This window comes from Scyliorhinus torazame, unplaced genomic scaffold, assembly GCF_047496885.1.
Source record: "Scyliorhinus torazame isolate Kashiwa2021f unplaced genomic scaffold, sScyTor2.1 scaffold_732, whole genome shotgun sequence".
NCBI lineage: Eukaryota > Metazoa > Chordata > Chondrichthyes > Carcharhiniformes > Scyliorhinidae > Scyliorhinus > Scyliorhinus torazame.
The window spans coordinates 1-105,000 of NW_027308459.1; the positions used below are offsets into that span (position 1 = coordinate 1).

At 48.3% G+C, this 105,000-nt stretch overlaps 4 protein-coding genes and 1 pseudogene across 7 annotated transcripts; 2 read left to right on the forward strand and 3 right to left on the reverse strand.

Moving 5' to 3' along the window:
* Nucleotides 1-19,830: 19,830 nt before the first annotated feature.
* LOC140406632 (putative nuclease HARBI1) lies at nt 19,831-35,249 on the reverse strand. 3 transcript variants are annotated; one of them, XM_072494637.1, is made up of 2 exons: nt 35,184-35,249; nt 19,831-21,472 (listed from the first exon to the last, which is right to left on the reverse strand). In XM_072494637.1, the coding sequence occupies exon 2, from the start codon at nt 21,464-21,466 to the stop codon at nt 20,015-20,017; it is 1,452 nt and encodes a 483-aa protein (XP_072350738.1). In that variant the 5' UTR covers nt 21,467-21,472; nt 35,184-35,249; the 3' UTR covers nt 19,831-20,014. The 3 variants fall into 3 exon arrangements, with proteins under 3 accessions (XP_072350738.1, XP_072350737.1, XP_072350736.1); XM_072494636.1 differs by having other exon boundaries at nt 35,104-35,218; XM_072494635.1 differs by lacking the exon at nt 35,184-35,249 and adding an exon at nt 22,826-23,093.
* LOC140406636 (josephin-2-like) lies at nt 23,021-29,666 on the forward strand. Its single transcript, XM_072494642.1, has 2 exons — nt 23,021-23,281; nt 26,980-29,666. Exon 2 carries the CDS (start codon nt 27,755-27,757, stop codon nt 28,301-28,303), a length of 549 nt encoding a protein of 182 aa, XP_072350743.1. The 5' UTR covers nt 23,021-23,281; nt 26,980-27,754; the 3' UTR covers nt 28,304-29,666.
* Nucleotides 35,250-39,474: 4,225 nt separating the features above from the next.
* LOC140406635 (uncharacterized) lies at nt 39,475-43,068 on the reverse strand. The gene is made up of 3 exons (XM_072494640.1): nt 42,993-43,068; nt 42,466-42,649; nt 39,475-41,788 (listed from the first exon to the last, which is right to left on the reverse strand). Exon 3 carries the CDS (start codon nt 41,439-41,441, stop codon nt 40,488-40,490), a length of 954 nt encoding a protein of 317 aa, XP_072350741.1. The 5' UTR covers nt 41,442-41,788; nt 42,466-42,649; nt 42,993-43,068; the 3' UTR covers nt 39,475-40,487.
* Nucleotides 43,069-45,558: 2,490 nt separating this feature from the next.
* Nucleotides 45,559-48,834, forward strand: LOC140406637 (uncharacterized; annotated as a pseudogene).
* Nucleotides 48,835-55,692: 6,858 nt separating this feature from the next.
* LOC140406633 (uncharacterized) lies at nt 55,693-76,339 on the reverse strand. 2 transcript variants are annotated; one of them, XM_072494639.1, is made up of 2 exons: nt 76,201-76,339; nt 55,693-61,549 (listed from the first exon to the last, which is right to left on the reverse strand). In XM_072494639.1, exon 2 carries the CDS (start codon nt 61,195-61,197, stop codon nt 60,019-60,021), a length of 1,179 nt encoding a protein of 392 aa, XP_072350740.1. In that variant the 5' UTR covers nt 61,198-61,549; nt 76,201-76,339; the 3' UTR covers nt 55,693-60,018. The 2 variants fall into 2 exon arrangements, with proteins under 2 accessions (XP_072350740.1, XP_072350739.1); XM_072494638.1 differs by lacking the exon at nt 76,201-76,339 and adding an exon at nt 74,735-76,171.
* Nucleotides 76,340-105,000: the final 28,661 nt, after the last annotated feature.

Sequence of the window (105,000 nt, forward strand, 5' to 3'; positions counted from 1 at the left end):
TGAAATGCCAGATCAGTTAACAGGTTAACATAGTGAACGGGGAAAGAGGGTAAGATTATATAAAAACAGAAGAATAACAATGCAAGGCGCATACCCCAAAATATTACAAAACACACTAACAGCATAGTCGAATTAAAATAACATAGATGACATAGAATCTCGATAGTGCAGAAGGAGGCCATTTGCTTCTTCAAGTCTGCACTGACCCTCAGAAAAAGCACTCACAGAGGCAGACTCCCCATCCTAGTCCCATAATCCGGTCCATTGATCATGGTCAACCCACCTCACCTAACATTGTTTGTGCGGAGGGGCACGAATTCAAAAATCCCTAAAACAGTACTACAATGGAGAAGAAACATGGGAGGCTTGGCCCTCCCGAACTTGCAATACTATCACTGGGCAGCCACGGCCGAAAGAGTGAGGAGATGGGTAAAGGGCCCAGACATGAAATGGTTGATGATGGACGAGTCCTCATGTACAGGAATGACCCTCCGGGCCCTCGCCACGGCAACACTCCCATCCCCGCCAGCAAAACACTCAAGTCCAGTGGTGGCAGCTACCCTGAAAACCTGGAACCAGATGTGGCAGCATTTCAGTCTGACCGATGTGTCCATCATGGCCCCCATCTGCGGCAACCATAGGTTTGCACCAGCCATTCTCAACACCACCTTCAAGAGATGGAGACAGGACGGAAAACACAGATGGTTAGGGACTTTTACACGGGAAATAGACTAGCGACCTTAGAGGTGCTGACGGACAGACTGGACCTACCAAACAGGGATGAGCTCCAGGTCAAAAACTTTCTCCGCAAGGAGACAGCAGCATACCCAGGAACCCTGAGAAGCACAATGCAAGAGGAGTTACTGGACGCAGACAGTCTGGGGAAGGGAAACTGTGGACCTGTACGGACAACTTTTAATAAGGATGCGCTCCTTACTTGACGAAACCCAGGAAAAATGGGAGGAAGAGCGAGGGACGGAAATAGGGTGGGGACTCTGGAGCGAAGCACTGAACGGGACCAACTCCACCTTCTACGCAAGGCTAAGCTTCATGCAGCTGAATGTTGTGCACAGAGCACACCTGACAAGAACCCGAATGAGCAGGTTCTTCCCGGAGATGGAGGACAAATGTGAATGGTGCCAGCAGGTCCTGGCAAACCATGCCCACATGTTCTGGGTATGCCCCAGACATGTCAAATTCTGGGCAGCCTATTTAGAGGCAATGTCCATGGTTATGAGGGTGGGGCCGTGCCAACAAATGGCAGTCTTCGGGGTATAGGACCAGCCAGAACAATTCATGGGGAAGAGGGTGGACGCCCTTGCCTTTGCTTCTCTAATCGGCCGCTGGAGAATCCTGCTCGGCTGGCGATTAGCAGCACCACCCACAGCTCAGACTGGCTGGCAGACCTATCGGAATTTCTCCACCTGGAGAAGATCAAGTTCACCATCCGAGGGTCAGAGGATGGTTCCCACAAAGTGTGGAGGCCATTCACCAACTTGTTCCAGGACCTGTTTGAAGCCAGCGGCCGATGGAACACTGGGGAGGGAGGTGGGTGTACGGGAGCCAACGGGATCACAGGGAGCAGGCAGGAAAGGGGGGGGGCTACTGGGACAAGGAGGGACAACCAGAAACCAACTGACACAGAGACCAGAGAGCCTAGAACAAAAACACAAGAAGAGGAACCCCCATTGGAAGGTTTAAAACAGGACAGGGAGTGCGCGGGGTGGAAGGGAGGAGGCTCATCAATGGGGGGAAGGGAGGGCACCGTCCACTTGTAAATAACAGATAACTCCCATTGTACAGTGAAGGGCCCAGGAAAGGACCCAGAAACGAGGAGGGAAAGGGACGGGAGATGGAGGGACCGGCACAAAGGAAATTGACATGCACATTGTAATCGGCAGAGTTACCCTGACTGCTTGGATAGTGTATAATAAGCATTGCCACAACCCTGCGACTCAATGAAAAAGAGGTGAAAAAAACTGCCCCATCCAATCCCGCCTCAATTTAAAGTGTTCCTCATAATCCAGATGGGTTTCCTGTAATAAAGCTATGTCGACTTTCTCCTTAAGAAAGGAGAGGATCTTTTTCCTTCTGATAGGGTGATGGATGCCCCGCACATTCCCTGAGAAAATCTGCACATTAACTGCCGCCATTAGTTAGGCGACAGAGAGAACAGGAACACTGTCCTACATTGCCTCAGTCATCAAGTATTTTCAGGACCAACATTGATACATTTCTAGATATTGAAGATATCGCGGGATATGGGGATTAGTTTTGGAAAATGGTGCTGAGGTAGATCGGCCAATGAGATTGAATGGTTGAGCAGGTTTGATGGGCTGAATGGTTGACTGCAGCTCCTATTTGTTATGATCTCTGTGCCCAGGACAGAAAGCACTGAGCATGGATCTGTCAATTAGCCTGAATCGGCATCTTCAGGAGAATTGGGAGGGTGAATATTAGATACAGCAGAGTGAGAATGGAGGGAGAGTGTGTGGGATGGAGATTTACAGTGTTTGGGGAATGAGAGAGGAAAGAATGTTCTCTAGAATTGTCTGTTCTGAATTTCTAGCCTGTGCTGACAGTGATGTCTTTTGTAAATTATTTTTACAGGATATTAGAAGAGGAGGAATTACAGCCAGAAATTTCAATGATCACATCCCAATCTCACAGAGTCACTCGATTAATCCGGGCCTGAATATCATCGGCCTTTGAGTCTATTTTAAAAGATTTTAAACATCAGTGTGACTGGAAAAGCACCGAGACACACACACCCGAGTGAGAGTGTTCCAGAGCACTGACTGTGGAAAGAACTTTAACCAGTTACACAACCTGAAAAAACATTGCAGCATTCACAGCAGGGAGAGACCGTACACGTGTTCTGTGTGTGGTCAAGGCTTCAACTGATTGTCCAACCTGGAAAGACACGAGGTCACCCAAAACATGGAGAAACCATGCAAATGTGGGGAGTGTGGGAAGGGATACAAAGCCCCATCTAAGCTGGAAATTCATCGACGCATTCACTCTGGGGAGAGACCGTTCACCTGCCCTCAGTGTGAGAAGGGATTCACTCAATTATCCGACCTGAAGGGATACCAGCGAGTTCACACTGGGGAGAGGATGTTCACCTGCTCTCAATGTGGGAAGGGATTCACTACTTCATCGAACCTGCTGACACACCAGCGAGTGCACACTAGGGAGAGGCCGTTCACCTGCTCTCAGTGTGAGAAGGGATTCACTCGGTTATCTTGACTCAACATCCAATCTAATGTCCTGTAAAAGGAGATGACAAAAGTCATCACTGTCAGTCAAGGATAGAAATTCAAACACCCAAAACACGGAGAAACCATGGAAATATGGGGACTGTGGGAAGGGATACAAAGCCCCATCTAAGCTGGAAATTCATCGACGCATTCACACTGGGGAGAGGACATTCACCTGCTCTCAGTGTGGGAAGGGATTCATTCAGGTATTCAACCTGAAGAGACACCAGCGCCTTCACACTGGGGAGAGGCCATTCACCTGCTCTCAGTGTGGGAAGCACTTCACTCAGTTATCAAACCTGCAGACACACAAGCACGTTCACACTCGGGAGAGACCGTTCGTCTGCTCTCCGTGTGGGAAGGAATTCAGTAAATTATTCCAGCTGCAGAAACATCAGCGAGTTCACACTGGGGAGAGACCATTCACCTGCTCTCAGTGTGGGAAGGGATTCGCTCAGTTATCCCACCTGCGGAGACATCAACAAGTTCACAAGTGGTTACAGGGATTGGATTCTGCTGTTATTGCTGCTGTTAATCACATCCAGGACTGAACCATGTTCATTTTCACACTTGGTGAAGTGGGAGGGTTTGAGGGTTTTTCTCTGCAGGACTGGCTGGTTTCCAGTGGGCTGATGCTCTTTGTACCTAGGAGAGCACATTTCCACTGAAATGTACCACAAAAGCTGGTGAAGGACATTTATTTTATCCTGGATGGCAAATGGTGGTTTTACTGCTACTACAGGTAGATCGAAAGTAAAAACAGGAAGAACTAGAAAAAGGTATATTTCTTGATGGAAATATAAAATAAATAAATCCAGAGCTTCCTGGATGGTGAGGGAGATAGAGGTGAAGATCAGAAAAATGAATTGCGCAGATGAACGATCTCAGGTAGAAATACAATGGAGAATCAGGCTGGGTATTGAAGGACCAAAGGAGAACTTGCAGGTGGAGGCAAGAGAAATAGTGAAGGTTTTAAATGAGTACTTTGCATCTGTCTTTAAAAAGGAAGAAGATTCTACCCAGACCGAGGTAAGAGAGGAGGTAACTGGTGCACTTGAAGAATTAATAAATGAGAAAGAGGAGGCTTAGCTGTAGGAGACCGAGGGTGATGACAGGCGGCTGCTTTAGTAACAGGAAGCCAGTGTCCAGTGGTGTACCACAGGGATCAGTCCCGGGTCCCCTATTGTTCATCATTTTGCGTTTGATAAGGTTCCCCACGGTAGGCTATTGCAGAAAATACGGAGGCTGGGGATTGAGGGTGATTTAGAGATGTGGATCAGAAATTGGCTAGCTGAAAGAAGACAGAGGGTGGTGGTTGATGGGAAATGTTCAGAATGGAGTACAGTCACAAGTGGAGTACCACAAGGATCTGTTCTGGGGCCGTTGCTGTTTGTCACTTTTATCAATGACCTAGAGGAAGGCGCAGAAGGGTGGGTGAGTAAATTTGCAGACGATACTAAAGTCGGTGGTGTTGTCGATAGTGTGGAAGGATGTAGCAGGTTACAGAGGGATATAGATAAGCTGCAGAGCTGGGCTGAGAGGTGGCAAATTGAGTTTAATGTAGAGAAGTGTGAGGTGATTCACTTTGGAAGGAATAACAGGAATGCGGAATATTTGGCGAATGGTAAAGTTCTTGAAAGTGTGGATGAGCAGAGGGATCTAGGTGTCCATGTACATAGATCCCTGAAAGTTGCCACCCAGGTTGATAGGGTTGTGAAGAAGGCCTATGGAGTGTTGGCCTTTATTGGTAGAGGGATTGAGTTCCGGAGTTGGGAGGTCATGTTGCAGCTGTACAGAACTCTGGTACGGCCGCATTTGGAGTATTGCGTACAGTTCTGGTCACCGCATTATAGGAAGGACGTGGAGGCTTTGGAGCGGGTGCAGAGGAGATTTACCAGGATGTTGCCTGGTATGGAGGGAAAATCTTATGAGGAAAGGCTGATGGACTTGAGGTTGTTTTCGTTGGAGAGAAGAAGGTTAAGAGGAGACTTAATAGAGGCATACAAAATGATCAGGGGGTTGGATAGGGTGGACAGTGAGAGCCTTCTCCCGCGGATGGAAATGGCTGGCATGAAGGGACATAACTTTAAACTGAGGGGTAATAGATATAGGACAGAGGTCAGAGGTAGGTTCTTTACGCAAAGAGTAGTGAGGCCGTGGAATGCCCTACCTGTTACAGTAGCGAACTCACCAACATTGAGGGCATTTAAAAGTTTATTGGATCAACATATGGATGATAATGGCATAGTGTAGGTTAGATGGCTTTTGTTTTGGTGCAACATCGTGGGCCGAAGGGCCTGTACTGCGCTGTATTGTTCTATGTTCTATTTATATAAATGACAGATGACTATGTGGGGGGCAGGAACAGTAAGTTTGCGGGTGACACAAAGATTGGCTGGATGGTTAACAGTGAGGTTGAGAGTCTTGGGTTACAGGAAGATATAGTCGGGATGGTTAAATGGATGGAAAAGTGGCAGATGGAATTTAACCCTGAAAAGTGTGAGGTGATTGGAAGGAGTAATTTGACAAAGGAGTATTCAATGAATGGCACCACACTGGGACGTTCCAATGATTCACCAGGATGATGCCTGGGATGGAACATTTAAGTTATGAAGAGAGATTGGACAGGCTTGGTTTGTTTTCGCTGGAGCAGCGAAGACTGAGAAGCGACCCGATAGATGTATGTAGGTTATGAGGGGCATGGACAGGGTGGATAGGCAGCAGATGTTCCCTTTCGTTGAAGGGTCAGTTATGAGAGGACACAAGTTCAAGGTGAGGGAAAGGGGGTTTAGAGGGGATTTGAAGAAAAACCTTTTTACCCAGAGGTTGGTGACGGTCTGGAATGCACTGTCTGGGAGGGTGGTAGAGGTCGGCTGCATCACATCCTTTAAAAAGTACCTGGATTGGCACGTGGCATGTCTTAACATTCAAGGCTACAGACCAAGTGCTGGCAAATGGGATTAGGTCGGCAGGTCAGGTGTTTTTCATGTGTTGGTGCAGACACGATGGGCTGAAGGGCCTCGTCTGCTCTGTATTAATCTGTAATTCTGAGGTGGTAGAAACACCATCTTTACTGACAGTAGATGAGGCTCCAGCACCAGATGCATCCAGAGATACTGAGGGAAGTGAGTGGAAATTGCAGAGACACTAGTGATAATTTTCCAGTCTTCCTTAGACACAGGGATGGTGCCAGAGGACTGGAGAATTATGAATGTTACACCCTTGTTCAAAAAGGGATGCGAGGATAAAGCCGGCAACTACAGACTAGTCAGTCTGACTTCAGTGGTAGGGAAATTTCTGGAAAATATAGTTTGGGGCTGAATCAATAGTCACTTAGACAAGTGCAGGAAAATTAAGGAAAACCAGCCTGGATTCATTAGGAGAAAATTATGTTTAAATAACTTGCTGGAGTGTTTTGAGGAGGGCGCAGAGAAGGTTGATAAGTGCAGCACTGTTGATGTGGTGAGGAAAAATCTAATTCATGGAATAATAGGGAAAGTCGGCACTTGGATAAGAAATTGTTGAGTGACAGGAACAGAGAGTAGTGATAAATGGTTGTTTTTCAGACTGGGGGAAGGTTTGCAGTGGAATTTCCCCAGGGGTCAGTGTTGGGACCCTTGCTCTTCCTGATATATATTCATGACCCAGACTGGCGCTCAGGGGTTGATTGGAAACATTGTCAACTGTGATGAGGATAGTCTCGAACATCAAAGGGATATTGACAGGTTGGCGGATTGGGCAGACAAGTGGCAGATGAAGTTCAGTTCACAGAAGTGTGAGAGGTGATTTATTACGGCAGGAAGACTATGGAGAGACAATATAAAATAAAGGGAAAAACTCTAAAGGAGGTTCAGGAACAGAGGAACCTTGGTGTATATGTACATAAGTCATTAAAGGTGGTAGGGCATGTTGAGAGAGCAGTTAATAAAGCAGATAGTATCTTTGACTTTATTAATTGGAGAGGCGGTGACAAAGTGGTATTGTCACTGGACGAGTAATCCAGAGACCCAGGGTGATGATCTGGGGACCCGGGTTCAAATTCTACTAGGACAGGTGCTGGATTTAAACTCAATAGAATATCTGGAATTAAAAGTCTAATGATGACGATGATACCATTGCAGATTGTCATTAAAAGCCATCTGGTTCACTAAGGTTAGCACTGTTGCTTCAGAGCGCCAGGGTACCTCCAGGTTCGATTCCCAGCTTGGGTCACTGTCTGTGCGGAGTCTGCACGTTCTCCCTGTGTCTGCGTGGGTTTCCTTCAGGTGCTTCAGTTTCCTCCCACAAGTCACGAAAGACGTGCTGTTCGGTAAATTGGACATTCTGAATTCTCCCTCTGTGTACCCGAACAGGCGCCGGAATGTGGCGACGAGGGACTTTTCACAGTTACTTCATTGCAGTGCTAATGTTAGCCTACTTGTGACAATAAAGATTATTATTATAAGATTGATTTCTCCCTTCATACGTCGGAATAAAGCTTTGAAACCTGATCCTGAGTCTCTCCTGGTGGGGACTGGGTTGTCCCACAACAGTCACCATCATCATTCTCAGCCTCAGAAGATTATGTTTGATGGGTTATTTGAAAAACGCGATTCTTTCGTTGGGAACAATTCATTACATAATGATACTGAGAATCAATGTTGAAAACACCGATTAATCACCCCTGTGTATTTCCCGGGTTCAACCGCCTACGGTTACCATCCAAGACCCATATTATCATTTTCACATCACTTGTCAGCAGACCTTTGTTCTGGTATCTGCCACTAATATTTTGTCTATTTGAAACTCGGCCACAATGACTCCTTTGCCTCACTGTGAGTTGTCTATTTGATATGAAAGTACCTGAAATGAGTGTTTTCCACAATATTGAAATCATCTTCGACCGAGTCTGAAAATACTCATAACCTTGCATTTTGCTGTTAGTGATAAAGCCATACCTAGCTTCTTTCAGGGTAAGGAAGTAACCTGTGTCCACATCAGCTTCACTGTTCCATTGCTGATATTGTTCTCCCTACGAGAAAATTGATGGAGAATCAAAGCCTGAGATTTTGCAATGTTCTCTGCCATTCTGTACCTAAAATTGTCAGCAGCAATGTGCATCTCAGAGAGAGAGAGAATAAAACTTCTTACACAAGGAACCAAAGTTTAGTGCTGATTCTCTGCTACCATGTTAATTCTAAATTATGTCTGCAGAGGAAGCATTGGTCTCAAGCTGAACTGTACCTTGAACACATTTATTTCCAAATACAGCAAAGGAAACGCAGTCTCCCAGTTTCTCGCCCTACCCCCGACCCCATCCCACCCCTCAACGCCCAATTCTCCTTCCCTGAAGGTGTTGCTCTCGGGTTCAGTTTCACTCTCACCTATTGCCCTCCCCAATATGTCACCCAGGTGTCTAAATCTTTATACCTGAAGTTAACAAACTGTTTTGCTAAGGGGGGGGGGGTCACAATCCAGTGACTACACACATGTACTTTGTGTCAGGCTGACGTCACGCCCCCCCCCCCCCTTTTCCATCCCAGTGCCAGGATTTTGGAGACTGGGCTCCGGATGGGTAATGGCGGCCGCAGTTCCCACAATTCCGTGCGCGCAAGAGAAACCGCTCTATCCGCTGCGCGGGTACGTGGCCGCGGACCGCGCATGTCCGAGGGACAAGGGAATCTGCGCATGTGCCAGATAGAGCCCGCCCGACCTTCCGAATGCAGTATGAACCAATGAGAAGGTTGGAGGACCGGAAGGACTCTGGTCCACCAACCAATCAGAGTGGGGCTTTGTGCGAATGAAGACTGAAGCTTCCTCCAGCCTCCACCATCATGAGTAAAACACTTTCTTTTCTCATTCTCTCTTGTGTTGTTATATGGTACAGATTTGATATATTATTGGTGGTTCTGTAATAAATACATTTTTATTATTTCTAGTCTTGTAATATAGTACCGTAGCTACATTATATATTTCCAGTTATAGAGCCTTTATGGCACAAAAGGAGTCCATTTGATCACTCGACTCCATGCCGACTCTGTAAAACAATCCATCAGCCTCATCTTTCATTCTCACTCCACAGTATAAATATTCCCCACTTCTCTGTCCGTTAGCTTTGACAAAGAGTCATTGGACTCGAAACATTAGCTCTTTTTCTCCCTACAGATGCTGCCAGACCTGCTGAGATTTTCCAGCATTTTCTCTTTAGTCTCATTCCCCCTCTATATTAGATACAGCAGAGTAAGAATGGAGGGAGAGTGTGTGGGATGGAGATTTCCAGGCTTTGGGGAAGGAGAGAAAAATAATGTCCGTAGGAAATTAGAATTGCGTGTTCTGAATTTTTATTCTGTACTGACAGTTGAGTTTTGTTAACTCCTTTTACAGGATTTAGAAGAGGAGAATTTACAGACAGGAATCTCAAACCAAACCTCACGTCAAGATCTGACAGAGTCACTTCATTCATCATGACCTGAATATTGTTGGTCTTTGAAGCTAGAATAAGAACTGCTCGTCTGCTTTAAAAAAAAAAATTTTTTTAGAGTACCCAATTATAGTTTTCCAATTAAGGGGCAATTTGGTGTGGCCAATCCACCTAACCTGCGCATCTTTGGGTTGTGGGGTGAAACCCATACAGACATCGGGAGAATCTCCAAATTCCACAAACAGTGACCCGGGGCCGGGATCGAACCCGGGTCCTCAGTGTCGTGGGCCGCACTGCTAACCTGTGCCACCATGCAGCCCACTTTAAAAATCAGTATCACTGGAAAAGCTTCAACACCTACACACCCAAGTGAGAGTGTCCCAGTACAGTGACTGTCGAAGGATCTTTATCCAGCTACACTTCCAAAAGGTGTCACATCATTCATAGCAAGGAGAAACCGTACACGTGTTCTTCAACTAATTGTGAAATCTGGAGAGACACAAGGACACAGGGCAACATGGAGAAACCATGGAAATGTGGGGACTGTGGGAAGGGATTCAGACGCCCATCTCAGCTGGAAATTCATCGACACAGTCACACTGGGGATAGGCCGTTCATCTGCTCGGAGTGTGAGAAGGGATTCAGGAATTCATCCAACTTAGCATCACACAAGTTAGTTCACTCCGGAGAGAAACCATTCAGCTGCTCTGGGTGTGAGAAGGGATTCAGATCCTCATCGAAACTGGCGATTCACCAACGTATTCACACTGGGGAGAAGCCATTCACCTGCGCTGAATGCAAGAAGAGATTCACTCAGTTATCAAACCTGCAGACACACCAGCGAGTTCACACCGGGGCGAGGCCATTCAACTGCTCTGTGTGTGGAAAGGGGTTTCGTGAGTCATCTGCTCTGCGGAAACACCAGCGAGTTCACACCGGGGAGAGGCCATTCACCTGCTCGACGTGTGGGAAGAGATTCAGTGATTCATCTGCCCTGTTAACACACCAGCGAGTTCACACCGGGAAGAGACCGTTCACCTGCTCTGTGTGTGGGAAGGGATTCACACAGTCATCTAACCTGCTGAGACACCAACGAGTTCATAAGTGATGACAGGGGTTGGATTCTGTTGTTATTGCTGCTGTTAATAACATCCAGGACTGAATCATGTTCATTCTGACACTTGATGACGTGCGAGGGTCGGAGGGTTTCTTTCTGCTGGACTGGCTGTTCTCACGACTTTGCTTCCAGTGGGCTTATGCTCTTTGAACCTGAGCGAGCACATTTCCACTGAAATTATCCACAAAAGCTGACGAAAGACATTTCTTTGATCCTGGATAGTAAAGTGTATTTCCCCCCACTACAGGTAGATCTAAAATAAATACATTTGTCTCTGTTCCATTGAGTCTACAGCACAGGGCCAGGCCAGTCGGCTCAATTGGTCTCTGTCAGTATTGATGCTCCACATGAGCTTCCACCCACCCCTCTTCATCTCCCCCATCAACATATCCTTCTATTCCTTTCTCCCTCATGTATGTCTCTCGCTTCCCCTTCAATGTATTCATGTTGTTCACCTCAACCGCTCTCTGTGGTAGTGAGTTCCACATCCTCACCACTTGCTGGCTAAAGCAGTTTTTCGTCATATCTCTATTGGATTATTAAACCCCTTCATAATCTTAAAGACTTCCATCAGGCCACCCTTAATTCTAGGGCGGCACAGTAGTATAGTGATTTGCACTGCTGCCTCACGGCGCCGAGGACCCGGGTTCGATTCCGGCTCCGGGTCACTGTCCGTGTGCTGTTTGCACATTCTTCCCATGTCTGCGTGGGTCTCACAGCCCACAACCCAAAATGATGTGCAGGGTAGGTGAATTCGCCACGCTAAATTGGCCTTTAATTGGAAAAAAAATTGGATACTCTAAACTTAAGAAAAAATTATATTTTAAAAATAAATTTTAAAAACAGGTCACCCTACAGTCTTCTCTTTTCTAGAGAAAAGCAGCCCCAGCCTTTCCTGAGGGTGAAATGCTCTCAGTTCTGGTATTATTCTTGTGAATCTTTGTTGTACCTTCTCCAGTGCCTCTATTTCCTTTTCCTAAATGGAGATCACAAATGTTGACAGTGCTCCCAGTGTAGCCTAACCCTGGTTCTAAACAAGTTGAACATAACCTCCCCGCTTTTCAATTCTATCCCTCTAGAATGGAACCCGAGATATGGACCCCACACTTTAGGAAAGATGTGAAGTTCTCAGAGAGGGTGCAGAGGAGATTTACCAGAATGGCACCAGGGATGAGGGAGTCGTGAGTTGGGGAGACTGGAGCAGCTGATCATAGTCGTTACGGCAGGCAAGGAGGCCAATCAGCTCATTGAATCAATGAGTAAAACTTTTAATATGTTCCCCCTTTCATTCGTGTACCATCAGCTAATGGCAACAGCTTTTCTTTAACCATCATATCTAAACCTGTCATACTCACATCCACCTCTATCAAACCTCCCCTCAACCTCCTTTGCTCCAATGTGAACAACCCCAGCTTCTCCAGCCAAACCTAATGGTTAAAATCCCTCATCCCTGGAACCATTCTGGTAAATCTGCTCTCCACCCTCTCGAGGAGCCTCACATCCTCCCTAAAGTCTGGTGACCCACAACTGGACTCAATACTCTAGTTGTGGCCGAACCAGAGCTTTAGAAAGGTTCAGTATAACGTCCCTGCTTTTGTTCTCAATCCTCTATTTCTGAAGTCCAAGATCCCATTTTCTCCAACCAGGAATCTCAGAACCTTTTCTGCTTGCACATAAAAAGCATTTGAATGACATTCTTAAAGTGGCTGAAGAAGATTTTGACCAATGGATGAGCGAGTTATTGACACAAAAAGAAGCCATTTTGAACTTGCTGTCTCCAAAAGAGAATCCAAAATGTTGGATTCTGGGAAATGAACTGAAAAATGAAGCTCCGCCTACAACTGAGCCAGAAGAAGAGAGTTTAAATGTGGGATTGACCAGGACATTCACTTTGGATTGAAATAACGGGGAAACTACACACATGGAAGAAAATAAAGTTCAAAAGGTGAACTCTGAACAGACTGTTTTCAAAACTGAACTTGAAAACTCACATCTGAGCAGCAACGAGGACTCACCTCTCGCAGAAGGAACTTTGGACGATAATTATTGGAAGAAGAAAACTTTCAGAAAACACAGCAAGAAGTAATGTTTCCATCTTCAGTGGACTGATTCCTGGACATGGAATTCAGCAGTGTGCTGATAGCAAGATAGACTGGTGAATGTGATGGGGACAATGGAGGGATTATTCTGTCTATTGCAGGTTATCAGATATTTAAACACAGGAACATTTGCAGAGTTTAAATTAGCAGGAGTCGGCCATTTGGCCCTTTGAGGCGGCTCCACCATTCAATAAGATCATGGCTGTTGTGAATATATACAGCACGTTGTAAGGTGGAATATTCGAATAGGATATTACGAGGGTGATACATTTTCATTTTTGCTGGGAAAATGTTGCAAATACCTTGTTTCATAATTCATGTTTCAGAAATATAACTTTTAGTTTGGGAATTAGATTTTTTTTAAAAGGAAGATAAATGGAAAATCTGGGTTGAGAATCTTACAGAAACACTCTCAGGGAATTCACAATCACAAAGTGTGGCCGATGTTGACTTGAAGTCAAAGCTGGAAGGGTAAGATCTGTAAAAGGGCAGCTGGGCTCTTTTAGCTGGAGACATTGGGCCTGACAATTACTGTCCTGTCTTTGTTCCAGAGGTGAATTCTTCATGCAGACCTCCGGGTCAGAAGGTTGGTTTTGAAGCTGAAAGTCCATTAATTTCAGCATCTGTTGGACATAGAATCATAGAATTTAGAGTGCAGAAGGAGGCCATTCGGCCCATCGAGTCTGCACTGGCTCTTGGAAAGAGCACCCTACCCAAGCCCACACCTCCACCCTATTCCAGTAACCCCACGAAGGGAAATTTATCATGGCCAATCCACCTAACCTGCACATCCTTGGACTGTGAGAGGAAACCGGAGCACCCGGAGGAAACCCACGCACACACGGGGAGAACGTGCAGACTCCACACAGACAGTGACCCAAGCCGGGAATCAAACCTGGGACCCTGAAGCTGTGAAGCAATTGTGCTAACCACTATGCTACTGTGCTGTGTTACCATGGAGATAAGTGATTCAGGGTGGGGCCTTGGTTGGAATTCTGGGTGTTTCTCAGAGTCTGCAGTTAACTTGGAAGCAGTCAGCTGTGGGAGCAGGAGCTGTGGGAGCAGGAGCTGTGAACCAGCTGTGGGAGCAGGAGCTTTGAACCAGCTGTGGGACGAGAAGCCGAGAGGCCCATGAGGAACCAGGGGTGTTTCTAATGTTTAAATCCCTCAGCAAGAAGGCAGTGAAGCTCACGCTTGGACTGAGGAGTCCACAGTTTTGAGGTCTTGAAGGAAAGTTGGAGGGTTGTTCAGCCGAAAGCTAATGGAAGGATCCCCATCAAATCGTGGAGCTTGGGGAATAGCTGGAATACTGAGGAGAATTAAAGGGAATTCTGTGAAACTGAGGTTACAGCAGGAGTCTTTATAAACTACAGTGTGAAGGTCACAGTGCTGGTTTTTAATTTTATTTTGTATATGCTTTGAAGTTTATTTTTGTTTAAAAATATGAAACCCGCGATGTAATTCTATCACTGGGAATTTGAAATTCTTGGAGATGCTACTGATTTTTACAGAGATCTTAACAGTTGTTTAGGACACCGGTTTCAGCTTCCTATTTCAGCCTTGTTTTTCTGTCTCTCTGTTGCTTGTGTCAGTGACAGCCAGGCGACGGAGCTGGGGGCCTGTGCCCCAGTTGGGAAACTGCCATGTGCGTCCCACTCGAGACAGGAAGGTGCTGGAGCAGTGAATGGGCCGCCAACCAATCGGGGCCCAGGAGGGGAGACACCGGCGCTGATGGTGACATGACCCCCGGGGCTCTGTTTCCCTGTGTCCAAAGCGGGGAGGCACGGGAGCAGGGTGCAGAGGAGCAGCAGAGAAACCATTTGTGTCCAGAATATTTACTCTGGTTGTCTTTGATTATCAAGTTATTTTCTGTTTTTTTAAAACCATGTTGTTTCATCAATAACATTTTCTCAGTAAAATTATTAGATTTTTCTGGACTTTTCAAGACTGATTAAAATTTTTTTTTTTTTTTTTTTAAAGAGTACCCAATTCTTTTTCCAATTAAGGGGCAATTTAGCGTGGCCAATTCACCTACTCTGTACATCTTTGGGTTGTGGGGGTGAGATCCATGCAGACATGGGGAGAATGTGCAAACTCCACACGGACGGTGACCCAGGGCCGTGATTGAACCCGGGCCCTCAGTGCCGTAGTCCCAGTGCTAACCACTGTGCCACCTTTTCATGTTACATTGATGTACTTTAGGGAAAGTGGGGGAGGGGTGTTGACAGGCTCTTTAACAGAAAGTGAGTCCCTCTAAAGTAATTGGCAAAGGAGCCAGAGGGGGAGATGAGATTTTATTTTATTTGGCACAGCGAATTGTTCTGATCGGCCTGAAAGCAGATTCAATCGTATCTTTCCAAAGGAGAAATACTTGAATGGGAAGAATTTGCAGAGTTCTGGGGAAAGATCAGAGCAGTTGGATGAATGGGAGAGTCCTCTCAAAGAGATAGCAGGGACACAATGGGCCAAATGGTCTCCTCCTGCAGCCTGTGAATCTGAGCCTCCTGCTTTTGTGCAGGTTAAAAGGGACAGATTTCATTGCAGCCTCTTCCCTGTATATGTATTTAAAGAGGCAGTTCCTCTTTAGCTCTGCGTGAGCGATTAAACAATTGGTTGGAGGCCCATTTGCCAGTCAGCCCTCCAGCACCTTTCTGTCTCTCTATTAGTGCGACGCCCATCTGGTGCACAGGCCCCGTTATTCTCAGCTAAATTCAACCTCGGCTCCGTCTGGCTGTCATTGACCCGAGCAATAGAGACAGGAAGGTGCCCGAGGCTCAAATGGGAAGTCAAAACTTTTGGCTCTAAACCAACACTTTAACATTTGTAAGTCAAATCCATGTTATTTAGACTGGGAGTTTCTATTATTAGATTTAGGCACTGGAGGTTTAACGGGTAACTTTCCTTTTCTAACTGTAGGATCTCTGTATCTATTTGTATAACTGTAATGCCGTTCCATATACCAAATACCAGAAATTCAAGCTTGGGCTTCTTGGGTTAAAAGCAATTTGCAACTTTTATTTTTGTCGGCTAGTAGTGTCTACTGTCAAGCTTCAATTTTCACACAAGTACAAATTTAGGAAGGTCAGACTAGCCCTGCAGTAAGCTAGTCAGATGTATCGATTTTTTGTACTTAGCAAATACAGATAAGTTGAATTGAATTTAAAATACAAAAATGGCTGGGTGATTTAAAACAAGAGAAAATGGTGGTTTGCAAAGCTAGCAAATAGAATAGAAAATAGTTTGAAGTGATTCGAGAATAGAAAAAGGTAAGCGGTCTCATCACGAGAACTGAACTCGTAAGGAAATTACTATCTTTAAAGTTCTGTCCCCTTTACAGGTTTAAATAATTTATAATTCATCTAATTCGACCAAGATGTCTGTCTATTAATTAAGAGATAAAGGTGACTGTGAAAGGTTTTCTTCAAATGGAAAAATACAATGTGCTGACTGATCATTACCATTGAAACAAAACTAGGATTTCATCCAAGTTCTTTGTGAGACAAAGGGTCTTTTTGCAGCATGATCTTCGCAGACTCTAAACAACTTGCAAACATTTGCTTATCAGATCAATTCACAAACACAGCATTTCTTAGTCTCATGATTAATATATTGGTTTTAAATTTTAGTTAATTACGATTAAATGATCTTTGATATAAGCCTTTATCTATTCTCTACAGCTAACTGAAAAAGTAGATTTCTATCACTAACTTTGTATTGTCGAAAGTGTCAGCCGTGGCTCAGTGGGCAGCTCTCTCACCTCTGAGTCAGAAGGTTGTGGATTCAAATCCCAGTCCAAGGACCTGAGGACAAAAATCACATCCAACATTCCTCGTCTCAGCACTGAGGGAGTCTGCACTGTCAGAACAGCCTTCTTTCAAATAAGATGGTAAACTGAGGCCCTGTCTGCCCCTCTCAGGTGGATGTAAAAGTTTGCACAGCCACTATTTTGAAGAAGAGCAGGGGAGTTATCCCCATTGTCCTGGTCAATATTTATCCCAGTCAACATCATTTAAAACAGATCATCTGCTCATTATCACATTGCTGTGTGTGGGATCTTGTTGTGTGTAAATTAGCTGCTGCTTTTCCTACATTACAACAGGGTCTACACTTCAAAAGTACTTTATTGGCTGTAAAGCACTTTGGGACGTCCTGTGGTTGTGAAAGGCGCTATAGAAATGCAAGTTTTAAAATTGAAGATTTCGGTTTCTGATCTTGTTATCTGGAACTTTATTGATTTCAGCCACCCCCAACTTACCATTTAATAAATTCACTTTGGTTCAGGCAAGGCAATTAAGACAGAATTCTTTGTTATTAAATTTACAAAGTTTATTCAAAGAAACTTTAAGACATTAACTTTTACAACTTCATGTGGGTGATCAGTCTGTATAAGCGTAACCCACTCTGGCTCCTTCTTTGACAGTAATTCTTGTGGAATTCAGCCTCGGGAGTATGGCTCCTTCTTTGACAGTAATTTCCTTGGAACCCGGCCTCGGGAATCTTCCGTACTTGGTCAACAAGGAAGACCTTCAGAACCTCTACTTTTATCCGCAAAGTGACCATTACCTCATGTTAGAGTTGGGCCTGTTGTAACATGACAATTGGTCAATTTGGTCAGTGGATTAATTTAATTGGATCCTAATTACTGACACCACCGTCTCATTATCTCAGACGGGAATACAATAGAACTGTTTCACACTATCCCTTTATCTGATTCTCTACAATCCCTTATTCAGACAGTTTCAAATGTTGAGGCTAATCAGAGGTTGAAGGTCTCCCTTACCAGTACATTTATCCTCATTGCACATATTTTACATACAGCAATTAAGCTTTTACATTTTTACAGCAAATAAAACTCAGTCTCTTCCTGTAACTACTGATTCATTATTGATTATTTAATTGTCGCTCATTACTGAATCAGTCATCTGTTACGGACTGGCAGCTAATTAATACAGTAATCTTTAATTAATACAGTGGTTGAAAAAGACTGTTTTATGGAAGACAATCACTTCCTTTCTGACTAACTTTGATTGGATTGAACAATGAGTCTTAGACTTGAGCCAGACTTTGGCAGAATATGATACCCTGTAGCTTCACAAAATTCTGGAACAATTTGTCACTTTAAACAATTTTGCCTCATTCAGCAGTTTCTAGAAACAGTTTGGTTTATCCAGAACGAATTTTCAAAATAAAGATCCAGTCAGGATTCAGAGTTTAACATGGCTTCCTTGACCTTGTTACTTATAACAGTCAAGATGGACAAGTGATTGATTTTTAAAACTAAATATTATTAATGAGGCATACCCAGAACTTCTGACTACACTTCAAAAGTACTTCAAAGGCTGTAAAAAGCTTTAGGAGATTGAGTGTTCACGAAAGGGGTTATAAAAATAGATACAGAATCCCTTGAGTGCAGAAGGAGGCCATTTAGCAAATAGAGTCGGCACCGCCTCTTCCAAAGAGCACTCTACCCATATACACTCACCCGTAACCGCATAACCTAATCTGCACATCCCTGGACACTAGGGGGCAATTTATCAGGGCTAATCCACCTAACCCATACATCTTAGGACTGTGGGAAGAAACCAGAGCACTCGGACGAAACCCACACAGACACAGGAGGGCGTACAAACTCCACACAGACAGTGACCATGGCCAGAATCGAACATGGGCCCCTGGTGCTGTGAGGCAACAGGGCCAACTACTGTGCCACTCAAATAAATAATTTATTTTTAGAACTAGTCCCCCAACCTTGGATATATCACACTTGGTCCACTCGCAAAGATCAATAAAGACTGAGTCTTGATTTTGTGCAACAACCATGTCTTTCTTTCCATTGCAAATCCCCTGTGAAAATCCAAACACAATGGGCGGGATTCTCCGCTCCCGCGACTAAGTGCCCACGCCGCCGTGAACGCCGTCGAGGTTCACGACGGCACGAAACGGGCCCGATCCCGACCGATTCAGGGCCTGAAAATGGGCTAGGATCGGGGCCGCGAGAAACTCGGGGGGCATGTCGCGAAAGCCGCGTCACCGCGCGATGCCCAAATGACGCGGCGCTGCGTCATAAATGGCGCGATCCGCGCACAGAGGACCTGGAGGAGAAGAGATGGCTGACCCCGACGAGCCGCACCGAGGTTCCGGGCACGGACCTGGACACCCTGCTGGATGCGGTCGAGCAGAGAAGGGACACCCTCTGCCCAAGACGTGGGCATTGCCAGCCATCCAGCGCGGTGAGGTGCGGTTGGCGTGAGGTTGGCACCGCTGTGGGGCAGACCCCCCGGACGGGGGAGCAGTGTCGGAAGAAACTGCACGACCTCACTCGGGCTGCGAGGGTAAGTGCCATGAGGGTGTCCCCAGGGCCCCCCTCCCCCCCCGGCATGAGGGGGGGGGGGGGGAAGTGGGGTGGTGGGTGGTCAGGGGGGGTTGGAGCATCAGGTGCAGTGGTGGGGGGTCAGGGGGGCGTTGGAGCATCAGGTGCAGTGGTGGGGGGGTCGGGGGGATTGGGGCATCGGGGGGGTTTGGGCGGGGTCAAGGTGCCCAACGCTTTACTCGACCCACATGAGCCCCGGGACCCCCCCCGGAGCGATGCCATGGCGTGCTGTCTCCTGAACCAGCAAAAATGTAGTTTATATCTGCACGCCCTGATGATACCCGCCTAATTGTGATGCTTTATCCAACCCCCCCCCCACCCCAGGACAAGACAGCTCACAACCAGCGTGAGCGTTTGAGAACCGGAGGGGGGTCCCCTGTGCTGCACCCCCTAAACGTTCACGAGCAGAGGGCCCTGGACCTCGCTGGGGGATCCGCCACCCGGGAGGTCGCGACACCCAGCTCGGAGGTGCAGAAGTGAGACAACCCTGCATGTCCTCACCCCCCCCCCCCGCCCCGCCCCGCCCCCCCAACCCGTCATAGTCTCCCTCACACATTGCCCACTGCAGCCTCGATCCCCTCCCCCCACACACTCATGCCACTGCACCCTCGCTCCCCTCCCCCCCTCACACTGGGCACCCACAACCACCATACACCCCCACCGTGTCTAACGAACCCCAAATCTTTATGTTCCCCAGGGCCAGTGCCGGGGGGGGGGGGGTTGCTGTGTGGTGCCCGTGTGCAGGAGTGACGGTGCAAGTGGCAGTGTTCAGCGAATCCCACCCCCACAGTGCGTGAACCGTGTGGCCACCAACACGTCGCGTGCCCGCTGTCCGCGGCGGTGCTGTCGTGCAGCCTCCTGGACGTAACCAGCACGCGAACAGTGTCTGTGTCCTGCGCCCCTCCCCTCATCCTGATGCGCGCCATCATCATCCTCCTCCACATCCTCCTCTTCCCCACCCCCCTCGTTTGCGTTACCTCTGGTGCCGTCGGGTCCTCCCTCCGACTCCTCCACCAGGTCATCTCCCCTCTGCATGGCAATGTTGTGCAGCGCACAGCAGACCACAACCATGCGACCGACCCTGTCGGGCCGGTACTGCAGGGCCCCTCCGAAGCGGTCCAGGCATCTGAATCGCATCTTCAGCAGGCCGAAGCACCGCTCCACCACACCCCAGGTTGCTGCATGTGCCTCATTGTATAGGCTCTCCGCGTTGGTCTGAGGCCTCCGTATTGGCGTCATCAGCCATGACCTCAACGGATAGCGCTTGTCGCCGAGCAACCAGCCCCTCAGCCGGGGGGGACATCCATCGAACATTGCGGGGATGAATGACTGTGCCAGAATGTAGGCGTCATGCACACTCCCGGGGTACTTTGCACACACGTGCATGATCTTCATGTGGGGGTCGCACACCACCTGAATGTTCATGGAGTACGCGCCCTTTCTGTTCATGAACACTTCCCTGTTGTCTGCAGGTGGGTGCATGGGGACGTGCACACCATCGATGACACCCTGGACCATCGGTATCCCGGCCACCTTGGCGAATCCACGTGCCCGTGCTTCCTGCTGTGCTCGGTCCTCGGGGAATTTTATGTACTTGTCCGCGATGGAGTACAAAGCGTCGGTGACGGCCCTGATGCACCTGTGGACCGATGCCTGTGATATTCCGGAGAGGTGCCCGCTCGGCGCCTGGAAGGAACCGGTCGCATAAAAGTTTAGGGCCACCGTCACCTTGACGGAGACGGGTAACGCATGTCCTCCACCAGTTCCAAGTGGTGCGAGGTGCGCCAAGAGGTGGCATATATGTGCGACCGTCTCCCTGCTGAACCTTAGTCTCCTCCTGCATGTGATGTCCGGTAGGGCCTCGAACGACATTCTGACACGGTACACCCTCGGCCTTGCTGGACGCCTGTGGCGCCCTGGCACCACCATCAGTGGATCCTCCTGTTCCTCCTCCTCCTCCTCCTCCCCAAGCACTTCCTCTGCATTCCTCGCCGTCAGGGGGTCAATGTTCCCCTCGGCATCCCCCTGTACATTCGGGTCGTGAGCGCCTGCGGCCTGCGCGGCGACGATGGGCCACTCCACGGCCATCCCCTCTGCTGCAGCAGCAACCGCTGCATCTGTAGCCACTGTGGGCCGTTTGACTCTACGCTGCCGGATGGCAAACTCCAGAGCTGCGGCTCCAACCACGGCAGTGAACATCGCTGTCTGGTTGGCATACATGGTGACCTGCAGGAGGGTGGAGGGAGCAGAGAAACAACATGTTACATGGAGGTTCTTCCACACCTCGCCAGCCGGGTTGCATGGGATACCTGTGTGCCCCGGTGGGATGGTCGCGCTGCAGATACGCACCCAGCCTAACATCTGGTCACTGTCTGCGTCCAATGGTCAGTTCACACCATACTCCTCACCAGTGTGCCAGTCGCCTGTGCCCATCAGCCACACGGCAACCTGCGGCCGTGTCCCCGTCACCGTCCTGCCATATCAGGGCGGCTGACATCCGCGGATGGACGATACCATCCACACTCTCCCTCATCCCCCCCTCCCACTTGCACACGCTCCCTCATCCCCCCTCCCACCTGCACACTCTCCCTCATCCCCCCTCCCACCTGCACACTCTCCCTCATCCCCCCCTCCCACCTGCACACTCTCCCTCATCCCCCCCTCCCACCTGCACACTCTCCCTCATCCCCCCTCCCACCTGCACACTCTCCCTCATCCCCCCTCCCACCTGCACACTCTCCCTCATCCCCCCTCCCACCTGCACACTCTCCCTCATTCCCCCTCCCACCTGCACACTCTCCCTCATCCCCCTTCCCAACTGCACACACTCCCTCATCCCCCCTCCCACCTGCACACTCTCCCTCATCCCCCCTCCCACCTGCACACTCTCCCTCATCCCCCCGTTGGCCGCAGCCTTCTCGGGGAAGCCGACCCGATCTCCAGGAGCTGCGGAACAGTCCGCTCACCTCCTCACTGGTCGGCGTCAGCCAGCACGACTGGCTGACGACTTTAAATAGCAGGTGTGAACGGCGATGGCGTGAACTGGGGTCACGCCATCGGCCCATCCGGCCTGAGAATAGCGGGGGTGGCGGAGAATCGCCATTTTGGGTGTCTCGGGCGATTCTCCGGCCTGCACCGTGCGGAACTCGACGGGGACGTTCTTGCCGCTTGGGTGAATCGCGGGAGGGTGTCGGACCGGCGTCGCGGGGAAATCTGGCGACCCAACCGGCGCGGGAGCAGAGAATCGCGCCCAAGGTATATAGTCAACATTTCCCCCTAAGGAAGAGGAGGGAACTAGAGGACATAGGTTTAAGGTGAGAGGAGAGAGATACAAAAGAGACCAGAGGAGAAGTTCACACAGAGGGTGGTGAACATCTGGAACGGCTGCCAGAGGCAGTGGTAAGACGGGTACAAATTTGTCCTTTAAAAAGCAGTTAGACAGTTACATGGGCAGGGTGGGTACAGAGGGATATGGGCCAAATGCTGGCAAGTGGGACTAGCTTAGTGATAGAAACTGGGATTGAAGGTGAAAATGAGAAAATAAATGGAAAGGGGCAGAAAAGAAAGTGTTTTACTCACAGATGTTGGAGACAGGAAGAAGTTTTCAGTCTGTGTGAGGCCCCAGGTTTCCTCATTGTCCAGCTTCCACGTTCGAACAACGGGGGAGCTGATTGGATGGTGGAAGAGAGTCCTTCCGGTTCACCAACTCTACCCATTGGTCAACAACCTTCCTCCGCTTCACTCATTGTCCCCCCTCCTCGAGACAAGGTTTCCAGGCAACCGGCTGACAGCTTCTGCCAGAACAAGAAGCCTCTCGGTGATTTCCCCGGCTCGGGACTGAGCATGTCCGAGGGAGAAGAAAGACTGCGCATGTGCGAGGGAAAGCTCACCGCTGACCTTTCTGCTGAGGCGATGACCAATGGGAAGGGTTGGATGACCGGAAGGACTCTGGTCCTCCAGGCAATCAGCGCGGGCTTTGTGTGAATGGAGCTTGAACATCATACAGACTGAAACGTCCTCCTGTCCGCAACATCTGTGAGTAAAACACTTTCTTTTTTTCCCCTTTTCCATTTCTTTTCTCATTCTGACCTTCAATTGGTCACTTGCAGCAACTGAAGGGAAAGGAAGTGAATCCAGGGAGGGTGCAGACTCTGCAAAGCTTGGCCCAGGTCTCTCTCTCTCTCTCTCTTAAAGACATTGACATCCTTTGCTCCCTCAGCTTCACACATTTATTTGTCGAGACTCTCTGAAACTCAAATACGACAACTATAAACCATCCATGAGCCCTGCCCCTGACCAGCCTGTAATATAACAGGGGCCGGTTTAGCTCAAGTTGTTTGGACAACTGGTTTGTGATGCGGAGGGAGGCTTCAATTCCCGGCTGAGGTTATTCATGAAGGCACCAGCTTCTCAACCTTGTATCGTGCCTGAGTTGTGTTGATCCTCAGGTTAAATCACCACCAGTCAGATATACCTCTCAATGGGGAAAGCAGCCTATGGTCATCTGGGACCTTGGCGACTTTACCTTTAATCTAACAATTGAATCCACGCGACATAATCCTCACCCAATCCGAAGCCTCGAACTGTACGCACCAGATAATTCGACTCGAGCAAAAACTTTCTCTGCATCGAAGGAGATCACCAGCCCATTCACTGTGTATTTCTGAAAAGCCTGAATCACATTCAGCAACCTTCCAACATTGTTACTGGAATGTCTTCCCCCATATAAACCCAGACTGGTTCCCCCCGACCCGCACGATTGTTTGAAGGATGTCCTCCAGCCTTCTCGCCAAACTTTAGATCGTAATTTGAAGTCAAGGTTCAAAAGAGATATTGGCCAATAAGAGGCACACTCCTCTGGGTCCTTCAGAATCAAAGAGATAGTAGCCTCCCGAACAGTCGATGGCAGCATCCCTGAGTCAAAAGAGTGACAATACATACCCATCAAAGGGTCCAACAACAAATCCTCAAGCTCCCGATAAAACTCACACCCACAGCCATTCCGATCCCGGTGCTTTACCCGGCTGCAGCTCCTTCATGGCCTTTGAAACCTCTTCCCCTGAAAGGGGAGCATTAAGAGGCTCACACTGGCTTTCTGCGGCCTCAGGGAAGAGAATAAATGCTCCATATCCAGCAACACTTCACCAGACTTCAGAGACTTTATAATCTTGCATAGAATTCCCCAAATCCCTGTTTATCTCCTCTCTCCTCACAACCCTTTTCCCTCCCCCAAGCCGCACAGAGGGAATTGTTCCAATGTCGGCCTTTTTCTTTGTCAAACAGGTCATGTATTTGCTCGGTTTATTCCCAAAGTCGTACATCTGCCTCGCAAACCTTTCTTGACCTGCTGCATCAATAGGGAATCCAAAACCACTCTTGTCTCAGGAAGCTCCTTCAGCAATAGCTTATTTGAGATCTCTTTATAATTCTGCTCGCCCTTCGTGAAACAAACCCCCAGACATTGCTGGTTCTTCAGCATTCGAGCATAAACTTTACATGTCTCCCATAAAATGGAGGGGGGAATACCAGGGGTCGAGTTAACCCAAAGGAAGAACTCAAACTCGTTCTTAAAATGCTTAGTAAATGAAGTATCTCTTATCAGAGAGGCAGCAAACCTCCACATTCTCGACCTGTGGTGAACTCTCGAGTAGAATTCCAGAGAAACAGGGGGATGGTCCACAATCGATGGACACGACGGTGCAAGAGGACACTAGGTGTAGGATCGTCCTTGACATAAAAATGTTGTTGATTCTAGTATGACATTGATTAGGGCTATAAGAAGGTAAAATCTCCGCCCCTCAGGTGCAACGTTGTCCAAACATCCACAGAACCCACCTTCTCACAAGTAAAGGCCGATGCCCTAGCTTGCGGTGGGGGGGGGGGGGGGGGGGGGGGGGGGGGGGCTGTTCCTGGTAACCGGGAGTTTATCTACCAGAGGATTTAAGTGGCAGTTGAAGTCGCCAACCATAAAAGACTTAGTTGAAGCTAACTCTGCAAAATGCACAAAGGCCTTAGTAATGAACTCCGGGGAGTAATTCAGGGATCCATAAACATTCATTATTGAAGCAACATCACCATGCACTGAACCTCTAATGATCACAAAGCTATCTCCTTTGTCCTTGGTGCAGGTTTCAACCTTAAAAGGGATATTTTTATTAATAAGGATTGCCACATCCCTGCTACTTGATGAAAAGGAGATGAAAAAACCTGCCCCGCCCAATCCCGCCTCAATTTAAAGTGTTCCTCATCATCCAGATGAGTTTCCTGCAAAAAAGCTATGTCGACTTTTTCCTTAAGAAAGGAGAGGACAACCATAGATTTGAGCCAGGGAAGTGGGATTGGAAATTTTCGGAGATGGGATTGGAAAGGAATGAGGACACGAAAAGATTTATTTCTTGGGGGTCGTTTTGCGGGATTAAAGGAGCTGGGAGCGAAGTATGGGCTGGAGCAAGGGGAAATATTTAGATATATGCAGATTCGAGACTGCCAGAAAGTAGATACAGAGTTTCCCAGTAGAACCAGCTTCCACATTGCTGGAGGAGGTGCTGACGACAGGGGGACTGGGGAAGGGGTAGTATTGGCGGTTTACGGGGCTATTTTGGAGGAGGAGAAGGCGCCGTGTGTATTTATGTTTGCCCTATGTATTGTTCTCATGTATGGAATGATCTATCTGAACTGTACACAGAACAATACTTTTCACTGTATCTCGGTACACGTGACAATTAACAAATCCAATCCTCACCATTGAGGTGATAGTATTTCTAATCAGTAAGGCTACTCCACCCCCTCTGCCATATTCTCCGTCCCTCCTGTAAACTTTATAACCGGTATATTTGTCCAGTCCAGACCATCCTGCTACTTGTTTTTGGAACTGTATTGAGTTCCCCTGAGGCCGTCCCCTCCCCCTCCATTTATTAGTTTAAAGTCCTTCTGACCTCCCTATTTATCCTTTCCACAAGGACACTGGTCCCAGATCGGTTCAGGTGGCGACTGTCCCAACGGTACAGATCCCTCCTGTCCCAATACTGATGCCAGTGCCCCATGAAATGGAACCCCTCGTTCCCGCACCACTCCTTTAGACAAGTGTTTACTTCTGTAATTTTCTCATCCCTGTGCCAAATTTGTACGTGACTCGAGTAATAATCCAGAGATTATAACCCTTGAGAACCTGTTCTTTAATTTTGTGCCTCATTCCTGATATTCCCAAACAGGTCCTCTTTCCTAGTCTTGCCAATGTTGTTTGTCCCAATGTGGACCACAGCAACTTGATCCTCCCCCCTCCCTCTCCAATATCCTTTCAAGCCAGTTAGAGATGCCCCTCACCCTGGCACCGGGCAGGCAACATACCATGTGGGACTCTCGGTCCTGCTTCCAAAGGATGTTATCAGTTCCCCTAATTATAGAATCCCCGACAACTACCACTTCCTCCCCCCGCTTGAATGGCCTCCTGTACCAGGGTGCAGTGGTCAGCCAGCTCATCCTTCCTACAGTCACTGCTCCGATACCCTGCCCCTCCGAGTCCGCTCCCTGGAGACTCGGCTGTGAATCCCCGAGATAAGGTTTCTGTACTCACAGCTCCGACACTCCATCCCTCTGAGTCCACTCCCTGGAGACTAGGTATGGGGAATAGGTATTGGGGAATGAGAGGAAGGAATGTTCCATAGAAACAAGAATTCTCTGTTCTGAATTTCTATCCTGTACTGAGTGTTGACTTTTGTAAACTCCTTTTACAGATATTACAAGAGGAGGAATTACAGACAGAAATCTCAATTGTCACGTCTCGGTCTTACAGAGTCACTCGATACCTTGGGATCTGAGTATCATCGGACTTTGAACCTCGAAGGAGAAACGTTTGCCCGATCTGTCGGCATCAAAAGATTTTAAACATCAGTGTGACTGGAAAAGCACCGAGACACACGCACCCGAGTGAGAGTGTTCCAGGGGACTGACTGTGGAAAGAGTCCAAGTCTCTGTCCTCGAGGAGCTCCCGCTGTTGGCCACTGTCTATGCCGATTTCGGGGGTTTCCCCGTTTTTTTGCTCCCCCCCCCCCACCTCCGATTTTCGGCAGCCTTTGGGGCTGTACCGGGCGTCCAGCCGGGCCGGTTTCAGAACCGGTGAGGAACCCCACGCGAGTGTCTGGCGGCCGGAGCTGAGGTGTCGGGCCCGGACGCACGCATTTGGAGCAACGGGGGCGGAGCCAAACTGAGGATGAGGCGGCAGGCCCGAAGCCAGGGCGCAATGTAGTGGAGATGTTCCACACCGGGTGGCTCCCGCCAAGAGTGTGTTTTTTTAAGAAGTCGGAAATCCGGTCCCGGGGGACGTTTTGAGGAATATTTTTTTAAAATATTTTTGAAGACTTTTTTTTTAGATTGAAGGAAGAAAAAGAAAAACAATAAGTCGTTAAAAGATAAAAAAGGGCTCTCCGTCCGGGCCTGGTCGGGAATGGCTCATCCTCGGGGTTGGCAGTGACTCACCTGGCGGCCTGTCCTCACTCCCCGGGTGTGGGGATGTCGGAGCCCCCCCCTCCGCTGTACCACGAGCGGCAGCGCCTGGAGCTCTGCGCCCTCCATGCCCTCAACAACCTCCTGCAGCAGCCGCTCTTCACCCAGCAGCAGCTGGACGGGCTGAGCGGCCAGCTGGCTCCCGACTCACTGGTGAATCCACATCGCAGTTTGTTAGGAACTGGGAACTATGATGTCAACGTCCTCATGGCCGCCTTGCTAACTCAAGGTCTCGCTGCGATTTGGTGGGATAAACGCAAGTCGCTCAGCAGCTTGGTGCTGAGCCGGGTCCATGGCTTCATCCTCAACATTCCCTCCAACATGACGCTGGGCTTTGTCTCGCTCCCCATCCAGCGCAAGCACTGGGTGGCAGTCAGGCAAATCAACGGGGCCTACTACAACCTGGACTCCAAACTAAAGGCCCCAGTTCCAATCGGGAATGAGGAGGAACTGAGGAAGTTCCTGCAGGACCAGATCGCCCAGGATCCCTGTGAGCTGCTGCTGGTGGTGCCGAGGGAGGTGGAGGAGGACGGAAGCTGGCTGCTCGCTCCCTGAACGCGAGATGCGGGAGATCGGACAGCGGGAGCGGTGAGGGGGGGGAAGGTCTCGCCGCCGATGGCGGGCTGACTCAGACCTCCAGCTGTGACGGATGAAGCCAGCGCGCTGGGGAGGTGGAAAAAATAATTGGAAACTCTAAATGTATTTAAAAAAGAACTTGAAATGTTTAAAGAGACAATATCAGCAGGACTGTTATTGAATCATTGCCTCTATCATTTCCTATATTGCTCCATCGTCACATAGTTTAAGTTCATTGACCAGACTGAAACAAACAGGAATGGGGTTTTAATACATAATATTATGCAATTTTGCTTGATGGTACAGTTAGAACTCAGCTCAATTCCTCGAGGTCACTCATTGGGAATATCACATCATTAAATAAAAGAATGACACCAATCACTGGGGGGAAAAAAAGATGCAAAAAGCAGCGGCGAAGAAGGAAACGTGGGTTCGCCATCGAATGAGAGGACCAACAAAAGCACTGACAAGATGGCACATGCCGGACCGCAAGGTGGGGCCGCATTGCTTACGGTGGAACAGATGACCGAGGTGATGGCTGTGGAGCTGGAGAAGCAGTTTGCGAGGCACATGGAGGCTTTGAGGAAGGAGATGGCGGTCGCACTGAGATCATTGGTGGAGGAGGCAATTGCCCCGGTGAGGGTAGCTGTGGCAAAAAGACATCGGCCAAGGTGAGCGAGCAGGGCAAGAAGATGAAGGAAGTGGAGGAGGCCGTGTCGCAGCACAGCGACCAGCTCACCTCGATGTGGGACGAGATGCGGAGGGTGGTGGAGGCTAACAGAGGACTCCGAGCAAATCTGAGAATTGTGGGCTTGCCCGAAGGGACAGAGGGCTCAAGGCCAACAGAGTACTTTGCTAAGGTGCTGGCGGAGTTGATGGGAGAGAGTGAGAACCCTCCCGGTTTGAGCTGGACCGAGCTCATCGGTCGTTAAGGCCAAAGCCCAAAGTAAATGAACCGCCAGGAGCAGTAATTATCTGCTTCCATGAATACCACATGAAGGAGAAGGTGTTAAGCTGGGCGAAGCAGAAGCGCGAGGTGCAGTGGGATGGTGTGGAGTTTGGGTTTACCAGGACTTGACGGTGGAGTTGGCAAAGAGACGAGCACCATTCGGCCGAGTAAAGGCAACATTTACAACAAGGGGGTGCGACTTGGTGTGGTATACCCGGCAAAGCTGAGGGTGACGTATAACAGTGGAGGCGGTTGAGGCGTTCGTGCAGGCAGAAGGCTTGGGACAGACGTGAGGAGCGGAGCTGGAAGAGAGACTGTGGTTGGGGAGCTGGAAAATGTATAAATGCTATAACTTTCTTTTCATTGTCGTGTATTGTAATTTTCTTTACTTCACATTGTTACAGAGTTTTTATTGTTTGGGTTCATTGGTATTCTGTGTTGCGATGGTTATATGTTATTTTCATGGTTATTTTAATGAATTGTATGGGATGGATTGTTGTTTTTCTCTGGGGCTGGGTGGGAGGTGACAGTATACCTTGGGGGGAGGAACCTGTGCAAGCTAACTAAAGTTGGCTAGGGAACGGAGGTGAGGTGAGAGGAGGGCTGCGGACATTGGAGCCTGGTTGGCAGGTTTTGATGGGCCTACGAGCCGAGCAAGGGGGGGGGGGGTCGATACAGGGAGACTTTTTTTCGAGAGGAAGTGCAGGGGGGGGGGATTCTGGGAGGGGTGGGAAGGGGTTCGATGTTAATAATGGATAGGGGTGGGTAAGGCTCATGGGGCAGGGCCCGGTGGTATGTTGGTGGTTAAGAAGGGTGGGGGGGGGGAAGTGAGAGACCCTCAGTTAGGATAGTCATGTGGAACGTGAGGGGGTTGGGAGGTCCAGTCAAGAGGGCAAGGGTGCTTGCGCATCTTAAAGGTTTGAAAGCTGATGTAGCAATGCTGCAGAAGACTCACTTGAGGGTGAAGGACCAGGTGAGACTTAAAAAGGAGTTGGTTAGTCAGATGTTTCACTCTGGATTTGACGGAAGGGCTCGAGGGATAGCGGTAATGGTCAGCAAAAGAGTACGCTTCCAGATGGAGAAGGTGGTGGCAGATCAGGGAGGTAGGTATGTGATTGTGACAGGGGCACTGGAGAGGAGGTTAGTGGCGCTAGTAAGTGTATACGGTCCCAATTGGGACGATGTGGCATTCGCAAAGAAGGTGTTTGGGGCTGTCCCTGACTTGGACACACACAAACTGAGTGGGGTTGGAACTTGGTGTAGGAGCCAAGGTTAGACAGGTCACGGCTGCGCTCTCTGGTCCCATCAGGGGGGGGTGAAGGCGTTGGCTGGGCTAATGGTGGAAATGGGAGGGGTGGACCCGTGGAGGTTTCTGTGAGAATTTACGTTCCTTTTGCCCTCAGTCTGGTCTCAGTAATAGTAAAGTACAACTGGAACAGTCGGTCATATAAGGGCCTGCCCAGGGCTGGGGCTTGTAATAAGGCCTGTTTTAAGAGACGGAAGGCTTCGAGGGCCTCGGTGGCGAGAGTAAAAGTCCCTTCCTTGCTGGCGTAAGGCGTCAGCAGCTTAGTATAGACAGCGATGTTTGGTATCCACTGCCTACAATAATTTACCATGCCCAGCCAGTGACAGACCTCCTTGGCTGTGGTAGGGGCGGGGAGTTGGCACATAGGTTCAATTCAACTGGTTTTGAGACTTCTTTCTGTGGCTGTGAGTAGGACTCCCAGGAACTTGACTTTTGTCTGGGCCACCAGTACCTGGGATTGTGAAACAACATAGCCCAGTGAGGATAGGTGATTTAATAATTGTATCACATCTTCCCTGTTACTGGGCTCATCGGGCTGACTATCAACAGGTCATCTACGTACTGTACGAGAGTGGAACCATGTTTCAAATTCAGAGTCTGGAGTTGAGTCTGCAGACATCTGGAGAAGAGAGTGGGTGAGTTAACAAATCCCTGTGGAAGTCGGGTCCAGGTATACTGCTGTCCATTGTAGGTGAAGGCAAACAAATACCGGCTTTCAAGCGCGAGTGGGAGAGCAAAGAAAGCGTGTTGGAGGTTGACTATGGCGAAGACCCGGGCTCAGGCTGGGATTTGAGCCAGTATGTGGGCGGGATTAGGGACGAGGGCATGTAATGGCTGCGTGATGGCATTAATTGAACGCAAGTCCTGTACTAGCCGGTACTGGTCCGGTTTGCCTGATTTGGACACCGCAACGTATGGGTGTGTTACATTCAGATTGGCACGGGACCAGGATCCCCTGTTGCAACAGTCCTTGGATTAATCTGGCTACAGATGGGATGGCTTGAGTTTCAGGGGCTTTGTCGAATGGAGGGCAGCGTCACATGGTCCTTAATGGGTGTAACCTCCGCCTGTCCCACCTGTGACGGGTGATCCGCCCAAACCTGAGGGTTAACATATTCCAAAACGTCGCGCCCCAGATGATGTTGGAGTCGGGTGTTAACCGTCTCGGGCCTCGGAGTACCGTATGGAAGTGCCGTCTGGCAGTACCTGGAGTGCATATTCTGTCAGATCCGATTGGTCCACCGCCCTCCTTACCATAAGCCCCAGATCCTTGGCATGGTATGGGTTGTGGACCTGGCGTGTAATATGGGGGGCCACGGAGGCGGATTGTTGCCATAAATTTGGTGGTATTGTAACAAAGTCGGCTGTACCTTCTTGTCCCGTGACTGTGGCTGTAATCGTGATTGGCCATCCGGTCCCAACTAACGACCGATATTTGTCCTCTAATTCCCGGCTCTGTCTGGTTCTGTCATAAGCCAGGGTAACGTGGGACAGCGAATGTTCTATGTCCAACGTCCACCACTGGGGTGTAGTAGAGACATAACACTGTTGTCTCGGCCTCCATGATTGAACCATTACCCCCTTGTCCCCGCATTCCAGCCGCAGCTGGAAGATACACAGTAGATCTCGGGCCAGCAAATTGCAGTCCAATCCGGTGGTGACGACAAATTGATGATCTGTCGACTCATTCTCATAAGTTGCCTTCACCGATTCTGAAATGGGATACTGACGCACCTGGCCTTGGAACCCCAACAAATGCTGGGTGTGGTCGGATAGTGGTAGCTGGAGTTCCGATTGCACTGAAGACATGGCTGCTCCGGTGTCGATCATAGATGGGTAATGTTGATCTCCTATCTGCAGAGAAACGATGGGTTCTCTGTCCGAATGGAGAGTCCGTATGACTAAATTGGCTCGCCAGTCTTGTGGGAAGGGGTTTGCTTGGGGGACGTCGGTGTGCCTCGTCTGCCCTCCCCTTGGTGGGTACCCCCTCCTTTGCGTTGGGTATCCTCCTCCTGCCACCTGTCTTCTAAATGGACATTCCTGCTGCCAGTGATCTGCGTGGCCACAGTTGAAACATGAATTATTCCCTCTATATCCCGGCCTTCTTCCGGTGGACCAATGGCCCCGCAGAGGGAGTGGCAGTTGCAAGGTTGCTGGTGCATACGGCGGGCCATGGAGAGGGGCTGAAGATCCATTTGGGTGGGTTTGATATCCTCCCCCGTGTTGATCCACCCACCCGAGGTCACAATATTGGGGTTCCAGCTGGTAAGCCACCGTACCTGCGCTCAGTTGGGGTCTCGGATCGTCCTTTTTTGTGACATACTCGGTCTTAATTTGTAACTGGGCCTCCTTCTTGGCCTCCGCCCTCCTTCCAGTAAAATCTAACTTCCTGGGCTATCTGGGAAGGGTGGTTCTCTGTCCAACTCATGTTATTACACTTCACAGCGGTGGCCACGGAAGGTGGTAGGCAATGCATTAACATAGCACAATATTGAGGGGAATTCTGACCATTTTGATACGGTAAGTCACCTGATTGCCCACGATAGATTTCATTAAAGCGTTCCAGAAATTCCTCTGGCTCCTCAGTCTTTTTGGGTTTGATATCTAGGATGGCAGAGATGTTTATGGGCTTTTGAAACGTGGCACTTAGTGCATTCAGGATTTGTGCCCGTCTATCATCGTCCAGGGCATGGGCCTGTTGAAGTGCCGCGTGGTCGGCATAATTCAAATGGTTGAGATGACTGCGGTATTCGTCTGGGGTTAAGACCTGTTGGACTAGGGCCCAGAGGTCCCTAGAGTCTGCTTGATAAACTGAGATGGTAGTTCTCAGATAGTCCAAAAAGCATCAGGGAATTTCTTCCTGTCTGGGATTGCAGCTAGAATAGCCACCATCTCACTGGGTCTCCACGGAAAGTAAACATCTATCATGGGCTGAGCTGCCGCTGTAGCGACATCAGGGTTGGGCATTTTCCTAATCGGTAACTGTCTCGGAGTCTCGTTAGGGGGCGTCAAAGATGGTGTAGGTAAGGGAGATTCCTCTTCAGAGGTGTCGGAGTCCTCCCCTTCTGATATGGGGGGCTCCGGTTCTTCAGAACCGTCCCTGTCCTCGTCCCGTGGTAACAGAATTTTCTGTCCTGGCATCATGGCCTTAAAGGATCTAGGTCGTAGGCGTAATTGTTTCCGGGTGGTCTCAAGATGCCTTTTTCATTGTCCGAGATCGGGTCCTCCAGCCGACTGGTCTTGTATAACGGGGTTTCCCTTTTCTAACGGGTGTCGGGGGTGAGGAAGTAGGACCTGAGCTATCAATTGAAGGAGCTGGCATCGGTGCCTCTGGAGCTACTAGACGATCGGCCAGAGGGGGAGGGATAATCGTCTGGGCCTGTGAGACTGAGTCTAAAGGGACTGGAGTGGCCAGAATGATTTGAATCTGTGGAACAGCGACTGGATATAAATTATGATACGCTGGTGGCGAAGGCAATGCCTCTGGTGCCGTCGGGACCCTACCGGACATGGTCCAATTCTCTAGGTCGTTGTCTACCTCTGTCAATGCAAGGCCAGCCATTGAACTACGTAGTCCACTTTTCTCACTCGAGTCTGCTCTTTTAGGTGTCTCCCTTTCCTTCTGTGATGGGGCTGGTTTAGCACACTGGGCTAAATTGCTGGCTTTTAAAGCAGACCGAGGCAGGGCAGCAGCACGGTTCAATTCCCGTACCAACCTCCCCGAACAGGCACCAGAATGTAGCAACTAGGGGCTTTTCACAGTAACTTCATTTGAAGCCTACTTGTGACAATAAGCAATTTTCATTTCATTTTTTCATTTTCTGTGCGCGTTTTTTGAATGCATACTCCTTTTTCAGAGTTTTCTGGTTCCCCCCTTCAATAATTGATATTGCCATTTTAGGGGCATTTTCTTGCCAATTTGATAACAGGGTTTTATCTTTCTCCTCTTGGCAATATTGCCTCCATAATCCAATTACCTCTTTGGCCTTCATTCCCTATTCTTTTTCCAGATTTTCTCCTGAATTTTCTTAACGATTTCCAAATCTTTGGTTCCCCCTAGTGGCCATTCATCTCCCAATTTCTTATTCAGAGCTGCGGAAAACTGCCTAAAGTCCCTTCCTTGGTCTGGGTATTTACCACATAATGCTTGTATTCGAACTACCTAGGTCATTCGTGTTATCTAAACAATTCCCCATAATCTCGAACTATTCCTCAGACTGCGTTGTTCGCCACTACAGTCCAAGAATGCAACTTAACTTAATCAATTCTAGTTTTCAACACACACGGAATTGAATTATCCCTGATATTCCCTCAGTTCTCTAATCGGCTTTTAACTGAACTATCACTAGGATATTCCCTCAGTTTCTAACTGAACTATCACTAGGATATTCCCTTAGTTTCTAACTGAATTATCACTAGGATATTCCCTCAGTTCTCATCGACCCTCAGTCGTACCTACATCGACTGAAATTTAATTTTTCTAATCCGCCAGACTGACCTTTGATCTCGTCGAGACAATCTTACCTGACCATGGGCGAGTGATCAAACTTTTATCAGACTATGAGACAGAGGAAAACCGACATGGTCATTTTCCAACCACTCACATCGTGGGCCCATTTCCTCTCCGTCCAAGACTAGTTTAGTTCTGATTTCGCAGATGACCGGTGATCGTCTGTTGAGATCCCACTTCTGACACCAAATGAGAATTTTTGCCCTCAGTCTGGTCTCAGTCAATATACCGAGTCGGATTGTAGGTAAAACAATTTACTTTATTTGTGCAGCTTTCAAGCTGACTCACTGTGCCAGAGTCTTGTCGAATCCCCAGAGTGAGTGAGGTACAGAACAAAGACTTTGTCTCATATACATTGGTATAAAAAAATGAGGTTACACACACGACCAAGTAAGGTAACTTGGCAATTGTAGGGTTTCCCATAGGTTCTCTCACATTCCTTAACCCAGCCATATAAGGTAATCTTAGCAATTACTGGTCCCAATAGGCTGCCCTCACATTCCTTTTGCCTGAGGCCCCTGTGATCACCCATCCCCATCACCATAATACTCCTGACTTGGCCTAGCTACCCACCATGCTTCAGTGCCATCCCCTTTTGTTCATTTCCTCATTTGTTCTTTGTTTGGTGCAGGCATAATGGGCCGAATGGCCTCCTTCTGCACTGTATGGTTCTAACTCAGTAATTCAATTAACAGGGACTCCACGTTGCTGCCTGTGCCACTGATGATAGGCCTGGCTCAGCAGCTCATTGTCTGTGTCTCTGATTAATGTGCTCAAGTCAGCAAAACCCATCATGCCCCTTACTTTAGTTTGTGATGCTCCATCTTAACATAATTCATATTTCCACACACAATATCCATATATTGTAGGTATCTCTGCATTGGCCCACTCTAACAGATCAGAGACAAATGTATTTATTTTAGATCTACCTGTAGTGGGGGAAAAACACTATTTACTATCCAGGATAAAATACATGTCCTTCATCAGCTTTTGTGGGTCATTTCAGTGGAAATGTGCTCTCCCAGGTTCAAAGAGCATCAGCCCACTGGAAGCAAAGTCGTGAGACCGGCCAGAATCGACCCACTGTGCAGAACCTTGGTTAGACCCCAGCTGGAGTACTGTGTGCAGTTTTACTCCCCTCACCTTCGGAAAGATATTATTGCCACAGAGGGAGGGCAGTGAAGGTTCACCAGACTTGTTCCAGGGATGGCAGGACTGTCCTATGAAGAGCGAATGGGGAAACTGGGCCTGTATTTTCTACAGTCTCGAAGAATGAAAGGTAACCATAAGACATAGGAGCAGAATTAGGCCACTCAGCCCATCGAGTCTGCTCCGCCATTCAATCATGGCTGAGGTGATCTCATAGAAACTTATAAAATACTGAAAGGAATAGACAGGGTGGGTGCAGGTGAGATGCTTCCGCTGGTTGGGGAATCCAGAATCAGGACACAATTTCAAAATAAGGGGGAAACCACTTAGGATCAGTCTTCTCTCGGAGGAGACATTTCTTTACTCAGAGGGTTGTGAATCTTTGGAATTGTCTACCCCAGAGGGCTGTGGGAGCTCAGTCACTGAGTGTGTTTAAAGCAGAGACTGACAGATTTCTAAATACCAATAACACAAAGGGATATGGGGATAGTGGGGAAAAAGACATTGAAGTGGATGATCAGCCATGAACGCACTGAAGGGTGTCATGAAGCATACTAATGTTATCTGTTGGGTATCCCAACTTGGAACATCGGTTCATGGCGGTGTATAGATTGATTTTGTTTTGGTGTGAGGAGACAAACGAGACCCCAGTGAGAATAAATAGCCCAGTCATCGTGTAACAATTATTAAAGACTATTTATTAAAGTAAAGAAAGACAAATACACACAAACAAGATGACTCTATTCTCACGCGATTCAGATGTGTGAACTACTAAACGCCACAATTTGTAGAGAACATACTCCTGGTTACATAATATATCTACAATCCTGAGCTCTGTAAGACTTCCCCTGTTCCCAAATTAAATAACCAGCTACAGTTACCACACAGTACTGGGATGATACTCAAGTCTGGGCAAACGTCTTTCTCTGATCCAGGGAAGATATTACAAACAGAGGACTGTGGGAGCTCAGTCATTGAGTGTGTTTAAAGCAGAGACTGACAGATTTCTAAATACCAATAACACAAAGGGATATGGGGATAGTGTGGGGGAAAAGGCATTGAAGTGGATGATCATCCATGATCGTATTGAATGGTGGAGCAGGCTCGACGGGCTGAATGGTCAACGCCTGCTCCTATGTTCCAATGATACAAAGATAGGTAGGAAAGTAAATTGTGAAGAGGACATACGGAGGTTACAAAGGGATATAGATAGGTTAAGTGAGTGGGAAACTATCTGCCAAATGGAGTATTATGTGGGAAAATGTGAAATTATCCATTTTGGCAGGAAGAATAAAAAAGCTTATTATCTAAATGGTCAGAGATTGCAGAGCTCTGAGATTCAGAGGGATCTGGGTGTCCAAGAGCATGAATCACAAAAGGCACAGCTACAGCAAGTAATTAGGAAAGCTAATATAATGTTATTGTTTATTGTGAGGGGAATTGAATACAGAAGTAGGGAGGTTATGCTTCAGTTATACAGAACATTGCTACATCCTTTGAAATAAATCAAGAGGTTTGTCCTGAAACCCGCTGTGGTTAGTATTCAAATGCCTCGGTGGGTTTTAAACTTTCATTTGCCAGTATTTCACTTTGCATCCTGATTTGCATTGGCACAATTAACCACAGCCGGTTTGAGACCTTCTGGGTGAAAACTTTCTTCCTCATTTCCATGTCCTCTTGTTATTGACACTTCAACTAATGAGAGCAGCTGCTTTCTATCCACCGTCACTGAGCCTCAATTTTATACACGTCAATCAGGTCCCTCTCAGCCTTCTGTGCTCTAGAAAACAACCCGAGCTTATCCAGACTCTCTGCATAGGTAAAATATTCCATCCCAGGCAACAGCCTTTAATAATCTTTATTAGTGTCACAGGTAGGCTTACATCAGCACTGCAATGAAGTTACTGTGAAAATCCCCCAGTCACACATTCCGGTGCCTGTTCGGGTTCACTGAGGGAGAATTCAGAATGGCCAATTCACCCAACGCCACGTCTTTCGGGAATTGTGGGGGGAAACCGGAGCACCCGGAGAAAACCCACGCAGATACAGGGAGAACATGCAGACTCCGCACAGACAATGACCCAGGCCGGGAATCGAACCCGGGTCCCTGGAGCTGTGAAGCAACAATGCTAACCACTGTGCTGCCTGGTGAATTTCCACTGCACCTCTCCAGTGCAATCACATCCTTCCTATTGTGCGGTGACCAGAACTGCACACAGTATTCCAGCTATTACTTAACCAAAGTCCTGTACATCTCCAACATAATCTCCCTGCTCATATAACCTATGCCACGTCTGATAAAGGCAAGTGGCCCGTATGTCTTCTGAACTACCCCATTAACCTATCCTGCTGCCTTCAGGGATTTGTGGACATGCACCCCAAGATCCCTCTGTTCCTCCGAGCTTCCTCGTCTCCTGCTATTCATTGACTGCTCCCTTGTTGTGTTACTCCCTCCAAAGTGCATCACCTCGCACTTGTCAGGGTTAAATTCCATCTGCCATTGATCTGCCCAATGTGCCTTTATCCTCCTGCAACTTGACCTCCTTCTTCATCGTCAACCACGCGACCAATCTTCATGACATCTACAAACTTATTTGTCATCACTGCACATTTTCTTCTGTATTGTATATAGAGCACAAACAATAAGGGTCCCAGCACTGATCGCTGTGGTACGCCACTAGACACAGGCCTCCAGTCACACAGCCTTCTACCTCCACTGTCTGTCTCCTATCACAAAGACAATTTTGGATTCAATTTGCCACATTACCCTGTATCCCATGTGCTTTTACTTTCTTTATCAGCCTACCATGCGGGACCTTGTCAAAGCTTTGCTGGAATTCATATGAACTACATCAACTACACTTCCCTCATCTGCACACCTGGTCACCTCCTCAGAAAATTCAATCAAATTTGTTATCCATGACCTCCCTGTGACAAAGCCATGCTGACTATCCTGATCAAACTTTGCCTCTCCAAGTGGAGATAGATTCCGTTCTTCAGAATTTTACCCAATAGTTTCCCTACTTCACTGGTCTGTAATACTGGAAGTCTGCAGAGGGATTTGGAAAGGTTACGTGAATGGGCCAGGGCCTGGCAGATGGAATACGATCGTGCTAGTGGCCAGATGATGCCATCGTAAAACTCACCGGCGTTTACGACGGCGTCAACACTTAGCCCCATTATCGGAGAATCCCGCCCCCCCCCCCCCCCCCCCCCCCCATTATCGGAGAATCCCGCCCCCCATGTCAAACTGCTCAAGAACCTCACACTCCCTCTGACTGAATTCTTCACCCACATCTTCCTTCTCCAAAGGGATGACAGATCTGAAGTACTCACTTTACATCCTACCATTGTCATCCGGCTCGATGCACAGATTACACCCTCGGTCCCCAATAGGTCCTGTCCCCTCCCTGGTTATCCGCTTCCCCTTGATATAATTATGGAATATTTTGTAATATGTGAAATGAAAGTTGCCAAAGTCTCGGAGGACCATATTCTGGGAGCGAGCTGACTGGTGGTAATTTAATTTGAGGGTCACCACACCTCAGATGAGGGGCAATGTTGAGAAGGCGGGGCTTTCCTGAATAACCTCAGCCGGTACAGGAGTTGAAGCCGTGCTGCTGGCGTCGCTCTGCATCATGAACCAGCCATCTAGCCAACTGAGCTAACTGACCACTGGTATAGATTTAATAATTCCTGAAATATTAGCTATTCCCTGTCTCCCATGTAGTTTCCCAGTCCACCTCAGACAACTTGCCCCTCATACCCTGTTAGTTTTCTTCTTGATAAAGAAAAGAAAAGAACCATGTAACCACCATAGCCCACCTGCATAGCAACGTGGCTGCTTTGGAGGGGGAAGGTTCCAAACAGAAATGCAAACTAAATATTTTCTTACTTTAAATGCACTTTCACTCTGTGATCTTTGTGAAATTTGAAACCAGGTAATCGCAACAAGGCTCAAAGAACATCAGCCCACTGGAAGCAAAGTTGTGAGACCGGCCAGTACAGCAGAAAGAAACATTCCGACCCTCCCCATTGACCACTGTCAGAATGAACAAAATGCAGTCCCGAATGTAACCGAGAACAGGAACAATAACAGAATCCAACCCCTGTGATCAATTATGAACTTGGTGTCTCAGCACAATGAATTACAAAATCCCTTTCGACTTTGAGCTCTTGTGAATGGCCTCTGCCCAGTATGAACGCGCTGGTGTCCCTGCAGCTGGGATGGATCACCGAATGCCGTCCCCTATTCAGAGCAAGAGAATGGCTTCTCCCCGGTGCGGGCTCGCTGGTGCACCCGTAGGTTGGACAAGCGACTGAATCCCTTCCCACACTGAGAGCAGCTGAATGGCCTCTCCCCAGTGTGAACTCGCTGGTGTGTCTGCAGGTTGGATAACTGAGTGAAACCCTTCCCACACTGAGAGCAGGTGAATGGCCTCTCCCCAGTGTGAACTCGCCGGTGTGTCCGCAGGGTAGATGGATCACTGAATCCCTTCCCACACTGAACGCAGGTAAATGGCCTCCCCCCAGTGTGAACTCGCTTATGTACCTGCAGGTTGGATAAGTTAATGAATCCCTTCCCACACTGAGAGCAGGTGAATGGCCTCTCCCCAGTGTGAACTCGCTGGTGTGTCTGTAGGCTGCTTGACTGAGCGAATCCCATCCCACACTGAGAGCAAGTAAATGGCTTCTCCCCAGTGTGAACCCTCTGATGTCTCTGCAGGCTTGATAATTGAGTGAATCCCTTCCTACACTGAGAGCAGGTGAATGGCGTCTCCCCAGTGTGAACTCGCTGGTGTGTTTGCAGGGTGGATAACCGAGTAAAGCCCTTCCCACACTGAGAGCAGGCGAATGGCCTTTCCCCAGTGTGAACCCGCTGATGTCTCTGCAGGCTGGATGGCTGAATAAATCCCTTCCCACATTGAGAGCAGGTGAATGGCCTCTCCCCAGTGTGAACTCGCTGATGTGTCTGCAGGGTGGTTGAATCACTGAATCCTTTACCACACTGAGAGCAGGTGAACAGCCTTTCCCCTGTGTGAACGCGCATGTGTGACTGCAAGTGGGACAAGCAAGTGAACCCCTTCTCACAGCGAGAGCAAGTGAATGGTCTATCCCCAGTGTGACTGCGTCGATGAGCTTCCAGCACAGATGGGGCTCTGTATCCCTTCCCACAGTCCACACATTTCCACGGTTTCTTCATGGTGACAATGTCCTTGTGTCTCTCCAGATTAGACAATCAGTTGAAGCCTTGACCACACACAGTGAATAGTCTCTCCCCGCTGTGAATGGTGTGATATTTTTCAGGCTGTGTAATTGGTTTCAGCTCTTTCCACAGTCAGTGCTCTGGAACACTCTCACTTGGGGGCGGGTCTCTATGCTTTTCCAGTCGCATTGATGTTTACAATTTTTCGAAGGTGACAGATTAGGCAAAAATTTCTCCTTCTTGATTCAAAGGCTGCTAATTTTCAGGTTCCAATGCATCGAGTGACTCCATCAGATCTCGATATGAGTAAGTTTTCTGGCTATCAATCCTCCTCTTCTAATATCCTGGAAATACAATTTACAAAGTCATCACTCAATACAGGATAAAAATTCAGAACAGACAATTCTAATTTTTATTGAACATTCTTTCCGCTGTCATATAATTTACAGTGCAGAAGGAGGCCATTCAGCCCATCGAGTCTGCACTGGCCTGCGGAAAGAGCACCCTACTTAAACCCACATCTCCACCCTACCCCCGTAACCCAGTGACCTCCACCTAACCTTTTTGGACATTCAGGGCAATTGAGCATGGCCAATCAACCTAATCTGCAAATCTTTGAACGGTGAGAGGAAACCGGAGCACCCGGAGGAAACCCACTAAGACGTGGGGAGAATGTGCAGACTCGCACAATCAGTGACCCAGGCCGGGAATCGAACCTGAGACCTTGGAGCTGTGAAGCAACAGTGCTAACTGTGCTACTGTGTCGCCCATTCCCCAAGAGCTGTAAATCTCTGTCTCACACACTCTCTCAACAGATCCTTGCTCTCCACTTCTTGTCCAGGACACAGATTATAACAAATCGGAGCTGCAGTTGTTCATTTGGCCCATCGAGCCTGCTCAACCATTCAATGAGCTCATTTACCGATCTACCTCAGCACCATTTTCCCACACTATCCCCCATATCCCTCGATATCTTCAATATCGAGAAACGGATCAATCTTGATCTTGATCTTGAAAATACTTGATGACTGAGGCTCCACAGTCCTCTGAGGTAGAGAATTCCATCCTCAAGTGAAGAAATCCCTCATCGCAGCTTTCTCTCTATTTTCCTGCCGGTTCCCCATAACCCTCGACTCCCTGGTCAATCAGAAATCGGTCCAACTCAGCGGTGAATATATTCAGTGACCCCCAGACTCCACTGGTCCCTGTGGAAGAGAAATCCAAAGACTAACAAACCTCTGAGGGAAGAGATGACTGGTAATATATAACACATCTACAGCACAATATTACACAACTACAAATAATAATAAATGTACTTTGTTACAGAACCATCAATAATATATCTAATCTGTACCAAATAACAGCACTGGACATTTCTCTGATATTAATTGACTGTCCCCTTAAATGTCAGCCATCTCCTGGGGAAACCAGCCCTTTAATTGTGAACATTTGGAAAGAGGCCATCCTTTTAGCCAGACAAATAAATGTGTCAAGCTGAGGTAGCAAAGGATGTCAATGTCTTTAAGGGAGAGAGAGACCTGAGCCGACCTTTCCAGAGTCTGCAGCCTCCCTGCATTCACTTCCTTTCCCTTCAGTTGCTGCGCATGTGCGGGGCAGAGAGACTGCGCATGTGAGCAGGAAGAGGCGTGGTACGCATGTGCTGATTTTCGTATGAGGAGTGCGCATGTGCGGGACTGAGGCGGGGAGCGGAACAAAGCGGCGCACTGACCATTGTGTGTCCGGGTCTTCCAGCCTTTCCCATTGGACACCAGCTCAGCGCGGCTGGAGGGAAAAGTCTCTCCCACCCCCACGTGGTGTTCCGCCCCTCATCGTCTGTCAGAAGGGATTGACCAATGGGAAACCGGGGCGACCGGAAGGACTCTTCTCCAGCCAATTTGTGAGTGAAGATTGAGGTTCACACAGACGGAAACGTCCTCCTGTCTCCAACATCTGTGAGTAAAACACTTTCTTTTCTCCCCCTTTCCATTTCTTTACCCATTCTGGTCTTGAATTGGTGACTTGCAACAACTGAAGGAAAAGGAAATGAATCCAGGAAGAAAGGGTGGAGACTCTGGAAATGTTGGCCCAGGATTTTTCTCATGAATTTCTATCCGTACAGACAGTGATGAATTTTGCAAACTCCTTTTACAGGATATTAGGTGAGGAGGATTCACAGCCAGAAATCTGAAACCTGATGTCACGAGAAGATCTGACAGATGGCCGCCTGAAAATCATTGAACAGCAGGACTGTACCATTTGGAGGCGGCTTCAATAGATTATCCAACCTGGAGAAACATGAGGATACCCGCACCATAGAAAATACGTGGAAATGTGGGGACTGTGGGAAGGGATTCAAAGGTTCATCTCAGCTGGAAATTCATCAATGTGGTCACACTGGGGAGAGACCATTCACCTGCTCCGTGCGCAGAAGGGATTCACAGTCAGTGTTTTTCAAACTTTTTTGCCCGGTACCCATTTTTACCAACCGGCCATCCTTCACGACCCAGCTTTTCACTTACCTCTAATGTGACAGGTGTGCCTGCTTGGTCCTCTGCTTTTCACATGCATACTTTCCCATACATGTGTTGGACACCCTTCACCTATGTGGGGCGACTGCTCGGGGGAGGGGGGGGGGGGGCGGGAGTGCACTGGCTTGAATGCTCCAGGTTTTGTTTTTTTATTGATTATTCATTAGTTTCTGCTTTGGATTGATTATTTATTAGTTTCTGCTTTGGGTTGATTATTCATTAGTTTCTGTTTTGGTTTGATTATTCATTCATTTCTGTTTTGGATTGATTATTCATTCGTTTCTGTTTTGGATTGCTTATTCATTAGTTTCTGTTTTGCGTGTATTCTGGGTGTATTTTTAGTGTATTGCTGATTGTTCTGAATTCAGCTTTGTCCTTTTGCATTGTGGAATTGTTCAGAAAAAAAAGATGTAAAACTTTATCCTCTGTGCAACATCTGGGAGGAAATCAATGATTCCCCCTTTCCATTTGTTTTCTCATTCTGGCTTTGAGTTGGTGACTTGCAGCAACTGAAATGAAAGGAAGTGAATTCAGGGAGGGTGCAGACTCTGGAAAGGTTGGCCCAGGTCTCTCTCTCTCTCTTTTAGGGGCAGCATGGTAGCACAGTGGTTAGCACAGTTGCTTCACAGCTCCAGGGTCCCAGGTTCCATTCCAGCTTGGGTCACTGTCTGTGTGGAGTCTGCACGTTCTCCCTGTGTCTGCGAGGGTTTCCTCCGGGTGCTCCGGTTTCCTCCCACAGTTCAAAGATGTGCAGGTAAGGTGGATTGGCCATGCTCAATTACCCTTAGTGTCCCAAAAAAAAAAGGTTAGGTGGGGTTGCTGAGATAGGGTGGAGGTGTGGGCTTAGATAGTGTTCTCTTTCCAAGGGCCGGTGCAGACTTGATGGTCCGAATGGCCTCCTTCTGCACTGTAAATTCTATGATTCTGAAAGACATTGAGATCCTTTGCTCCCTCAGCTTGATTTGTCTGGCTAAAAGGATGGTCTCTTTCCTAATGTTCACAATTAAAGGGCTGGTTTCCCCAGGAGATGGCTGACATTTAAGGGGACAGTCAATTAATATCAGACAGAGAAATGTCCAGTGTTGTTATATGGTGCAGATTAGATATATTATTTATGGTTCAGTAATAAAGTACATTTATTATTTCCAGTTGTGTAATATTGTGCTGTAGCTACGTTATATATTTCGAGTCATCCCTTCTCTGAGGGTTGTTAGTCTCTGGATTTCTCTTCCACAGGGACCAGTGGAGTCTGGGGGGGGTCATTGAATATATTCATGGATGAGTTGGACAGATTTATATTTGACGAGGGAGTCAAGGGTTATGGGGAATAGATCATAAAATTAAGGGAAAGGCAAGATGAAGAGGGATTTCTTCACTCGAGGATGTGGTGAAGCTTTGGAATTCTCTACCCCAGAGGCCGTGGAGCCTCAGTCATCAAGTATTTTCAAGACAGAGGTTGATACACCTCCACCTATCTCAGTAACCCCACCTAACCTTTTGTTTTAGACACTAAGGGTAATTTAGCAAGGTAATTTAGGATTCTCGATATTAAAGATATTGAGGGATATGGGGAATGGTGTGAGAAAATGATGTTGAGGTAGATCGGCCAATGGTTTAACCGAATGGTTGAGCAGGCTCAATGGGCCGAATGGCCAACTGCAGCTCCCATTTGTTATGGTCTCTGTGTCCAGGACAGGAAGCAGTGAGCAGGGATCTGTCAATCAGCCTGAATCAGCACCTTTAGGAGAATTGGGAGGGTGGATATTAGATACAACAGAGAGAGAATGGAGGGAGAGTGTGTGGGATGGAGATTTACAGCTTTTGGGAAATGAGAGAGGAAAGAATGTTCCAGAGAAACTAAATTTGTCTGATCTGAATTCCAATCCCGTACTGACAGTGATGTCGTTTCTAAATTGTTTTTACAGGATATTAGAAGAAGAGGAATTATAGACAGCAACCTCAAATGTCACATCCCGATCTGACTGAGCAACTAGGTTCATCAGGCCCCGACTATCATCAGCGTTTAAATCTAGGAGGCAAAATGTTTGCCCGCTCTGTCTACTTAAGAAGATATGAAACATCAGTGTGACTGGAAAAGCACCGAGACACACACACCCGAGTGAGAGTGTTCCAGAGCACTGACTGTGGAAAGAGCTTTAACCAGTGACACAGCCTGAAAAAACATCACACCATTCACAGCGGGGAGAGACCGTACACATGTTCTGTGTGTGGACGAGGCTTCAACTGATTATCCAACCGAGAGACACATGAGGAGACCCAGAACATGGAAAAAAACGTGGAAATGGAGTGACTGTGGGAAGGGATTCAGAGCCCCATCTCAGCTGGAAGCTCATCGACGAATTCACACTGGAGAGAGGCCGTTCACCTGCTCTCAGTGTGGGAAGGAATTCACTTGTCTATCCAACCTGCAAACACACCAGCGAGTTCACACTGGGGAGAGGCCGTTCACCTGCTCTCAGTGTGGAAAGGGATTCAGTCGTTCAACCACCCTGTGGAAACATCAGCGACTTCACACTGGGAAAAGGCCGTTCACCTGCTCTCAGTGTGAGAAGCGATTCACTGAGTTATACAGCCTGAAGTCATACCAGCGAGTTCATTCTCGGGAGAAGCCATTCATCTGCTCTCAGTGTGGGAAGGGATTCAGACATACATCCACGCTACAGAGACACCAGCGGGTTCACACTGGGGAGAAACCATTCATCTGCTCTCAAGTGTGAGAAGCGATTCACTGAGTTTTCCAGCCTGAAGTCACACCAGCGGGTTCACTCTCGTGAGAAGCTATTCATCTGCTCTCAGTGTGGGAAGGGATTCACTTGGCTATCCGACTTGCAGAGACACCAGCGAGTTCACACTGGGGAGAGGCCGTTCACCTGCTCTCAGTGTGGGAAGGGATTCAGTCGGTTATCCAGCCTGAAGTCACACCAGGAAGTTCACACTGGGGAGCAGCCATTCACCTGCTCTTGGTGTGGGAAGGAATTCAGACATTCATCCAGCCTGCGAAAACATCAACATGTTCACACTGGGGAGAGGCCATTCCTCTGCTCTGAATGTGGGAAGGGATTTTGTAATTCATCGCACTTGCTGAGACACCAACAAGTTCACAATTAATAATGTGGGTTGGATACTGTTATTGTTTCTGCTCTCAATTTCATCCAGGACTGCATTCCCGTAACTGCCTCCCCGAACAGGTGCCGGAATGTGGCGACTAGGGGCTTTTCACAGTAACTTCATTTGAAGCCTACTTGTGACAATAAGCGATTTTCATTTCATTTCAAATTTGCCATCCTTACCCGGTCTGGCCCACATGTGACTCCAGACCCACACAGATGTGGTTGACTCTTAACTGTCCCCCACTGTAATGACCTAGCAAGCCACTCAGTTCAAGGGCAATTATGAATGGGTAACAAATGCTGACCCAGCCAGTGATGCCTCCATCCCAAGAAAAAGTTTTATCAGGTGGATCTAAAATAAATACATTTGTCTCGGTTCCATTGAGTCTACAGCACAGGGCCAGGCCAGTCAGCTCAATTGGTCTCTGTCAGTGTTCATGCTCCACATGAGCCTCCACCCACCCCTCTTCATCTCCCCCCATCAGCATCTCCTTTTATTCCTTTCTCCCTTGTCAAGATACAGCTGTTCATGCAGTATTCATGCTGTTCACCTCAACCACTCACTGTGGTAGCGAGTTCCACATTCTCACCCCTCGCTGGATAAAGAGGTTTCACTTGAAATCCCTATTGGATTATTGAAGCCCTGAAAATGGATTGAAAATGCACGCAGCATTTGACAGAGATTGGCTGAATTGTCAGCGCAGATGGGGCAGCACGGTGGCGCAGTGGTTAGCAGTGCTGCCTCACGGCGCCGAGGTCCCAGGTTCAATCCTGGCTCTGGGTCACTGTCATGTGGAGTTTGCACATTCTCCCCGTATTTGCGTGGGTTTCATCCCCACAATTGAAAGATGTGCAGGCTAGGTGGATTGGCCACGCTAAATTGCCCCTTAATTGGAAAAATGAATTGGGTACTCGAAATTTAAAAAAAAGGATTGTCAGCATGGATAGAGATAAATGTGTGTCCTGATAGACATGACAGAGATTTGTTTGAAAGGTGACCAAGGCTGGAATCTAAATGTTGAAGGGTATTTGACATATTGGAATGCATGAAGCTCGGAAAAGATGATGGGATTGCCCCTGTTCATTAAGGATTACATTAGTTCAGTACTGAGAGATCAACTTAGCCTGAAAGTTCAGGGTGTGGAATCAGCTTTGCTCGAGATAAGAAATAATAAGTTACAAGGTCTCTTGTGTGAGTAGTTAATGGGCCTCCTAACAGTAGTTACATTGTAGGTAGAGTATACAGGAAGTATTAAATAAGGCTTGTAATTAATGTACCACAATAATCATGGGTGACTTTAGGCATCAGTTAGGACGATGAGCCTGACAAATATTAATCATGAGGAAGTGACACCACAATGAGAAACTGACATCACACATCAGCAAGGTGACCGATATCCTTCAGAGACCAATCAGACATTGATCGTGCCCCATTTAACCAATCAGGGACTGATCATGGGCTGCTTGGGCCAATCAGAACCACAGGAAACTACCAGCCATGCGTAGAGGTAGATACTAGAAAGGGTTAATGAGCTACAATTCTCTGGAGCTCGGTGCACAACACAACATGAAGAAAGAGGATAGACTTCAGTCAACAGAACAAGAGACAGCTCCACAGTCACCTGGAAGCTGAGAGCTGGTGATCCAGAGTGAACGGACTGATCCACTGACTTTGTTAATTATTGTGATTTTGTACTTATTACAATTAACTTAATAAATTCTGTGACAATATTCTTGTACCTGGAATGGTCTGTAACTAGTCAGGAGCTGCAGGTAACTTTCACAACATAGTCTGACATGTAATTGATTTGAGTGTTACAATTCAGATTGGAGCTTAACCCGGACCTTACAATAGGATCGAATTTCACATTCCATTTGGGTATCCTGCACTAACAGTGATTGCTTTTGTAAATTCCTTTTCCAGGATATTAGAAGGGGAGGAGTTACAGACAGAAATTTCACACCAAATATCACATCAAGATGTGACAGAGTCACTCGATTCATGGGAGCTGAATATCATCGACCTTTGAATTTAAAATGAGAATTGTCTGTTCTTCTGCTGAAAGAGATTCTTATACATCACTCAGTGTACAGACACTGAGCCAGGCTCATCCGAGTGAGGCATCACTAAAAAATTCCATTTTATATTTTGCAGCTCACCCAAAGATGGAAATTTCAGCACACATTTCTCCATCTTGTATTTTTTAATGTTTTGTTTGCCTGTTAAATATCCTTGCCCTCTGGATGTTTCATTACAGAACTCAGCTCGAAGACATCAAAACTTGTATCCGGCCTTGCCTGTGTGCCCCATTCATCAATTCAACTTTGCAGCAGCTCAGTCCCAGCTTTGGAAACACCTTCATCTTTCTGTGCGGCCCCGGCCCCATTCACTGTGACAGGGTTCATACTGTCTCCGTGAGATTGTTGATGTAAAGTCACATCAGACGCACACTGCCCGATTTCCAATCCAATTTATTTAAAGGTCCCAGAAGCCTGACTCCAGCCTTAAATGTTGTTCTGATCCTGTCAGTAACATTGTTTTGGAACTCACGAGTATCACCACATAGGCAGTCATCAACATGCATCATAAAGATGCCCGAGAGTTTCCTGCCTTGGAACCAATAAAGCACGGCAGCTTCTGCCTTCAGGTAGAGACAACCCGACTTGGACAAAACTGATCTAACTGAGAAGTGCCATACACTTGAAACATTGTTCAAAACATAGACAAACTTATTGAATTTCCAAAGTCTTCCATCTACATCTGGCACCGTAGGACGTTGCAGAAACACTGCCCTCTGGAGGCGATCCCCCAGCGCAAATGCAGCTTTTATGTTTCTTGACTGAAAGTTCCGGGAAAATGTCACAAAAAGGGCAAAAGAAATTTCAAAATTACCTTTCCCGCTGTGGGCGAGTCCACTCTGACCTCTTTCTCTCCTAAGACTTCTTCAAATTCCCGCGTCACTAACCTCACCTTGGCCTTATAAGTTCCACCTGGTTGGACCTTTTCTGTGCAGATCCATCGATGTGATGATGCTGGCTGACCCCTATCTGGGACCTCTGAACACACGCCAAACTCTGTCCAACTGCCTAACTCTTTCTGTTTCACCTCCCGTACGGCTTTATCCCCAGAGTCGTCAGTGGATCCTGTTCCTGATGCCAGGCTGTTTTGGGACAAATGTCACTCGGAGTCCAGAGTTGGATAAAGTTCGGGAATCTTTATTACAAACATGCAGGGAATGCTTCAGCGAACCGAAGCATCTCTGGGAGTAGTTACAATAACACACGTTTATACACAGTACAGTTGCAGCTGTTTTGTCTGTACGTTAGTGGGAAAGTACAGGACGTCAAGGAAACAACTCGAAAACAGCTCACTTATTGGCTATAGTGACTTAATCTCTCACAAAACACATCTCGGAAAACAATAGCTAGACCAGTAACCCAGAGACCCAGGATAATGCAGATGGTGAAATTTAAATTAATTAAAAATCTGGAATTAAAAGTCATCGCTGACCATGAGAGCATTGTCGATAGTTGTAAAAACCCATCTGGTTTATTTTAGATCCACCTGTAGTGGGGGAATAACCCTATTTACTATCCAGGATAAAATAAATGTACTTCAGCCTTTGTGGATCATTTCAGTGGAAATGTGCTCTTCCCCCAGGCTCAAAGAGCATCGGTCCACTGGAAGCAAAGTCGTGAGACCGGCCAATCCAGCAGAAAGAAACCCTCCGACCCTCCCACTTCATCAAGTGTCAGAATGAACAAAGTTTGATCTGATTAAATTTATTCACGTGCACCGAGGTACAGTGAAATGTATTGTTCTGTGTACAATACAGACAGATCATTTTATACATGAAAAAACATAGGACATATGATAAATACACAATTTAAATATGTAGACATCGGGTGAAGCATACGGAGTGTAGTGCTACTCAGTAGAGAAGATGTGTGGAGAGATCAGTTCAGTCCATAAGAGGGTCATTCAGGAGTCTGGTAACAGCGGGGAAGAAGCTGTTTAGAATCTGTTATTGCGAGATCTCAAACTTTTGTATCACCTGCCCAATGGAAGAGATTGGAAAAGAGTATAACCTTGGTGGGAGGGTGTTTGATTTTGCTGCCGGCTTTCCCAAAGCAGCGGGAGGTGTGGACAGAGTCAATGGATGGGAGGCGGGTTTGTGTGAGGGACTGGGCTGTGTTCACAACTCTGTAGTTTCTTAGTCTTGGGCTGAGCAGTTGCCATACTGAGTGTCATGGGAGTGTCCCTTTAAGAAATGTTTTGTCTTATCACATGGCTTCAGTGATGTCATTGTGTGGGTGGAGCTGGGCTGTGGCTCTGGGTGTTGGCTTTACTTTCGCTTTGGTTTGGGGCTGTTTTGTGGCTGAGTTTTTTGCTTTCGTTCTCACATTTTTGGCTGCTGTACTCAGAAAGAGGAGTATTTTGGCCTGTCTCTCGATCTTCATTTTAAAAGCTGTTTCCAGACTGCTTGATAACTTGAAAAGAAATAATTGCTTTCTGGAAGGAATTCAAACCTGTTGTTTTGGAAAGGAAACAAGAGCATCCAAACCAGGTCTTGAGTGCTGTGTGCTGGGCCACAGCTTTGAACAGGAGGTACTGGTTTATGGGATCTTGTTATTAAATTGGAACAGTTAAAGGGGGGAATTTATTAAGGGTTATACATAGATTACTGCAGCTGTGTGGGGTATTTATGTTTGTAATTGATAAAAATGCTTACTGTGTGTGTTTATAAAAATGTGAACTAAATTCATAGAATAAAGCTTGTTTTGATTAAAAGTGCTTAAGGCCTCTGTTGAATAACACCTGAAAGGCAGGCCCTGTGCTCGTCGGAACCAAAATCCATAAACAATTGTAGGTCAGGTAAACTCCATGATATACTTTGGAGTTTTCTGAACCCTGGCCCATAACACAAGCTGTGATGCAGCCAGATAAGATGTTTTCTATGGTGTTCCTGTAAAAATTGGTGCACCTGTAATAATTGGTAAAAGTCAATGATAATCTTCATAATTGTCACAAGTAGGCTTACGTTAACGCTGCAATGAAGTTACTGTGAAAATCTCCTAGTCGTCACACTCTGGCGCCTGTTTGGGTTCACTGAGGGAGAATTCAGAATGTCCAATTCACCAAACAAGCACGTCCTTCGGGACTTGTGGGAGGAAACCGGAGCACCCGGAGGAAACCCACGCAGACACGGGGAGAACATGCATACTCTGCACAGACAATGACCCAAGCGGGAATCAAACCTGGGACGCGGGCGCTGTGAAGCAACAATGCTAACCACTGTGTTACGTGCCGCCCATGTGGCAATCGGTGTGGACATGCTGAATTTCCTTAGTTTCCTAAGTATATGTTTCTTGGTTGTAGCGTTGATGTGGGTGGACCAGGACAATGTTGGTGATGTGCACACCTCGGAATTTGAAGCTGCTAACCATCTCCACCTCGCCCCATTAATGCAGACAGGGGTGTGTACGATACTTCGCTTCCTGAAGTCAATGACCAGCTTCTTAGTTTTGCTGACATTGAGGGAGAGATTGTTGTTATTACACCATGCCACTAGGTTCTCTATCTCCCCCCTGGACTCTGACTCATCGTTGTTTGATATACGACCCATTACGTCATGTCATCAGCAAACCTGTGGATGGAGCGGGAGCAGATTTTGCCACACGGTCGTGTGTGTATAACGAGTGTAGTAGGGGGCTAAGTACGCAGCCTTGTGGGGCCCCGGTATTGAGGACTATCGTGGAGATGTTCGTGATCTGAACCACTACAGTCGTGTCATCAGCAAACATGTGGATGGATTTGGAGCCAAATTTTGCCATGCAGTCGTGTGTGTGTGTATAGGCAGTGCAGCCTTGCGGTGCTCCTGAATTGAGAACTATCATGGAGGAGGTGTTGTTGTTTATCTTTACTGATTGTGGTCTGTGGGTCAGAAAGTCGAGGATCCAGTTGCAGAGGGAGGAGCCTAGTCTGAAGTTTTGGAGTTTTTATATGAGCTTGGCTGGGATTATGGTGTTGAAGGCAGAGCTGTAGTCAATGAATAGGAGTCTGACGTAGGAGTCCTTGTTGTCGAGATGCTTCGGGGGCGAGTATAGGGCCAGGGAGATGGCATCTGCTGTGGACCGGTTGTGGCGGTATGTGAATTGCAGTGGATCAAGGAATGCTGTGAGTATGGATTTGATGTGTCCAACATCTCGAAGCAATTCATAATGATCGATGTCAAGGCCACCGGATGGTAGCCATTGAGCCACGTTGCCTGGTTCTTCTTTGGCACCGGTATGATGGTGGTCTTCTTGAAGCCGATGGGAAACTTGGAACGGAGGAGGGAGAGATTGAGGATGTCCGGAAACACACCTGCCAGTGGGTCAGCGCAGGATCTGGGTGCACGACCTGGCACAACCAACGAGAGTCCCGGGCGTTAGTCTGCGACTCTAGATTAGTTTCGTATCGTCACTTGGGAGTCCCTGTTGGCTTTGTGGAGGTCATATATAGATTTCTTGAATAGGTCAGGGTTGCCTGCCTTGAACACCTTCAGTCGGGAGTGAATCTCCCAATTAAACCATAGATTCTGGTTGGGTAAAGTACAGACTACCTTCTTTTGCACGCAATCTTCTACACATTTACTGATGAAGTCTGTGACGGCGCTGGCATACTCGTCTAGGTTGGCTGCAGAGTTAACATAGAACATACAGTGCAGAAGGAGGCCATTCGGCCCATCGGGTCTACACCGACCCACTTAAGCCCTCACTTCCACCCTATCCCTGTAACCCAATAACCCCTCCTAACCTTTTTTGGTCACGAAGGCAATTTATCATGGCCAATCCACCTAACCTGCAAGTCTTTGGACTGTGGGGGAAACCGGAGCACCCGGAGGAAACCCACGCAGAAACAGGGAGAACGTGCAGACTCCGCACAGACAGCGACCCAGCAGGGAATCAAACCTGGTACCCTGGTGCTGTGAAGCCACAGTGCTATCCACTTGTGCTACCGTGCTGCCCTTGTTCTTGAATATGGACCAGTCCACTGACTCTAAGCAGTCACGTTGCATCGACCTTCTTAACCGGATTCTCCCGTTAAGTTTCTGCTTGTAGGACTTCCAATTGCGGCGATGCGGAGCTAAGCAGCACATTTCGGCAGCTCCCGCTATAACGGACCTTTGGGCTCCCAGGAGGAGCCCCAACGGAATTTTTTTTAAACTAAATCCAGTGTGGGAAGGTGAAGTAAGGTCCCCCTTCCGGCGTATGGAGGGGATTAGCAGTGGAACGGCCGAAAAACAAGCTCTGGAGCAGCGGCAGAAACGAGGGGGTAAAATCAAGATGGCGGAGGTTGGAGATCGAGCAGCATGGGGGCCGGACCAGCAGGAGTTTCTCAGGCGCTGCATGGAGGAGCTTAAAAAGGAGGTGCTGGCGCCAATGCTGTTGGCGATCAAGGGGCTGAAGGAGACCCAGAAGGCCCAGGCCGTAGAGCTCAGAGAGGTGAAGGACAAAACTAACGAGAACGAGGACGAGATCTTGGGCCTGGCGGTGAAGATGGAGTCGCACGAGGCGCTGCACAAGAGGTGGGCCGAGAGACTCGAGGCCCTGGAGAACAGGTCGAGGAGGAAGAATCTCCGGATCCTGGGTCTCCCCGAAGGAGTGGAGGGGGCTGATGCCGGGGCATATGTGAGCACGATGCTCCATTCGCTGGTGGGTGCAGAGGCTTTTCCGAGCCCCCTGGAGCTAGAAGGGGCTCACCGGGTCCTGGTGAGGAGACCCAAGGCTGGCGAGCCGCCAAGGGCGATGGTGGCGAGGTTCCATCGCTTCGCGGACAGAGAGAGTGTCCTGAGATGGGCCAAGAAGGAGCGGAGCAGCAGATGGGAGAATGCGGTGATCAGAGTATACCAGGACTGGAGCGCGGAGGTGGCAAAGAAGAGAGCTGGCTTCAACCGGGCCAAGGCGGTGCTGCATAAAAAAAGGGTGAGATTCAGAATGCTGCAGCTAGCGCGACTGTGGGTCACTGATCAGGACCGACACCACTATTTTGAAACGCCAGACCTTTATCCAAATGGAAAAATTGGACTCGAACTGAGGGACTGTGGATGTGGGGGAGATGTTGACTGTATACAGGGTTGTAAATATGGGTAAAGAATGTTTCATGGGTGGGACGATGGATGGGGATGGGGGAAGAGTTCTTGATGGGGGGACAATGAGGAATGTGGGCGTCGGTGCTGGAGGGAGGTGAGACTCGGGGAGGGAGGTGAGACTCGAGGATGGAGGAATTAGGATAAGGCCGCAACAGGAGCTGCGCCACAGGGGGCGGGGCTGGCTCAGGAAAGCGCAGGCATTTTCCCGCGTTAGGGAAGGGGGGGGATGGAGGAGCGTAAGGAGGAGGAGGGATTTCCACACGGGGGGTCAACGGGAAGGCGGGGGAAGCCGGGGTCAGCAGGAGGCAGTGGGCCGGTTAAGAGGGCCCGAGTGTTCGCGCACTTAAAGGGACTGAAGGCAGACGTGGCCATGCTTCAGGAGACACATCTGAAGGTGGCAGATCAGGTCAGTTTAAAGAAGGGATGGGGAGGACAGGTGTTACATTCGGGGCTGGATACGAAGAATAGAGAGGTGGCAATACTGGTGGGGAAGCGGGTGTTGTTTGAGGTCAAGAACATAGTAGCGGACAATGGAGGCCAATATGTGATGGTGAGCGGTAGGTTGCAGGGGCGGGGTTGGTATTGGTAAATGTATACGTCCCGAATTGGGACGATGCTGGATTCATGAAACGGATGTTGGGGCGTATTCCGGACTTCGAGGTAGGAAGCTTGATAATGGGTGGGGATTTCAACACGGTGTTGGACCGAGCACTGGATCGCTCCAGGTCTAGGACCGGAAAGAGGCCGGCTGCGGCCAAGGTGCTCAGGGGGTTTATGGATCAGATGGGGGGAGTAGATCCGTGGAGATTTGCCAGGCCTTTGGCCAGAGAATTTTCTTTTTTCTCCCATGTACACAAGGCCTACTCCCAGATAGATTTTTTTGTTCTGGGCAGGGCATTGATCCCGAAAGTGGAGGGAACGGAGTATTCGACCATAGCCATTTCAGACCATGCCCCGCACTGGGTGGAACTGGAGCTGGGGGAGGAGAGGGACCAACGCCCGCTGTGGCAGTTGGATGTGGGACTGCTGGCAGACGAGGAAGTGTGCGGAAGGGTGCGGGGGTGCATCGAAAGGTATCTGGAGGCCAACGACAACGGGGAGGTGCAGGTGGGAGTAGTACGGGAGGCGCTGAAGGCGGTGGTCAGGGGAGAGTTAATCTCCATCAGGGCTCATAGGGAGAAGAGAGAGGGCAGTGAAAGGGAGAGGTTAGTGGGGGAGATCTTAAGAGTGGACAGGAGATATGCAAAGGCCCCAGATGAGGGAGTACTCAGGGAGAGACGAATTCTCCAGACGGAGTTCGACCTGTTGACCACAGGGAAGGCAGAGGCACAGTGGAGGAAGGCACAGGGGGCGATGAATGAGTATGGGGAGAAGGCGAGCCGGATGCTGGCACATCAGATGGCAGCGAAGGAAATAGGTGGAGTCAAGGATGGAAAGGGAACTACGGTGCGGAGTGCGGTGAAAGTGAATGAGGCATTCAAGGCCTTCTACGAGGAGCTGTATAGGTCCCAGCCCCCACGGGGAAAAGAGGGGATGCGACGATTCTTGGACCAGCTGAGGTTCCCGAGGGTGGAGGAGCAGGAGGTGGCTGGTTTGGGGGCGCTAATTGGGGTGGAGGAGCTGGTTCAAGGACTGGGGAGCATGCAGGCAGGGAAGGCCCCGGGAACGGATGGGTTCCCGGTGGAGTTCTATAGGAAGTATGTAGACCTGTTAGCCCCGTTGCTGGTAAGGACCTTCAATGAGGCAAGGGAGGGGGGGACCCTGCCCCCGACAATGTCGGAGGCAACGATCTCTTTGATCCTGAAGCGGGATAAGGACCCACTGCAATGCGGGTCGTATAGGCCGATCTCGCTCCTCAACGGAGATGCTAAGTTGCTGGCAAAAATGTTGGCTACGAGGATTGAGGACTGTGTCCTGGGGGTGATTCACGAGGACCAGACGGGATTTGTAAAGGGCAGGCAGTTAAATACCAATGTGCGGAGACTCCTAAATGTGATAATGATGCCATCAGTGGAGGGAGCAGCGGAGATAGTGGCAGCTATGGATGCGGAGAAGGCCTTTGACCGAGTAGAGTGGGAGTATCTCTGGGAAGTGCTGCGGAGGTTTGGCGAGGGGTTTATCAGTTGGGTTAAGCTCCTATGCAGAGCCCCGGTGGCGAGTGTGGTTACGAATCGGCGGAGGTCGGAGTATTTTCGGCTGTATCGAGGGACGAGGCAGGGGTGCCCCATGTCCCCCCTGTTGTTTGCATTAGCAATTGAACCTTTGGCCATGGCATTAAGGGAGTCCAGGAAATGGAAGGGGGGGTGGTTCGAGGGGGAGAGGAGCATCGAGTGTCGCTGTACGCAGACGACCTGTTGCTGTATGTGGCGGACCCACTGGAGGGGATGGTGGAGGTCATGCAGATCCTAAGGGAGTTTGGGGACTTCTCGGGCTACAAGCTCAATGTAGGGAAGAGTGAGCTCTTTGTGGTGCATTCGGGGGATCAGGGAAGAGGGATAGACGACCTACCGTTGAGGAGGGCGGAAAGGAGCTTTCGATACTTGGGGATCCAGGTAGCTAGGAGCTGGGGGACCCTGCACAAACTTAATTTGATGCGGCTGGTAGAGCAGATGGAGGAGGACTTTAAACGGTGGGACATGTTGCCACTCTCGCTAGAGGGCAGGGTACAGTCGATTAAAATGGTGGTCCTCCCGAGGTTTCTTTTTGTATTCCAATGCCTTCCAATTGTGATCACCAAGGCCTTTTTTAAAAGGGTATGCAGGAGCATTATTGGTTTTGTGGGGGCGAGTAAGACCCCGAGGGTAAGGAGGGGGTTCCTGGAGCGTAGTAGAGATAGAGTAGGGCTGGCGTTGCCGAATCTGGGTGGCTACTACTGGGCAGCCAACGTGGCGATGATCCATAAGTGGGTGATGGAGGGAGAGGGCCGGCATGGAAGAGGCTGGAGATGGCGTCCTGCAAAGGAACGAGCCTGGGGGCGCTGGTGACGGCACCACTGCTGCTCTCGCCGACAAGGTACACCACGAGTCTGGTGGTGGCGGCAACGCTAAAGATCTGGGGGCAGTGGAGACAGCACAGGGGTGCAATGGGAGCCTCGGTGTGGTCCCAGATCAGAGATAACCATCGGTTTGTCCCAAGAAGGATGGACGGGGGGTTTCAGAGCTGGCATCGGGCAGGGATTAGAAGAATGGGGGACCTGTTCATCGATGGGACGTTTGCGAGCTTATGGGCGCTGGAGGAGAAGTTTGGACTACCCCCGGGAAACGCTTTCAGGTGCATGCGAGTGAGGGCGTTTGTGAGGCGGCAGGTGAGGGAATTCCCGCTGCTTCCGGCACAGGGGATTCAAGACAGGGTGATTTCGGGCATATGGGTCGGAGGAGGCAAGGTGTCGGCGATATACCAGGAGATGAAAGAAGAGGGGGAGGCTTTGGTAGAGGAGCTGAAGGGTAAATGGGAAGATGAGCTGGGGGAGGAGATTGAGGAGGGTCTGTGGGCTGAAGCCCTAAGTAGGGTTAATTCCTCTTCCTCGTGTGCCAGGCTTAGCCTAATACAATTTAAGGTTGTTCACAGAGCGCACATGACGGGGGCGAGGCTGAGTAGGTTCTTTGGGGTGGAGGACAGTTGTGGGAGGTGCTCAGGAAGCCCGGCGAATCATGTCCATATGTTTTGGTCGTGCCCGGCACTGGATGGGTTCTGGAGGGGAGTTGCGAGAACTATATCCAAGGTGGTGAAAGTCCAGGTCAAGCCAAGTTGGGGGCTAGCATTATTTGGAGTAGCGGACGAGCCGGGAGTGCAGGAGGCGAAAGAGGCCGGCATTCTGGCCTTTGCATCCCTGGTAGCCCGGCGGAAGATCTTGTTAGTGTGGAAAGATGCGAAGCCCCCCAGTGTGGAAGCCTGGATAAATGACAAGGCAGGGTTTATCAAGTTGGAGAGGATAAAGTTTGCCTTGAGAGGGTCTGCGCAGGGGTTCTACAGGCGGTGGCAACCGTTCCTAGACTTATCTCGCGGAGTGTTAGGTGGAGTTCGGTCAGCAGCAGCAACCCGGGGGGGGGGGATATCTTTCTTTGGGGGGGGTGGGGGGGTGTATCTGAGCAAGAAAATACATAAAGGATCCGGAAAACTGATATGTACGGGAGGAATCCAATGTACAAAGTTCTGTATCATATTGACTTGCCATGTTTATGTCTTGCTATGCGAGCTTTCTTTTCTTTTTGTTACGGGGTGGGGGGGGGTTGTTTGTATGGTTGAAAATTTTGTTTAAAAATTCTTAATAAACATTTAAAAAAAAAAAAAAAAAGTTTCTGCTTGTATGCCGGGAGAAGGAGCACCGTCTTGTGGTCCGATTGCAGTCGGGGGATGGATCATCAGGCGCCCTTGGTGTTTGTGTAGCAGTGGTCAAGGATGTTTGGATCCCTGTCGGGACAGGAGATGTGTTGGTGGAATTTTGGTAGTACACTCTTGAGGTTGGCCTGGTTGACATCCTTGGCCACGATGAACAAGGCCTCCGGGTATTCTGCTTCATTGTTATTTATTGCTGTGTACAATTCATCAAGCGCGTTCTTCACTTCCGCCTGGGGTGGGATGTAGACCGCTGTGATGATGGCAGAAGAGAATTCCCATGGAAGGTAGTATGGACGGCACTTCACAGTTGGGTATTCCAGATCCGGGGAGCAGTAGTTCGCCAGGGTCACCACGTCCGAGCACCAGGAGTTGGCGAGGAGACAAACACTTTCACCCACTCCAGGTTCAGTCCTGGATGTGATTAACAGCAGAATCTAACCCTTCATAACTTGTAAACCCTTTGGTGTTTCAGCATGTTGGATGACAGAGTGAATCCCTCCCCACAGTGAGAGGTGAATGGCTTCTTTCCAGTGTGAACTCGCTGGTGTCTCCGCAATGTGGATGATGTTTGAAACTTCTTTGTGCAGTGAGAGCAGCTGAACGGTCTCTCCTCAGAGTTAACATGCTGGTGGGACATCAGTAGCTGAGAGCTTTTGAAACCCCTCCTGCAGTCAGAGCATTTAAAGGGCCTGCTCTTGGTGTGAGTGACATTGTGGCTACGCAGGCTGGATAACTGAGTGAATCCCTTATCACACACAGAGCAGATGAACGGCTTCTCTCCGGTGTGAACTCGCTGGTGTCTCTGCAGGCTGGATAATTGAGTGAATCCCTTATCACACACAGTGCAGATGAACGGCTTCTCTCCGGTGTGAACTCGCTGGTGTCTCTGCAGGCTGGATAATTGAGTGAATCCCTTATCACACACAGTGCAGATGAACGGCTTCTCCCCGGTGTGAACTCGCTGGTGTGTCTGCAGGTGGTGTAACCGAGTGAATCCCATATCACACACAGTGCAGATGAATGGTCTCTCCCCGGTGTGAACTCGTTCGTGTCTCCGCAGGTTGCCAATGTCAGTGAATCCCTTTCCACACTGAGAGCAGGTGAAAGGCCTCTCCCCGGTGTGAACTCGCTGGTGTGTCTGCAGGATGGATAACTGAGTGAATCCCTTCCCACAGTCAGAGCAGGTGAACGGTCTCTCCCCAGTGTGAACTCGTTTGTGTCTCCGCAGTCTGTAAACGTCAGTGAACCCCTTTTCACACTGAGGGCAGGTGAAAGGCCTCTCTCCAGTGTGAACTCGTTCGTGTCTCCGTAGTCTGCCAATGTCAATGAATCCCTTTTCACACTGAGAGCAGGTGAAAGGCCTCTCTCCAGTGTGAACTCGCTGGTGTGTCTGCAGGATGGATAACTGAGTGAATCCCTTCCCACAGTCAGAGCAGGTGAACGGTCTCTCCCCAGTGTGAACTCGTTTGTGTCTCCGCAGGCTGTAAAAGTCAGTGAACCCCTTTTCACACTGAGAGCAGGTGAACGGCCTCTCTCCAGTGTGACTGTGTTGATGCTCTGCCAGCTCGTGTGGGGCTGTGAATCCCTTCCCACAATCCTCACATTTCCATGGTTTCTCCATGGTCCGGGTGATCTTGCGTCTCACCACGTTGGACGATCAGTTGAAGCCTCGTCCACACACAGAACACCTGTACAGTCTCTCCCTGATGTGAATGGTGTATTTTTTCAGACTGTCACTGGTTAAAGCTCTTTCCACAGTCAGTGCTCTGTAACAGTCTCACACGGGTGTGTGTGTGTGTCTCAGTGCTTTTCCAGACACACTGATGTTTAAATCTCTTGAAGCAGACAGAATAGACAAACATTTCTCCTTATAGACTCAAAGGCCGATGATCCCAAGAATTGTGTGACTCAGTCAGTTCTTGACGTGATATTTAGTTTGAGATATCGGCCCAAACTCCTCTCGTTGGAACTGCCTGCAAACAGATTTTACAATAGTAATCATTGTCAGTACAGGATAGAAACTCAGAACAGACAATTCTAGTTTCTATCGAACATTCTTTCCTCTCTCTTTCAATGAAATGCTCCAAATTTCAATCCCACACACTCTCCCTCCATTCTCACTCTGAGGATCTAATATTCACCCTCCCAATTCTCCTGAAGGTGTTGATTCAGGCTGATTGACAGATCCCTGCTCACTGCTTCCTGTCCTGGACACAGAGACCTGAAAATCTTCATGCAGGCTGCCAGACAGATATATGTCGATATTACTGGATGAAATATGTGTGTAATATACAGACTGTATTCACTTACTTTCTCTCCCAATTTTCCTGAAGGTGATGATCAACAAATCTAAACTCACTAAAATCTGTACAAGAACATAAGAACATAAGAACTAGAAGCAGTTGTAGGCCATCTGGCCCCTCGAGCTTGCTCCACCATTCAATGAGATCATGGCTGATCTTTTGTGGACTCAGCTCCACTTTCCGGCCCGAACACCATAACCCTTAATCCCTTTATTCTTCAAAAAACTATCTATCTTTATCTTAAAAACATTTAATGAAGGAGCCTCTACTGCTTCAATGGGCAAGGAATTCCATAGATTCACAACCCTTTGGGTGAAGAAGTTCCTCCTAAACTCAGTCCTAAATCTACTTCCCCTTATTTTGAGGCTATGCCCCCTAGTTCTGCTTTCACCCGCCAGTGGAAACAACCTGCCCGCATCTATCCTATCTATTCCCTTCATAATCTTATATGTTTCTATAAGATTCCCCCCTCATCCTTCTAAATTCCAACGAGTACAGTCCCAGTCTACTCAACCTCTCCTCGTAATCCAACCCCTTCAGCTTTGGGATTAACCTAGTGAATCTCCTCTGCACACCCTCCAGTGCCAGTACGTCCTTTCTCAAGTAAGGAGACCAAAACTCAACACAATACTCCAGGTGTGGCCTCACTAACACCTTATACAATTGCAGCATAACCTCCCTAGTCTTAAACTCCATCCCTCTAGCAATGAAGGACAAAATTCCATTTGCCTTCTTAATCACCTGTTGCACCTGTAAACCAACTTTTTGCGACTCATGCACTAGCACACCCAGGTCTCTCCGCATAGCAGCATGTTTTAATATTTTATCATTTAAATAATAATCCCTTTTGCTTTTATTCCTACCAAAATGGATAACCTCACATTTGTCAATATTGTATTCCATCTGCCAGACCCTAGCCCATTCACTTAGCCTATCCAAATCACTCTGCAGACTTCCAGTATCCTCTGCACTTTTTGCTTTACCACTTATCTTAGTGTCGTCTGCAAACTTGGACACATTGCCCTTGGTCCCCAACTCCAAATCATCTATGTAAATTGTGAACAGTTGTGGGCCCAACACTGATCCCTGAGGGACACCACTAGCTACTGATTTCCAACCAGAGAAACACCCATTAATCCCCACTCTTTGCTTTCTATTAATTAACCAATCCTCTATCCATGCTACTACTTTCCCCTTAATGCCATGCATCTTTATCTCATGCAGCAACCTTTTGTGTGGCACCTTGTCAAAGGCTTTCTGGAAATCCAGATATACCACATCCATTGGCTCCCCGTTATCTACTGCACTGGTAAAGTCCTCAAAAATTCCACTAAATTAGTTAGGCACGACCTGCCCTTTATGAACCCATGCTGCGTCTGCCCAATGGGACAATTTTCATCCAGATGCCTCGCTATTTCTTCCTTGATGATAGATTCCAGCATCTTCCCGACTACCGAAGTTAAGCTCACTGGCCTATAATTACCCACTTTCTGCCTACGTCCTTTTTTAAACAGTGGTGTCACATTTGCGAATTTCGAATCCGCCAGGACCACCCCAGAGTCTGGTGAATTTTGGTCAATTATCACTAGTGCATTTGCAATTTCCATAAGACCATAAGACATAGGAGTGGAAGTAAGGCCATTCGGCCCATCGAGTCCACTCCACCATTCAATCATGTCTGATTTCAACTCCATTTACCCGCTCTCGCTCCATAGCCCTTAATTCCTCGAGAAATCAAGAATTTATCAACTTCTGTCTTAAAGACACTCAACGTCCCGGCCTCCATCGCCCTCTGTGGCAATGAATTCCACATACCCACCACTCTCTGGCTGAAGAAATTTCTCCTCATCTCTGTTCTAAAGTGACTCCCTTTTATTCTAAGGCTGTGCCCCCGGGTCCTAGTCTCCCCTGCTAATGGAAACAACTTCCCAATGTCCACCCTATCTAAGCCATTCATTATCTTGTAAGTTTCTATTAGATCTCCCCTCAACCTCCTAAACTCCAATGAATATAATCCCAGAATCCTCAAACGTTCATCGTATGTTAGGCCTACCATTCCTGGGATCATCCGTGTGAATCTCCGCTGGACCCGCTCCACTGCCAGTATGTCCTTCCTGAGGTGTGGGGCCCAAAATTGCTCACAGTATTCTAAATGGGGCCTAACTAATGCTTTATAAAGCTTCAGAAGTACATCCCTGCTTTTATATTCCAAGCCTCTTGAGATGAATGACAACATTGCATTTGCTTTCTTAATTACGGACTCAACCTGCAAGTTTACCTTTAGAGAATCCTGAACTAGTACGCCCAAGTCCCTTTGCACTTCAGCATTATGAATTTTGTCACCGTTTATAGAACATAGAACATAGAAAATACAGCACAGAACAGGCCCTTCGGCCCACGATGTTGTGCCGAACCTTTGTCCTAGATTAATCATAGATTATCATTGAATCTACAGTGCAGAAGGAGGCCATTCGGCCCCCTGAGTCTGCACCAGCTCTTGGAAAGAGCACCCTACCCAAACTCAACACCTCCACCCAACACCAAGGGCAATTTGGACATTAAGGGCAATTTATCATTGGCCAATTCACCTAACCCGCACATCTTTGGACTGTGGGAGGAAACCGGAGCACCCGGAGGAAACCCACGCAGACACGAGGAGGACGTGCAGACTCCGCACAGACAATGACCCAAGCCGGAATCGAACCTGGGACCATGGATCTGTGAAGCAATTGTGCTACCCACAATGCTACCGTGCTGCCCTTAAGAACAAATAAATCTACACTATATCATTTTCCCGTAATCCATGTACCTATCCAACAGCTGCTTGAAGGTCCCTAATGTTTCCGACTCAACTACTTCCACAGGCAGTGCATTCCATGCCCCCACTACTCTCTGGGTAAAGAACCTACCTCTGATATCCCTCCTATATCTTCCACCTTTCACCTTAAATTTATGTCCCCTTGTAATGGTGTGTTCCACCTGGGGAAAAAGTCTCTGACTGTCTACTCTATCTATTCCCCTGATCATCTTATAAACCTCTATCAAGTCGCCCCTTAGAAAATAGTCACCGTTTAGAAAATAGTCCACGCCTCTATTCTTTTTTCCAAAGTGCAAGACCTCGCACTTGCCCACGTTGAATTTCATCAGCCATTTCTTGGACCACTCTCCTAAACTGTCGACATCTTTCTGAAGCCTCCCCACCTCCTCCATACTATCTGCCCCTCCACCTATCTTCGTATCATCGGCAAATTAGCCAGAATGCCCTCAGTCCCGTTATCTAGATTGTTAATATATAAAGAGAACAGCTGTGGTCCCAACACTGAACCCTGCGGGACACCACTCGTCACCGGTTGCCATTCCGAAAAAGAACCTTTTATCCCAACTCTCTGCCTTCTGCCTGACAGCCAATCGTCAATCCATGTTAGTACCTTGCCTCAAATACCATGGGCCCTTACTTTACTCAGCAGTCTCCCGTGAGGCACCTTATCAAAGGCCTTTTGGAAGTCAAGATAGATAACATCCATTGGCTCTCCTTGGTCTAACCTATTTGTTATCTCTTCAAAGAACTCTAACAGGTTTGTCAGGCATGACCTCCCCTTACTAAATCCATGCTGACTTGTCCTAATCCGACCCTGCACTTCCAAGAATTTAGAAATCTCATCCTTAACAATGGATTCTAGAATCTTGCCAACAACCGAGGTCAGGCTAATTGGCCTATAATTTTCCATATTTTTCCTTGTTCCCTTCTTGAACAGTGGGGTTACAACAGCGATTTTCCAATCCTCTGGTACTTTCCCTGACTCCAGTGACTGTTGAAACATCACCAACGCCTCCACTATTTCTTCAGCTATCTCCTTTAGAACTCTAGGATGTAGCCCATCTGGGCCCGGAGATTTGTCAATTTTTAGACCTCTTAGTTTTTTTATCACTTTCTCCTTTGTGATGGCTACCATATTCAACTCTGCCCCCTGACTCTCCTGAATTGTTGGGATATTACTCATGTCTTCTACTGTGAAGACTGACGCAAAGTACTTATTCAGTTCCTCGGCTATTTCCATGTCTCCCATCACAAAATTACCAGCGTCATTTTGGAGCGGCCCAATGTCAACTTTTGCCTCCCATTTGTTTTTAATGTATTTAAAGAAACTTTTACTATCATTCCTAATCTTACTGGCTAGCCTACCTTCAAATTTGATCCTCTCTTTCCTTATCTCTCTCTTTGTTATCCTCGGTTTGTTTTTGTAGCCTTCCCAATCTTCTGACTTCCCACTACTCTTTGCCACATTATAGGCTTTCTCTTTTGCTTTGATGCATTCCCTAACTTCCTTTGTCAGCCATGGCTGCCTAATCCCCCCTCTGATAACCTTTCTTTTCTTTGGGATGAACCTCTGTACTGTGTCCTCAATTACACCCAGAAACTCCTGCCATTGCTGTTCTACTGTCTTTCCCACTAGGGTCTGCTCCCAGTCGATTTTCGTCAGTTCCTCCCTCATGCCCCTGTAGTTACCTTTATTTAACTGTAACACCTTTACATCTGATTCTACCTTCTTTCTTTCAAATTGGAGATTGAATTTGACTATATTATGATCACTGCCTACTAAGTGCTCCCTTACTTTAAGAACTTTAATCAAGTCTGGCTCATTACATAACACTAAGTCCAGAATGGCCTGTTCCCTCGTGGGCTCCATCACAAGGAGCAGTGCGCAAGTGATTTCTGGGAGGTAAGTTTCTCCTTTAAAAACACTTAGCTTCACAGGAGCAGGCCAGTCGATTTCAGCGGGAGCGGTGCTCAAGTGCGAAATTGACTAGCCTGCTCCTGTGTTCCAAAAAGCCCTCCTGTAAACATTCAATGAATTCCCTTTCCTTGGGTCCACTGGCAGTATTATTTACCCAGTCCACCTGCATATTAAAGTCCCCCATGATCACTGTGACCTTGCCTTTCTGACATGCACTTTCTATTTTGTGGTGCATCTTGTGCCCCTGGTCCTGACCACTGTTAGGAGGCCTGTACATAACTCCCATTATGGTTTTTTTGCCTTTGTGGTTACTCAACTCTACGCACACAGACTCCACATCATCCGACCCCATGTCGTTTAGTGCTATTGATTTAATTTCATTCCTAATTAACAAGGCAACCCCGCCCCCTCTGCCCACCTCTCTGTCTTTTCGATAGGTTGTGAATCCCTGGATGTTTAAATGCCAGTCATGAACCCCCTGCAACCATGTCTCTGTGATGCCTACCACATCATACCTGCCAGTCACAATCTGGGCCACAAGCTCATCTACCTTGTTCCGTACACTGCGCGCATTTAAATATAGCACCTTTAATTCTCTATTAACCGTCCCTTTTTGTTTTCTTAGTGTGGTGGACCTTGGTTTACTGAGCCTTTCCATATACTGTGTCATATTTTGTGGGATGGGGACTATTGTAACCTCTCCTGAGTTCTGTCTTTTCATGCTTTTTTGTATTCCTAAGCAGCTACGCTTCCCACTGATTACTTCACCTCTTGGTTCCCTGACTTTCCCTTCCCCCCCAATCTCTAGTTTAAAGTCCTATTGACCACCCTATTTACTCTTTTCGCCAGAACACTGGTCCCAGCTCGGTTCAGGTGGAGACCATCCCAACGGTATAGGTCCCCCCTGTCCCAAAACTGATGCCAGTGTCCCATGAAAAGGAACCCCTCATTCCCACACCACTCTTTCAGCCACGTGTTAACTTCCCTTATTCTTGCCTCCCTATGCCAATTTGCACGTGGCTCGGGCAGTAATCCGGAGATTATGACCCTTGAGGACCTGTTTTTTTTAATTTGAATCCTAGCTCTTTATAATCTCTAAACAGGTCCTCTTTTCTAGACTTGCCTATGTTGTTGGTACCAACATGGACCACAACAACTGGATCCTCCCCCTCCCTCTCCAGTATCCTTTCAAGCCGGTCAGAGATGTCCCGCACCCTAGCACCGGGCAGGCAACATACCATGCGGGACTCTTTATCCTGCTCACAAAGGATACTATCTATCCCCCTGATAATAGAATCCCCTACAACTACAACTTGCCTATTTACTCCCCTTGAATGGCCTGCTGAACCATGGTGCCTTGGTCAGCTGACTCATCCTTCCTGCAACCCTGTTCGCCATCCACACAGGGAGCAAGTGCCTCATACCTGTTGGACAGAGTCAAGGGCTGAGGCTCCTGAGTTCCTGACTGCTGGTTCCCTTTACCTGCCTGACTTGCAGTCACACCCTGCTGTCCCTGGCCACTAGCAGGATTTAAACTACTTACTCTGACAGGTGTGACTGCCTCCTGAAACACAGTGTCCAGGTAAGTCTCCCCCTCCCGGATGTGCCTCAGTGTTTGAAGCTCAGACTCCAGCTCATCAACTCTGAGCCGGAGCTCTTCGAGCAGCCAACACTTACTGCAGATGTGGTCGCTGCAGCTCGCAATGGGATCTGCCAGCTCCCACATCAAGCAGCTCAAGCACATCACATGACCAGCCATCACTAATTAATTAATTAGTTTAATTTAAGTTTATGGTGGGGGCAGCTTCAGCCATCAGACACTACCCTGCACTTTTAACTGAAAAACAGCACAATTAGATTAACCACTTACCTTTCCTGGTTACCTTACTGCACCAAACTAGCAAATTCTCACTGTCTGTATCTCTCTCACTCCGGCTGTGTCTCCTTGACCTGCGCAATGCTAATAATATAATAATGCTAATAATAATATAATATGGCACTTACCTCACACCAATGGGTCTTATTATTAGGTTAGAGGAGGAGGGCGGGTGGGAGACACTACACGTGTAGTGTCTCGGGTTTCCTCTCCACCAGAATTTATTGGTTGGGGGAGGGGGGGGTGGTCTTCCCAGAAGTCCGCGGGTCGAAAAAAAATAAAACAGAAAATAAGTGGGTTTTTTTAAAAGGAGAAACTTACCTCCCAGAAATCACTTGCGCACTGCTCCCGCTGAAATTGACTAGCCTGCTCCTGTGAAGGTCTCCCAGAAATCACTTGCGCACCGCTCCCGCTGAAATCGACTGGCCTGCTCCTGTGAAGCTAAGTGTTTTTAAAGGAGAAACTTACCTCCCAGAAATCACTTGCGCACTGCTCCCGCTGAAATTGACTAGCCTGCTCCTGTGAAGGTGTCCCAGAAATCACTTGCGCACCGCTCCCGCTGAAATCGACTCCCTAGCCATCTCTTTTAGCACTCTGGGATGCATTCCATCAGGGCCAGGAGACTGGTCTACCTTTAGCCCCATTAGCTTGCCCATCACTACCTCCTTGGTGATAACAATCCTCTCAAGGTCCTCACCTGTCATAGCCTCATTTCCATCAGTCACTGGCATGTTATTTGTGTGTTCCACTGTGAAGACCAACCCAAAAAACCTGTTCAGTTCCTCAGCCATTTCCTCATCTCCCATTATTAAATCTCCTTTCTCATCCTCTAAAGGAACAATATTTACCTTAGCCACTCTTTTTTGCTTTATATAAGAGTAGAGAATCTCCATATAAGTACATTTACTGATTAGAGATGGGGAAATTCTGAGGAAGAATTTTATTTAGTCATGGAGTAGTCATGACAGGGAACTCACTGCCCACAAGGGTTGTGGAAGTCCAGATGATCAATAATTTAAAATAAAATAGGATGGTCACTTGAAGAAAATAAGCTTGCAGGGGAACAGGGATATCGAGGGGGAATGGGACTGACTGGATTGCTGTACAGAGACTCAGCATTGACTTGAGTTCCCAAATGGATTCTGTCAGTGCTGCAATGACTATATGACTGGAAATATATAATGTAGGTACAGTACTATTTACAAAACTAGAAATAATAATACATGGATGTTATTACAGAACCATCAACAATATATATAATACATACCATATAACAACACTAGACATATCTTTGTCCGATATTAAATTTTTAAAAATTAATTTACGGGATGTGGACAATGCTGGTCAGGCCGGCATTTATTGCCCATCCCCAGTTAGCCTTCCGAAGTAGTGGTGAGCTGCCTTCTTGAACTGCTGCAGTCCTTGAGGTGTTGGTACATCCCCTGTGCTGTTTTTTTTTTATAATTTGTTTTTTATAAATTTAAAGTACCCAATTCATTTTTTTCCAATTAAGGTGCAATTTAGTGTGGCCAATCCACCTACCCTGCACATCTTTAGGTTGTGGGGGCGAAACCCACGCAAACACGGATTTGCGCAAGTGAAGGAGACACAGCCGGAGTGAGACATATCCAGAGTGGGAATTTGGAACTTGGTAATTTGGTGCAGTGAGGTAATTCGGTGCATAGTGGGAGAAGGTGCTTGTTCCCTATTGTTTTGTTCTCTCTCTTTCTTCTGGCCTGTAAATGTACATCTGCAGGGAGAGAACCAGAGAGCATCTGAGACCCTGGGAAGGTCAGTAAGTGATTTTTATTCATTTTAACTTTTATTACCTTTTCAAATTGTGTGTGTGGGGGCGAAACTGAAATGACATCACAGAAAAGCTGTGACCTGATTGGGAATCTACACGAAATTAAAAAAATTAAGCATTGTTAAACTAATTAAACATAATTACTTAATTATAATTTAGAGGGGTATCTAAGCCAGAGATCGGAGAGTACTGTATTTAGCTTTCACATTTATAGTAGAAATCTAGTGCTAGGAAACATATAGTTAACAATAACTTTTTTCTTTAAAACGTTTAAATTTACTTTACTAATTAATTGACGCAATGTCAATTAGAGGGGTGCAGTGCTCTGACTGTGAGATGTGGCAGGTCCGGGAGGCTTCTAGCATCCCGGATGGCTTCATCGGCAGAAAATGCACCCAACTGGAGCTCTCACAGGCCGCATGGTTCGGTTGGAGCATCAGTTGGATGCACTTAGGAGCATGCAGGTGGCGGAAAGCGTCATAGATAGCAGTTATATAAATGTGGTCACACTCAAGGTGCAGGCAGAGAAATGGGTGACCACCAGAAAGGGTAGGCAGTCAGTGCAGGAATCCCCTGTGGTTGTCCCCCTCTCGAACAGGTATACCCCTTTGGATACTGTTGGGGGGGGGGATAGCCTATCAGGGGAAAACAGCAGCAGCCAGAGCAGTGGCACCACGGCTGGCTCTGATGCTCAGAAGGGAGTGTCAAAGCGCAGAAGAGCAATACTCATAGGGGACTCTATAGTCAGGGGCAGATAGGTGCTTCTGTGGACGTGAAAGAGACTCCAGGATGGTATGTTGCCTCCCTGGTGTCAGGGTCCAGGATGTCTCCGAACGGGTAGCGGGCATCCTGAAGGGGGAAGGCAAACAGGCAGAGGTCGTTGTACATATTGGTACTAACGACATAGGCAGGAAGGGGCATGAGGTCCTGCAGCAGGAGTTCAGGGAGCTGGGCAAAAGTTAAAAGACAGGACCTCTAGGGTTGTAATCTCGGGATTACTCCCTGTGCCACGTGTCAGTGAAGCTAGAAATAGGAAGATAGAGCAGCTAAACACGTGGATAAACAGCTGGCGTAGGAGGGATGGTTTCCGTTATCTGGACCACTGGGAGTTCATCCGGGGTCGGTGTGACCTGTATAAGAAGGACGGGTTGCATCTAAACTGGAGAGGCATAAATATCCTGGCCACAAGGTTTGCCAGTGTCGCACGGGAGGGTTTAAACTAGTATGGCAGGGGGGTGGGCACGGGAGCAATCGGTCAGAAGGTGAGAGCATTGAGGGAGAACTAGGGAATAGGGCCAGTGTGGCTCTGAGGCAGAGCAGACAGGGAGAAGTTGCTGAACACAGTGGTGGCCTGAAGTGCATATGTTTTAATGCAAGAAGTATTACGGGTAAGGCAGATGAACTTAGACTTGGATTAATACTTGGAACTATGATGTTGTTGCCATTACAGAGACCTGATTGAGGGAAGGGCAGGATTGGCAGCTAAGCATTCCAGGATTTAGATGTTTCAGGCGGGATAGAGGGGGATGTAAAAGGAGTTGCGCTACTGGTGAGGGAGAATATCACAGCTGTACTACGGGAGGACATCTCAGAGGGCAGTGAGGCTATATGGGTAGAGATCAGGAATAAAAAGGGTACAGTCACAATGTTGGGGGTTTACTACAGGCCTCCCAACAGCCAGTGGGAGATAGAGGAGCAGAGAGGTAGACAGATTTTGGAAAAGAGTAAAAACAACAGGGTTGTTGTGATGGGAGACTTCAACTTCCCCAAAATTGACTGGGACTCACTTAGTTCCAGGGGCTTAGACGGGGCAGAGTTTGTAAGGAGCATCCAGGAGGGCTTCTTAGAATAATATGTAGACAGTCCAACTAGGGAAGGGGCTGTACTGGACCTGGTATTGGGGAATGAGCCCGGCCAGGTGGTAGAAGTTTCAGTAGCGGAGCATTTTGGGAACAGTGACCACAATTCAGTAAGTTTTAAAGTGCTGGTGGACAAGGATAAGAGTGGTCCTAGGGTGAATGTGCTAAATTGGGGGAAGACTAATTATAACAATATTAAGCGGGAACTGAAGAACCTAGATTGGGGGCGGATGTTTGAGGGTAAATCAACATCTGACATGTGGGAGGCTTTCAAGTGTCAGTTGAAAGGAATTCAGGACCGGCATGTTCCTGTGAGGAAGAAGGATAAATACAGCAATTTTCGGGAACCTTGGTTGACGAGAGATATTGTAGGCCTCGGCAAAAAGAAAAAGGAGGCATTTGTCAGGGCTAAAAGGCTGGGAACAGACGAAGCCTGTGTGGAATATAAGGAAAGTAGGATGGAACTTAAGCAAGGAGTCAGGAGGGCTAGAAGGGGTCACGAAAAGTCATTGGCAAATAGGGTTAAGGAAAATCGCAAGGCTTTTTACACGTACATAAAAAGCAAGAGGGTAGCCATGGAAAGGGTTGGCCCACTGAAGGATAGGCAAGGGAATCTATGTGTGGAGCCAGAGGAAATGGGCGAGGTACTAAATGAATACTTTGCATCAGTATTCACCAAAGAGAAGGAATTGGTGGATGTTGAGTCTGGAGAAGGGTGTGTAGATAGCCTGGGTCACATTGAGATCCAAAAAGACGAGGTGTTGGGCATCTTGAAAAATATTAAGGTAGATAAGTCCCCAGGGCCTGATGGGATCAACCGCAGAATACTGAAGGAGGTTAGAGAGGAAATTGCTGAGGCCTTGACAGAAATCTTTGGATCCTCACTGTCTTCAGGTGATGTCCCGGAGGACTGGAGAATAGCCAATGTTGTTCCTTTGTTTAAGAAGGGTAGCAAGGATAATCCAGGGAACTACAGGCCAGTGAGCCTCATGTCAGTGGTAGGGAAATTACTGGAGAGAATTCTTCGAGACAGGATCTACTCCCGTTTGGAAGCAAATGGACGTATTAGTGGGAGGCAGCATGGTTTTGTGAAAGGGAGGTCGTGTCTCACTAACTTGATAGAGTTTTTCGAAGAGGTCACAAAGATGATTGATGCAGGTAGGGCAGTGGATGTTGTCTTTATGGACTTCAGTAAGGCCTTTGACAAGGTCCCTCATGGTAGACTCGTACAAAAGGTGAAGTCACACGGGATCAGGGGTGAGCTGGCAAGGTGGATACAGAACTGGCTAGGTCATAGAAGGCAGAGAGTAGCAATGGAAGGATGCTTTTCTAATTGGAGGGCTGTGACTAGTGGTGTTCATCAGGGATCAGTGCTGGGACCTTTGCTGTTTGTAGTATATGTAAATGATTTTGAGGAAAATGTAACTGGTCTGATTAGTACGTTTGCAGACGACACAAAGGTTGGTGGAATTGCGGATAGCGATGAGGACTGTCAGAGGATACAGTAGGATTTAGATTGTTTGGAGACTTGGGCGGAGAGTTGGCAGATGGAGTTTAATCCGGACAAATGTGAGGTAATGCATTTTGGAAGGTCTAATGCAGGTAGGGAATATACAGTGAATGGTAGAACCCTCAAGAGTATTGAAAGTCAGAGAGATCTAGGTGTACAGGTCCACAGGTCACTGAAAGGGGCAACACAGGTGGAGAAGTTAGTCAAGGAGGCATACGGCATACTTGCCTTCATTGGCCGGGGCATTGAGTATAAGAATTGGCAAGTCATGTTGCAGCTGTATAGAACCTTAGTTAGGCCACACTTGGAGTATAGTGTTCAATTCTGGTCGCCACACTACCAGAAGGATGTGGAGGCTTTAGAGAGGGTGCAGAAGAGATTTACCAGAATGTTGACCGGTATGGAGGGCATTAGCTATGAGGAGCGGTTGAATAAACTCGGTTTGTTCTCACTGGAACGACGGAGGTTGCGGGGCGACCTGATAGAGGTCTACAAAATTATGAGGGGCATAGACAGAGTGGATAGTCAGAGGCTTTTCCCCAGGGTAGAGGGTTAATTACTAGGGGGCATAGGTTTAAGGTGTGAGGGGCAAGGTTTAGAGTAGATGTACGAGGCAAGCTTTTTTTACACAGAGGGTAGTGGGTGCCTGGGATTCGCTGCCAGAGGAGGTGGTGGAAGCAGGGACGATAGTGACATTTAAGGGGCATCTTGACAAATACATGAATAGGATGGGAATAGAGAGATACGGACCAAGGAAGTAGAAGATTCTAGTTTAGTCGGGCAGCATGGTCGGCACAGGCTTGGAGGGCCGAAGGGCCTATTCCTGTGCTGTACTTTTCTTTGTTCTTGTTCTTTGAGAGTGTGCAAACTACACACGGACAGTGACCCAGAGTCGGGATCGAACCTGGAACCTCGGCGCCGTGAGGCAGCAGCGCTAACCACTGCTCCACCATGCTGCCCTACATCCCTGTGCTGTTAGGGAGGGAATTCCAGGATGTTGCCCCAGGGACAGTGAAGGAACGGCAATATATTCCCAAGTCAGGGTGGTGTGTAACTTGGAAACGAACCTCCAGGTGATGAGGTCCAGGTATCTGCTGCTCTTGTCCTTCTAGATGGTAGTGGTTGTGGGATTGCAAGGTGCTGTCTGAGGAACCTTTATGAGTTACTGCAGTATATCTTGTAGATGATATACACAGCTGCTACTGTTTGTCGGTGGTGGACGGTTTGAATGTTTGTGGAAGGCGACGCAATCAATCAGGCGGCTTTGTCCTGGATAGTGTTGAGCTTCTGGAGTGTTGTTGGAGCTGCACTCATCCAGCAAAGTGGAGCGTATTCCATTACACTCCTGACTTGTGCTTGTAGATGTCTGGTAGACAAGCTTTGGGCATCAGGTGGTGTTACTCACCGTAGGATTCCCAGCCTTTGACCTGCCCTGGGAGCTACAGTATTAATACGACTAGTCCAGTTCAGTTTTTGATCAATGGTAACCCCCAGGATGTTGGTTGTGTGGGATTCAGCAATGAAAATGCCACTCAATGCCAAGGGGTGGTGGTTAGATCCTCTCTTGTAGGAGATGGTCATTGCCTGGCACTTGTGTAGCACAAATGTACCTTGCCACTTATTAGGCCAAGCTTGGATATTGTCCAGGTCTTACTGAATTTGGACATGGACTGCTTCATTATCTGAGGAGTTGAGAATGGTGCTGAACATTGTGCAGTCATCGACAAACATCACTGTGCAGTCATCGACAAACATCATCACTTTTCACCTTATGATGGAAGGGAGGTCATTGATGAAGCAGCTGAAGATGGTTGGGCCGAGAAAACTGTCCTGAGCAACTCCTACAGTGAAGTCCTGGAGCTGAGATAATTGACCTCCAATCACCACAACTATCTTCCTTTGTACCAGGTATGACTCCAACCCGTGAAGAATTATCCCCTGATTCCCATTGACTCCAGTTTAGCTGGGGCTCCTTGATGCCATACTCAGTCAAATGCTGCCTTGATGTCAAGGGGAGTCACTCTCACCTCACTTCTAGCATTCAGCTCTTTCGTCCAAGTTTGAACCAAGGCTGTAATGAGGTCAGGAGCTGAGTGACCCTGCGGAACCCAAACTGAGCGTCCAGGAGCAGGTTATTGCAGAATAAGTGCCACTTAATAGTAACTTTGATGACTCCTTCCATCACTTTGCTGATGATAGACAGTAGACCCACAGAGAAGTAATTGGCTGAGTTGGATTTGCCCTGCTTACTGTCCCCTTAAATGTCAGCCATCTCCTGGGGAAATCAGCCCTTTAATTGTGAACATTAGGAAAGAGACCATCCTTTTAGCCAGACAAATAAATGTGTCAAGCTGAGGGAGCAAAGGATGTCAATGTCTTTAAGAGAGAGAGAGAGAGAGACCCGACCCAAGCTTTGCAGAGTCTGCACCCTCCGTGGATTCACTTTTTTTTCTTCAGTTGCTGCAAGTTACCAATTGAAGGTGAGAATGAGAAAAGAAATGGAAAGGGGGAGAAAATAAAGTGTTTTACTCACAGGTGTTGGAGACAGGAATCTGTGTGCGGCTCAAGCTCATTCAGGGTTGGAGGAACAACAGCTTTGCTCGGCAGAAACCTCCATGTCCAGCTTCCGCATTGAGACAATGGGGGAGCTCTGATTGGCGGAGAAACAGAGTCCTTCCGGTCCTCCTATCTTCCCATTGGGCACAAGTCAGCGGTAAAATCAGCGGGATTGAGCTCACCCTGCACATGCGCAGATTTCCCTCACCCCGAGACATGCGCAGTCCTGGATTAGGGGAGGGGCTTCTCGCTCTGGCCGGAGCTGTCAGCTGGTTGCCTGGAAACCGTCTCGAAGATGCGCTGGGGGAAGAGGGAACAGACGGGGGGGGGGGGCGGGGGGTCGGCACCCGGGGTGGTGGTCGCGCGCCGGGCTTGTGCGCTCAAATGCAGTGACGCCACTGCGGAACGGATTTATTCCAATTGGCGGGTTTAGAGGACGAGCTCCTTTGTGATGTCATAATGTGGAGGTTCGACAATGAGTGTCAGACGAAAACTTCCTCCTCTGGGCAACATCTGGGAGCAAATCAATGTCTCCCCCTTTCATAAGTTATAAGATATAGGAGCAGAATTAGGCCATTTGGCCCAACCAGTTTGCTCTGCCATTCTATCATGGCTGTGCTCATCCTGGCTTTAATTCCACCGTACTGCCAGTTCTCCATTACCCTTCAACCCATTAAAAATCTGTCTTCTCTAAATCTGGATTTAGCCCTTTACATAAATTGTTTGAGGTTGAGGGGAGATCTGATAGAGGTATACAAAATTATGAGGGGCATAGACAGAGTGGATAGTCAGAGGCTTTTCCCCAGGGTAGAGGGGTCAATTACTAGGGGGCATAGGTTTAAGGTGAGAGGGGCAAGGTTTAGAGTAGATGTACAAGGCAAGTTTTTTACGCAGAGGGTAGTGGGTGCCTGGAACTCGCTACCGGAGGAGGTAGTGGAAGCAGGGACGATAGGGACATTTAAGGGGCATCTTGACAAATATATGAATAGGATGGGAATAGAAGGATACGGACCCAGGAAGTGTAGAAGATTGTAGTTTAGTCGGGCAGCATGGTCGGCACGGGCTTGGAGGGCCGAAGGGCCTGTTCCTGTGCTGTACATTTCTTTGTTCTTTGTTCATGGGAGTTTGCCAACTGGAGCGTTATTCTCAGTTAAATTCAGCCCTCAGCTCCATCGCTGTCTGTCATTGACATGAGCAACAGAGAGACAGAAAGGTGCCCGAGGCTCAAATGGGAAGTCAAACCTTGTGACTCGAAAACAATACCTCAACATTTGTCAGTCAAATCCATGTTATTTATACTGGGGTTTTTATTATTACATTTAGGCACTGGAGGCAAAGGATGGGGGCTTTAAAGGGTAGCTTTCACTTTCTAACTTTGTATTGTCTATAGTATCAGCCGTGCTAAGTGGGCAGTTTTCTCACCTCTGAGTCAGAAGGCTGTAGATTCAAGTCCCAGTTCAGGGACTGGAGGACAAAAATTACATCCAACATTCCTTCTCGCAGCACTGAGGGAGTGCTGCACTGTCAGAACAGCCTTCTTTCAAATAAGATGTTCAACTGAGGCCCTGTCTATCCCTATCAGATGGATGTTAGAGATCCCACGGGCACTATTTTGAAGAAGAGCAGGGGAGTTACCCCAGTGTCCTGGTCAATATTTATCCCTCAATCAACATCACTAAAAACAGATCACCTGCTCATTATCACATTGCTGTGTGTGGGATCTTGCTGTGTGTAAATTGATTGCCACGATTCCTACATTACAAAAAGTGATGACACTTCAAAGTACTTAATTGGCTGTGAAGCACTTTGGGACGCCCTATGGTTGTGAAAGGTGCTATAGAAATGCAATGTTTTTAATTGAAGATACTGATCTTGTTATCGAGAACATAATTAATTTCAGCCACCCCCAACTTACCATTTAATAAATTCACTTTAGTTTGGACAGCATTAAATCAATTAAGACAAAGGCAGAATTTTCTGGATAGTAAATACAAAAATAAGTTTATGAAAAGAAAAAGGTTTACTGAACTTTAAGGCATTGACTTTTCCAACTTCATGTGGGGGATCAGTCTGTAGAAGAGTAACCCTCTCTGGCTCCTTTGACAGTAATTCTTGTGGAATTCAACCTCGGAAGTCTGGCTCCTTCTTTGAGAGTAATTTCCTTGGAACTCGGCCTCAGGAGTCTTCAGTACTTGGCCAGCAAGGAAGGCGTTCAGAACCTCTACTTTTATCACCAAAGTGACCATTACCTCATAACATGACAATTGGTCAATTTGGTCACTAGATTAATTGAATTGGATCCCCAATTACTGACACCACCTTCTCTCATTAACTTAGGCAGAAATACAATAGAACTGTTTCATACTGTCCTTTTATCTGCTTCTATAGAATCCCTTATTTTACAATATCATATGATGAGGTTAATCTGACCTTGAAGGTCTCTCTTGCCAGTACTTTTACCTTCATTACACATTCCTTTTTTAAAAATTTATAAATTTAAACTACCCAACTATTTTTCTCCAATTAAGGGCAATTTTGCGTGGCCAATCCACCTATCCTGCACAATCTTTTTGGACTGTGGGGGTGTGACCCACGCAGACGCGGGGAGAATGTGTAAACTCCACATGGACAGTGACCCTGGGCCGGGATCTAACCCGTTCTCGGCACCGTGAGGCAGCAGTGCTAACCACTGCACCACCATGCAGCCCAAAACATTCTTTACATATACAGCAATTAAGCTTTTTAAGAAATTTAGAGTACCCAATTCATTTTTTTCCAACAAAGGGGCAATTTAGCGTGGCCAATCCACCTACCCTGCACATCTTTGAGTTGTGGGGGCGAAACCTATGCGAACACGGGGAGAATGTGCAAACTCCACACGGACAGTGATCCAGAGCTTGGATCGAACCTGGGACCTTGGCATTGTGAGGCAGCAGTGCTAACCGCTGTGCTACTCTGCTGCCCTGCTTTTGCATTTTTACAGCAAATAAAAATCAGTCTTTTACGAGAACTGCTGATTCATTATTGATTCATTCATTGTAACTGAATTAAGGATCAATCATCTGTTACTGATTGGTGGCTAAATAAAACAGTAATCTTTAATTAATATATTTGGTCACTCCAAGGTACACTGATTCAAAAAGACAGTTTGTGAAAGACAATAGCTTTATTTCTTACTCATCTTGATTGGATTCAACAAATAGCCTTGTGGTTGAGCCAGACATTGGCACAATTTAATGTTCTCTTTCTTGTCAAAATTATTGAAGAATTTATTTATTTCAACAATTAATGCTCACTCAGCAGCGTCGAAGCATTCACGTTTATACAGTATTTATTTCTGAAATAAAGATCTCGTCACACGTTAGAGTTTAACATGGCTTCTGTAGAAACCAACTATTTTCTAATACACCTGATAGTTAAAAGATAGCTATTTAACGTTAATATTAAGCCCCAGTTTTAAATACCCATTTTAAATTAAGGATTTCAACACTCATAACCTCAGGTCATCTCAAAACATATAGCTTCAACAGAACAGAGACACAAAACAGCACGACACAGCATAATTCCATTATTGATCAAAACAGCACTTTTACTGAGCTCCATTGTTCTAACAAATACATTTGTAAGACAGTGTGACATTAAAACACAAGTCGTACCAGATATCATTCCAGGGACAGGGCAGGCACTAGTGTCCACAATGTGCAAAATAGCAAAGTCAGCAGATGTCTGACACTCGTGTCCACAATGTGCAAAATAGCAAAGTCAGCAGAAGTCGGACACTAGTGTCCACAATGTGCAAAATAGCAAAGTCAGCAGAAGTCTGACACTAGTGTCCACAATGTGCAAAATAGCGAGGGCAGCACGGTAGCATTGCGGACAGCACAATTGCTTCAGAGCTCCAGAGTCCCAGGTTCGATTCCGGCTTGGGTCACTGTCTGTGCGGAGTCTGCACATCCTCCCCGGTGTGCGTGGGTTTCCTCCGGGTGCTCCGGTTTCCTTCCACAGTCCAAAGATGTGCAGGTTAGGTGGATTGGCCATGATAAAATGCCCTTAGTGTCCAAAATTGCCGTTAGTGTTGGGTGGGGTTTCTGGGTTATGGGGATAGGGTGGAGGTGTTGACCTTGGGTTGGGTGCTCTTTCCAAGAGCCGGTGCAGACTCGATGGGCCGAATGGCCTCCTTCTGCACTGTAAATTCTATTATTCTAAGTCTAGTTTAAACTGGTTGTGATAATAGCACAGAATCGCATTCCATAACATACACAAGTATTCAGATATGAAACATTTAAAGCTAATGTTGCACATTGAAGATTGACAGCTAATCGTCAAATCAAACTCATTTGATTCTAACCTAAACCAATTGGGATTACATAGGGGTGTAGATGGCTAAAGACTGATATGATTTTGTATAACCGTGCGGGTCCGTATGGCCATCTTTATTCATGAATCATCTATACTTTGATCTAAATTATTCGCTGTCTCTATACTTTCACTTTTCCACTCTAACTGTTGAAGTAAATGCAAACTGATTTGCCGTAAGCAAGAAACCATTTCTGTATTATTTCAAAGTTACATTGTGTACAAGTTGCTTCTTTTTAAGTCCTTTTTGCTAGCCGGACTTATTAGAGAATAAGATTTAAGTGGTTCTCAATTGTAAACAAATAGAGGCAATAAACGATTCTTGTTTGCACCCAATAAATTTTAACTCAAATTTCTACTGAGTTTTAGTGTCGCAAGTGCCACTAAATCCACATGGTAGGTCTCTACAACTGGCGTCGTTTGGCAAAAGGGGAGGAGCCAGCCAGGATGAAATCAGAAGACTGAAGAAAGACCAGAAGGACGGAAGACCCAAATAAAAACGGCTAGACTGCGGTAAGAAATATCTTTTTCACCCATTAAAAGTCTTAAAGCCGCCTCAAGCAGTGCTTCGACCCCTAGAAAGGACCTTTTTATAGACTGTGTTAATTCAGTCGGGTGCTGGTCGTTGAAACTAAAATAAAACAGGACTGAAAGAATAGTCGGGCTAGTGGACACAGATACACAAACATAGTTGGCGACCAAAAAGTAAGGCTGAGTTTATGGCAGACATGACTCCTAAAATAGATTCAGGACCTTCAAATGGTAGAGAACAGGTTCCCACAATGTCCAAGGGAGGTCGCGCTGTACCGGATGTCTCTATTGACGATATATTGGGTGATCTTAGATCTTTGATTTGTCGATAATATGGACTGTCTGAAGTTGCAAGAAAGATTGAATCAAAATATGATATCCCCATAGGACAGTGGTCCCTTGATAATATCAAGAAGGCATGGGGAAAAACCACACGTTTAAATGGAGGAAAACGTATGAAATGGTCTTTTGCAGTAATGGCACAACTCCAAAAACATCAAGAGACAATCGCAAAAGCTAAATTCGATCATGACCTTAAGTTCACTAAAGACCAACTAGCAGCAGTTGTTGAAGAATTATGCGATGCAAAATCTAAACTTGAACAATGTGATCAGATTAAAACATTATTGGAAAATGAAACCTTTAAAGTTCAACAACAATCATTTCAAATTGATGAACTCCAAAAGAAAGATACTGACTCAGAATCCAAACTTCAACAGTTAATATCAGAAAATGATGGTCTTAAAAGTCAAAATTGCCAGTTATTTGAGGAAAAATGTATGTTGGAAAATGACAAGGACACCATGAAATGTCAGAACAAATTACTGACAGACAAATTAACAGCTCAAAAGCCTTCAAATCTGTCTTTAATAAATCAGCTGAACTCTCCAAAGCAAACAGCGACACCAACGGGAAGAGTTGAAATGATTTTAACTAAGGCCCAAGATATACCAGTGATATCTAAACCAAATCCTATATTATTGCAAGCTGCTACTGACATGAAAACAATGAATACACTGATCGAAGTTCCACAGGGGGAGTCTGGCAAAATGAACTATCTGTCAAGGACACTTTTACCACAGAACAAACCTAATTCTTACTCTTGAGACCAACCACAAAATGCTGCTGGCACCAATCCAAAAGCTTCTCATGGCAGCTTTAATAGACTGTGAGATTTTTAAACAAGAAAAGCCTATTCGGTTAAGCAACGAGCCTCATGGCAAGCAAAGTGTAATACAACTTAACCCATTAAGCACCAAACAACTTGGAGTTGAAGTGATAAAGACAACACCTAGGTTGTAAACCATTTAAAAGATCTATCAAAAACCCATTTTGTCACTGGTTTAAAACCAGAACTGTCTGCAGCTTTAAACTTGATCCTACCCAGACCTCAGTCAGAAACCGCCTCTCCTCCTCCGTTACCGACAAATCTGTCCATAAGAGATATGAAATTCCTTTCTCGTGTTGAAGACGGCCATTTTGCGAGTTTCAGATTTCATGATTACAAACTGGTCTCCTATGATGAAGGCCCGCCCCCTGGCTACAGGGATACGCCCCAAGTCACGTATCGTAAAAGTTGCCAAGAACTGTTAACTTGAGAAAACTGTCATTATTTTGAATGTTGCTTTGTTAATTTTAGGAAATTAACAAATCTTGTTAGCAGTACTCCCTTTAACAGAATCGATGAATTGATATACAGAAAACCAAGTTCATTCAGCGCAAGATTGGTTCAGTCATATGTTCAATAAATTGTGTTTGATATTTTAAAATAAATGTTTAAAATTAGCTTGAAAATTAAAACTTCAGACAATGTGTAAGATGTTTTTAAGGAAAGTAACCCTGATTAAAAACAAATCCATGGAGAGAACACATTGTTCGAAGACACTTGATAAGGGAATTTGGCAGCAATCCAACTTTTACTCCCAGTCCATTTGAGTGACATTTAAAAAAAACGTTGAGATGCAAATGGCATCATTCCAAGGTATCCACCCATTATACACCCATTTTTGTTTCTGCAGGAAAATTAACCCTTTCAACAAGCTTTTGCGCATTATCCAGAAGATGTCAAAGACTTGACAACTCACATCGAAGACAAAGTTTAAAAAAACCTTTTTTTTTTTACAAACGTTTAATTGAGGTTTTTCTTTTTGCATTTCAACAACAACAAAATCAACAATATACATAACAAGAAAAATATAAACATGGTGCAAATTCCACCTTCCTCTCCCACAGGCCTTGCCATTACTTACCCCCCGAACCTACGCGAACCTAACCCCCTCCCTCCCCCTCCCCCCCTTTCTGCTGATGATTAGTTCTCTGCGAGGAAGTCGATGAATGGTTGCCACCTCCGGGCGAACACCAGCAGAGACCCTCTCATGGCAAACTTAATTTTCTCCAGGCAGAGGAAGCCAGCCATGTCCGAAAGCCAGGTCTCCAATTTCGGGGGCTTTGAGTCCCTCCATGCCAACAATATCCGCCTCCGGACTACCAGGGAAGCAAAGGCCAGAACATCCGCCTATCTCTCCCCCTGGATTCCCGGATCCAGCGACACCCCAACAATCGCCACCCCCGTCCTCATTGCCACCCTCACATTTAATACTGTGGACATGGCATCGGCAAACCCCAGCCAAAATTCCCTCAGTTTTGGACATGCCCAGAACATATGGACATAATTCGCTGACCCCGCCCCCACCCCCGCGCATTTCGCACACCTGTCCTCCACCCCATCCGGGCTGCTGTCATGTGAGCCCGGTGAACAACCTTAAATTGGATAAGGCTGAGCCTGGCACACGTTGCGGTAGTATTGACCCTTCCTAACGCGTCCGCCCAGAGGCCCTCCTCTATCTCTCCCCCTAGCTCCTCCTCCCACTTTTGCTTCAGCTCCTCGGTTTGCGTCTCCTCCGAACCCATAAGCTCTCTATATATGTCCGAGACGCTCCCCTCCCCTATCCATCCTCTCGAGACCACCCGATCCTGAATCCCCCTTAGCGGCAGGAGTGGGAAGGTTGGTACCTGCTTCCGCAAAATGTCCCGTATCTGTAAATATCGGAATTCATTTCCCCCAGCCAATGCAAACTTCTCCTCCAGCGCCCTCATACTTGGGAAGCTACCTTCCAAGAACCAGTCACCCATCCTCTCAATCCCCGCTCTCCGCCAAATTCAGAACCCCGCGTCCATCCTCCCCGGGGCAAACCGATGGTTGTTGCAGATTGGGGATCACACCGATGCCCCCTCTGCTCCCACATGTCTCCTCCACTGCCCCCAGACTCTCAGGGCTGCCACCACCGCTGGACTGGTGGAGTACCGCGCCGGCGGGAACAGCAGCGGCGCCGTCACCAATGCCCCTAAACTTGTGCCCTTACATGAAGCCGCCTCCATGCGCACCCAGGCCGGCTCACCCCCGCCCCTCCCCACCTCCAAACCATGGCTATGTTAGCCACCCAGTAGTAATTGCCGAAATTCGGCAGCGCCAGCCCACCATCACCCGACTCCGCTCGAGCATTGCCCTCTTCACCCGCGGCGGCTTGCCACCCCCACACAAAGCCCACCATAATCATATTGATCCACTTAAAAAAGGACCGCGGGATGAAGATGGGGAGGCACTGGAAAACGAAAAGGAACTTCGGGAGGACCATCATTTTGACCGACCACCAGAGACAACGGGGGCGTGTCCCATCTTCGGAAATCCTCCTTCATCTGGTCCACCCACCGGGCCAGGTTCAATTTGTGTAGCCTGTCCCAATCCCTCGCCACCTGAATACCCAAGTACCTAAAACTGTCCCCTACCACTCTAAACGGCAGTTCCCCCAGTCGCCTCTCCTGACCTCTCGCCTGAACCACAAACAACTCGCTCTTTCCCACATTAGCTTGTACCCCGGAAACCGGCCGAATTCCCCTAAGATTCCCATAATTTCCCCCATCCCCTCCATTGGGTCTGAGACATACATCAGTAGGTCATCCGCATACAGCGAGGCTCTGTGCTCCACCCACCCCGGAACAACCCCTTCCTGCCCCTTGAGGCCCTCAGAGCAATTGCCAGCGGCTCTATCGGCAGCACAAACAGCAGTGGGGAGAGGGGACATCCCGGTCTCTTCCCCCGGTGTAGCCTGAAATATTCTGAAGTCGTCCTGTTTGTCCATACACGAGCTACCGGAGCCTGGTACAGCAACCTAACCCAGTCAACAAAGCCCCTTCCAAACCCGAACCGCTCCAGCACCTCCCATAAGTAATCCCACTCGACCCGGTCGAAGGCTTTTTCCGCGTCCATCGCAACCACCACTTCAACCTTCCAGGGGCATCATGATCACGTTTAGCAACCTTCTTACTTTGGCCCCCAGCTGCCTACCCTTAACGATCCCTGTCTGGTCCTCCCCTATAACGTCCGGTACACAGTCCTCAATCCTAGAGGCCAGAAGTTTGGCATCCACGTTCAGCAAGGCTATTGGCCTATAAGAATCACACAGCTCCGGTCTTTGTCCCTTTTCAGAATGAGCGAGATCATGGCCTGTGACATCGTCTGGGGTAAAACACGTCTTTCCTTGGCCTCATTAAAGACCTTCAACAGTACAGACCCCAATATTCTGGAGAACTTTTTATAGAACTCGATTGGGTACCCGTCCGGTCCCGGGGCCTTACCCGACTGCATGCCCTTCAAACACTCCACTATCTCCTCCAGCCTGATCGGGGCCCCCAGCCCTTCTACCAGCTCCCCATCCACCTTCGGGGAAGTCAACCCATCCAAAAAGTGCCTCATCCCATCCAGCCCCGCAGGGGGTTCCGACCTATACAACCTACTATAAAAGTCACAAAAGGTCTTGCTCACTCCTGCCGAGTCCCCGAGTTCCCATCCCCGTCAACAACTTTCCCTATTTCCCTAGCTGCCTCTCTCTTTCTGAGCTGCTGTGCAAGCATCCTACTGGCCTTCTCCCTGTGCTCATAAATCACCCCCTTCGCCTTTCTGAGCTGCTCCACTGCCCTTCCTGCGGTGAACAAACCAAATTCCGCCTGCAGCCTCCGGCGTTCCCTTAACAGCCCTACCTCTGGAGCCTCCGCATGCCTCCTATCCACTCGCAGAATCTCTTTTACCAGTCGATCCGTTTCTGCCCTATCCGTCCTGTCCCTGTGAGCCCGGATCGAGATCAGCTCACCACTGCCTTCAGCGCTTCCCAGAACACCGCTGCTGAGACCTCCCCCGTGTCGTTTACCTGCAGGTAGTTCAGCATGCACTTCCTCAACCTCTCGCACACCAACAGCCCCACATCCAACCTCCATTGCGGGCGCTGCTTGCTATCCATAGTGACCTGTCCATCCAGTGCGGAGCATGGTCTGAGATCGTAATCGCTGAATAACCCGTGTCCACCACCCCCGCCATCAGAGCCCTGCCCACAACAAAGAAATCTATTCGGGAATACACCCCATGTACGTGGGGGAAAGAAGAAAATTCCTTGGCCCTCGGCTGCCTAAATCTCCATGGATCCCCCCCCATCTGCTCCATGAACCCTTTCAGCTCCTTTGCCATTGCTGGCACCTTGCCCGTTCTCGAGCATGACCGATCCAGGCCTGGATCAATAACCGTGTTGAAATCCCCACCCATAATCAGCCTGTGCGATTCCAGGTCTGGAATCTTCCCCAGCACCCTCTTTATAAAATCCCCATCGTCCCAATGTGGCGCGTATACGTTGACCAGCACTACCTTCATCCCGTGCAGCTTGCCACTAACCATGATATATCGGCCTCCCACATCCGAGACTATCCTCCCCACCTCAAATGCCACCCGCTTGTTAATCAGAATCGTAGCCCCTCTTGTCTTTGAATCCAGCCCCGAGTGGAAAACCTGATAACCCAACCTTTCCTCAACCTGACCTGATCCACTACTTTAAGATGTGTCTCCTGCAGCATCACCACGTCCACCTTCAGTCTCCTCAGGTGCGCAAACACACGTGCCCTCTTTACCGGCCCATTTAGCCCCCGGACATTCCAGGTGACCAGCCTAGTTGGGGGGCAAAGGGCCCCCCCCAAAAAAAGGGGCAAAGGGGCTGGTCAGCCATTCCCTTTCTTGGGCCCGCCTCTAGCCCATGCGCCGCACCAGCTATAAGCCTTCTTAATACCTGTTTCAACCTGCCTTGCCACCTTCAGAGAATTATGGACTTGAATGAGCTGGAAGCTCATTCTTCCAGCGGAGCGGGCAGAGAAGGGAGCGATTTTTGGAGGGGAGAGCTGGAAGCTAAGCTCAGTTTTTGATTTTTAACTTACTTTTTCGGAGCAGGAAACCGGAAGTCGGCCGTGGGGAGACCTGGGAAGGTTGTATTACCCAATAAATTTGAAAGGTGAGGAAACCAGAGACATTACATGTGTAGTGTCTCCCACCCTCCCGCCTCCTCTAACCTAAAAAAAAAAGACTCAGTGCTGTGAGCAGGTAAGCTATTTTTTCTTTCATTTTTACTGGGAGACTAAGTAGAGTTGATAGCAGCGAGGGCAGTGGAATGTTCCTCCTGCAGAATGTCCAAGGTAAGGGAGACCACCGGTGTCCTTGCTGACTTCACCTGCGGGAAGTGCAGCCATCTCCAGCTCCTCACAGACCAGTGTTAGGGAACTGGAGCTGGATGAACTGAGGGTCATTCGAGAAGCTGAGGGGATGATAGATAGAAGCAACAGGGACATAGTTACACCTGAGAACAAAGGTAGCTGGGTAACAGTTCGAGGTGGGAAGAGGAGGAAGCAGTCAGTGCAGGGATCCCCTGTGGTCGTTCCTCTCAACAATAAGTATACCGCTTTGGATACAGTTGGGGGGTATTACCTAGCAGGGGTAGGCTGCAGTGACCGGGTCTCTGGCACGAGGTCCGGTTCTGGGGCTCAGAAGGGAAGGGGAGATATTAGGAGAGCAGTAGTTATAGGGGACTCAATAGTTAGAGGTACAGACAGGTGGTTCTGTGGGCACGGGAGAGACTCTCGGATGGTTTGTTGCCTCCCGGGTGCCAGGGTCCATGACGTCTCGGATCGTGCCTTCAGGATCCTTAAGGGGGAGGGGGAGCAGCCAGAAGTCGTGGTGCACATTGGTACCAACGACGAAGGTAGGAAAAGGGGTGTGGATGTAACAAACAAGTTTAGGGAGTTAGGCTGGAAGTTAAAAGCCAGGACAGACAGAGTTGTCATCTCTGGTTTGTTGCCGGTGCCACGTGATAGCGAGGCTAGGAATAGGGAGAGAGTGCAGTTGAACACGTGGCTGCAGGAATGGTGTAAGAGGGAGGGCTTCAGGTATTTGGATAATTGGAGTACATTCTGGGGAAGGTGGGACCTGTACAAGCAGGACGGGTTGCATCTGAACCAGAGGGGCACCAATATCCTGGGATGGAGGTTTTCTAGTACTCTTCGGGAGGGTTTAAACTAATTTGGCAGGGGAATGGGAACCGGATTTGTAGTCCAGCAACTAAGGTAGCCGATGTTCAGGACGCCAAAGCATGTAGTGAGGCAGTGGGGAAGGTAACACTGACAAAGGAGAGTACTTGCAGGCACGGAGATGGGTTGAAGTGTGTATACTTCAATGCAAGGAGCATCAGGAATAAGGTGGGTGAACTTAAGGCATGGATCGGTACTTGGGACTACGATGTGGTGGCCATCACGGAAACCTGGATAGAAGAGGGGCAGATATGGTTGTTGGAGGTTCCTGGTTATAGATGTTTCAATAAGATTAGGGGGATGGCATTGTTAATTAGAGATAGTATAACAGCTGCAGAAAGGCAGTTGGAGGAGGATCTGCCTACTGAGGTAGTATGGGTTGAAGTCAGAAATAGGAAAGGAGCAGTCACCTTGTTGGGAGTTTTCTATAGCCCCCCAATAGCAGCAGAGATGTGGAGGAACAGATTGGGAAACAGATTTTGGAAAGATGCAGAAGTCACAGGGTAGTAGTCATGGGTGACTTCAACTTCCAAAAAATTGAGTGGAAACTCTTTAGATCAAATAGTTTGGATGGGGTGGTGATTATGCAGTGTGTCCAGGAAGCTTTTCTCACACAGTATGTAGATTGTCCGACCAGAGGAGAGGCCATATTGGATTTGGTACTTTGTAATGAACCAGGGCAAGTGATAGATTTGTTAGTGGGGGAGCATTTTGGCGATAGTAGCCACAATTCTGTGACTTTCACTTTAATAATGGAGAGGGATAGGTGTGTGCAACAGGGCAAGGTTTATAATTGTGGGAAGGGTAAATACGATGCTGTCAAACAAGAACTGAAGTGCATAAGTTGGGAACATGGGCTGTCAGGGAAGCACACAATTGAAATGTGGAACTTGTTCAAGGAACAGATACTACGTGTCCTTGATATGTATGTCCCTGTCAGGCAGGGAAGAGATAGACGAGTGAGGGAACCATGGTTGACAAGAGAGGTTGAATGTCTTGTTAAGAGGAAGAAGGATACTTATGTAAGGCTAAGGAAACAAGGTTCAGACAGGGCGCTGGAAGGATACAAGATAGCCAGGAGAGAACTGAAGAAAGGGATTAGGAGAGCTAAGAGAGGGCATGAAAAATCTTTGGTGGGTTGGATCAAGGAAAACCCCAAGGCCTTTTACACATATGTGAGAAATATGAGAATGACTAGAGCGAGGGTAGGTCCGATCAAGGACAGTAGCGGGAGATTGTGTATGGAGTCTGAAGAGATAGGAGAGGTCTTGAACGAGTACTTTTCTTCAGTATTTACAAATGAGAGGGGCCATATTGTTGGAGAGGAGATACTTGTTAGGAAGGAAGTTGTGTTGGGCATTTTGAAAAACTTGAGGATAGACAAGTCCCCCGGGCCTGACGGGATATATCCAAGGATTCTATGGGAAGCAAGAGATGAAATTGCAGAGCCGTTGGCAATGATCTTTTCGTCCTCACTGTCAACAGGGGCGGTACCAGGGGATTGGAGAGTGGCGAATGTCGTGCCCCTGTTCAAAAAAGGGAATAGGGATAACCCTGGGAATTACAGGCCAGTTAGTCGTACTTCGGCGGTAGGCAAAGTAATGGAAAGGGTATGGAGGGATAGGATTTCTGAGCATCTGGACACTGCTTCATTAGGGATAGTCAGCACGGATTTGTGAGGGGTAGGTCTTGCCTCACAAGTCTTATTGAATTCTTTGAGAAGGTGACCAAGAACGTGGATGAAGATAAAGCAGTGGATGTAGTGTACGTGGATTTTATAAGGCATTTGATAAGGTTCCCCATGGGAGGCTTATGCAGAAAGTAAGGAGGCATGGGATAGTGGGAAATTTGGCCAGTTGGATAACAAACTGGTTAACTGATAGAAGTCAGAGAGTGGTGGTGGATGGCAAATATTCAGCCTGGAGCCCAGTTACCAGTGGCGTACCGCAGGGATCAGTTTTGGGTCCTCTGCTGTTTGTGATTTTCATTAATGACTTGGATGAGGGAGTTGAAGGGTGGGTCAGTAAATTTGCAGACGATACGAAAATTGGTGGAGTTGTGGATAGTGAGGAGAGCTGTTGTCGGCTGCAAAGAGACATAGATAAGATGCAGAGCTGGGCTGAGAAGTGGCAGATGGAGTTTAACCCTGAAAAGTGTGAGGTTGTCCATTTTGGAAGGACAAATATGAATGCGGAATACAGGGTTAATGGTAGGGTTCTTGGCAATGCGGAGGAGCAGAGAGATCTTGGGGTCTATGGTCATAGATCTTTGAAAGTTGCCACTCAAGTGGATAGAGCTGTGAAGAAGGCCTATGATGTGCTAGTGTTCATTAGCAGAGGGATTGAATTTAAAAGCCGTGAGATGATGATGCAGCTGTACAAAACGTTGGTAAGGCCACATTTGGAGTACTGTGTGCAGTTCTGGTCACCTCATTTTAGGAAGGATGTGGAAGCTTTGGAAAAGGTGCAAAGGAGATTTACCAGGATGTTGCCTGGAATGGAGAGTAGGTGTTACGAGGAAAGGTTGAGGGTGTTAGGCCTTTTCTCATTAGAACGGAGAAAGATGAGGGACGACTTGATAGAGGTTTATAAGAATTATGGAGTTTAATTTAGATAAATGTGAGGTGATGCATTTTGGCAGATCGAATCAGGCCAGGACCTACTCAGTTAATGGTATGGCGTTGGGGAGAGTTATAGAACAAAGAGATCTAGGAGTACAGGTTCATAGCTCCTTGAAGGTGGAGTCGCAGGTGGACAGGGTGGTGAAGAAGGCATTCGGCATGCTTGGTTTCATTGGTCAGAACATTGAATACAGGAGTTGGGACGTCTTGTTGAAGTTGTACAAGACATTGGTACGGCCACACTTGGAATACTGTGTGCAGTTCTGGTCACCCTATTATAGGAAGGATATTATTAAACTGGAAAGAGTGCTGAAAAGATTTACTAGGATGTTGCCGGGACTTGATGGTTTGAGTTATAAGGAGAGGCTGGATAGACTGGGACTTTTTCCTTGGAGCGTAGGAGGCTTAGGGGTGATCTTATAGAGGTCTATAAAATAATGAGGGGCATAGATAAGGTAGATAGTCAACATCTTTTCCCAAAGGTAGGGGAGTCTAAAACTAGAGGGCATAGGTTTAAGGTGAGAGGGGAGAGATTCAGAAGGGCCCAGAGGCCCTTTCTTCACTCAGAGGGTAGTGAGTGTCTGGAATGGGCTGCCAGAGGTAGTAGTAGAGGCGGGTACAATTGTGTCTTTTAAAAAACATTTAGATAGCTACATGGGTAAGATGGGTATAGAGGGTTATGGGCCAAGTGCGGGCAACTGGGACTAGCTTAATGGTAAAAACTGGGCGGCATGGACTGGTTGGGCCGAAGGGCCTGTTTCCATGCTGTAAACTTCTATGATTCTATGATTCTATGATCAGGGGAATAGACAGAGTCGACAGTCAGAGACTTTTTCCCCAGGTGGAACAAACCATTACAAGGGGACATAAATTTAAGCTGAATGGTGGAAGATATAGGGGGGATGTCAGAGGTAGGTTCTTTACCCAGAGAGTAGTGGGGGCATGGAATGCATTGCCTGTGGAAGTAGTTGAGTCGGAAACTTTAGGGACCTTCAAACGGCTGCTGGATAGGTACATGGATTACGGTAGAATGAGGGGATGTAGATTAATTTGTTCTTAACCTAGGACAAAAGTTCAGCACAATATCGTGGGCCGAAGGGCCTGTTCTGTGCTGTATTTTCCTATGTTCTATGTTCTAACCCCAAGGTCCCTCTGCTCCTGCACTCCCCTCAAAGTTGTACCATTGAGCTTATATTGTCTCCCCATGTTTCTTCAACCAAAATGCATTACCTCACATTTTACTGCATTGAAGTTCTACTGCCAGGTGTCTGCCCATTTGGCCAACTTATCAATGTCCCTCTGAAGTCGCTCAGCGTCATCCTCACAATTCACTATTCTCCAGACCCGCATCACAAGGACCAATTTACTGACACTTTGTTGGTGAGCTAAGTATAATGAGAAAATCCATAAGATTCACACCACCCTCAGTGAATCGAAGTAAAATTCACTTAGATAGCACAGGGTTCACGGTTTTACAAGATTCAAGTATAATGAGAACATCTTTTCCCCCGCAGAGAGTAGGTCTAAAATGCATTGTCTGAGAATGTGGTGATGCAGGTTCAAACGATGCAATCAAAAGGATTGTTATTTGAAAAGCAGCAATTTGCCAAGTTATGGGGAGAAGGCAGGAGAATGGCATTAATTGAAATGTCCATTCTGAGAGATAGTACTGACATGATGGGCCAAATAGCCGTCTTCTGTGTTGTATCAACGATGTGATTGGATGATTATGGTCTCCAATGCAAATACACACTTTCTTAAATGTGCAATCTAATACTGCACCCAGTACTCCAGATGTTATCTATAAAAGTCCTGCACATCTTTATTCCTGAACTCCAATTCCCTTGCAACAAAGGCCAACATGCCATTTACCTTTCGAATTGTTTGCTGTATTTTCACGCTAACTTTCTGTGTTCCTTGTCCCAGCATTCCCCAGTCCCAATGAACATCAAAACATACAAATTTCTCATCTCTTCACAAATATATTACTGTTCTTTTCTGACAACCAAAGTAAATAACTTCACACTTTCCTAAATGATACTCCATCTGCTATCTTGTTGCCCACTCCATTTACCTGTCCATGTCTCTTTGCAGTTTCCATACCCACCCACAGCTTACCTTTCCACTGAGCTTTGTATCATCAGAAAACTTGCACATTGTAATAACTACAGGACGAGCGGAGTGAAAGGCCAAACGGGTTCATTTTAAACTGAAAATAAAACCGCTATCACAGCACAAAACAAACATCCCAGCCCTGGACTATCGGCAACTGTCGGTCTGGTTCTGGGGGCTACATTTAAAGATCTGAATGAACCCCAGTGGGGCCAGCCTCCGCCCACTCACCACGGGAACTTGTATTCTACAAATCCCATGGGGAGATCAATCAGCGATCCCCCGTGGTCCTCGTGAGGTTTATCACACATACGTTACTCTGTCTCTTTTTCTAAGTAATAATATAAATGTAAATAGCCGAGACCCAGCAGATTCTTGTGGTACGGAACGTTTCCTGTCTGCCAACTTGGAAATGCTCTCCATATGCCCAGTTTCCGATTACTATTCTAACCAATCCTCTAACCATCTTGCCCCCAACTCCGTGAGCCCTTAAGGCCGCCTAACAGGACCCAAACCATGCACGGAGTATAAAGGATGAAATACTGGGCGCTTGACAAGAAGGTTACAGACATTGGGCGGTATTAAGAGACCGAAGACAGTTACTGGGATGGAGAGGGGTTTATGGCTGTTGGGGATTTCAGACAAAGGGGAGCATTTGAAAGCAATTGAGGAGATACAACAATAGTGAGTATTTTTAGAGGCTGGGGAAGATTACAGCACTGTGTGCATTGTGGGGAATTAGACGATTTTACGGGAGGTAGGGAAGGTTGGAGGGGCTGGAGAAGATTACAGAGGTAAGTAGGGTTGTCGGGACTGTAGGGTTATAGGATCTGAAGGAGATTGCTGAGATAGGATGTGCTATCTCAGAGGAGAGCTACAAGAGAATACACAAAGCAGGAAGAGCTTAAAACAACTGGGGGTGTTCTTACAGTATTGCAGATGTTGTACCGGTTGTAGGAGGTGCAGAATATTACAAAGATAGAGAGCGTTCTAGTCTCTGAATGAGATTACAGAAATAGAGACAGTTATAGGGATTGACGGATTTTACAGAGCTAGGAAGGGTTGTAGGAGTTGGAGGATATAGGTTGTAGCCTCTGAATGACAAACGCAGATCAGAAGGGCCGTAGGTTTGGAGAATCTTAAAGAGAAATGGAGGGATCAAGGGGTGAAAATGTTAATTGATTGGGAGGGTTGTAGTGGTTGGAGTTGGGAACAGAGATCGATGGTCTGGAGGTGGTAATAGAGATAGGGGGCGGAGTTCTCCATTCCTGAGGCTAAGTGCCGGTGCCAACGGAGGATCTGCGGATTTTTGACGATGGGAAAATTGGCACGAACCCCTCAACGATTCCGGTCCCGGGGAGAGGCTAGCACCAGCGTCACGTGGAGCACCCATGGATCGTGCAGAAACCGGCTGGAGAATGGCCGGGTCCCGGGCCGCCCATGCGCAGGGCTGACAAGCTGCACCGGGCGTGCTGGAAAACATGCCGCCGGCCGTGCTGGACTGCATACCCACCCACCTCAACCCCACAGCCCACCCCCTGGCCACCCCCCACCACTCCCTCCAGCCCTAGCAGACGCCCCCGGCCAGCGGCACGGATCCTGGCCCAATGTGGCGGCGCAGGACACTGTTCGCAGCCGGCACACCAGGTTCACGACCGCTGGGACCACACGTGGCCCGTGCCGTTTGGAACTGGGCCCATCGGAGACGGATCATCGCGGGTGGGCCGGCTGATGATGTGGCAACGGCCTTGCGACTGTGTGTGCCACGCATCCCAATGACGCCAATTTGGAGGGGGCAGAGCATCGTGAACCGGCATCAAACCGGCGCCTGTCGCGACTCCGGCTATGAAGCCATTCTCCACCCTATAGCCGATCCCAACGTTGGTGTCAGCTATGGAGAATTCCGCCCAGGGAGTGTAATAACAGCTGAAGAAGCTGACGCAGTTGTTGAGGATCGTTGGCTCTGTATCAAGTTACAGTTATGGGGAGGGTTGCAAAAGCTGAGGATAGAATCAGGGGTTGGAGAATGTTAGAGAGACATTAAAAAACATCCACTAAAGAGGCAATTGAGCGCGGCCGATCCACCTGCCCTGCACAGCTTTTAGTTGTGGGGATGAGACCCACACTGACACGGGGAGAATGTGCAAACCCCACACAGGTAGTGACCCGGGGCCGGGATCGAACCCGGGTCCTTGGCTCTGTGAGGCAGCAGCAGTGTGTTAGAGAGACTTGGTCATTAGGACAGGAGGCAGCTTGTCCAGATCTGACAGAGGGAGGAAGTGTTCAGAAGTGGGAGCCACACTGAGAACAGTCACACTGCCACAGGCCATTACTCCATTTTCATCATCGGACCCGGTTGCACTTGCTTGCTAGTCAATACTGGGATGTGATTGGATATATTTCAGTGCGGTGTTGAACCATCAAGGTGAGGCTTGGCTCAATCCACTGCAAAGTGGTCATCTAATTGTGAGGGTCATTGGTCTCGATACACTCGGGGGCGGGGGGGACCACCCTGGATGGGCCGGCACCGTCAGATGAGGAGCCTGCAGGAGAATGGACATATGTGGTCAGCAGGAGGGATGGGTCAGGCTGTATGGCATTAACAATTCACGTGTGACAGGTCATCTGGGTGAGGGCCGGTGGAACGGGGATCTCTGCGGCGACCTCAACGTCGATGACAGATCTGTCCACAGCAGCCCCGGCGACCTCCAGGGCCTGTTCCTCGTAGGAGGTGAGGACTCTGATATCCGGCACCCCACCGCCTGTCTGGGAATTCTCCCATCTGTTGTGGGCCAACTTCTCCTGCCTCATACTGCGGGTGACCACCTCCTTCCCACCTGGGGAAACAGCGTGCCCTACCTCTCCTCCATGGCATCCAGTAAAAGCTCGAGCTCTGTATCCGTGAATCTCGGGGCCTGCTTTGGAATTGCACTAGTGCCACGTGGTGCGAGTGCTGCCACATTAGCATGTCCTAAATGGCTCCGGCAGTCACGCCCCCATCAGGACCGGGGAACACCTCCCATTCAGTCCTGGTGTCTACACTTAGCCTCTCAAACAGAGAATTCTGCCCCTTGTTCTTTGCTTCCTGACTTGATTCTCTAAATTGGGGAATTGTGGTCCCTGTGACATCACACTGTCGGGTATGATGCTATTGTGACAGAGTTCCGTGTTGTCACTGTACCCACCATGTTTGTTTACGTCATCCCGCATAACCTGTTTCCATAGTTACCCAGCTTAACTCACTGTTGACAGAATCTTTACCATTGAGCCAACTGCTCATACAGAAAACTATTGCTAAGAGTGAACATTATATCCAAGCACTCAGAACAATGATCGTGACTACGTGGATTATATATTGTTGGGCAAATGGTAAGATACACGGAGCAGTTTGTTCCGTTTCTATCGCAAAGATTGATGAAGTGAATCCTGCAGAAATTGAAGAAATTATACCCGGTGGAGGTCAGGCACAACGTGTCAACAGTCAAAATACCTCAGCTGCTGTTGTGTCTGCAGAGGAGATCGAAGTTGGAACCGAACAGCCAGAAGAGGAGCTGAGCCTCCAGGCCCTCGTGTCAGAGATCAAAGGTCAGCTGTTGTGGAGGAGGGTGATCCTGGTACCGAGCGGCCAGAATGACCAGCAGGATCTGGGAGTTTCCCTGGAGATCAGCGAAGGTGTGAGAGACTGTAAAATGATCGAGTGGACAAGCAGCGCACCTGAACCAATGGTTGAATCTCTTACTCCAGCTGTTCATCTTGATGACATTGAATGCCACATTGAACTGCAGGAAAATAGCGTCAATGGCAGTAGTGATGTGGAAGACAGATCTGCCGGTGAGGTCTCCTCTGTTGCCATTGATCATCATCCAGAAGACCAGGCCTCACAGCTCAGCAACACTGAGGGAGCCACTGTGGACAATACCCCAGCTGGAGCTGTTGCAAATTTCATAGGTGATGAAGAAATGGACAGTATCGATCTAGAATCCTCGTCGGACACTGGGAGCTTCAGGTACACCGGATTTTTATTCGTGCAATTCCCGAGCAGCGGTGAGAATGACTCACTGCTGAGCAACATTGAGGGAGCCATAATGGACAATACCACAGCGAGAGGAATGGACGACAACATCGACCTGGAATCACTATTGGACTCAGAGACCTACAATTTCACCGGACGTTTACGCTTGCAGTTCCCGAATGACACTAAGAGTGAGCAGTGTACTCGGAGACCATTACTGACACATTCTGTTGAGAGAATGCAGTCTTGGTTGGCTGACAAATCAGCTCAAGTGAAGAAAGGACTGAAAAAAAGTCAAGTCGCTTCAGACACCAGGAACATCGTTGAACGCTCGGCAGTTTGCGTCAGAAGGTGGAAGGTCGAAGTTGAAGAGAGGATCCGCAGGCGGCTGGGAAGAGGACCGAAGAATTAAACTCGTCAGAGGCCCAGACTGGAACGGGGAAATGCCCAACAGGAAAGTGAATTTTAACTTTTAATATTATTGTTTCAGTGCATTTGTAGAAAAATATTGAACATTGAGAATAGTAATAGGTTGTGTTGTTTTGGCTTTGGCGAGTTTCTCCCCAGTCTTGCCCACATGTCTAATTTGCTGCAGCCGGTGACGATCAGTGCTGGTCCACACAAACGTGGACCAGGCGGAGTGGCCCCTGGGGGGGGGGCCACCGGAGACCCCTGAGAGGTCAGCTAAATGCAGGTGAATCCCTGGCCCTCCCCTGGAACGTGGGCACATTCGCACTGCCCAGCTGGCACCTTGGCACTGCCACCCTCCAGAAACCGTTCAAGGGTGCCCGAGTGTGAGAGTGGCACTGTCAAGGGTCAGGGGGCGAGGGGCCATGCCCATGAAATGAGGGTGGAGGGCGGTTTGAAGGGTGGAGGAGTGCAGGGCAGGTACATAGGGGCTGATGGGTGGGGGTCACGGAAGGGAAGGGATGTTGTAAGGGGGCTTGGGGGGGCCTGAGCAGGGGAGACCCCCAGCACCACAGAGTGGGGTGTTTTCACTTGGGGGGTTTGGGGTATTGTCCATGTGTGTGGGGTTGACATTGCCAATGAGTGGGGGTGTGGGGAACCTCCAGCTCTCTTGGAGTTCAGGGCACCTCTTTAAAATGGCAGCCCGATCTCGGAGTTCAGCTCCCCAGTGCTAAAAACATTCTGCACAGGATTCTCCGTCTGCCAGCCAGCCAACGGGATTTCCCAGTGTGGGCAACCCCACGCCGTCAGGAACTGCCCGGGTGCAGGAGCGCTTCCGGCGGAACGGAGAATCCTTGCAATGGAGAATCCCAACCTCGAAGGGCAGGACTCTCTGGCTACATCCGCCCGGCGACTGGAGCATCCCGCCTGAGGACAATGGACTTTTCCATTGTACCTGGCCCGCCCGTGGCATTCGTGGCCCTAAGTGTGGGCTAAACCGGTGAGAAACTCCCCAGTGCACGAAAAAGTGGCTAAGTGTCATTGAATAGCAGTGGGGAACTCGCTGGCAGAGCCGGAGGGAAATTCCCTGAAAAACCTGCCACAAATTAACTTGGGGCACGATATTCCGGCCTCGTTATGCTCTCGCTTAAGCGTAACGTTGCCGGTGAATAGCGGGTGAGGCGAAAAAGGGGAACCACGCCAGGCACCAAACAGTTTGTGATGCAGGGCCTGCTCCCGTAGGTGGATTTAGAATCTCGCCGGAGTGTGGCAGAAACCAATTATCACCACTTCAGGCCCATTTCCACACAATTAACGAGAGCCACCTGTCATCCAACGGCCTCCTGTCATTCACCGGCAAGTGGTCACGCTGGTCCGATTGGTACTCCTTTTTAAAAATGGGAGCCCGACGGAGGGCTTTTGTTGGGAGCCGAGGAGGGGAGTAGCAATCTTTGTGCCAAGGCAAAGTGACCGGGGGTGCTTGCCTTACCACCCCAGTGCTCGGCGGGGGGTGGGGGACGCCATGGGAGGGGGCACGAGGGGTGCAATCACTCACGGCACCACCATGCCAACCCTTAGATCCCAACCGCATGCCGGGCGCAGCCCCTGTCCCTGTCCGGCTGCCCCACTGATCACCCATAACCCCCACCGACTGGTGAGGCCTCTGGCTGTGTGGCTGAAGGCTGTCAATAATAGGGAACTGGCAATTGTGGTTAAGTGAGCACTTGACACATGCCAAGTGGGTTCCCGTGGGTAAGCGGCCATGTAGCAAGTGGGAGTCATTGCCCAGCATTCCAATCAAACCTTGATGCCTGGAGACTGTGTGGGGGTCAACACCACTCACGCAGCAGCCAACATCCGAACACCCAGGGGCTGGGACACAGCTCCCGGGAGATGATCACGGCCGGAGGGTGGGTTGGTGCCAGGGGGAGGGGGGGTTGTCTGGAGAGACAGGCAAAGTGTCCGGGGGTCAGCCCGCATTGCGGAGGGAAGTGACAGAGGCATCAAAATGTTTGTGCAGAGAGTTGTTTAATGTGCACAATATGCCATTTCCGAGAGTGCTTTCCGCCCCGAATGCCGGCTCGCCAGTTGATTCGCCGAGGTAGAGCTCGGAGGGCCAGGCACGTTGAGGATCAGAGGGCACTGGGGTAGGGGGGAGGGGCCAGGTAGAGGGTGATGAGGGAGTGGGGTCGGGGGTCTGGAGGGTTGCGAGGGCTGACCCCCGGACACTTTGCCTGTCTCTCCAGACAATCCCCCCTCTCCCTGGCACCAACCCACCCTCCGGCCGTGATCATCTCCCGGGAGCTGTGTCCCAGCCCCTGGGTGTTCGGATGTTGGCTGCTGCGTGTGTGGTGTTGACCCCCACACAGCCTCCAGGCATCAAGGTTTGATTGGAATGCTGGGCAATGACTCCCACATGCTACATGGCCCCACTTGGCATGTGTCAATCACTTGACACATGGGATTGGGATTCATGGGTTGGCATGGGATTGGGATTCAAGGGTTGGCATGGTGGTGCCTCGAGGGATTGTCCCCCCCAGTTTCCCCTCCACCCTCCCATGATGGCCCACCCCTGCGGAGGGTCCCCACACCCCGCCGAGCACTGGGGTGGCAAGACCAGCCCCCCCGGTCTCTTTCCTGTGCACAAAGATTGCTGCTCCCCTTCTCGGCTCCCCACGGAAACCCTTCCGCCAGGTTCACGTTTTGAAAAAGGAGTATCAATGGACGACGGCGTGACCACTTGCTGGGGAGGCCGGTAAATGACAGGAGGCCGTTGGATGACAGGTGGCTCTCGTTAATTGTTTGGAAATAGGCCTTGAGTGGTGATAGTTGGTTTCTGCCACGCTACGGCGGGATTCAGAATTCACCGACGGGAGCAGGCCGGTTGCATCGCAAACTGTTTGGCACAGAGCGGGGTTACCGTTTTTGGCCTTTCCCGCTATCTCTCGGCCTCATTACGCTTGAGAACAGGTGTAATGAGGCCAGACGATTAGGCCCAGAATTTCTGTTGGCACTGGGGAGCTGAACTCAGAGATCAGGCCGCCATTTTGAAGAGCACCGTCTCCCTTTCAGGACCCCCACCCATCACCCACTCCCAACTTCCCGTAGGCCCCTACTTACCTGCCCTGTACTCCCCCTCCCTTCAAACCCTCCCTCCGCCCTCATATTATGGGCAAGGCCCCCTTGCCCCCTGGCAGTGCCACCCTGGGGTGGACCAGGCAGAATGGCACCCAGAGGGTCTCGCGGGTCATCAGAGACCCCAGGGTGGTCAGGGTAGCTGCAGGGTCGCTCAGCGAGGAGGATAACGGAGCAGTGAGAGCAGCGATCGCTGGATCAGCGAGGAGGATAACGGAGCGGTGAGAGCAGCGATCGCTAGATCAGTGAGGAGGCTAACGGAGCGGTGAGAGCAGCGATCGCTCGATCAGCGAGGAGGATAACGGAGCAGTGAGACAGCGAGCGGGAGACCAGCAGCGTGGATAAACGCTCCACTGAAACAGATTATTTGCTCAAATTCAACTTGTGTTTAATCCAATTTCTTCATACAAATGTAGTTGTATGTAGACAAACTAAAAATGTTTACTGATATAATTTGCCTTTGTTCATAGATATACAATGTGTAAAATAGAAATTTTAATGTTATGTATTTAATTAAGTTTGCTTTTTAATTAGGTTTACATTTTTGTTTTTAATTAATTAATTGATCTAGCTTGCATTAGAGGTGTTTATATTAAATTCAATGTTTACAGATTTAACCCTACACGCCTCCTTGTGTTGTGATGATCGATGTGAATGTTTCTTCCAGCTCCAATCACACACTCACAGAGAGAGAAAAATGAGAAAGAGAAGGAGAGAGAGTGAGAGTGAGGGAGAAAGACTCAAGGCCTCGAGCCCTGTTGACAGAACTCTGCTCACAGCCTGCTCAGTGTCTGCTCCCTCATGGCCTCTGTTTCAGTGCCCGCTCTGCTCAAAGTCTCACCCACTGTCACCACACTTTGTCCCAGGGTAGAGGGGTCAATTACTAGGGGGCATAGGTTTAAGTTGCGAGGGGCAAGGTTTAGAGGAGATGTACGAGGCAAGTTTTTTTACACAGAGGGTAGTGGATGCCTGGAACTCGCTACCGGAGGAGGTGGTGGAAGCAGGGACGGTAGTGACGTTTAAGGGGCATCTTGACAAATACATGAATAGGATGGGAATAGAGGGCTACGGACCCCGGAAGTGCAGAAGATTTTAGTTTAGACGGGCAGCACGGTCGGCACAGGCTTGGAGGGCCGAAGGGCCTGTTCCTGTGCTGTACTTTTCTTTGTTCTTTGTTCACACCGCTCACAGACTCCGACTTTATGAATGCTCTGCTCATTGCATCAGCCTCCGTCACCACTCGGCTCAGGGCCACGGCCTCTGTGGCTCCACTGCTCCCATCCCCCCACTGAGCCGCTCACGGCCTCAGCCTCCGTCACCACTCGGCTCAGGGCCACGGCCTCTGTGGCTCCACTACTCCCATCCCCCCATCCCACCACTGAGCCGCTCACGGCCTCAGCCTCTGTCACCACTCGGCTCAGGGCCACGACCTCTGTGGCTGCACTGCTCCCATCCCCCCATCCCATTACTGAGCCACTCACAGCCTCGGCCTCAGTCACCACTCGGCTCAGGGCCACGACCTCTGTGACTGCACTGCTCCCATCCCCCCATCCCATTACTGAGCCACTCACAGCCTCGGCCTCAGTCACCACTCGGCTCAGGGCCACGGCCTCTGTGACTGCACTGCTCCCATCCCCCCATCCCATTACTGAGCCACTCACAGCCTCGGCCTCAGTCACTACTGTTTGGGGCCTGAGCCGCTGTGACCGCACCACCCACTGCCTCGGTCTCAGAGAACATTCTGTTCACAGCACTGCCTTCTCCGAGGCCAAAATACTGTGGGTGGAGACTGCCAGTGAGCATGCAAATCAACACAAAAGACTTCAATTGGCATCTAAAAAGTGACAGGGTGGTAACATAGAAAATAGAAGCAGGAGGAGGCCATTCAGCCCTTCGAGCCTGCTCCACCATTTATTATGATCATGGCTGATCATCAAGTTCAATACTCTGATCCCGCCTTCCCCATATCCCTTTATCCCTTTAGTCCCAAGAGCGATATCTAATTCCTCTCGAAATTACACAACTACCTTTTGGCCTCAACTACTTTTTGTGTTAGCGAATTCCACAGATTCACCACTGTCTGGGTGAAGACATTTCTCCTCACCTCAGTCCTAAAAGGTTTACCCCTTATCCTCAAACTAGGACCCCTAGTTCTGGACTCGCCCACCATTGAGAACATTCTTTCTGAATCTACCCTGTCTAATCCTGTTAGAATTTTGTAATTTCTATGGGATCCTCTCTCACTCTTTTAAACACCAATGAATTTAATCCTAACCGATTTAGTCTCTCCTCATATGACAGTCCCGCCATCCCTGGGATCAGCCTGGTAAATCTTCGCTGCAATCTCTCCACAGCAAGAACATCTTTCCTCAGACCACCATCATACCGGTACCAAAGAAGAACCAGGCAACGTGCCTCAATGACTACCGACCAGTGGCCCTGACTTCAGTCGTAATGAAGTGCTTCCAGAGGTTGATCATGAAGCGCATCACCTCCATACTCCCAGAACGCCTTGATCCACTGCAATTCGCATACCGCTGCAACCGGTCCACATCAGACACCATTTCCCTGGCCCTACACTCATCCCTAGAGCATCTCGAAAACAAGGACTCCTACATTAGACTCCTATTTATTGACTACAGCTCAGCCTTCAACACCATAATCCCAGCCAAGCTCATATCAAAGCTCCAAAACCTAGGACCTGGCTCCCCACTCTGCAACTGGATCCGCGATTTTCTGACCAACAGACCACAATCAGTAAGAATGAACAACAACACCTCCTCCACAATAGTCCTCAACATTGGCACCCCGCAAGGCTGCGTACTTAGCCCCCTACTCTACTCCCTGTACACACACGACTGCGTGGCAAAACTTGGTTCCAACTCCATCTACAAGTTTGCTGACGATACAACCATAGTGGGCCGGATCTCGAATAACGATGAGTCCGAATACAGGAGGAAGATAGAGAACCTAGTGGAGTGGTGTAGCGACAACAATCTCTCCCTCAATGCCAGCAAAACTAAAGAGCTGGTAATTGACTTCAGGAAACAAAGTACTGTACACACCCCTGTCAGCATCAACGGGGCCAAGGTGGAGATGGTTAGCAGTTTCAAATTCCTAGGGGTTCACAATCTGTCCTGGTCCACCCACGTCGACGCTACCACCAAGAAAGCACAACAGCGCCTATACTTCCTCAGGAAACTAAGGAAATTCAGCATGTCCACATTGACTCTTACCAACTTTTACAGATGCACCATAGAAAGCATCCTTTCAGGCTGCATCACAGCCTGGTATGGCAACTGCTCGGCCCAGGACCGCAAGAAACTTCAGAGAGTCGTGAATACCGCCCAGTCCATCACACAAACCTGCCTCCCATCCATTGACTCCATCTACACCTCCCGCTGCCTGGGGAATGCGGGCAGTATAATCAAAGATCCCTCCCACTTGGCTTACTCACTCTTCCAACTTCTTCCATCGGGCAGGAGATACAGAAGTCTGAGAACACGCACGAACAGACTCAAAAACAGCTTCTTCCCCACTGTCACCAGACTCCTAAATGACCCTCTTATGGACTGATTTCATTAACACTACACCCTGTATGCTTCATCCGATGCCAGTGCTTATGTAGTTACATTGTATATGTTGTGTTGCCCTATTATGTATTTTCTTTTATTCCCTTTTCTTCTCATGTACTTAATGATCTGTTGAGCTGCTCGCAGAAAAATACTTTTCACTGTACCTCGGTACACGTGACAATAAACAAATCCAATCCAATAAGGATACCAAAACTGCGCACAATATTCCAGGTGTGGCCTCAGCAATGCCCTATACAATTGCAGTAAAACATCTCGATTCCAATAATTAAATCCTCTCGCTATGAAGGCCAACATACTATTTGCCTTCTTTACTGCCTTCTGTACCTGTGCGCTTACTTTCAGCGACTGATGCACGAGGACACCAAGTTCTCGCTGAGTATCCACCTCACACAATTTACACCCATTCAAATAATAATCTGCTTCACTATTTTTGCTCCCAAAGCTGTAAAAGGAGCATGGAGCTGAATATGGAACTGAAAGTGGATTTCGACATGAAGGGAGGGCGACTGGTACCGAATGAGTATCTGCCTTTACCACAGAACTTGGTGTCCAAGGCATTGCTGACTCACGGCACCAAGGACCCTGGTTCGATCCCGGCCCCGGGTCACTGTC

What these genes read in the sequence shown, in the direction of transcription:
- LOC140406632 (XM_072494637.1), bottom strand. Translation starts at nt 21,466, where the DNA reads ATGTATGCCAACCAGACAGCGATGTTCACTGCCGTGGTTGGAGCCGCA.
- LOC140406636 (XM_072494642.1), top strand. Translation starts at nt 27,755, where the DNA reads ATGTCGGAGCCCCCCCCTCCGCTGTACCACGAGCGGCAGCGCCTGGAG.
- LOC140406635 (XM_072494640.1), bottom strand. Translation starts at nt 41,441, where the DNA reads ATGAAGAAACCGTGGAAATGTGTGGACTGTGGGAAGGGATACAGAGCC.
- LOC140406633 (XM_072494639.1), bottom strand. Translation starts at nt 61,197, where the DNA reads ATGGAGAAACCATGGAAATGTGAGGATTGTGGGAAGGGATTCACAGCC.